Below are 106,267 nucleotides of genomic sequence, written 5' to 3'. Positions count from 1 at the left end.
TGAAAATAATATGCATTCATTACAATCTTCCTATTTAAAAATGAAAATAAAATTTCCAATAAAATAAATAGCTGAAGTGTGATTACCACTCATCTTATTTGTAGGAAAATCTTCTCATTATGCAAGCATATCTACAGTGCCCTAAGCAATGGCAGAATTAAATACTTGTTGCTCCTTAAATTGGAAATCACACTTCAATGGTATAATATCCTGCAGTAATATATACACACACAAATACACGCAATTCCCCTTGGTTCAGTTCTATAAAGATGTTTCAGCATCCACGTATTTCACAACAGGTGAATCTTCCACATTTATTTTCACGCTTTCTGGTTTTTCAGGGCTGTTTGAAAGCAAAGAGGAAAATGCAAGGCTTAGTTCACTTCAGTAAAGGTTAACTTTCAAACGTTTTATACTTAGCAATGGACAATGAAAGTATTTATGTAAAGATACTTTTATAAAGATGCATTTCTATCATATTCTAGTAATTGTTAAATGCTATTCACGGGAACAGCACAAGCTTAAAGAGAGAAATCACCAGGACTGTACCTATAAATAGCATTTCTGGTCCCAATGCTTTTACAATTCTATTGATTTGAAATTGTTTTGCAAAAGATTTTTGAAAAAAACAAACAAAATCAAAACGCACAAAAACGTCTCGCTAAAAATAATAAAAAAACCATAACAAGTAACATTATTAATACTATTTAATTATTGGGCAGGGAAACAATTTTGTTCACAATACAAGACCAGGAAAACATTTCAGTCTTCTCAAAATGGGGAGCCACACTTTTAATAACTGTAGAGGACAGCTAGAAATCTGCGTAAGTGTCCATTCAAGTGGAAGACCCTAAAGACAACTGGTTGGCTGGCACGCGAACAACTGACACTCTTAGAGACACAGACAATGAACAGTGGCTTATCCAAGGACAGAAAGGAATGTCCCAAGGTAGTTACAGGACAGTAGAAGAGAAATTGGAAAAGCGTAAGAGGGAGGATTCTCTAGGCATGTGTTTTAGAAGAGAAAATACATCTGTGGAGTTGCTCTTTAAGGAAAAAAAAGTATTAGAAGTCATGCAAAGTGAAACATTCTGGGATTCCTTAGAAAAATAAAGAGTGCCTGAACTCTGCAGAGTCTATAAAATACGAGAGATGGTGGAGGTAAGAAGAAAACGCAATCTGGATCAGTCTAGGAAAGACAAACAAATCTAAAAAATCATTTTTTTTGAAAGTAAGATTTTTAAGAATAAAACCCACACAACATGTCATCTGGAATTCCAAAAGACGTTGGTGGCTTCAAACTGCATCCCATTTGAAACCTATGAATCTTAAAACAGTAGTGCCTACAGAACCACTTTTACCACAGCACTAAACATCTGTCCATACTATCAGATGACTGTTACACAGAAAAACCTTAACAGAACCAAAATGAAAAATTTACTGGGAATTATTTTTGACTGAGCAGTGGTGACATCTCTAAACGTCTCCAGCACCCACTATACAAAAAAGAGTAGCAAATACCTCAAAATAGCAACCAATTAATTGAGTTAAGGCTCAAAGAAGTTCTGCCTTCTAACATTTTCCAGATCCGTGTGATTATCAGATTGCCTCTTGAAAGAGCTAGTTTCCAGCACCAGTATTTTTTATTTTCAATTTGTAGTTTTAGCAAGTTCCCTTCCAAGGTGCAATTTTTCCCATACTAATCTCAAGCAGGGCATGTTATGGAATCAAATGGAAATGTCTTATAACACAAAAAAAAAAAAGATTAAATACCAAATATGACCTAAATAGACAAAAAAACACTGCAAAGTGGTCAGAAGCCTAATTCAGTAGTGCTGCATGTAATTCTACACTAACTTAATCTACTCAGGAAAGCACAAGATGGAGTTGTACTAACTTCTAACTGCCTGAAAACCAAATCTAAAAATTTTAGTTCTTCTGGAAAGAGAAATACAGATCTGTATCTCTTCAAGCCTTATACACCCAATGACTATCAGATACCGCACCAGAAGCATCCAGATTCTGTAAGAGTCTTTTCAGAACTTAGCGTGAAAGGAATGAAACAATTAAAATACAAGGGTATACTGACACACTTATTCTGTTATCTATCTATTGCCTCTGTTATCTATTTTCCTGTCAGCCTAGCTTGTGTGGTACTAAAGTTTTTTTAAAGTGTTTAAAACATTTAAATTATTAAAAATGTTTAAACAATACAGGCTGAAGATTCACTGGAAACGGTGCCTGCACTAATGAGTCTCTTTAGCTTTTCCTATTACAGTACCTCCAAGTTCTTTCCTTGTCTCCTCCTTCACCCTTGGTTGACCCACTATCTGGGCAAAACAAAGCGTATTTCCATGTCTATTTTGGAGCAATGAACGTGTTGAATAAACAGATGGTATACAAGTGCTAAGCGGCCAGCCACTACTGCTGTTTCTATGATGGAAGCTAAACAATATCCAATAGCTTGGAACGATTATGTATGTACACTCCCTCACCATAAACTCTTCCACCAAGACGTCATTTTTACACAAAACTTGACAATTCCACATCTCTGAAACTTGCCTTCCCTTTGACAGATTTGGCTGAAGGGGATCAGCCAAAAGAAGATGCAAGTACAGACAGCAGGACTGCATAACCTTAGTTTTCAATGTCAACCAGGCCAATTTTCCCCTCTTTCCTACACAGAAACTACTAAACAATAGTTGCACTGTGATGAAACAGTTCACAGATACCAGCCCCTATAAATTACAGGTCTTTCAGGACCTTTCGGATATTCTATATGAATATTCGGTTTGTTCCCCTTGACAGATTCAGCCAGACAGGGAATAAACTAGGATGGAATAGCAGAATGATTCATTGCATACAGACTTTCTTGTTAGATGGGGAGCTCACTGAGAAAGAGGCACCTGGCCACCGCAGAAGATGCATCTCATCCTACAGGAAATGTTCATAGTACCGAGGACTCCTTATTTGTCCAGTACTTCATTCAAGTATATCTCATACCCAGTGAAGATAATATTTGAGCCAGGTTTAATTTTTAGAGATTAACAATGAGCTGGGGAAAACCAAACCAACCAACCCACCCACCCACAACAACAGGGGGCAGACCCTAGGGCAGCATAAAGCAACAATGAAAGTGTTTGGCTTACCTTTCATTCTCACTGGCATTTGTAATGTTCAGGATCAAACAATTTCCATGCTCATATACATTCTAGGAAAGCTTTTAGAAACCCTAAGCCCACCAGAGTAGCACACAATCGTATTAAGCAAATAAAGAGTAACTTTAAAATTGTAATAACACACAGCAAAATAATCTGAATTCCTTATAGAAATTGTTTAACTTCAGAGTAAGCAGCAAAAATGAACTTCAAATTCAAGTTCCTCAGAAGTAAAAATTCAATGCAGATTTTACAAACCACATATGCTCATTTTTTGAGAAGCATTTCAAGAAATACAAGTCCAGCTATTAGCTGCTAAAGACAAGACCTTAGTTAGAAAATGCGTGAGTAATTATAGCTACCTCAGGTTAGCTCTGGTTACTTTGGCATTCTCAGTACTCATGGCAAGAGCCTTCCACTGTGCAGTTTTGGCCATTTCGTCTGATATGTTTACAATTGAGGGATCAAGGCTAAAGAACAAACATACTTTCTGGTTAGTATTCAATACCTTGCAACAACATTATACTTACTGTCACTCATCATTTACATCAGTTGTGCCTTCTTTCAATATTTACACAGCCACAAGTTGAGTTCATCTCTTACAAACATACTTCAACAAAAATTTGAAAACGCAACTCATTAGTGCTGCCTTAATCACATAGCATCTTAAAACAGTTTTTCGCATAGATACCACTATGACATGGAGAATATTTGAGAGATACTTCATTTATAAGTTACCTGTAACTTCAGAAAAGTATTTTGCATACTCAGAAATAATGAAATTAATCACACTGTTCTGCTAAGCCTTTCCTAAATCAGAATTATTTTGTTTCCACGAAATAATCAAGGGAAAAGAACGAATGTTAATAAAATCTTGAAAATGGTAACTCAGTTAAGATTTAAAATTTGTAAAAATCTAGAAGTTCCAATTATCTAGACAGATTTCAAGTTAATTTTTTTCCTGCAGAGCCTTACTAGACATTTTTCAAGGTTTTTTTTCCCACCATCCCCTCGAGTCCTGCAGATGGTAAGTTCACCTTCACAGCTGGTGGGCTTTCAAAACCTATTTCCCCCTTTGCCCTCCACACATTTATGTGAGCAGCAGACTTAGGTGTTGTACGTAGATAGGGTTTTCTGTTCTGTTCCATACTTAAGCTTCAGAATCTACCCCATGGTATCTGTAAGAGTTCTTCAAATTGCATAGAAATCTTTCAGAGCCATTTTTCCTCAGGAATCCCCAGAAGATGCAAGACAGTGAAATATATAGTAAACACACATGCACACATTTGATGAAATCATAGTTCTACTGTGAGAGCAATTAGCAACTTCAATGTTTTTTAAAAAAACTTTAGTATTTAGCATTTTCATTTGAGTTGTTAAAGTCTAATTAAACCTGCTTTTAGAGCCGACAATAGCACTCAACAGGAATAATCCAAAACAGTCTAATCCAAAAACCTGCCTGTTCCCAACTCACATCAGGGAAGACCTGACATGACCCTAGATCCATAGCAAAGCAAGTTTTTAACCTAGGAACGCTTAGTATTAGAGAGAGAAAAATGCTGGCAAGCTATTTATCAGTCACATCTTCCAGACGTGTTGAACAGTTGCAGAATACCTGACAACTAAGCTGAATACATTCCCAGGAAGGGAGATAGTTACTGAGAAAAAACGCCTTCCAGTGCTGAAGGAACTTCCCATCAGCAAAATTCCAGCACTTCCGTTTCTGGAAGAGAACCAGTAACCCTGTCCTCACATTTACTTTCAGAAAATGACCTTCTGAAGTAAAAATGTCTGCTTGTAAAAAGTTTTTTTTTTAATCATAGAAATGATAGACTTTAGCCCTCGCTTAAACAAACCATCAAAGAACTGCATACTTAAGACTTTTTTCTGAAACATCCAAGTGGCTGGTAAACACATGGCTCAACTGATGCTATTAGTTGCTTAATACTCAGTATTTCATGCACAGTAACACACAAGTATTCCACAGAAACTGACCAAGGAAGCTTCTTCACCTTGAGTACAGCTGGTCGAAATTGAGTCATCTGATCTGTTCAAGATGGTCATGTAAATTTATAATTAAGATGCAGTTTTACAGAGCAACGCAACATAAAAATGCTACTATAGCACCATTCACCTTCATACTTCCTAATCACGGCCGAGTTACAAGCTTCGGAAAAAAAATTAATTCAACTCATACACAACCAATTTTATATGAAGCACATTACAGCACGTGATACAAAAACCTCTTAAAAGACCAACATTTTATTATACCTGTATTTTAGGGTTTTTACAGGAAAATCCAAATTCGCTTCTCCATATGCAAGGTGTACACTTTCATTGTCCCCTGTATGAAGCATTCTCTCTGCCTCCTGTAAATTTCAAGTGAAAAGTTTAAAATCACTCATGCAGCACAAGTCAAAGAAGTATCTCATGCTGACAGTTAATTTCCACAGTGTAAAGGGCGTCTCCCTGCAGGTACTGGAGTTGAATGCAGAAGAAATAGTTTGAGATCTTTTTTCTTACAAGCGTTTTATCCAGAGTAGGGGGCGATGAAGGAGCAGGGAAGGAGAGGGTTACAAGTTTTGTAAGGAATTCAGCTGGCTGGTGTACTGTTAGGTAAGACTTTTATGGAGAAGTTATACATGCTATATTACTGTATTATTGGTAATTAGCAGTTGGTTTTAACTACAGCTCTGCAAACACACATAAGCAAAACGTCCCTGATACTATGAACAGTTTTGTGATTTATTTAAGCAGGTAAAGATCCCCACTCCACTGCTTTTTCTCTCCCTCTCCCATTTCTCTCCTTCTAATCTGATGAATGTCAAAGAAAACATTTTGTGCTAAAAACTGCTTCTTTTCACTTTGCTTGCTAATTTTAATCACAAGAGTCATAGTTCATAATAACATCACTGAAACAGTGACTTTCCTTAAAGTTAATTGCCAGTAATAGTTCATCTAGCATTAAATCTCATTAGTAAAAAAATTCAAAATGTGCATTTGGTATATAAAGTCATATGCTTCAGCCACTTAAAATTCTTTTAAGTCTCACTGAGTGTTTTCTAGTAATTTACAACATGCTTTGTTTGATTGTTTTCACACTTACTGCTTTCTCTTTTTTCTTCTTGTCATCCTCTTTCTTCTTTTTACTTTCTGGCATAAGATCATCAAGCCAGCTAAGCTCTCTTTTGGTGAAACATAAATCCATGAGCTTGCGAACGAACACTAATGCTAGAACCTTAAGGTAATCATAAATAAAATCATTTTTAATAAACTATTTAAATTAATAAAACCACACGCACACTTTCAGTACATTCAGAATCTTTAATCAAAGCCCTTTTTTGCAGTATTAGTTTTACCTTACCACAAAGTTAAAATAATTTCCACTTTCGATAGCTACTCACAACTGAATTGCTTATTCTCAGGAAATGAAAAGTCCTTGTGTTTCAAAAGTGAAGTACTACGGATTCTTTTGTTTCTTTCCAACTCCCTTCTTTCTTGAGACAGCAAATATGTTCTGAAGACAGGCTGCATGATGCACATACTCTTAGAAAAGTATTAACTTGTAAAACAGAAAACTTACCATCATAGGGAAAACAACAGCAGCTGCAGAGGCTTTAATCACCCACAACAGAACTAGACAAGTGAGCTGAACAACTGTAAAGATATGGACCTTCCAAAGTGGCACATAACGTAGATAAATCAGGTCAGGTTGATGTTTGGCAGGCATTCCAAACAGTTTTATACGGTCAAAAAACTGCATTGAAAAATGAAATCATCCATCAGTTAATTATTTTCTTTCCGTTCAGAAGGAAATAAACATTTTTAAGTGACTCTAGAAACATATGTTAATCCCCAAAAAAATACTAACAAAGGACAATGAACATTCGATGGGGGCTGTTTTGTTGGGTTCCCCACCCACCCCTCCATTACTACTGCAAAATTTCGGAGTATTTCAGAAAATCTGTTGCTCAGCTACACTACTGAAAGAATAAATGCAGAAGAACCGAAACGTGAAGGCTCAACACGGTAAGAACAAACATCTGAACATGACACTCAGGAAATTATCCTACGTGCTATTCAGACAAGACAGGCTAATTTTATTATTGCTCACAAAGTAATGTGTTACAGTTTTCTTTTCACTTAATGTTAAACAAAAGCAAATTGCTCATTAAAATCAAACTTTACCTGAATGCCTTTTAATGAAGATACTCCCATGTAAAGAAAGACACCATACAAAACTGGCATTGGAATAAACTGGGGGAGGAAAAAACACCCATACAGTTACTTGTGGAATCCACATGGTGTAACATTGCAGGCCATATTAGTGAAAGACACGGACCTAGTTATTTTTACTTCATACTTTACTTAAGTGACATCTGTAAAAGTTGAGGCTTTTTATTTATAGAGAAAATATATGCATCACTGAGCAGCAAAAAAATCTAGAGCTAACAAGACTATCACCAAGACTAAAAAAGTACTTGACTGCCCATTCATTCAAATTTTCTGGATTGCAACCAAGATTTCTATTAATGCTAAGTATAGTGCTTTATGCTGCTGTCTCATAGGAACTGTATCGAGACCATCAACTTCATGAAATTGCCATGTTAAGTTTTCCTTTTGATCACTAATCTTGCATTTCTGGAGCAGATGAAACAAAAAACCCCACCATATTTACTGCTATGAAAATTAGCTATGAAAATCTGCTAATTATTCAGGTCTAATTTTTGCTCCAATAAGAAAATCAATTTAAAGCTTACTAAGATAATGAAACTGTCCCCTGATTGCACTTGCATTGAACCTCTGCAGCCTACACAAACCAAGGAAAGCTTTCTTTGCTCCTGAATTCATGTAACTTAGGGTAAATGACTGCCAAGATACAATTAGAAATCCTAATAAAAACTGCCCCTATCAAGCCTGAGCAAAAGCCTTTCATGAAACTTAAATAGTGTGGAAAAAACTTATGCCTTAAGGATTATTACTGCATATATATATTTGTGTGTGTGTACATAGGTATATATATAAAAACCACTGTCCTTACTGTAAGCTCTATAACTGGACATGCTAGTACTTCATTGATGTTAACATCTACTGCATTAAATCAGTATAAATCCATACACGCAGCAAAAGCACAGCAACCTACAGATGCAAGGCTTTGTTCTCCTTCCTTCTTTTCAATAATAACAGCCATTCACATTGAAAAAGAAAAACATTTCATAAAGAACAAATAGTAATAACTCCTATTCCTATTACTCTTGATTCCACAAAAAAATACAAGTACTAGTTTCTATAAGTCAGCTGTTAAAACATGGGGTAAACATCTGGCTTCAGCAATCAGCACCTTTATCTTTTGCTTTTGAGCAACAATTTATCTATTCCAGTATTTCTGCTTTTGATTCTGATCACCTGCATTATACAGCTGAGCTCTTGGTAGCTTTTCAATCAGAGATTGTCAAATCTGAATACTCATTTTTAGTAGCTGCTACTGCCTTACTGTTTTCAGACCTTTACATTAACACATGCAAATGGTCAACTATTAAGAATCTATAATATGTAGCTCTAATTACTAAACTATAGCTGTGTGATCATAGGTTTATTTCTTCCCATTGTCTAAACTTCAACAGCCACTAGAAGTTACCTTTTTCTGAAATGACTTGTGATCTGCCTTCAGATTTTTACAGTTCTTTAAAGGTATTAGCAATTATGCAATTTATGCTGTATCTGCTATCTTGGCAACAAAAGACAGGTTTTTTCATTTCTCCTTTTAATTACTGGATTTGAAACAACAAAGCAGAAGTTGAATGGATTTTACTCAAATCTGAGCAAAAAGCCAACTGAACTGACTGGTTTTATTCCAATAAAGTCTTCAGAAGGGCACTACAGATATAAATTAAGAAACAAAGTATAAACTGAGAACGTAATACAACCTGAAAAATCTCTATTACACCATGATGATGCATAAGATAATCTTGACACTTTAAACAGCAAAGGAAGTTTAATAAGCTGAAGATAAAAGAGCTAGAAGTGAACCATGTCATTTCTGATGATCACTTTTTAAACCAGGTGTTTGTTTCTTCTCCTTACTATATTACTTCCGCTCAAGTAACTTTCTATCTTTATCACACTCTTTCTCTTTCCATTTATACACTCACATAAAAACTACAGAAGAACTATTTTAGTTAACATGGACTTGAGAAACTGAAACATATCTGGCAAGAAAATCAGGTAAGAGGGACAAGGGTTGCTTTCTTCACTACTCAGTACATTTCTAGCTTGCTAAGATTTCATTTTCCTACCTCTCCCCCCATCGTTTCTATTCAACACTTGTTGTTAAAAAAGCAATTTGAGAATGACTAGAGGCATGTTTTACTTAATATAAAAAAAACACTTTCTAACATACAAAATGCTAAATCACAGTATCACAATCAAAAGCACAAAAAAACCCCAAATATTTTGGAAAAACTGTCTGTTACCTTTAACACAGAGGTCATGAACACTGACAGCCCCATCATGACAAAAATCATCAATCCTGTCACTCGCTGCTCCCGGATTCCCAAAAACTTGGGTTGCTCTCCTGGTGCTGAGCATTCAGATTCAACTTTGAGGCTGTTAACATGACTTATAGACAGGACAGTTGCAGCAACAAACCACGGTAAGCCCATGATAGAACATATCCCCAACATAATACCAACCATGAGCAGATCAAGATGGTAACCACAGCCTTTCTGTAAAATTAAGCAAACAAATCATTTGATAAACTTTGTATTTATCTGATATCATATTTATAACTTAGCTGGTAAATAACTGATAACTACAGAAGTTAGATAATTTGAGAGTGTCCACAATATTATATTCATTCTTAGTCAATATGAATATTTATTTAGTAGCTGTTGGTAACATTCCACAGACTTGCAGAATGAATCCAATTTAAATAAACTTGACTTACACAACATTTGAGTTTTTTGAAAATTACTTTTACCTTCAGCTTATGTTCTTTCCTGTTTATAATAACAGCTGTTATTTGTTGATCCATGAAAATCAGAATGGTGCAGAGCAAAGCAGGAACAGCAGCTATCAATAGTGTCCACCAAGGATTTCTTCCAAGAGGATCTATGAACCACCCTCGGTCTTTTCGGGTGGGCTGGAAAAAAAACCAAACATCAACAGTAAGAATTAAATGACTAAAAGAAATGCAGCTTTTATTGCTACAAACTGCTGCAATGAACAGATCAACACACTCTTAAATACATGCTTAGATTTTTTTCCAATGGCTTTGACCAAAAGACTGATGTAGCTGTAACATGTGAACATGACAATTATATAGAAAATTGGAAAAAAAAAAATTGAATGGTACATTCCTTCATTTTTGCACATTTGCACAAACAAATGCTTCCTTTTCATTGATATTATAATATAAAGCATCGTCTCTTCTATCAGATGAGACATACACTAAAAACAGAAAAGAGATACTACTTCAACTGCACCGTAAGTAAAAAAGATAAATTTCTGTTTCTACACAATTCCATTGTTCTAATATGTGTGAAACCACAAGCATTTAAAAAGTTAGAATTTTGTAAAAGGTTTTCTTTCTTACTTCAAATTTCTCTGGAACATGAAGCTTAGGAGAAGGTACTCCTACAAGATAGTCAATCAAAACCATGATTACTATGGTCAGAAATACTGCAAAGTCACTGATGGTAGAACGCACCTATTAAAGAAAGACTTGTGTTAACTCTTGTTTTTTCATCATTAGAATTTGCTTGCATAGAAAGACAATTTTCCCCCCTATGAATAGTAAAGTCTGTTTATATTATACTACACCACTGAACATTATAGACATTTTCTCTTTTTATTTAAAAGTCAAGCTGCCTGCCAGAATAGCATGAAGTTGTAGAAGGTAAGTATTCTGTATAACTCTTCATCCCGTTATCTCATTTAAAAGTGATCTACTGCAAGAAGCAAAATTACTTAAAATAATGCCTTCCTCATCTTCCCGTCCCCTCAATCCTACCAGGAGGCTGGGCCATCACAGCTAGTCTCTTGTAGCTTTATTCAATAGCATCACTGAATTGTTCCAAAATCAACATTCATACATTTGGTGTTTTAATAAATAGGAGAGGCATAATTTGCAACAGACTCATGTTATCAAAGGTGACTTTAGTAAACATTAGGAACAAATTGTAGGAATGAGCTGAGGTTTACAGAAGATCTAACTGCTATTTTGGCTAGCAGAAGTCAGTTGTGTAAATCAGTCCAAGGATAATCATCATACTAGCCTCTATTAGAAACAGCAATCCCCTGAGGAACCACTCAGAATCCTTCATACATCAGCAGTTTAGGGAAAGTAATCAATTGTTTTGTATGGCTAGGAGAGGAAATTAGCGCAAGTATTATCTCTCCAAATGACACCTGGCAATACCCATTAACATGGGGAGATGGACTGCTTATGTCTTCTAATGTTTAGTGTTGTAACTATACAAAAGTAGAGACTAAGCCACTGAAATTTCTGCAGCACATTTCTTTCAGCTAATGTCTTCATTTTTGGAACTATTAGCTAATTTCCTAGTTTTAATTTCTTTTTCTGTTTTAAAAGAAATCTCTCAATACAAAGTTCTGAAGCAAAATAGAATTCAACTCCATTAAGTTAAACTAATGCATTTATCACAAGGTAACAATAGTCTCTAATCAAAATTACCTTAGTTGGGAAATAGCGTTTGGTCTTGAATTGCTTAAGGAAAGAGGAGAGGAAAAATGTTGTAAAGAATAGTATGACAGACCAGAAGAGAACATCTGGAATATATGGTCCGTGATGGCCACAAGCTGATCCACGAAACACACCATGGAATTCTAAACATTCCTGCAAAGAGAAAAATTCCTTAAATTTCTACATTTTATTCATTTAGTATATTCAACCTAACTTTCAGCTTTTCAATATAAAGCACATTTGAGAACTTTCACAATCCCAGAAAGGGTGTCCTTTCCTTCATCACTACCTCATCCTGAAATGCCAAAAATGTGTGCTATCTGTTCCAGAAGAGCAACAGTAGCCATCACATTATTTCAGGATAACAAAATGCTGTGCAAAACACCTACTTTCAGGGTGAATGTCTAGGCTCAGACACAAGGAGAGCCCATACACAAATATCTACTGCCATTTTAGATAGCCTAAGATGGCCAAAGTAGGCACATGCAGCTGGCAAACACAACACAATCTACAGCAGATCCAAATCTTTCAAGATGTAGGTGGAAACCAGAAGCCAGGGTATGCAAAGTGGCTGCAGACAGCCACATTTAGGCAACTGATTGCCACCCAATTAACTACTAATCAGTAAAAATGTTTCTTCCTAAAAGCCTTCAGTGTCACATCCACATGGTAACTTTCCTCCACCTACTCACTAAATTAGATCCTGGTATGAAATATCCAGTTCAGAAGGTAATGCTTTCAAAGCCTATTCCTTCAACCAACTCTTCCCCTTATCTTTTGACCTTCTAATTTTCCAAATAATCGTTTTCTTCCAATCAGTATTTAGGTAGTTTCTTTGACTATATTGTATTTTATACCAAAGTCTAACAAACTAATGAAACACATTTGCTACCACATCTTAACTGCAGATTCCATCTTCACATCTTCTTAAAAATACATGTTCCTCCCTCCTAGGAAACTGAAGGAAGCAATCCCCTGTTTTTTCATCTCATCACATTCATCTGCACTTCAGAAAGAAGACTGTTCTGCCTACCAGGATTAAAGTAGCTACCTCAAGCAGACATTTATGTTAGCATTTACTGCCATGGACTCACTCATCCAAACCACTACAATGACTATTTAAAGTATTATGGGAAGAGTAAGAGTTCAAAAATACAGTTTTAAAGAAAACAGCCTGGGTTCAAATCAAGAAAGAAACTAGATGAAAAATATTAATCAAGACTGGTATTGTGTAGGTATTTATTTTTTATACGTACATAAACACACACACACATATATATATAGCTTTTGAATACTCACAGAAACTGTAAGGTTACTCCATGCTATATTTTCCACAGATATACTCATATTCCTCCACATCTGCAAAGTTTCATTGCTGGGTTTCTCAGGCTCAGAACACACACATCTGAAGGGGAAGAAAAAAAGTTTGCATGCTTTTAAGCCATATGTGCCAAAATGCAGCGATTTGCAGTAATTTGAAAAAATCCTGGAGAGTTTAAACCAGAGTTTATCCCAACCTTGTATGAAAGCAGCAAAGCACAAGGCATGACATTAACATGAATGTGCATGACATGAACTAGGATTATCGGAGGGGTGGGGAAACTGAAGAAGCAAAGAAGCGACTGCTCAGGAGGTTTAACAGATTGGACCAAAAAAACCAAACTATGTATTTTAAAGAACTATAAGCAGGCAAAATGTTGACTTAGTTATTTGACTGATCTGCCAGCTTTTAAATAAATGACGCCTGAAAATAAAATGAAATTGACAATATATGTGGACATTTACATATTGTGAATAAAAGATGAAGATAATAATCCAAATGATACCACTTTCCAACAATCCTATACTAACATATATTGTGTAATTTCTAAAGATTTCTACATAATTCAACTAACTTGGCATAAATAGTTTTCTATGTGTACAAATTAAGGTTTTCAGGTTTCAGGTTTGCATGTGTACAAATTAAGGTTTTCAGCCCACACACCCCACAGTGAGTCAAACTTCCATTAGTCCTACTGTACACTAACATAGTGTACAGAGAGAAAACAGAGAGACTGAAATAGTTTAATTTAAAAAACTGGTGTAGATAACTCAGTTTCAGCAACTCCTTTTCAAACCAGACATGTCATTAACCTCTAGAAGTTTCCGAACCTTCTCTTAAATTTTGGGAGTTAGTTTATGTTGCATTTGGCATGCTTTCTGATGTACCCATGGCCAAAACTGGTCACTCTGAAGTAAGACACAATTTTTGAGGATGTAGCGGGCAAATTTGACGATACAAATGCATAAACTGCTCAGATTTAAAGCAACTGCATGTACGCATTTTTAATAACTTTTTGAAGAAGTGCCCCTCCCTACTGCAGTATCCTTTCTGTCAGACAGATTGACAGCAGTACTCATCAGTTAAAAAAAAAAAAACACAACACAATGAATATTGATTTAATGGGATGTTTTCAAATAACACTATTCAAGCACACCAAACTGTAACCTTGACATGTAAACAATTATGTAAAAGAAGAGAAACAGATAATAAGCAAGATATAAGTCTCCTTTTTCTCTTTTGAAAAACAAAGAACCATGGAAGGGCAAACTTGCATCCTGAGAGTGTGAAGGTAAAAAAGGAAAAAGCACTAAATGTGCATGGGCAAAAAGAACCTAGATTTACAAAGCACAATATTTAGGGAAATTTAAAAAAAATACGAAATAAATATACTTTCTTTTGATAACTGAATCCTAAAGTAACGACAAAAGGAAACAAGATTGGAAAGCAGTAATTCCTACAAGGTAGTTGCAAACACAGTAACTTAAGAATCATCACAAGAAAAAGGAATTGCAACAATAAGTATGATGAGACAAAAAGAAAGCATCTTGTTGGTCAAGGCAGTAACATGAACAAGCATGCCAATGTGCCCACACATGAAGCAATGATTTCTAGAAGCGTCAAGGCAGAACTCCTATTCTGACCTTTAATCTCCAGAGTGACCTTTAATAAAGCTGCAATTAAAGCAGGCATTGTCACAGCCCCTCATCCCTTCCAACCATCCATAGCTAACACAGAAAATTCAATTCCACAGCATCCTGAATAGAATTTTTCTGAGGTTTCTCATACCCATACCACCCCCAGCATTCCTTCTACCCTTCCACAGAGAGGCACACATTGCAGTTTAGTTCACAGTACGTCTCTATAAACATTTTACCTACGTATTTTACTAACAGATAGAAACTTAGTACTTACGAATATAAAGTCAGTTTATCCAAATCATTGTGCATATTGAAGGCATACACCTCTCCCAAATGAAAAAGCTTTTCCAATGCCTCATAAATAAATATGATGCATATAAGCGCTGCAAAAGCTTCCTCAGTAAATCGAGTGATGTAACACACAAGGCTGCTGGCATCTGTGGCTACAAGCACTATGCATAAAAATGCTGTCCACAGACCAATGCTAGTTCGCAGGGAGAGGTAGGAAAGATCATAATCCCTGTGTGAAGAAAGAAACAAAAGTATCAACTGTGCTCAGAAGTCACCTACACTATATTCTATTTGAAAACAGATACTGAGGCCAAGCTTTATAGATATTCACCACTTTTCTCATCCTTGATGTTAGTTCTGAAGGAAGCAGAAACTTTTCTGTCTCGTCTTCCAACCAAAGCAGAGCAACACTCCAAGGCATTTCTAGGATTGAGGGTGCAGCTACCTAGCTTGGGAAGCATCATGGTGATGACCTTTCCAGAACTACCTAGATACTTTCTCCTAGAAGGCAGATCAATCCCTGTTTACCTCTGCAGAATCAAAGCCAACATCTCCACACAGTCAGAACATAACTTTTTTTTAATTCCTAGCCGCTTCTTATCACTGATTTTCTCATTAAGGTGCACCAGGTGCCTAATAGCTTTGCCAAATCACATTCATCTCTTAATCTCTTGCCACTGCATTTACATCTTCATGGACATCCACTTTTAAGTGATGTCTGCTTTCAGTTACAGCTATTCTAACAAGCTAGAAAGTTAGAAAGTGCATCAAGCTAATACAAACAGCACTTACCTGCAAAATTTAAATAATATTTTTTCAAATACTAGAACTGGTCCGGTGCTCCCCAAAATAGTAAGAGGTTGCCCAGCAAACAGAGAATAGGCAATCCCAGTTAATGAGGCTCCAAAGAGAGACTCTATTGCACTCTGTTTGGGGGAAAAGAAACTGCTGTAACTATGCTGCCTTTCAGGTTAGTGTTTAGCATCACATCTCCATAAATACAGTTTTAAAATGCATTAACTTAAAAACAAGACAAGATGCAAAAACATTGCAATTAATATTGATGTTTGAGACAAGAATAACTTAACACAGTTTTGCAGTAACAATACCATAGACAAAAGATTTTGAAAACTTCACTCCTGAGAAACATAAAGCCATTCAAAACCATGAGAACAAGTTACTAGTCCTGCTAGCTATGGAGGGAAAACATACCAACAATTACTACAAGTTTAAACAACAGAAAAATGTTACTCAACATGTAATTTATGGAAAGAATTATCTGTCTCTGTAAAGAAAATATAGATATATTGCAACATACCTGTACCAAAACATGATACGGCGTGCCGTACCATACCTGCATCAGTCAACCAAGGATTACAAAAGAAAAAACTGACAGGTGGAGGTGTAGGGGAAATTACTGAACAATATCAGTTTATGTATACATGACACCAAAAATAGATGAGCAGTAAATCAATGTCCCACCTGGTAATGCATTTCTTTTCATTGAAGTAAGTAAGAGATCTACTTCAGTTCTTGAATTAAATGTTTTACTATAACATTTTCTGCTAAAAAAAAGTTACAACGCACCTCAAAAGAGAGGGACAGAACTTTTTAGATACTACAATGATATTAAAGTTACTTGAAAATAGTTAACTACACCATTTAGAACTATGAGATAACACGGATTACAGATTAAAGGGTTCCTGGGGGAATTTTTGAGTGTTATTTTGCAATCACAGAAGCCTATGAAAACAATCTGCAAACTTAAGCTCCAATTCAGGAAAGCATCTAAAATTGGGCGAAATGGTTTGCTGAACTGGGGCTATTAAAAATGAAAACACAAGTCCTTTGTTCTTTACATTAGAAAAATATATAAATATAATCCCAGTCTCTTGTTCTTTAGTGCTTTTGGTTAGTCAATGCATTAACCTTGGGGCTCTCAATCAATGTGGCAGGGACAGGAGTACTGTGGCGGTGATGACCTCTGGGAATGCGAGGGAAGGTTTCAAACACAAACTGTGTACCTTACAATGTCAGCTACTGTGCTTGAACATGTGTGTGCAGTAACTAAATTTTATATTCAATGATGCACACCAAGTATCTGAAGGCAGGAACAAACCCGCAAACAATTCCAGATAGCTAAAAGAAAGAAGGTGTTTAAGAATCAAGCTTTAAAAGGAGCACATTCTCATAATTATACATGACATACATTCAAAAATTACATCGACATTTTGATAATCATTCCTACATTTAGAGTGGCAAAAACAGCACACAGAAAAGATAAAATTTATTTCTGTATTTGCTATCAGCTTCAAGAGCTACATCAATAAACAAAAATCTGAGTCAACAGCATTACTTGAAAGAGATAAAATAGTTAACTAAATTTTAATACAGTACAAGCTTGAAAACTTGATCTAAGTATCAAGAAGAATTTTATAGCATCATAAGCTTTACCAGATCACAAGATTTGTGAAGGACATATTTGAATACATCTTTCCCTCCCCCAAAATTACAGAGCCTTGTTTCTTCATAAGAGATTTAAAAACAGAAAATACACTTCGAACTAGCTCATTCACGAGCCAATGGACACAAACACCAAGTTATTCACATTGCTGTCTGTTGTTAAGTACTCTTTCCCTGCTCCAAAAACCAAAGCGCAATGCTATTTTGGTTAAAAAGGTGCTGACGTTATCTACTACTGCCCAACACACCACTACCAAAATTTTGTATGTGTATGGTTTATATTCAAGTCATTTACAATGAAGAGTATTTTCTGCTCATAAATCTTAGCCACTTTCTTTTATTGTTAACAACATATCATTAGTGAAAGCATATACATATCCTGTCTGTTATTTAAGTACACAATTGACTGCTACCCATACACTGCAGGCATTATCATCCTCGTAGGCCTACTACTCAAGGCCAGTACATGTTCTTGGCTATCCACCTTGAGCCTCTGACTTTGCCTAAAGTAGGCCTAGTGGGATGGTGCACCTTTACTGCTATTCATTATTTTTAAGTAGCCAAAAAGAAGGCAATGCAAGCCCTTTCTCAATTCATGAAGCCATTCATCCAGTAAGGCAGGATAAACATTTTTTACCTCCACTGTGCATCTTCTCCTGTTCACATGGGTTCCCCACATTTTCCACAGCAATTACCTTTTGGGGAAGATCTGCTTTGGGGCAGGCTAATCAAGTGCTGTGGGTAAATTCTTCAAATACAAGTATAAATAAATGAGACAAATGCACACAGTGACTTGCCTCTGAAGGTCTAAAAGCCTGGCCACTACCATTCTTTGTACTCACTATTCTGCCTTGTGTAGCTTCTCCCAGGAGCCCTCCAAAAGTGATTACAGGAGACATACAGGCACAGTATAGGAAAAGAATCGAGGCCAGGCACTGCAGGCTTAATGCATCCTTGAAGTCACTCAAGAAAAAAGGTGCTTTCCTTTGGATGTCAAGTATCAAACCACCAAAAAGCCTAAATAGGTGAGATGAAACTCGTCAAACTGTACACTAGAGGATTCTAACTAGTTCAAAACTATGGGCTACACATCACTGCCAGTGCTTATTGCCAGCACAAATTAGCTATTTCATAATCCAGATTAAAGCATAACAGTTTAAATGTAAATGAGAATCTTATCTACTCCAATTCAGTAGTATTCCAAATATAATCAAGTTATCAAATATAAGCAAGTTATGAACAATTTTAAAAGCTGGCTAGGTATTTTTGTATACAGGCTAGCTATTGATAAAATATCTTTGCACATGATTTTACCTAAATAACATATTAAGTCAAATCTGTCTTAAGATATTCAAAACAAAGAACAGAAGAAATATGTTAAATCTCAACCAAGACCATACATTGATACATTTCAATATTATGACTCCAATAAGTAGTTGTAGCTTTTTAATTTGAATTCTTTACATAGATATGGTTAGGTCCATAAAAAAATTTAGCTCTATCATTTTTAAGTGTTTTCATCTGGAGTATACAGATATTCTACAATGAAAATACAAAACCAAACATATATAAATCAGTTCAATTGGTAAGTTATTAGCAAGAAATTAAAAAGCCTTTGGCAGTTTCAAAAATTTTTTCAAGACTCCAAAACACTAGGTATAATTTGCACCTACAAAAAATTGGTTTTAATTTGAAGTATAAAATAAATAAAAATAGTCCATTCCTAAGAAAAACAATAGTCTTATCTAGAGATAATTCTGTGGGCAGAAATGAACTTCCCAGCTCCACACACTGTCTGCAAAAAGCCAAAAAGTAAGTATAACCAAGCCAAAATGGTAAAGGTCAACACAAATGTTGTGAAGACCTTCTTGCAAAGGTATGAGAAAGATGCATTTCATTTGGAAGTTTATCATTTTGGGAATAACAGCAGTGTACATCTTTTCCAGAATTTCTCAGTTTATTTAATTTCTACTCTCTCATACGAGGTATTACAGTTTAATGTTAACCATACATTTCCAATGTTGGGGGCTTTTTGGCAAATATTTCAGAATTACCAGAGAACAACAATGCAACTCAACCAAAAGAAATTCCTTCAATTTTATTTTAGATCTAAAAGAAACATAACTAAAACTGAAACCTAATCAATACCAAAGTATTTTTCGCCACTTTATATTCCTTGTTGTTCCATGTTGTACATGTTTAATCAAACAGATTTGCACTAATAGCAATTTTTAGTACCTAGCCCAATACTGAAAACTGTATATTCCTGCTATAATTATAATTGCATGCTCTGGACAATTACAAATTAAAAAGCAACTCTTAAAAGTCAGTTAGTTAAATTAGGCAGCATCTTTTATGAAATCCCTCACAAATGTGTTGAGAAACATTGCCACGGGCTTGAAAACACTTTAAGCAGATTGGCATTTATAGGCAAGAATCCAACACTTGAAAAGGAAAAAGGATGCGCTCTGACACTTCTACCATGATTTTTTTATGTTCAAATGTCATCATTAAAAACTGTGAAGATTTATGACTTTTATTTCTTTATGGTAGCTAGTATTTAGGGAAGTGAACACACCTTCCAGTTCTCTCAAGTTCAGGTCCAGCATGATGGCCTTCTTCTTTCAGAGTCTCTCCTGTAGGAGTAGATCCATTTGGAAATTTAGGTACCTTCCTTTTCTCCTACAGAAAAAAAAAGGGGGGAGGAAACCTCATATTTTAAGACTGCCTTTACACTAAAAAGTATAATTCAAAGACAGCGGGCAGAGACTCTTTGCCTTCCAAACCTTTTTCATATTCACAGCTTATCAGCAGTGCTCCATTTGCCAAATTCATCTTTTGTTGAGTAAAGATGACTAGAACTAGTCATCCCAAAAAAGATCTTATTAGCACCTTGCACAACAGTATTAGTCTCCACTCTTTCTATAAGTATGTCCCTGAGTTATGATGAGACAAAGCCTACCTTAAGACACAGTAGAGGCTTAACCATGAGGTGTAGAAATCTTTAAGAGTTTTTTTTCTCAATCATTTCTAACAGAAGCCTCTAGCTTCTAACAGAAACAGACCTCACTTTATGACACACACAGTATTTAGTTGAAGTATAAATGAGAAGTCATTCCCTTACTGAGCAAGCTGCTCACAAGCTCCTCATAAATTTCTCAGCTGGGCTTGCCTTCCAAAAACCCGAGCCCTGCTTATTTTGGAAACAAGTTAAATGGTAGCCTCAGTCTATTCATGAATACACTGCACTGCTATCACCCCTTCCGTTCTACCCACTCCCCCAAACCACCACGTCAACCTTTTACACTAAAAGCACTGGTGTCTCCCCCCACTTTTGATCCTGGCGGCAGGAATACCCCTCAGTTGCAAAGAGGGAGAAAGGGAAGAAATCAGAGTCCCTCTAAGGTTCAGCTTCCCCTTGGCTCTCACTCTAAGCTTGTATCACAACTGAGTGATATGACCCGTTTCTCCCTCTTTCATAAACATTCTATGAACATTATACATTAGCGAATATACATTAAAAAACATTTCAATTAATGTCGTATGCAAACGTAAGTTTTTATAAGAAAATACAATATTCTTGCTGATCACTGTTAGAGTAATAACCAAATTTATAATAGGAACTCAGGTACAGTTTCAGATCAATTCTCCTATATCTCACATGAACTCATTGCAGTATTACAAAAGGAAATATAGAAAATACAATTTACTTGAAAGCATAGCAGGAAAATGACTAATTGCTTTTTCTTTTTTTTTTTTTTACTTAAACGGTCAATCCACTTTTTCTTCCAAACAAATGCAGGGGATTTCCCTAATGCTTTACTGAAGTTTATAGTTAGCCTACTTGAATTGGGAAATGGCATTTTCAGAGTAAAAATCATGCGAGGTCTCTAACGGACTTTTTATTTTTTCTGTCTTTACCTGGGAAGGAACACTTTTTGGTGGTTCAATTCGTATAGATGGATCCCATTCTCCTGGAGGCAGGACTGTCACTTGGTCTAAAAATTCATCAATTCCTGACAACAAATCATTTCGGTCTTTTGCTTTATAGGCAACATCATGGAAAACCTACAAGAAGAAAGTACCCAACATTATTTTTTTTTGGAAAGAGAAATTGATTACAAGGAACACTTCACTATTTTTAAAAAGGCATGGGAAATTTTTTAAGGGTCCTTGGAAGTTAGGCTTTTAATTTATTTGCATACTTTTGCATTAAAAACTACCTGTATGCACACCCCTATGGAACATAAAATAAGGAAATTATATCTCCCAACTCAAAAGGAATATTGAGTTTATTTCTAAATGTAATTAAAAAATTAATCTTCAATATGCAGTAAATCAAGTTCATGTACTATTGCCTGAATAATTCTGCCTTACAGCCGCTGTGCCAATATGCTGTGCTTAATCAGAACAAAAATACTTTAAATAACCTTCAAACCAAAACACATTTAGTTCTCACACTGAACAAATATTGTATTCACAGACTAGCTGCTGAACTGTAAAATGACCAATTTCTACTTTACATTTCCAAACTTGAAGTTGTTCTAGAGTAAAGAAATATTAGAATTTCTATCAGATAACCATAATAACTACCAGCAATTCAGTAGGTGGCGCTCAATGCAAAGTCAGAATTAAAACATCCTCATTTTCCTCAGTATGACAATAGTCTTACAAAGTGCAGATTCCTCTGTGCTCTTTAAAACCATCCACCACAGCTCTAAGCATATGACTTCAAATGCCTCGTAAAATTCTAATTTTAATTATTTGACGTCACTTTTATAAAAACATATCTGTGATGACTCAATCACATGCATTCTTAAGCTCTGTCCTGAACACTTACAGTTTGCTGTGTCCTTTTCAACATACAGTAACTCGTATTAGACAAAGTTCTATTTAATAGTTCTATTTCCTAACTTAATACAAAAATGAAATCTATACACCAAAGTTAAAATATTTTTTTCAGAAATACATTTAGGATTTCTTCAAGAAAGACAAGGAGAAAAGCTAATTTACTTTTATCTAGTTCACTAACACATGAAATAAGTTTATAGTTCTTCATTTATACAGTTTGTTGGTTTTTCTTCTTTAACCTGTCACTCCAGAACACATTTACTGAAAACAGTCAGTAAATACATTATTCTAGACCTCTTTAAAATACATCACTCACATCATCCGTCATAAGTGTTGCTATTGATCTTCCAATTTCATGGTACTGTGGAGCTTTTCCTGCTGGTCCCAGCAATAAAAACAAAAAGCTGTGGAGAAAGCGATTGAGGTGAATACAGCTGACTCATTGGAATACACTCAGAGGGTTCTTTCAAACTAATATTTAAACAAAATTTAGCAGTGAAGTAAAAAATACGTTCTTCACCATTTCAAATCTAGTAAGACTGCTGCAAGACAAAGAAAAGACTTGCCTCAAAATCATTATTGAAAGGAACTTGAATCCTGTACCAAAATTACTCCAAAGTTTTCTTAATTATGCCTAATTTTTCAACTTCTTACAATGCCATAAATGTAGGAGAAATCCACAGACTAGAGATCAATGAGTATTTCCTCCAGATTATAAGCCTTTCTGGCATTCCCATTCGCAAAGATCCCTTAGTAAGGGCCTAGGAGCTTTATGACCTGTCCTAGCCCCCTCGATGATCACCTCTTCACAGGAATTAAAACCCCTCGCATTTGCAGTGACTGGGTACATCACACAGTGGATGCACAAACATACTTCAAGCAACACACTGGACATACTTATATAGTCATATTCTTGTCCTGTGTCAGTGGAAAGGAAGGGAACCTGCATTCTGAACACCTAAGAAAGCAAAAGTGACATTTTGGGAAGGGAATCCAATCTGGGGGTGGGTTGCAGCATATGTTGACAAGTCTCTGTATTTTGTATACTGTATTTCCAATCACAATAATAGTTATCACACTTTAAAAACAAAAACAAAAACCCACCCCAAAAAAACTCCCAACCTCGAACACGACTAGTATCTTGTAAATTCAAAAGGATACAAAACAAGAGTGAACCTCGGTAATTCTTTTCACAACTTTCTCCCCATACTCCATGAAAACAAAGTTCCTAAGTACAACACATTTGAAAAAAGTAGTGCTCTCTTTCACCTCACACTACAAAAAGCAAAATGTTCTTTTTCCTTTGCAAGTTGACTATCCTAACTGAAACTGAGACTGCATGTTCAGAATCAAGAATGCCATTCTAAATCTGCAAGTCTACACCATTCTGAAAAATTTAGGACAGGAAATTTTAGCTACATTAATACTGTAATCTGTATGCAGAAATTTTGGAATTTCCCAAGGAATATTATAAGCACTAATGTCAACTACCCTCTGAAAATTCTCACATCTGTTTATAAGAACACTGCCAAAATTATTTCTGCCTTTCATTGGAGTATATAAGCTGAAAGTTACCAAAATAAAACAGGCACTCGTATCACTTTTAAAACATTTAAAAAAAAAACACCGCCAAAACACATATACAAATTTATGCCAAACAACACAGAACAGCCCAATACATCAACATGCACAGTAAATGAAGTGTCATCCATGATGACTGATTAAATGACCTGCTGCTATCTGCATCATGGGACCTGCATTTTGATCATCTGTGGTAAAGACACCCACAGTATACTGACGAGAACCATCATTTTGGGGGGCTGGGCTGGGTGCACCAGGCTGGACGGTATATTGCAGATTGAAAACCGATTCAATGTATCAGCTGCAGATTAGTTTCCTCAGTGTCCATCATGTAGACTTGGGCATATAATTTAAAAAAGTAAATTTTTCCACCACCTAGGTTATTCATATGCAGCCTATTTGTGCACAAAGACTAGAGCTTCAGATTAGATAGATCTTAAGACTTCGTGGATGCTTCCCCACTGTCACGCTGGGTTGTGCTGAAGGGAACTATAACAACCTTCATGCCCCTCTTTAAAATGGCAACACAAGCTTGGAAGACTCATTGCTTTTACTCCAGGTCAGCTTAAGTTTCAACTTCTACGCTTGCCTAAGACGGCATCATTATACACATTTAAAGCATTCAGAGAATTTTATAGTGGATCTCATTCCTTCAAATATTGCAACAAGTGACTGGCATCATGTTAAACAAAAGTCTACATTTCTTGAGCTTAATTGAGTATGTATAAAAATTTACATCCATTTGAGATCTTTAATATTATTATCTTACTGCGTAAGCAAAGCCAGACTTTCCAGGCATTTATTTACCGTGTAGGAACCGGAACCTCTGTGAGACCCGAGAGAAGCACAGCAGGGGAGAGCCTCACAAAAGCAATAATAGGTCTTTCTAAAAAATTTACTTCTCCCACTAATACATTTGATGCTTCTGCTCCTGAAGGTATTTTCCTCATGAAGTTCATATCAACCTATTCATACAAAGATGAAACAAGTGTTTATTCCCTTACAGTTTTTAGCAGAAATTCTATAACAGAATTGTGATTTTATCAGCATTTACTAGATATTTATGCTACAAAGAAAAATAAAAAAGCAAATTAAATATCCCACAATACAGCAAAGACAAACATAGGTAGAAAATATCAGCCAGCCAGCCAGCCAACTAATGATAAACTGTTTTCTAAAAGTTAGAATTGCTACCACCCACTATACTATAGAAGACTCCAAACTGCATAACCTCCTTTCTAATACTACTTATCACAACAAACATTCCATGATAGGACATAACTTCACAAAATCTATACACAATTAACTAAGGAGAGTTCATGTAATTACACATGGTTTCTAGAATGCAATTAGTTATTTCACAGCTGCATATTTCAAATATGCCATAATTTTGAAAAATAATTTGTATGTTTATGTTTTCATCCATAAAGAATATGATGGCTGAAAAATCTTAACTGTACAGAATTTCAGAAGAGCATTAGAAAATGGTACAGCACATGAACTCTGTTCACATACATACACACACACAAGCACCAGTTACATTGCTATCTAGAGAACTTACAGATGGCCTCTTGAGTCCCACACCAAGTGTGCCACAACTACAGTGCCAGGAGGCTGACTCCTGCCCAACAGGAGACAAGGCAGGTGTACAGAAGGACAGGCCAAGCAAAAAGACAAAAACTGTGACAGAGCAGCAGGAATATATGGCACCTGCCACGATTAGATGAGAACTACAGTGTAAGTTAGCTTTCCTTAAACGTAATTATTTAACTTAGCAAATCAATTTTCTTACAGTGTTCCACAGTACAGATGACACTACAGACTGAGTTTTATAGTAAAAGCCATAACAGAATTTGCCCAGCAAATTTAAATTATGGAAGAAATACAAGGGATTTACAGTCTTACACAAGATTTCCTTCAGAAACTGGTAGATGTTCCCAACGCTTAAGATGTATAATAACTTTTGTACAGCAAACCAACATATAAAACAAATCCCCTTTAAAGCCGTCTTTGAAAAAAAAAAAAAAAATCAGTCCTAGAAAAAAATATTGCAACACCATCTACAAAATTGGTTTCATTAGAGGCTTTATAGCAGATCTGAAAATATCTCCTTCTGCATGAGGAATACAGCCGCTGCACTCTTGAAGTTACTGAATACTGAAAAGATCATCAAACAAAATGGAAAAGTCAGTCCCATCGGGAAAAATTAGCCTACACCATATTCCAACAATTGTACATAAAAGTTATGTCTTAGTACATATGTCTTGTGTACACTAGTACACATGCATACATATATGTGTCTTAATTGTAACTAAGAGGGAAGTTACAACCACCACATTTTTTGTCACATAGTGCTAAACAATAAGGTATTTAAAGTTATTCACCTTGCTGAAATCAACCGTGCTGTTTTCTCTGCTTCCTCCTGTCCCAGTACCTTTAATGTCTCCACTTTTCCCAGTATCTAGATTTCCAGGTGCTGATTGTGGAGATGCTAATAGCCCTAAGTTAAAAAAAAAAAAGAAGACAGGTTCAAAACATGCAAGAAGTGAACAGAGTATGTGACACTACCAAAACTCAATGTGACAGCTTGCTTAAAGCAAATGTGCAAGTTATTCAGTAAGTGCCCTAACATTAGTACCATATATGCAACATTAACAAGTCATTGTGTTGTCAAAATAATGACATAATTGAAAAAATTAAATATTGCCCAAATGATGGCCATTTGCAGAACAGTCACCAGAAAACAAGAGCTATTTTAATTACAGAAGTAGTAACAACCGTTAACATTTTAATCTTAACCGCTCTAGTAATTAGTAGATAGCATCTTCACTATATTTAGTAAGTCCTCAAACACCAAAAGCAAACACCTCTGCTATTTAGTCTGCTGTGCAGCAGTTATTTCAATTGTAAAAAGCCTCAGGCTACAACTACAAGGAACGATAATGCTGGTAGTTGACTAACCCGTAAGAGCAAATAGTATGCTACGTGAAGGACAGACAGCTTGCAAACTCTGATTTCAATCAACAGAGCAAGGCTCTAACTATTGCTCTGACCAGACGTTACTACGTGAAATGCTCTCTACCACATCACCAAGTACAATGAAGCTATTCAAATTAAACATACAGCTTCCCTCTAACATCTGCACCAACACAAAACCATTTCATGTAGCTTGCTACGCTACTAGCAACACTGAATTGCAGGTTCAATAAAGGGTGCAAAAGGCAAGTAACCCAGGTGTTCGTACACACTGAATTCCCCACTGCGCCATGGTTATCCCTACCCAACTACCATTTAAAAGCTGGCCTAGGCATGCAAAACCAAGCCCAGGCCCACTTTTGGATTACAGAGCTTTTACTTGTTCAGTTTAACATGCACTAGAAGTGCATTAGGCCTTGCTTGTCTACACTAGACCTTTCAGATGTGGTGATAAAACATGCTTTAACATGCTTTCAAAACCACATCTAGACAAAGACTAAAGTGTAAACTTTGTATTACATGCAGAAAGTTTGTATTTAGGTCAACCGTCACTCTAGTCAAGATAAAGCTGAAGGCCTCACTGGCTACCTTTTGGCTATTGTTCTATCATAATGACTGCTACGTAACTACTTGCATCCCTCCATGTTTATAATTTAGCAATTTGACAATTTTTAGCATTTCAAATTACAAAAGAATGCACTTTATTTGATCCCCAAATTTATCTCCAAAAAACTCTTTCAGTCATCATATCAATGGAAAACATGTAGGTCCAAGCCTTTACCAATAATTTTCGTTCTTACAGTTCCTAGGGATATAAGTGGTGTGGGTAGTTTGTCCTGAAGCAAAAAAGCCAAATGAAGTTAATAATTTATAATTTCCTGTGTGAATCCTAACATGCACAAGTAATTGGCTAACACTATAAATGCTACATTCAGTTAGCTAGCCCAAAAAGAAAACAAACAAACAAACAAAACAAAAAAAAAAAATCACATTCTACCCTTCTGCTCCAAGATGCATGCATTATTCACAAGAATAACTAACAGGAATCAACCACCTGTGAAATCAGCTGTTCAAAGTATTTAACTGCAGAAGAGCTGATGTTAAGATATGTTTGTAGGACTAGAAATAGAACAGAAATATTAAACAGTTGTTGCAGAAGACAACCATAATACAGAAGTTTATACATGTAAACGTTTTCCACTTCCCCCGCCCTGCATAAAAATAAAGGTAGCTGAAGATGCGTATGACTGATGAAAGATGAGCAGTAATGCATCATGTTGCACTTTTCACTGTGTGAGACGAACAAAAAGTGGAAAGACAATCAAGGAGGATGATAGAGAATAAGGATTCTACATATTAGCAAACACTAATTTATTATGTCAGTGCTGAAGTGACACCGATTCTTCTAAAAGGTTTGCCTTCAAACTTTCTCCAACCAGCCACAGTGACGGTCCACAGGTTTTGGCAGTGATACAGGAACATTTACCTGATCCTAAACAATGTGTAAGTAAGTTTTCCTTTCCGTTGGTCTTGCAGTTGGACAGACTGCCGGACTCACGACAGTACTGCTTATGGGTTTTCAGGCCTGAGCAAGCATTTCCATATGATACTGCACTCCGTTATGCCTATCAATAAATCTGACATTTACAGGGAAACTCAGAATAAAAAGCTACCCATCTCCACCAGCAAAACACTTTTACTCATATCTCACACTAATAAAAGAACTCATTTCCTTCTCTTCTCCAATTCAGTAGAAACAAACTAAGAGGCAACTGCTGAAAGGAAGACCATCTAGTAGTTTTTCCAGACTGTGAGACACACAAATTCATCTAGTCTTACCAAGCTACCGAGGGCATAGTTAAAAATAAACAGTACTCGATATTGTTAGGCAGCTATACCACCTGCCTCCTTCAAAAGACAACAGTGGATTGACTCTTGAGTACATTTGGATTAATGCCGCTTAAGATAACTTAAAGTACTTACAACTACACCTTCACTAAAGGTCATCTGCATTTTCTAGCCAACTACACTAATGGACATTATCTACTGGAAAAAGAAAGCAAGAAGAACATAGGTATTTGCCTCACATCTCTGCTTTAGTGGAAAAAAAAAAAAAATGGTGAAATAAGACAAGTTCAACACCTAAACATGACTATTCCAATATAATTATGTTTATATAGGCAAAATTTATGAAATACAGAACTTTTAAATAAAAAGTCAAACCATATTTGTATTTGAGGAGCTAAAAATCAATTTTTGAAAATAAATTCCAATGCAACCTTAATGCGAAAAAAAATTAAAATTACTCATAGATGGCAAATACGTAAACCTTTCTGAATTACTATTTTCCATAAGTAATTATTGTAAGAGCAGAGTTGTTCTAAATATTATTTACTCAATTTTAAAGTACATTTATCAGTGAACCAAAAGACTCCTTAAAACAGGCAGCTTTGCTCCTGTTCACAGACATTATGAAAGCTTAATGATGCTGGTGAATTAACAGTGTTCATCTTTAGCTGTGACACATCTCTCTTCCCAGCTCTACCTATGGAATTCATTATTCAACAGTTTCAAAGATGGGAAAATAAAAGCTGTTCTTCAACAGATGACAAAAGGAAAAAAAAATTGTTAAAGAGAATCCTTTGCCTGGTTCACTTACTGTGAACTGATGACTGGCTGATAAGTTCAGTAACCCTCCAGCTAAAGAGTAAAAAATAAATAGCACAAGGCCAAGGATAGATGAATACTAAACAGAAGAAAGCCACCTATTAGAGAATTAACACAGTTACTAATGCTCACAGGAGGCAAACCCAACTCAATCATACAGACATGGAAAAAGGCTGCAATATTCTGAATTACTTAGAGGGGTAATACAGACCATAATCTATAGTGGAATGGACCAAGAAGATTTTTTTTTTTTTTTGCAATTAATACAAGGAAGATGACTTCCTCTTCAGGGTTCCCTTCTGAGTCTGTCTCCCAAAACACAGATTAGCCCAGTTGCAGCCCTGAAGTCATAGTCTGAGAATGACTTCAAAGGCACCTCTAAGGAAAACGTGTTTTTCTGTGGTCAGATGATTTCTTGAATTAAAAACGGAGGGGGAAACCCAGAAAACAAAAATGTCTTCCATCATCATTAGTGTTCATCTTTCTCTGGAAAGACTTTTATTTATGGATTAACTGGGAAATCATCCCTTTCAGATTTTTACTTTATGAGAAACGTCCCCTGAGGCACAAAAGTAATTTGAACATGACTTGGAAGATTCTGGTGGAAAGCTTTATTAGTGATAATAATAGCATCTAGTACTTGATCTTCATTTGTTTGCCTTCTCTTGGGTTCTAAAGACCTTGGGTCTGGCATGCTGTCATTCCTGTCAGATGAGCAGAAAAACGAGAACTGGAAAACAAATTACAGCTGTTATTTTACTTCTGGTTTCTAATTACCTTTGAAAGATCACCCATGAGAGACAATGATCTTCATGTGAATTCTCTTAATTTCCCATAAGGAAGTCAGAGAAAGAGTTTTTTGTTTGCTTTTCTGAATTTAAGCAAGGATGGGGCCCCTACTCCAACTCAAGACGACAGCCTACAACAGTTTGCTCTTCCAGTGACTTGGGTGCAAAATGTGAAAAGGCAGATAACCACATGCTGACATTTCTCTGTGAGCATATTTTCACTGCTCTGTGTAACAATGTGCTTTTACTTATTAAACAAGTGAGGAAGGAAAACAAGAAAAGCCTCAGTGATGAAAGAATTGAGTAAAATCAGCTTCCCTCCCCTACACACACAGGCACAAAGCAGACAAACCTACAAGCTAGATTTTGGCAAGAGAAATTTCTGGGCAGGAGGACTCTGAAGGCTAAAAAGAAAGGTGATCCTCTTTTAAAAACACAACCTATCTAGAAGAATCCTGAAGTCTCTAAATAGGTGATAACTCCGCAAAATTAAAGCAAGTATAACAATATGTATGCAGGATGCAGAAGTTATGAAACCTTTACTAAAATGATTAAAGAAGCCTTCAGAACTTTCCACTCTTTCTCTCAAAGTATCTATACATACTGCTACATAACTTTTTTGTGTAAAGAACAAGTTTTGCAAGACAGAAAATTAGAAATTGCTAAGCTCTGAGCTACAATTATAAACTCTTAACTACCTTACCCTATTTTGCATACCAAACACAACAAAACATATCAAGTGACTGATGCTGAAGCAGTGCACTAATGGATAGCTATCTGGAAACTGTAGGTGAAGAGAACCTGCCAGTTCCATTGTAAACTACTACTGGTTTTAATGGCCCTGGGTTTTAAAAGCAAAAAGCAAAAATAAAACTGCTTAAAGACTTCATGACACACCTAAACTACAAACACCACTGATAATTGGATCCTTCCTAATTCTTTTCATATTCATCTCTAATACTTCACTATGTCTTCAGCTGTAGCTATCTCAGGATATCAAATACTGATTTAAAATGTTAATTCAACCACTGACAAAAACAACAAAGCAAAATCTGACATGGACTGTAGGTGAGTGAAAGGAAAAGGCCACCATTTTTGACATTTTGCTTATGTATTGTAATTTAAAACCATATTCATTTTTGATTATACAGATGAAGGTTAATTAAAGATTTTTTTTGCTGGCTTTAGTTAAAAGCTAAAAAGTTAAAAATGCCAAACAGGAAAACAGTCACAACTAAGAAGAAATAAAACATGCAGGCAGAGGTAATAGTTATCATATTCCTTTGTGCCCAAGTTATGTGCCAAAAAACATCGCAACGCAAGTGATCCAGATCCAGAGAGCATCACACATGGACAGCTTAAATTTTGATAGTTGCCTGGTGTTTTGTCAACATTTTCCTCTGTCTTCTTTTCCTGGCTTTCCTGCACTTCTAAGTCCTCCTCAGGTGGGTGGATTATTACTGAAGGAATATCATCACTGGCAGGTGACACCAGCAATTCCTTGCCCTGAAGTGGACTTGGCTGGGCACCTGTGGTTGGCGGGTGGCTGCAGGTAGGACTGGAGGGTGGTGTGTTTTGAGGGGTAGTTACAGGGGTTGTACACCTTGAGGTTGCCGGGGTTCCAGCTCTTGAAGAAGGAAGAAGGTAATTGAGAAGAACTGACAAACGGTTTTCTCCTCTCAGGGAAATATTTGAGGCAGAGAGACCTGTTCGCAAAGAGTGGCGGGAGGCTGAAAGGCCTTCCCCTGAGATAAAACAAATGAAACACCATGAGGCTTACAACAGGGATACACTAAAGAAAAACACAGACACCAATATGCATTAACAATTTACATCGTAAATTGCAAGCTTTACGGCCCAAAAGTGTCATACTCATGCAAGACGAGAGAAAAGAGCAAATCTGATTTCAGACATTAGAAAAGTCAGAAACTACTGATAAGTACTAATTAGAACGCCAAACATACGTGGGAGAAAATATTATCTTAAAGTCAGTAAGATCTGTTAATATAAAAAAAAAATTAAAAATTTTATCTCTTGAAACTGGCTCTTAAGTTTTCCTAGCAAAATTTCTAATTCTAAATTGCATGGCAGCTACCTTTAAGGCCATCCCAAAAAAAATCACTAGCAGCCATAACATTACAAGACTTCAGTCAACTACATAAAAAGAACTGTTAATTTCTAAAATTAAAATATTTCAAAATGAACATGATCAAACATATCTAATCATGTTAAATGCAGCTGTCTTCCAATAATAGTCTTGTTTTAATAAGGAGTTTTCTAGCCAGCTGTACTCTAAGTACCTAGTTTTGAAGAGTGCACGAGGATGAGACAAATAGTCCCTTCTCCATTTCTTCTTGCTGTGGCTTACCAAACATCCCCATTTGCTAAAGCAAAACATGTTTCTCCAAAATCCACTGTTACTTTTCTTGCCCTATCTAGTTTCAATGTCCCACTAATTTCATATAAAGAGAACATAGTCTTGTCATGGTGTCCTCAGATTTAGGTTTGCAATAGATTTCAGTTCTTCCTTAAGCAGGAAGAGAGACTGTCTATCTTCGTATCAGTACTTCCATTAGAAGGTTTAGCAATACCATTCCTCACATTTACCACTTTTCCTGGGCTGGCAGGCTCCTTGAGAAGAGTACTGCTTACTTCTCCTACAATCCCTGACAACAAAAACGTGCTGTTTTCGTACACCATGCTATCAAGCAAGGAAACAGCAAACTAAACACATTTAGTCTCACACTTACACCAGGCACTACAGAGACCAATACACTGAACAACCCTAGAATAATTTACACGGAGGCGCAGAAAATATGCCGAGGTAAAGGTCACATACATTTCCCTCCCCACCTCTAACAATGGAAGGATGGATCCTACAGATAACAAACTTGATTTAAATTAAGACAGTCAGTCTCAAAGTTCAACTATTAAAACTGCAGTGCAGTAAAGACATGAGGACCAATAAAGCAAACTGGTTGATTTTGTCTATATTAATCACTACAGTAATAACTAGACTTCCATCAGTATATCTGTGATAAATCATGAACACGAGACGTCCTAACACACACCTAACAGGTGTAAAAAGGAGCTTAAAAAGTATCATGCACATATGCATGTTTGTTTCACCAGTTTATTAGAGGCTATCTATAAGATTATAGAGAAAAAAATGAATCAGTATACACTGGCGGAGTTCACCATGTTATACTGGTTTCTTATTTCAGCATATATCCCATATTCTGTTGTAGGAATAGTATAAAGAATAAAATCCACTGGAAAGTGGAAGTGATACATGAAAAGTAACTGACAAACAAGAGACCTTGAATACAAAATTCTCAGAATTACAACTGGGGAAACAAGTGTTCAAAGATGGGCAAAACCAAGCTCGTACGTGAAATTTTCGTGTTTGCTAAACAAAACAGTAAAGTCAGAAGTTATAGATGAAATTATGCTCTTATAAAAATGATCTGTATTTTCGTTCTAGAAAAAATAATTCGAGAACTATCAGAGAATATTTAAGCATGTATTATATATTCACTAACTAACAAAAAGCATCAGCAAACTTGGACATTTGCTGGAGCATATTCCAAGTACGTATCCCAAAAAGCACTTAACTAAGTGGAACATGTTCTAAGCAATGAGGTATCTTTCAAGACAGGAAAGGAACTTCACTTCAAGGAGTGATTCATGAAATGAGTACTAAGTTTTCACTAAACTAAAAAATTTCGCTTGAAATGATATGTGTCTTAGTTAATGCAAGGTAAAAGAAAACAAAGAACAGAGACAAAAACAGAGGCCATAAGAAATACAAGAATAAAAATACGCTGCTCTGGAGTATGTATTGCTACTTGGACTTTGGCTGTCTAAAGTAAAATGTATTGGTATTCCAGAATATTTTCAGGAATTGGTTCAATAAAAGATGTGGTACAGCCTATAAAAATATTGCAAATACCTTTTTTGGGTTTGGGGTTCCCCCCCCGCCCATTAGATCCTTCTCCACATAGCAAGGTAAAAATAAACAGTGTCCTAGCTAAAAGTAGTTTCTTCACCATTAGCATAGTGAACTTTTCTAGTCATATTAACATAACAACACTGGATTAAACCACAGTAATTGTCAGCACCACTGAACTCATGACATGACCACAAAGTAAATCTCCAGTATAAAGACTGAATAAGCAAACAGGATCCATCTGACAAACATATAAAGCTATGCCACGATGCTGAAATTCCTCAAACATTACACATTTTATTCAAGCATATCCTAAAACACCATTAGGATCCATGTAGGTCTAGTTCTATAGTTCAAAACAATAATGCATGCAACGTATACAGGCACAAGTAGAATGTTTGAGTAAATTCAAAACTATACAGAAACATCATCCAGAGCTACACATAGCACACACTTATCATTAGTTCTTTGCTTATCAAGAAGGAAACACTTATCTGCTATTATCAGCTGAATTTTCCTTCATCTCCCAGTGAGAACATTATTTAACAGGTTAGAACAAACTGGATGCTACAACTTATCTCACCATTTCGCTCAAGCAAGTGAGGGTCAGAATGTTTCTTGCCTATATCTGCAAAAGACCGAACCAGGGGAATCCGATTGCTGAATTTTTTCTCATTCTGATGATGGTGCCTTTTTAGAAGAGCCTCTCTCACGTTCTCTCTTATGGATTCATCGAGCTGGCCAGAGGCAATCATGTTGTCCAAAACCATATCTACATAGTAACAACAACAACAAAAAGGAAAATTATATGTATAGCAATCAAATCTCTCCTTCCCCACACTCAAACACTTTAGTTGCACCAAATAGTAAGAGAAAAAAAAAATCTATTTAAAAAAAAAAAAGTATTTTCTTTAGCAAAGTCATCTTCAAGAATCCACAGGAATTTTCAAAGATGTCACTAAGCAAGCAAATGTGAGAATAGGGAAAGCACAACATGCACCTCCAAAAGACAGTATTTATTAGTAGCATCATTTTAAGAAATAAGTTACTTATATTATAATAATTTATATTATATATATTTATAATTTAATATATTAAAATATAGTATAAATTGTAAATATTATAATTTATTGTCATCTACTTCAATGGCTAACCTCTTTCAAAAAAAAAAAAGAACATTTATGTATTCAACAACCCTTCAATAGAAGTGAACACATAAAGACAGAAACAAAGGACTTCTTAAGACAGTCCTAACCTGGAGTTCCCTATTTTGAAAGTATACAGCTATACCAAAGTGAAAGTTATTATAGGATGAGATGGATTCCCTAACTCCTCTGTCACTTTCAGAGGCTCTCTACCAAACTTCATGCGATTTAGAAGAGGAAGTGTTAAACAAAAGGTAGTTACATCATCTAAATCTAACTAATCAGCCATCAAACAAGATCAAGTTTCGAATCTCATGAGTATGCTCACACCAGGAAAGAAAGCCTGCATGTCTGCGAAAATATCTGCTGTGATTTTTTTTTAGCTTTTATTTTGAATTATTAAAAAAAAAACCTCAACTCGCAAATCGATGCGAACCTATGTGACAATACTTTTAAAATAATTTTTTCCAGTCTTAATTGATGTATTGAGAACCTAACTGTATTAGTAAACTGCAATTACATAGAACTTTTCACAGTGAAAAAGGTTATGGCTTAGAATACCTTACAGACAAAATTATATGCAGCAAAGTCTCTGTCGCTACAGTGCAGCTTCCTCGTGGGATTACTGGCAACACACAACCTTTTGTTATAGCTTCTCAAAAGGAAGCTGGCCGTCCTCTCCCTCCTGTTTTGAGTGAGAATCAAGAATACCTACTAGGTATTCCCGGCTCACTGAAACAAGACAGTAAATTTGTATGCCAAAGATTGTTATCCTACATGCTTTGTAATGGCACCTAAAATTAACTTGAAACAAATTCAATCTCTTAAGACATCCTGCCTAGTTCCAAGTAAAATACCTGCTATTAAAAGAGTACTCTTTACACAGAATTAAGCAATAACTGTTTTTCTTATGTACTAAGATTATTGCTAAATTCAATTATTAAAATTAAATTAAAACCCAAAACATTGCTTTTATAAACCATGTATTGAACACTCTTCCTCAGCAAGTCAGGAAAATAGGAAGCTAACACCAATTTCCTGAGTGAATTTCGAAGACTTCAAAACAAAACAAAACAAAAAATTTTCAAGCACTGCCGAAGTTTTTAATGCCAAAACACCTTGTCCTTCAAATACATGTTGGTCAGCCCTAAGCCTAGCATGATTCCTGAGAAGGCATTCCACTGTGTGGTACCTGTAACAAGAGATACCAGGAAAATTATGTAAAACTAGCTCAAAGGCATTCAGACTAAGCGGATGTATATATACATATATGAAAGCCTTCAAATGCTGATTTTATAGTATCCAAAATGACCATGTGATTAGTGAGGACACTCAACATAGTAGGTCAAACAACATGTACAAAATTTATTTCTGCTCACCTCTTATAAAGGTGAAAAAAATACCAGATGTGCAACAATCAACTGCACTAATGGCATCAAGTTAACATCAGCCAAGTTATGATTAATAATTATGGTACTAAAGTGCACAAATAAGTCCTAAAATGTTCTGGCAGATATTTACATTTCATCTGTAGAAACAAAGACAAAGAACACATTCGGGGATTAGAACATAAAGGCAAATTCTGGGCCTCATCCTAAAACATGTAATAAACGAGGTCCTACTCATCCAGTGTAGCTCCTCTTAAGTGAAGTTTGTAGGATCAGCTCTTTACAATGAGATGAAGAAAATTTCAGTAAGCATGCACATAGTTATTTCTTCAATATAGTATTTTCAAGAACATAGAAAGACACCATCAAAAACCTCTCAAGTTATAGATTAAAAGTTAGGAATAAAGTATTTTTTATAAAAAAAAAGTTTTGCTGCAACCTGCTATCTCATCTAGCGTGTTTGCTCTCATGTCCAACATGACCGTCCCATTAAGAATACAGCTTCGCAGTTCGAAGAGACTGTGCAGAGACAGAGTTGCTACATAAGGCTTGCTCCATCGATCACCACCATCTTCAACATCCTCTTCAAATTTTAGCCACCTGAAATGCATACACATATTTAGGTTTCTCCTGGAAGACAGACAATTTGGCAAGCAATCCCATTCTTCCCTTTGACTTCTGTATGACATGGAACAGGAAATCTCATCAGCTCATTCCGGTTTTCATTTCCTCAGACAACCCAACTGATTGACAGTTAAAACATTTTTATCAGGCCTTTTAACCCCATTCGGTTGCTTTAGTTTTCACCCATTTTCCTTCTTTTGGAACAATACCTGTCTATTCACGAGTTCTTGTGAAAAGTGTGGGACTGTGCCTTGTTACTTGATTTGCGTATCTCAGTTTCATCGGTATTTTAGGATTAGAAAGCTGTTTGAAACACACTGTATACAATGTTCAAGTCTACTGGGGTGCTAAGTCAGACATTTAAGAGCTAGGTTAACACCAAGATGTGTAACTATTAATTGATCTTGATAGGCATTATGTAAATTGAACTTCTGCAAAAGCTAGCACGCAGTAAGTTAATTAATTAGAAGTACCAAACACAGAAGAATTTATTATAACGCATACATAGAAGGAAACAACTAAACCAACATGGGCCCAAAATAATCATAGCATCCTTCAATGTTTATGCATGCAATTCACAAAAATTAATCAAACACTACTTAAGAAGAACATAAGCAAATACCAATTTTCTTTATGTATGAGTGAAAAAAATTGACGCTAATATATCAGCAATAATACAGCAAAGAGGTTCCTAAGATTGTAAATACTGTGCTCCAGGGCTGAACACCTGTACTTGTAACTAGACACAGTTGTCCCTTTCACAGCGCTTGGCATGATCAGCTTTAGGAAAGTCAACACAGCACCAGTAAGACTGAGGGTCTCTTGAGAAACCATATTGATTCTTCCAGAGTTGGACAAAAACAACAAAAGTTTTTATTTGTTGAGTGTGAATTGAGTGAACAACTCCTATAGTTCATGAAAATTCTAACCTAGACCTGGTTTTCAGTTCTTTGAAATAGAATCACTAGAAGATATACGTTGAAACAATCTACTTTTATTTAGCTTACCTAGCCGTTTCTTTCCATTCATATTCTTCTCCATCCCTGAAGCAAAGTTCATCCATTTCAGTGAAGAGGTCATGGGGAATGTGTTCATCATCATCTTCAGTACCCAAGATGAATTGCACTCGTTGAGATGGCGTGTCTTGAAGGAAAGAATAAACTGAACAATTAAAAGAATTCATACTTCTATTATGCAAGAAACACCACATAACACTTAAACCTCCTGCCCTCAGTTAGAAATATGCAGCACAATATCCTCTTCAAGAGGGAGGAGGAATAAAAGGAAAAGAAAGATGGACATTTCTTTAAAAGGAGGCCCTTTTAAAATTTTTCATTGTTTCTGAAAACAAAACATCTGAAAATTTGTGCTTATGTAAAACAATTAAGTATTTTTATATGAAAATAAACTTCAATAGCAAAATTAGTAAGAAAGTAAAAATTAATGTACCAAAGGGCTAAAAACACTGTTTTCACTTTGAAAAGAAAATAGATTATACCATCATGACGCAGACACCAATTGAAAGGAGAAAAAAAAATAACCAAAGAAACCCCCACAGGTTGACAGAAACAAATACTCTGACTTATAGACTGGTTGCCTTAGTAATAGTTCAAGATGCTAAACAGAGCTGTCTTTTTTTTCCTTTTTTTTTCTCCCCTGTGCCCCCTACACACATAGTGGGTACCCAGGTACTCAACTTAGAGTCGCAGATTTTTCAACAGCGAATCACTACTTACGTGGGATGGAAAAAGTTATTACCTTTCTCATTGCATGGTTGGAGCACTGTACATAAATTAGCACAGCAAAGTAGAAACTACACAGCTAAAACGTTGAGGAAATATTTTAACTTCTCGTAATATAACGCCTAGTGGAACAGGCACAGTAATAACTTGTAACAAAATTTAACGAGCTTTTTTGATCAAACGTAAGTAGCGAGTTTCACTGCTAAGAGCAAAACTTAAAAAAAGCAATGATAAAACTACATGGTTTTAGTAATATTTTTAATACCTATACACAGATCTCGTTCCAACTTAAGGGAGAGCTTTCAAATTACAAGGGTTCAATAATGTAGCATTCACAATGTTATCTCAAGGAAGGTCAGAGACAGAAAATCGAGCTACATCTCAATTTCAAAAAAGTTTACTTTGTTCACTGAAACATCACTCTCACAGCTGCCAGATCTGAACATACAACTGTATGCTTCCACTGCAGAAAGAAGATCATCTTTGAGATTCAGACATAAGATCTGAATTACTAATACACTTCATTCAGAATTGAATTTTGCTTTTGCATTGCTGTTATTGGATGATGATATATGCCACAACATAATTGTGAAATGAGCTCTTGAATACAAACAACATTCATTATTAGAGAATACTTACAGCAGATTGTTTTTCCCAAACCCAACATATCCCAAGAATCCTGCCATATCCTATGTATCCAGAATAGAGAAATGACCAGAAGAGAGAAGTGAATTTCTATCTATTTAATATTACTTGCTGCTTCAGAACCCATATAGCGAGACCCCACAAACATAACATCAAATGATATAATTTGTATTTGGGTGGGGAGGCTTTGAAGATGGATGAAACTAAGAACTGTAGAAGAATGGTAAAAGAGGACTTGTCAAAGCATTCCCATTTGAAAACTCCTTTGTTTCAGGGAACTGGCCTCATGTAGAACATGGTTCTATTCATAGAAAGGAGCACAGTGTCCGTGCCTGAAGTCTAATATTGCACCGTAACTTTCCCATCCATTACAATCTAGGAATAAAAGCAGGTTTGAGGTCTTGAAGAAAAACTGCTGAGAGTACTGCCAAGTAATTTTGTTTCAGAGAATGATATGACAAAGTCATCATCTCTTGAGGATAAGGGGCGGGACGGCGGGGCAGGTGCCTGATCCAAAACTAAAACTTAGGAGGCAGTACAATTACTTTACTAACAGACAGCAAGAAGGTTGAAGTAAATATTTTAATAGATCATTGATCAAATTACCATGGCAAATGCTGCTTCGCAGCTCTATTCATACTTTCAAAAATCTTGAGTGACAGAGGAAGAATAATACAAGACTACACAATCTGAATAAAAAGGTGTCTAATTTAAATAACACAGATTTTTATGCTACAGGCGAGTATTACGAAGCTCTAGTCTAAACTATTCAGTGCAGGCTGAACATTCATGCAGACACCTGGATGAAGTCCAACAGCTTATGATTTAGATGAAACACAACCACAAAATCCTTGCCTGTTTGTACACAGAAAGACATTAATTATACAGTGAGAATAAAAGAAACAGCACAAACCAAACAATATTTAAGCACAGAGTAACTACTACAAGTTTATTTTCAAGAGACACAAAGAACACACACAACAGATTTTTTACCATATGATGGAGATTCTCGGCCATCCTCTCTATCAGTTTCTTTTTCTTTTTTTCTTCTGTGATGCCTGTGCCCACGATGCCTATGCCGTCGACGGCCTTGCTTTCCAAACGGGACGTGAACTCCAATATACACAGCTCTGTGGCCTGTTCAAGAAAGTTTAAAAGGAAACAATTAAAAACAAACAAAAACCAACCTCCTGCCGCAACTTAGTGTCTTAGACAAAAAGACAGTAAGTTTGACAAAAAGAAACCCCAAAGCACTTGGCAAAACTACCTTGAGTGAACTAGTATTACCAACTCAGTTGCAAAACATGTAACACAGAAACACGAGCTTGACCTGTAACACTGAAAAAAGCTACTTGATAAACACCAGGGCAAGGCAGAGAAATTACATGATACTCCTCTTGTTTGCAGGGATTCATATCAGGATAATCGTTACAATGGCAAGATATAATATCCTAGTTCAGTTTATGAATTCATTGAGAAATTACCCATTGTTTAGAGTCTGCAACTCTAAATCTTCTCTGCTTGAATGAACTGCCAATACTTCTTCAAGCAGCATGTAACACATGAAGCTGAAACTGATATTCAAGTATACCATTAATTTAGTATCATTTTAGGAGCGTAAAAGGAACTTACATTGGAAACATATACCAAAACATCAAATAACTTATAGGGAAGGCTGGGGGTTGTTTTTTTTTAATATTCTAGAATTTTTTAATAAATTTAGGTAGTACCTCCTCAAATTAATACATACTGCTCTTTAAAACATGTACTTTCAACACCTTGTTTTTCCTGTGACCTTTCACAATAAGGCAGTACTAGCAACCAACAACTTCACAAAAGAAATCAATCAGCAGACTGCTATGAACATTTTAGTAATATGTCTCCTGTAACAGAGTTAGCATATGCAATAACCTTTTCAATTCCTTTTTAAACAAACAATCTCAGGAAGAGACACATTAACTATAAGCGTGGAGGTTAACACTAGATACTTTGTTTCATACTGTAGAAGAGTTATTACAGAAGATTGACATTAACAAAAGCAAAAGGAAGTGGTTTTCCAGCTCTTAGAGAGATGCACATTCAGCAAAATTAGAGAAGATAAGCAAGCCCTAGGAGGTGTGACTGTACACATACATGCACTTACGTATGTTTGTATAACACACACACACTACATTAAGGATATTGAAAAATTCTGGTGATTACAGAGCTTTAAAGAGAAAAAGTTTTAGCATGTCAAACTTCTTTTCCAAGAAAAGAATGTCTAAGCCCAAAAAGATACACAAGACTTTTATAAAGCAGTATTTTTACAGTGCTACATGAATAAAAAGACTAAGCAAAAATCAGTAATAATGCGTGAGTAAGTTCAACATTTAATTAATTTGGTCAAGATGCCGATTCAAATTACAAAACCCGATTCTTGACAGACTTCCAACACTAGTTTTAATTAGAGACGACTGATTGGCACTATGACCAAATCTGAAATTAAGCATATTAAAAGCTATTTGTTTCCCTGTAAGAGTGGAAAACAGATTAATTTGTTGAAGCATTCATCAGTCCTATTTATAAAGAGAGACTTCTTTTGTAAGCTTCTTCCAACAAGAACACTCAGCCCCTGCCAGGCAGCCTGCACAACGCAATTCCCAGAGAAATTAATGCAAATGTGACACCTAAACACAAATCAATGCACTTTTTATAGAATATGATTAGGTACCATGAACAATAGTCATGCTATTGATACCATCAGGATACAATATCTTACGTATAGGGAAAGCAAAAAGTACTAGGTTCAAAACCAGCTGCATTACTCGCCATACCCCGCTCAAAGTTGCCTGGTGCAAGCGAGTGACCCACCACTCATTGCAAACGCTGTTATCACCCCTGCTACAATTTTTACTCTATTTTATGTACTCAATTAGCAAGTATTAAACTGTAGTTAAACAGTTTTATTCATCGTCAAAGCGTTTGATTTTTTTTGCAGAAACTTTTTCCGTACAAGAAACTCAAACGTATTCCTAGTAATAAGAGTATTTGATATTATCAACTTGTTTTAATAGTCTTAATAAGACTGCATTAAGCATGTGCTTTGCACAAAAAAGCTTGCAGGTGATTACACTCTAGAAAATTTCAGGAATCTGAAGTTTTTCAAGATTTTACTTCCTGAAAAATCAGAAGGACTTCCATATTTTGGTCTCCTGCTGTTCCCATGAATTAAGACAAAAATCCCACATTGCTTTCTGTACAAAAGAACAAACAAAAATCCCGTACTTTTTTTTTTCCCAAGAGCCTCCATCTTAAACAATTTACCCTGGTACTGCAAAAATTAGCACATGTAATACTGTGATCTATTCCATAGTGAAAACAAAGAGTATGTTGCTGCACAGAGGAGAGGTGGAGCAAGGAAACGAGAAGTCTGTCTCCTACTATGAAACCGCAGTCTGACTGAATTTATTTTTTTTTTCAACAGAAGAAATCTGAAGGAGAGCAGATGTGTTGTAAGGGAACAGGTAAAAGCTAGGGACAACCGAGCTGAAACAAGCAACAAACCAAAGGTGTTTTTAAACAACTTGCAACCATTGCAAATTGCTTTCCTACCCAAAATGCACTGACCTCTCAACTATCATACATCCAGATGCCTCAGAGCTGCTTCAAGGCACACCAAATAGCCACTGTCAACTTAGTCCTCAACCTGAGCAGCCAGCCCACAACCTCCCATATTACTTTCTACTCCAGAAGGGAACTTTAAAGAAAGCGCCTTCTCATTACCCTAACAGATTAGGGTACCATGGGGGAAGAGGCTAGCAATGGGTATCCTACCCTTCAGCCCACATTGCCTAGAAGCAACTATTGTGTGAATGGCTATTTCCTCATGTAGACACTGCCTTGCAGGCAAATGTAAAACAAAAATACCTTCCCCATATCACTTCTGAGTATGCGAAGTGATCAGTCTGCTACACCTGCAAGTGTGTTTTGGGACTACTGTGAAATGCTGATGAGCAAGATGATTTTCAGCTGTTATTAGGTAAAATGCTTCACAATCCAATGTAATTCTATCAGAATAACTTCAAGAAAAAAACTTGATGTTGAAGAAGAGCCTCTGAATGTTTTTTTTTGTTTTCTTTTCTGGAGCAAGCATGAGGGGTGCCAATACAATAGACTAACCAAGAAAAGTTTGGCTATTGCAAACAGCATCTTGTGAGTGCACCAGACTACTCCTTAAGAAAGGGACGCTTTTTTTGGTATCACAGACATAAACAAACAAAAACATCTCCACTACTACATAGGAAATCCAGAACTACTGCTCTTGAGTATACTACCACGATTACCAAAAAACATGTTGCAGATATATTCAAATCCAAAAGGCAGGGCAAAAACGCATAATAAAATTTGGACAAGCTTAACTTTAATTCTAACTCCACAAAGCAAAGCACTAAGAAGCCCTTTAAAAACAGTTATATTGAGTAGGTCTGTGTTCCCTTAAGTTTCATTATTCAGATAGGAGCAATTAATGTTTGCAGATAGACAGATAAAGATTTACTAATCACAATTTACAAGTAAAAACAAAAACACAGGGATTTTTTTTTTTTGCTTTACTCCCAATGAATTGGGCAAAACAACTTAGTTCCCTTCACCCTGGCCAAAAAAAGCCAGAAAGGCAAGTAATATAAAAGCAATGGAGAAAAAGTTAATTCTAGAAAGGTCTGAATTCTTATTACTAGCATCAGTGTTATTTCTAAAGGAAACCCAACCTTTTACATGAATATTGTTTTTAAAAGCTTGAAAGGTCCAATTATGTGACCTTCAAAACTTTATTCACACAAACATCTGTACTACAGTACCACTCTCAAGCAAAGCTTGTTATAGAATTACTTTAAACCAATAATCAATAGAATTAGTAGACTGCCCGATACTAAATTTAGTAATATAAAGCTCAAAAGATAATTGTTCATTTTAATCTAACATGACTTTATCCAAGCTTAGCTGTCCAAATCCACCAAGAGTATTTACTACTTAAGGTCCTTATCAGTATGAAACAAATTTAAATGTTAGGAGCTTGCTACATGTCTCCATCACATGGTTGGTCTTACTCCAAAAGTCAGTTTATACCAAATCCTATGAAATTGACAGAATAGAAAATGCCCTGTAAGTTCCCTGGTTTCTCCCCAAAGACCTTAAGAAAATGGTAACAGAAGACTTCTAAAGGCTGAGAGAGATCAAAAACATGTATCCAAAAATGTGGCAACTCTGTAAGTACAATTCCACATAGAACTTCCTTTTTTCTAACCATCATTTTGTTAGCTAGATGCCCTTTAAGCTTCATACAAAGGACATTCTTTCCCATGTTAACAAGGGAAAGCAAAGAAAATCAAGTTAATATCTGCGTGAGTTCTGAAATCCTCTTACTTAGAAATTTAAACTGCAGAGATCATATATTAAGTAATTGCAGCTGTAAGGGACATCTGGAGATGGGCTATCTGGTCCAGTCTTCCTCAAAGTGCAGCCAACTTCAAAGCTGAAGTAATCTTTTTTTATCAGGTTGGTCAGGATGACAACCAGTCACGCTTTGAGTATCTGTAAGGATAGATACTCTACAAACTCTCCGGGCAACCTATTCCAACACGTAACAACATACTGCATGAAAAAGATTTCCTAATATCCAATCAGCACTTCCAATACTGCATCTTGGGACAAGAGTCTGGCACTGTCTTCTCCATAAGCTTCCAATAGTCTGCTGAAGACAAACTTCATAACAAGAATTACTATTTTTCCAAAAATCTTCAAATAATAATCTGAACATAGACCATTTATTTTACAGAGAAGCCTTTATTTAATCAAATAATATCATAATCTATCTTGTCCCACCACAGACCTTTCCAGTATGGAAAAACTGGAGGATCTGCAGGAGAGATCCTAATCTGTTCCTTAAAACCATAAAACAAGGCGGGGGGGGGGGGAAAGCAGCTGTTCGATGTCTTCTAACTCACATTCCCAAACACATTACCCTAGTAGGAGGCATTTGAAATCGATCATCATCTCATGCCCTGACATTAATTCCCCTTACATCACAGAAAGTACTCGTATGCACAGAAATAAGCTCAATGCAATTTATTAGCACAACTTCTATGTCTTCTGCCACAGGTCTGCTCCAGAGGTAGAAGCATAAAATAGGAAAAATAATCTTAGGCGGATGGAAGAAGTAAAAAGTGAGAACAAGAAAGTCTTTTCATGCCCCAAAAAACTTCACAGGCCAAGGTCTTCTCCAAATATTCTCTGCTCTTGTGAAACTTAAGGAACAAGTAGAATTCCTCGTTTACACACACACCCCCTTTTGTTTAAAGTTATTTGTAATAAAAATTCTGGAAATTCACTCAAGCCAGTAATCCACTGAAAATTCTACTACTATGCTAATTCTCTAATTTTCTAACTAAAAGTAATGCATACTTCAGAAATGCAGCAATTAAACGTACAATTTAATATTGATAGCGAAGTTCTTAGTGTGAGACAAACTAAATATTTCAAAATAAACAGTAGTATTTTAGCTTATTTTATGAACTTCTCTCACATGAAATGTGCTCAAAAAAGTAAAATTTTCAAAGGAATTAACGTAGTAAAAGTGAACATAAAATATTATAAAGAACATAATATTGTTCTTCCATGCATGAATTCTCTATTTAAAAAAAGCCCTACTATTATGAAGTATTCCTTTTCTGTGCATTGTTAAAAGAATTATTTGACAAAAATTGTTTCTTGCTTTCAGAATAAAACATTTGAAACAAAATTTTCTGTATAAAGGAGTAAAGAAAATTCTTTCACAGGGCAGTTACACGCCGTAGCTGGAGCCCAAAGGTTCTCCACAGTGCAGCATACTTTAGAATCTGGTAAACTTCCTGAGTTCTATTCTGAAGTCTCCTGTTGCTCCTAGTAATTACGTATAGGTGAGAATATGCTCTTTATACTAAAATACTGGGGACGGATAAAATTGAGAAGTTAAATCCACGAATCTTGTATGCATAGCATACGGTAAAGCGGCTCAGGAGTGTTTTTCCCACTAAACAATGGAAGAAAGCATCATATCACACTGACTGGCAGAAACTGTAAATGCCAGATTTCTCATTTTTCTGACTTAAAACCCAACACGAGTTGGTAGTGGCAGCCATAAGAAAAAAATGCACTGAATACTTCTGCCTGACACAATCAACAACATTCAAGAAGGCATTACCAGTAATCACACTAGACATGCCAGTAGTAACAGTAACAGGTCAAGCTTAGTGCCAGCTGACAGAGCTACACAGGGATTTTAGCACATTTGCCCACCCCAAGTCCTTGTGGTCCACTGCCAGCACCTATCTCCCTCACCTGGGAGAGGAGCCAGCACTGGGTACCTGTGGGAGGGGGACTAGCTGTCCTTGCATCGTACATCCACGTCAGACCGCAGTTAGACCCCACGCTTTATCCGAGCTGAAGATTCTTGGTCCAGCCTGTCTCTGCAGCAGAGCTCAGGAAAAAGGATACACACCCGAAATAATTTGAAGGAGTTGTTTCTGTTGGAGGGGAGAAAACCTAGAAACACCCAATTCAAGCTAAAGTCCCATTAAGACTGCAGATTGGCCCTTTGCCCACTACTGAAGAAACCAGTGTTTTCAGCCCTTCACGGATGTGTACCCCGTAAGGACACAAGGCTTCCACATTCATATCACTGTGCTTGTAAAGTATTTCAGAAGATGCATTTGCAAGAAGGTTTTCCCACTTCATCAATGGGTCACAAATACATTTTAATTACACATTTGATCCCTCTCTCTCACAACTGCTGCATGCATCTTTAAATGGATCAGTTTGCCCCCAAATGCATCTATTTCCTGACATTTTAAGATATGAAAAACATTAAGAGAGGGAATCTTGCCTCATGTAACAGTTACTCTTTCTGAGAAAAACTGAAACTTTCACAGGTTCTTTTTAAAATAAAAAAACTTTCAGAAAAAAAATCTCACATTTCAAAAGCTTTAAGTGCTGTGAAACTTTAGCTTTCAGTGCATTGCAAACAGAGAAGTCATCCATTCAGGAAAACTTCTGACATCCATCAAGTCACAGGTTCAGCCAGTTTTTGAACAACTGATTTTAAAGAGAGAAAAAATAGTAAGATAAATGTTACGAGAAGCCATCAAGAAACAATAGGCTGCAGAATCGAGTACAGTCGTCTATTTCTTCTGCCTCATCTCAAGTTCACTGAAAGTTTTAAGTTTCATTTGGTGCTGTTTGGTAAAAAAGTTTTATGGCTGCACTACTTGAATAACAATTTGACATATGTTTCAGAATATAAAACTGCAGTTAGTTACCTTTTTATAAAATTTCTGACGCAGTCAGAACAGAAACATTACATAATGTTCTCTCAGATAAAACATTCAAAAATAAAAAATGTTAGGACGCAGTTTATATATCATGAACTTTTAATAAGCATTGCTTCCATCTTAGTCTATTTTACCTAAAATATTTATTTCACATCTTTATGTAAAAGACGTTTTGAATGACATCCATTTAAAAACAACTCTGTTTTCAGAAGAAATGCTAAAATTATCATGTACATTACCCAAAATGGATTTTAAAGATTTAAGTATAAGCAAAGTTGTTGTCTGCTACAGATGTTCTCATGAACTCGTTTAAGTTTAAATGCTGATTCACTTTGAAAAACCATTACAGAGGGTAGACAATGTGATTGAACAGTTTTGTTTGGTTTGGAGGGTGATTATAGGATAATCTGGCCTTACTTGTTAGAAATTTTAACAATTCAAGGGTAGCATATTCAGCACTGCCTTCTACCTCTACAGAAAAAGCAGCTGCATAAAGAAAAACACTTTGCTGCATCACCTCCTTCAAAGATTATTTTCACTTAAGGTTCAGTATTTATATAAAGGTCTTCTGCTTGAAATTGGCTACATATGAAGGGAAGGTAAGCTAAAATTATTTTTATGATTCCCTACACGTGTATTGCAATTTCCATGCAGAAATCACTTAAAACACTGAAGTCTACACTTCCCATAAAGCAAAACCTAGGTCGCAATATTAAATAAATCTAAGGCATTAAAAGCTGAGAATGTTTACCTTAAAGCAAAATAGAATACCATACAGATTTATACATTATATATGCTACGTATCTTTTAAACAAAAATAAAATCAAAACTATTGTTATTCTAATGAATTACTTACAATATATGCAAAAATATTGACTTAGTTTCAGTATGAATAGTACTATACAGTCCTAACTCAGTCAGTAAGATTGTAAAGTTAGATAACGTCTTCTGTAGCAAGATAAAACATCCTGTCAACAGCCATTCATCAACTGCGGTATGCAGAAGGGCTCCTTAGCTGTTGAGACCGTTCCACAAATAAGAAATTAACAAGTGTCTCAAGGACACTCATTGAGAAGATCTGTTTGTAGAATACTGAGTAATTTGCCTCAAAGATGAGGACAACTGTAGTATCAAAACTGCTAAATTTTGTTTTCTTTTATGTTTATACAATTGTTATCTAGCTAAAGAATATAAATTTTGGGGTGCATTAGTATATGCTTCTTTTTATACTCAGCTCATTAGGCTACCATCAAGAAGTCTCATAATGTAAAAAAAAAAAAAAAAAAAAAAAAGTCTCCTGTCCTAAGTAACTTCTATTAAGCTTCACTTGCCAGGAGCTTATAGTATGTCTTTCCGGTAATTTACAAATAATTTAACACAGAAGTAAAAATTGCAGAATTTATAGTAATTTATAAGTACTGGGTTCGGCAGAATGAGAATCAACTTCCAAAAAGAATGTTCTAGAAGCTAGGAATAACCCCCTGCCTCCACAATGCCGTATTGAGTTTTATGTCTACACAATCAGGTTGCCAAACTTCCCTCTCCAAAGGAAGTCTGAAAACAGTTTTGATAGCATTTGTTAAGGATTTACCTTTGTGATGAACACCACAAATAATAAAATAAAATAAGCTGAAGACAATTATTCTCTCTACACAGAAGTCTGAATATTGCATAAATAAATGGGACAAGAAGTCCTGAGGAAAATGCCTGTGGACTTTATAGTGTAGGATATCCATAGTAAAATATATTATAACTAAATTTTCAACATGTGTGTGATGAAGGTATAGCAATGCAGCCTAAATCCAAAAAATTCACTTAATCAAAATTGCATTAAAAATCGTATTAGGAAAACATCCTCAATTTTTGTGACTTATAGAGAAGCACTGGGCACAGACATTTATTTCTGAATTATAAGGACAAAATAATTTATCCTGCACCAGCTACTAGCACAACTGGTGCAAATGAACATTTTGTTGATGTTGCATATGACTCACAGCATGTCTCATATACCTGACTAGCTGTACTGTATCTCAATAAACATGTTTTTCCCTGCTCTCAGTTCAACTCAAAATAAAGAGCAGGCAAAATCTTTCCAATTTAGGGGTATGACTAGAGATGATGCATGAAAGGTGGTCTGCAAGAATCATTAATGACCATCCTAAATTATTTTTCACATTTTTCTACCTTTTTGACCACCTAAAAAGATACAACTTCATGAGAAATAGCATTTCAAAATTCTTTTTTCTGTTAAACACAGTTCTTTTCTAGACCACTAAGGGACCTCTTAAAGGTTCAAGCAATCATTCTGTAGTTTAAGAACCATAATAAACCTGTTCTATACTGCCTAAATTAGTACAGCCTACTACTGAACATAAATATGTAAATACCACGCACAATTCTCAAGAGCCAGCAGCTACAACGTCCTGCTGTATTACTTGTGTTCACCTGCTCCTGTAAAACTTGTTTTCTTAAAGGATATTACAGGAACTATTCATGGGGTTTTTTTTTTATTCATGGCAATTCAGATGCATCTAAAAAGTAGAATAATAGTAAACCTGCCACCTGAAAATCTTAGCAGCACACGCTACTACAAGTTGCCATATAAGTTCTTTTAGTTTCCCAAAGCCCTTTCATAATACTGAAATAATTTCTAACTACTGATAACACATTAAACTGCGAACACTTGTAGAGCAAGTTTTCCACTTAGATATACAGTATTCAGTTCTAGAGGGGAAAATATGCAGGATTATTAAACTATCTGTCCTTATCAACTGAGATTAACTGAAAAACACAGATGTTTTCTTAAAGGAAAAATAAGGCTCTAAAGCATGAAAGTATCAGAGATAATAGGGTCACTTGAAATGTAAACACTACTTACACCTGCCACAGGATACTGTGAGAGTAGAGTAGCTATTAAATCATCTTAACTCTTGAAAGCTGCTTCTTGGATTTATGCCACAGAAAACTAGTCTACTGAGACACACACTCTTGACCTCAGGTTGTTTCTGGAACAAGACTTCTGTTGTGTGTAAACTCCTTATCTTTGCTATGCCTGTAACTGGTCTGCTAAGAGTAACAATATATCCCTTGTCCCTTAAACTGTATCTAGTAAATGTATCCTCAAATCAAGATGGAAAACTAACTACACAGTTAAAAAGATAGGTCCTGGTAATATCAAGCTAAACGTATTAAACTCAGGTTTAAGGAAACTTTCCTTAAACATGGTTCAACAGAAAAAGAACATGGTTCTTTTTCATTTAAACAGAAAATGCCTTTTACAAGATGGCATGAAATACCTCCGCTATTCTTGCCTTACTTCCACCTCCTGCCTTACTTTGTTATTACTTTCATTCATTGCAGCTCAAAGAGTCTGGCATCAAGTTAAGAACATTAGGTGCTCTTAAAAATGTTATTTTAAGATGTTATTCCCCTTTCTAGCTCTTCTGTAAACTGACATTTGTTATTTCAAAGTAAGGCCTTAGAGCTTCAGTAAAGAGCAGTACCTTTATTTAGTACACACATAGTCTGCCCATAATTGAAGTTTACCAACTCTACCCATTACTTTTACAGGAAGAGAGTTACGAAACAAGTTAGCCTGTGCCTAACCTTTCTAACCTAAACGCTGTCACTCCGGATACGTACCACACTTTCCCAGCCACCATAAATAGCATGCGGAGCTTGGGAAGCTTAACTCCAAGATTTATTTTCCCCTTTAGCATCTGGCCCTCTTGCCATTAATATTTCATCACAGAATTTCCAGAAAATAAAACTATCCAATACTGACAACACCAAAAAAATCTTCCCTTTAGTATTAGTAGCAAAATTATGCCTTCTACAGCATCAAACCAATGAACGTGGGTTTGTCCAGGCTTTAAACTAGTTAAATATCACCTGCCCATGCTGGCTTTAAAAGGTTTCATGCTTCACATCACAGCTGAACTGAATTAACTGCTTGCTGCCTCTCCTTGAAAATGAATCAACACACACTTCTGGAAAGGTTCCAAATTCCTAGAACTCCTTTTCAAGTCACCAGAAAAACAAGCTGAAAGACTGGACTGAAACAGCTTCAGGTCTTAAAATACTTACAATACCTAATGCTTGACTATACATCTTCCTAAGCCTCCAAGAAAACATTTCCAAGTCAGTAATGAAAAATAATACTATCCACCCAGACATTTTGTACTGCTTGCAGCCAACAATCCATTTTCTCCCCTTGTACGATTTTAATAACAGAATTAAAAACAAAACCCCACAATCCTATATACATACTCTAATCATAACAGCTTATAAATAATGATCTTATAAACAAACAGAGCTGTAAGTTCACATAAATTTATCCTCTAAAAACCCAGAGTCTAAAGAATCTCTTTTGGTGAATCTCAGAGAAGATAACTAGATGAGTCAAACAACTGTACTTACGTACCTTTCTCTTTCGTACAGGAAAGAAAAAACTTCTTGTTCTTACTTGGGAACAGCTTCCACTGACAAAAGTTGAAAGACATGCAGTCCCTCCCTCTCCCCAGTCTACCACTAAAAATAAAAAAAAAAGGACCAATTTTCTTACAAGTATGTAAGGTACTACAAGATATATGTAATTACCAAAAATAATTCCTAATTATGTGTGACAGCATGTGCCTATATGAAGCTTCAGGTATGCGATAATCCTACTGGAATACATGTTCTTGTCAGGTACTTCTTATTAGTCATTTCTTTGATCTCTGTATATCCAGCCCTCTCTTGCGTTGAGACACTTACACTGGGTCACTCGGCTGCATGGCTAAGAGTAAGGTGAGGACAGCGACATCTCCTCATCTCCTCCTTTCATCGCCTGTTATGTTGACTCAATTGGTCATGAAACAGAAGCCTTAGCTTCACCTTTAATTTATTCTTCGGCCGTGGGTAAGGTGGGGTATTTTCCACGGTCAGCAATACAAGCGCTGCAATTGCCTCAAGCAGCCTGAAGCCCCCGCCTTCCCACCCAGTATCTTGTGTAACTACAGCCTTGTACCCGCTGAAGCACTCCCGTGAATGTGCTACGAAAGAGACTGGGGAAGTGAGCTGCCTGAACGTTCCCATATCATTCTTCATTCCCATATCATTCTTGGTGGCTGAGGCATTACAGCTGTCCCTGCTGCACCGCACGCTACTCCAGCTGAACGCCGGCTTCCCCTTAACCCCTGCCTCCCTGCAAAACACACACATTGTTTTTCTGGGTCATCTCCCAGAGAAAAACAAGAGAAGGAAATGAAGGAGGACACAGCTTAAATCTGCACTGAAGATTTAACTGCAGAAACAGACACGGCAGTGGTTTCACCACAAGCTCAACCCTATCTAAATTGGCGTTGTTGCAGCCACTGCATCCCTCAGCCTCATGCTCACACTACCCTCCTCCGCTCAGCACCAGCACACATCCGTGTGGCAAGTGGGTTTCGGGTGCTCAACTGCTGAGATCTTTCTTTATTATTATTTTCCTTTGTCAGGACTGTTATATTTTCTACTGGCTTAACATACTTAACCAGGCTTACGGTTCGGTCAGACAAACAAAAGTGTCAGTACAAGACGGAAAGCAGGAACAGCCTGAAGGGAGCAGAGCAAGAGTGTGCATGACTGCAACAGCAACAAACAATTTTAATCACTTAAAACTGTCTCTTGTTAGACCACAGTATAAGAAAATGGGACAGCAACCTAAATCATCTTTCTCAGCTAGAAACTGCTGCTGTAATGGCTCTTCAGCATTCTGAAGCAGCAAGAGTCACTACTGTCAGGAAATACTGCTTAGTGAATCTACTGATAGTCTTCTGGCATTTTGCAAATGCTAATTAAGCTTCAGATCATTCTATATGAAAGGTGAACAAATGAGACTTTAACACTGGATCTCCCTAGCTTTTTCCTCTGGCTTCACTAAATAGCATCCATGAAATCTTCATTTTAATCTACTTCCTTTTCAAGTCAGTAAGAAATTGTGTCTTAGACGAAATATCTGATTTTGCATTTTGCTATACGAAACTACCTCAATGCCATTTTTGTTGCTAAATGCAGGATCCCAAGTCAAATAATGAAGATTAACAGGATTCCATAATGCTTTAACTGGCTGCAGACTGCGGAATGTACAGCTTACCATGGTAAGAAGAACTGTTACCTGTTCAGGCTCTCAGTATTTAAAGTGCATGACCACACTCACAAGGATACTTAAATTTCAGAAAACAAAACAAACATGTCCCTCATGGCCCCTGTTCAATGAGTTTTGATACTGCAGAACTTGACATCATTCACACTGGGAAATTACTTACCGACAGCAATCAATTTTTCAAACCTACAATCTCAGATGCAAGCTTTCCTTGGAAAGCTTTGTAAGTTGGCTTTTTTCTTTTAATATTTTTTCTGTGACAGATTTGAATAACAGTGAGCATTTATTAGCATGCACAGAGAGAAAAAACAGCGCAGGTCATCCGCCGTTCACTGGTTTTATTCCTAGAATTCCGTGGTGCCATAAAATTCTGATTCCTTTTAGCAATACTGGTTGCACTTGAAGGAAAATAGAACCTTAATCCTGAGGCAAAAAATGCACGTTAAGCAAACAGAAAACCACCACAAACTTACTCTCTAGTTCTTCTTTCTCAAAGTTTGTGTTGATAGTAGAGCTGATTTTGCCCATATCCACAACAGCTTCTTCATCATGACCCTAAAGAAACAAGATACAAGTTTAACTACATAGAACTAATCTTTTCTAAATCCCTATATATATTCTGCAGTTCTGAAGCTATTTGTTGAAGTTTTCTAAAATAACACATTTTTCACCTCTTCAAAACTGAGACAGAAAACTGAAAATCTACCCATCCAGTTCTTCAAGAAAACACTACCCTGTATTGAAGGAAAAACCATAAATCAACAGATAGGCTAAACACCATGCAATTTCCATTTGCAATGCTCTCAATTTCATTGTATCAAAGATCAGGACATACATTTCAGGAGTGCAATATTCTTTAGGTTTACATTCAACAGCAATGAATCTACTTCAACAAAATGACTGGAAAATTTATAGAAAGTTACATAAGGTAATATTCAGAGATCTTGAACTCATTTGCATAGGGGACAATTTCTATGTGAGATTTTCCAGGACAAAAAAGAAGCTTTTGTGAACCAAAGGTTATACAAAGGGGTTAAACTACACAACCTGGGGGTCTCTCCTAGACCAACAGTTTTGGAAAGACCAAAAATAACTGTTTAAGTCGGGTTTCAATAGACAGCTTGTTAACCACACCCCTATCTAATTCACATTTTTTATGCACAAAGTTAGAAAACAGCAGTTGCATGATGATCTGTTTCAGATTTCGTTACTGCTGAAATCATACGACTCATAACGCAAAAGCACAGTATCTGAAATAGAGGCTCAAGAATGAGGCTTATCTCTGAACGCGTCCTCTAATCACATTTAGCACATCACTAAAGCAGAATTTTAAACACTGTCTTTTGCTCAATCTTGACAAAAATAAACCTTAAAATAGCTGAACAGTAAAAATCCCATAATTTCATCTCAGACTTGACATCAAAACAACATTAAAGTTGACTTTCTCCAAATGTTTGCATTCCTTAGAATACAGTGCATTTTTAACAGCTCACAAATTACAGCCTCCTGGCAGAACTGGTTCTCCAAAAGAACTGCTGCCTACCCTAAGGGTAATGCTTTACTTTACATCTAACTATGTATAACGGCAGGCTAACTGCTAAAGAATACTGTCCCTGCTCTTTCTGCTCCCTTGGCCACATACTTTTTTCCTTAAGTCAGATCTGTTGATCATGAAGTCAGATACAAAGAGCTGAAGCAATAGGGTGGGGGTTTTTTGTGTTTTTAAACAAATTAATTAGTCTCCCATTGGATCAGTTCACCAAATTGACTTTTCTTGTTTCCATATGACAGCTAGATCCACCACAAATAAATCTGTTTGATCACTGCTTCTGGCAGCAGCCCACCAGTGCATTTACATTGATCGACTTAGGATCTGTGATAATGGTTTCATGATGAAAAAATGGAAACCTAAATCAGGAGTCTTATAGGGGCTGGGAATCCTAACAGCATTGACATTCACCTAAACTTTCATCTTAGAATTACTCAATAGTGCAACACCTTATATACAGAACAGGTTTATCATCTCAAGGGGAGGTGACAAAGATGAAAAACAACATACCTGTGTAACAGCTACAACCTAAAACCTACTGTACGAACACCAACAAAAGATACCGAACACATAACTCCTTAGTCTTAATAAAACACATATTTACTATAGTGTATTGTGCGCACATACATAAAAAAAAATCCAAATCTTTGTTTGACTATTGAGGAAAGTTGATTAAAGAATATGAAGACGACAAACAGCACATACAGGAAAAAAATTTCAGATGCAGTTTAAAAAAAAGTTAAAAGCAGTTAGACCACATAAAACATAAAAGCAGCTGGCACTATGTAAATAAACAAGATACAAAAGGCAAGAGTGTCACATGGCAGAATAAACCCCTGAAAACTAAATAAAGGTTGATTCTGAGCTGTGTCCCTAAGAATGAGGTTTTCAAGAAAGGCGTTAACACAGTAACATAACTTCGTCACTGCTTCTGCGTTGCAGAAGCAGAGTATTCCATGCACATTAGAAAAATCAAATCTCCTGAACACTCCAGACAGCTGCAATTAAAAAAATCACATGACTAATCCAAAGTCATATCTGATGGGCAAATCTGTGAAAATGTTACAAGGATCTATTAATAAAGAAGGGGCAGAAACTTAGAAAATGTTATGGTGATAAGATGGGGAGGAGGGGAGAAGTAGTGCACTCCTGTACCCTACACACCAAAATGGAATTAAAGAGCCCTCTAGAAGATGCCTTCATAATGTAATTGGCCTCTTGTCATCTCTCTGATAGCCATTCCAGAGGTAGGGAAAAAACACAGTTGCAAAGTGAGTCTGGGCTCTTATCTTTACTAAGGATGGATTTTTCCAACTTGGCTTGAGAAAGATTTTAACATGCATAAACCCAATAGCAGGTCTCTATGCAGCAGCATTAACAATCTTTTGAGGCACCAAATAAGTACAGCAAAACATTGAACTGCATTGGTAGGGCCATAAAACTACCAAGGAGGAGTCAAGCATACTTACTTTCCAATTTACCTCAGTGACACAGAAATAGAAAATTATAGGACTGTAGTACACTCCAGTTCACTGAAACAAATACACACACAAATCCTGCATGTTACCAGAAAACTCAAAATAGAGATGGAAACAGATGAAGTATTACAAATCCTCTAAATTATCTTAAGTGACTTATGAGAGAGGAGAAACCCTAATATTAGGAAAACTGCTATCAAAATCTCTTCAATTAGCTTCATGGTTACAGCCACAGACTGCTAAAATATCCTCTCCCTAAGGATAGGATACCTCCACAACCAAGAGCCCCTTTAGGACACTTGGAAGCTTGCCAAACACACAGGTTTTGAGCAATAAAGGAAGACAAAGTTTTTCTCCAAGTTATACAAACTATTGCATACCGGTACAAAACTATATACACACCGCGAAAAAGATATGTGCAAGAAAAAAATTTTATCTCCCAACAACATTTTGAAACTGTACTTGCTGTATGCCTTAAACCATATATTATTAATATTTATCACTCTCTACTATATTAAGAAGTACTTTGCCAACCTTATACATACAGAAGCAGCCTTCAAAACCACATCATGTGAAAGTAACATGTCTTCTGAGATTAGATTACAGAAAGGCATGTATGCCCTTGCAAACCATTCTATCACTATCTCAAAGTACTCAACGTATGCAAAGGCTCTTCCAAGAATAAACCATTAGCAACCACAAATATCATACATGAAAAAAGTGTATCATTTACAGCCTTTGTTTAGAAAAAAACCCACAAAGCATCATTTTAACATAACCATTTGTGATGCCAATAGCAAATCCAACCGTAAGATACTTTTGCCTTAGGTCAGGTAAAAAACCCAAAATACTCAAATACACTATAGAAGTAATTCCAAACTACAGTCTTTTCCTTACTAAAAATAAAGTCTGTAGGCCATAGGTTTCCAGTAATTATAGATTTACCATGCCAGTTTAAGGCACAAAAGTGAGAAAACTGTTTAATTGCTGAATCAAAACGCATTTCCATTCTAGTTCTCTCTTTTACTTTCTGAATATTTTTACATATATAAACAAAGAGAGGTGGGATGGTTTAAAACTCATCAACTTCCTTTTTTAGACACAGAGAATGACTTCATCGTAGAGCAAGCACTCCTCTGCAGTTTACCATCCATTTCATGTGAAGCTTCATGTACAATAATCCCACAAATGCCCAAAAAACAGCTGATAAAAACAAGCCCAAGTAACATTTAACACTAACTTGGAGCGTATGTGACTTCTCTTTTCAGTCAAGTGACAGAACAATTGAGAAGGGAAAAAACACAACACAAGTAGCAACGAAGGTGCCCCAGGGAGAGATTAAGTCTTCACCTTTGGTTTGCTTTTTCACGAGGAGATGGTCATTTATAAAAACAAAACAAATCCAGATCACTTCAAGAAAAAAAAAAAAAAAACACCACCACAAAATCCTAGTACACTGTATTAAAACGCACTAGGCATACTTCTTCCTAACACCAAATTCATTGATACTCACAAACATACTGCACAACCAACCTTCCAGTAAAGCCTTCATATTCAGCTACAGATGCCTATATATACTACGTCTTCTCAGCTTTCCAACTTTCCCCAGCATGAAAATGAAATCCCTTTTCAACTATTGCAGACCAGACAAGACTTTCAAATACTCTTTGCTCTAGCAGAATCCCAATAGCATTCCTCTTGCCACCTCTGATTTTCAAATGCCTTTTCTCAGTCCAGGAGAAGAGAGTAATTCTCCTTTCATTACTGACAAGTCAGTATCCAGAAACTGTTTAAATTTTATTTACCTTCTCAAATATTTGTCTTCATTTAGGGCGGTACACTTTTCATATCTAAAATAGTAATGCTACACGTTTTTTTAAAAGTAGTATTTTAAAAAGTCAATCTTAAATTGCATGAATAATTAAGGAAAGCACTGAAGTTTGCAAGAATTAAGTTGTCAACCTCCAGCAGCATGTGTTAGTTACCATCTAGTGGACTGGCACGAATATGACGCACAGAATATTACATCTAAAGGAAACTTTCCAGTGTCATCTGTACAAGCTCTTCTCACCATGCAACTCGCCTAACCTTATGCGGTCACATACACATGACAGACTTAAGATGGGCACGCTGCCAAAGTGCATTACTGAATAACCGCTTCCAAGAGATACAACTTGCTAGCGACACATTTTTAAGGTACTTGAAATGTAGTTCAATCAATTCATCCTAGTAACAGACATTGATCATACAAATGGTTGATACAGTTTAACTGTAAAACTTTGAAATGCAAGAGTAATACAGTAGTTGTGGAGAATAATTTGAGCTCAACATTTAAAACAGTTACTTAGCTAAGTCAATGTCCATATGCTCCATTTACATTCCCTTGGCCCAAAGGTCTCCCCTAATAGAACTGGGAAACTACTTGCAGCACCAGAGATAGCACAAGCGTTCATGGGGATAAGTAGGGCACAGGAGAGGACACAAATAAACAAAAAAACCACCACCACCAATGCCCCCCCTCCCAAAATTACATTACCACTTCCATGGTACAAAGAACCTTCACTGCAGCATTTCTTTAAGTAGATGCAAATGCTAAAAAAAAAACAGCTGGGGGAGGGGGGGGGATGGACAGCATTCACATCTAGTTTTTTTCCCTTATACATCTATCCATGGCCAAGAGTTTAAGACTTCTAATTATTCTATTACAACTGCCTACACCATCACATTGAACATACATATGACTGTAATTATATCCCATCCCCTCTGGCTTGAACAGAAGGCCAATACTTCCCCACTCCTCCTCACAAGAATTCACAGATACATCTCTGCCTTTGTACAGTCACCAGATCTGGCAGACGGGATTCAGCTCTTAGGTTGGAACGTGGCACCAACAAACCATTCCTTTCAAAACATGAGCACACACTCCTTACAGACCCAACTGGTAAATATATATAGCATGCTAATGCAGATTTACATATGCAGATCAACAGCTTATGAGGATACAGTGTACTTTGCTCTTCATACTTTCATCATCAGTGCTTAAGAGCAGTGAAGCTGGATCAAACCATCCATCCAACCCAGCATGCTGTCTTCAAGAGGATACAACACTAGCAACCTACAGCAACTTCCCAATAAACTTACAAGTAAGTGCAAACAGAATTCAAAATGGTGGTTTGGCCTAGACCCAGGACGCATAGTCAAAGCAGTACTTTTGTTTTATCATCAGCCCTCCCTTCACTGGATGTGCATTCAGAAGATAGATGAGATAGCCATCAAGGCTCCAGTAAAAAAAAAAAAATAATAAAATTAAATAAAGACGAAATACCAATATTGCTCTGCTTGGAAAAAAAAAAAGTTTAGCTGGAAAAAGAAATGAAAACCTTTATTTTGACTACAGATCTCGAAAAATAACTAAAGAGGAACCACAAAATCTGATTTTGCAACAGTTTTCCAGGTATGTGTATGTATACGTATATATATACAGTATTTTAAAACTGACCTTTTTTTATAGATAGATACACACACAAACTCATATGTTTTCTCACATAGCTACTGAAATATATTGTTCAGAATAATTAAGAACCAGTAGGGAAATTCTTGATTCATTTTCACAGCAGCATTTCCCAAGCTGTTTGTTTCAGAAGCCTGCATTTCTATTCAAAGCACATGTAATACTCCACGGAGTCAGGAAATAACATACATCTCTGATTTACAGAATGCACATACAGCCCCTTCTCTATCCATTCAATCTCCCAGAACCGCAAGCTAATAACCACTAATACTTCGGGGGTATTAGTGGGGGAGGGGGAGGAGGAGGGGAGGAAATTAGACAAGATCAGTGTTATCTCCTAATTTTGTAGGACTACAAGCCTAACAGTGACAGCAACCCTGGAAGCACTAAGAAAATAAACCAGAAAATTAGTATGTTTGTTAATGCCATCTGTGACTACTGTATGCAGAGTTCAATGACAATCACTGCACGACTGGCAATCATCAGGACTAGGTCTACACTATAGCTCTCCTGCTGCTATCGATACAGAGCATCAAGTAGCCTTAGTTAAGAGGGAGTAAATTACGAAGGGCTTTTTGACATGGCTCACCTGCAAGAACAACTAACAGCAGCACTTGTAAGTTCTAAATATATTGTTTTACTTCTCAGTCAGACTGATTCTGCTTTTAAACCAGAGGTAAGATGAGCCTATGGTGGGCAGGAGGGCGGGCATCTCCAGTTGCTGCCTCTTTGAAGGACAGCCAGAATATGGAAAAAAAAAAAAAAAACCACAAAGTTTTTTCTAAATAGTACTAAGTGAAGATTGTATTCAGCCTATTAAACAGCCTTTAGCTGAACTGCAAAGTAGTTCTATAAATGCATTTGAACTTCTTTGGGCACAGCATTGGTCTACACAACAATACTGTATCTTCAGAAGTTGCCAAAGTGATGAAACACTACCAGTTCTAAATCAAGCACATCAGCCTAACAGCCAAGGGAAAATGCACCAAATATAAATGGGCCCTGTCTCACTTCGTAAGCATACAATTTTTAGCTGGCCTTGCCCTCTAAATATATACAGATGAGAGTAAAATTAATAACAATTCACAAACAGAACACTTGCCAGGTTTAAAATAGGAAGCATACCATATTGAGGGGTTCCCCCTTGGATGTATTTGCTATAGTCTTATTTGCACAGGAACAGCTGCTTTGCAGATTTTTATGGGGTTTTTTTCCTACTATCATAGCAGTGGACATTGCTCAAGCACTACAGGAAAGACTCCAGTACAGCTCAAGAGCTTTGATGTCACTCCCACTCTCCCCCTTTTTTTCTTGTAAATTTTATCTGTGGTTATACAATTACTATTTTACACAACTATCCTCACATGTAAACGAAGATCTATCCTAGTCAAAGCAATACTCAGGAGCCTCACAGGAAGGTTTGATGCTTAGATTTTAGAAAGACCATAGCTATAACGAAAGAGGTTAGGAATACTTTTTCACAAGGAAAAGTTTTTCTAGCCTACTAATGCTCTAATTAACTGCTCAGCTTACCCTACTATATACATCTGACCAATCTGCTTCTAGAAGACTTAAAAAACCTACAGGACCTACACAAACCTTCAGTTTGGACAAATGTGTCCGACAGACATCAACAGATTTCAGTAAGACTTTCCAGAAGCTGCGTTTTACTTTTCCAAAACTGTACACAGAGGACAGTAAAGACAGACATGGTTTGTTTTTTTTTTTTTAAATACCACACATACAACACAAAACACACAACCAAACCCATCACACGACAACAAAAAAGATCCCTACTACACTTCTGGAAAAAAAGCAGTTTCAAACACGTTAGTTTGATTTCAGGGGTTCTAGCAGGCAACAGTCTGGTCACTGTTACGCTGAGCACCACAATATGCAAGACAAGCCATGTCCCAGACAATTCACACACCAGACTTTGGAGACAGCAAACACAAAGTGCTTGTGTTAATCAGAACACAACATTAAATTGGGAGATAAAGTTAGAAAGAAAAGGAAGCATAAATACTGACAAGAGACTGGTCATAGTAGTGATCGGCCGTCAACTAGAGCACACCACAGCAATTTGTCAAAAAAAAAAAAAAAAAAAATTGGGTCAGAACGAACACAAGAAAAAAGGATGGCTTGGTTAATATTAAGGCATGACTAAAATGCAAGGGAATATTCAATTAAAGTTAGAAGCCTCGTTTGAATTCAACCCGAGTGTACTGCAAGCCAGAAAATTTACAACCATGCATAAAGTTAGCAAATAATGTCACCAATCCAACACAAGATATCAAGTTGCATATCTAACATTATAGTAGTCATTTTACAAAGTTGCATTTTATCACTGTGTCACAGCACTAAATTTCATTCAAAAAAAATCATAGCTCCATTCACTTTAATTACTAAAATTACAGTTAGAAAAAGCAGAAGTAGTAGAATCTTTATAACTAGTCACCTCAGATCTTTGCCTACTCTTCTAGGCACATGCACATCTGATAAAGTTCTGTGTCCAGAGCTGAAGGAAGCAGCACAATGAAAATCAAAAATCAACCACTGTCCTACAGAGACCCTAACAAACAAGACCACTGCAATCAGATGCATTTTAACATATCTAAATGAAAGTCTTACTTTTTATGCTCACACAAAGAAATAGAAAATTTAGTGGTGGTCTTATAAAATTTATATAAAACAATTCAGGGGTCTTTAAAGCTTTAGGGCTTAGGAAAATTCTATCCCATAGATTTTTAGCTTCCAGGGAACTCTAAAGTAGTAATCCCTGTTACATACTGCATTGCAGTTAAATATCAGGGATAAAGACTACCCACAGAAGAGGCTAAGCAATAGCTTGTTAACACTAATACTCAAGAGTTCACTGCTTCATTGTAGAAATCCCCACAAACGGAGTTTTGCAGCTATGCCACCCAAGTCTGAAGAAAACACTATCTCCTTCTATCTCCATGAATGCTTTACCTCAGTTAAACAGCTCATTAAGGGTTTTTTTTTGTCTTGGGGTTTCCGTGAAAAGGAACAATCAATAGGCTATTTCAAGATCTTTCCCAGAAACTTCCCTGCTATACTTGCAGAGAAATACTCAAAGCCACAGCTGATAACCTTCAAATTAAGAAAAGCTGGTTCAAAATAACGAGGGGGGAAGAACAAGAAAAAAGGAAACGAACAAAAAGACACACTCAACCACTGTCAAAATCTGGTAGTATACTCTCGGGATTGTAAAAGCACATTTTCTTTCTGAATTAAGCCAGTTACTATGATTAAGCAATTCTAACTACAAAGAAAATATCTTCTCTAATACAGAAATCTCTACTTCAAGTATTATTCCTATCACCAGATCTTTCAAAAATTTCTTCCACAACTAGTGAATCTAAGGTAGTAGCATAGCATTTTTAAGACACAGCCGCTAAATATCACTTGCATCAAAGCACATTCAAACCATTATTAAGTTATACAGCTGCTATTTACATACAGGTTGCATTTTCTTCCCTGGACGAGCTCCTTCCATGCTGATGTGCAGAAACGGAGAATGCCCTTGTCCGAGACCCTGCAATGAACCTCCCAAGAGATCAGAGACTGCGCATACATGACTGCTTTAGCTCGCTCCGCTTGACACAGATGTACTCCGGGAAACGGCTCCCCAGCCCCGCAGCCAATCACTCCCTCGCCAGCCTCTCATCTCCCAGGCCGCCGATTACAGCTACCGCAGGGTCGCACAAGAGCAGAATGGGCAAGACGGCATGCCTTCGATTCCAGCTCAGAGAATACCAAAAAAGGAACTGAAACGGAGTTCAAGACTTAACATTTTCTGCATCAACAGCAGCTAAGAACAGCTCCAAGGTTATATTTTTGCTCTGATCCGAGACTTAATTAGCACTACAAAATGAAAGCACGTTTGTACCTTGGGTCCCAAAACAGAACAACCCAAAAGTCAAACATCTGCTAAGTGTGTTTATAGCTGTATTATCAACCTTTCACTGAATACTCATTCCAAAACATTTAACTTTTTTTTTTTACATAAGCCTTATATTCTTGTTCAGCAAAATAAACCAGGACTTACTAAGCAATCATCATGTTGGTTTTTTTCCTGTTGAAGAGGTAAAAAAGCCATACTGTTAGCTGCCAATAATTTCATATGTCCTTCCAGAGTAAGATGGCTCTCTGTTTCAGATACGATACGAGTAGCTATGCTTCTTCCTTGCTTACGCTAATCATAGAAAAAATGCAGCCTCAACAAATCAGATCAAATTCAGAGCTTCATTTCACTCTTCCCCTCTTCATCACCGACACACCTTTATCTCCTTGTCCCATCATATAACGTGAAGGAAAACTGGCTCTTTAAGGCATTATCCATAACTTAACCTTCATGACATGACACTGCCTTCCTTGTTCTTTCTTTCTTCTTTCATTCCTACTTCTTGAATGATGAGAACTCTAGTAAAGAGGCTGGACTGGTGCCACCCCAACCAACGAACAAACGAACAACTTGGACAAAACAAAACAAATAACATACTGTTCATAAACCTGGGGCCAAAGAAACATATTATGTAACTGTGAAGATGGTATTTATCACCTAGCAGTTCAGAAATCAGAAGACCACATTGAGTTCCCCTCTGCCTTTCTCAGTCCAGAAAATTCTCTAACCATAGACTAATAAAAGTATTCTCAGATACTGCTGACAAGAGAGTTTAAAAGTAGTTTGTTTCCACTCTGTAAATAGATGTTCGTGCTAACATGTGTGTGAATCTTTTCACTTCCAAGCTATTGAAGGCCCCTCTGTTGTTATGTGTAAATGACCATAAACTAAATGATTCATATAGAAAGAACAAAGTTAAACAAAAATATCAGATATACTAACCCTTAGTGATTTCAACTGAGCATCCTAAACCAAACCTACTCTTTTCCTAATACAGAGAACAGACTCATACGGTTCTTCAGCTACTCAGATGAACGTTGACACAGCTATGCTGAACTGTGTTCTGCTGGCTCTCCCACACTTTAATGCAGGCTTCCTTAGCATAAATCCATACTAGTAGTACTCTAATTTCTGAAAGTACAAAAGTTGGTTTGTTTAGGTTGGGGGTGGGTATGTGTGCGTGTGTGATGAGGAAAGAGGCTGTCTATTCCTTTGGGATAGAATAAGGGAGGACAGGGAGGGCTGGAAAACACACACCATTGATTTTTTTATTTTTATATGTTTTGGAATGAATACGTACTTGGTTTGGAAACTTAAAAAAAAAAAAAAAAAAAAACTCTGAAGCAGTTTATTGAAACTTCTTTCTAGTCTGTAGTCAACCATTTCCTAGTTAATAGTCACTCAGTCTTGGAATAACAAAAAAAAACCCCCAAACACTAAGAAGCTTTTTATTCATTTAAAAATAAAAGATTAGAAAGCAAAGAACATGCACACATAGAGCCAAGCTGAAAAATCCAACGTTCTAAAATATAAACAAGGTTTTTTTCCAAACAGATGGAATTTTTTGTCTTTTAAGTCTCATACCAAAATACTTTGTGGATAAACGTCTGCTCTTACCTAAGAATAAATACCAGGGATTTGCATTACATGTAAACCACCACAGCAACTTCAAACTGCAACTGTCTCAACATGCTTAACTACAAAAGTATTCTAAAATAAACTTTAGGCAAATATATTCAAAAATATCACATCCTTGAACATGTTCAGTGACAACACCTTGGGAACTCAGAGCAAAACTATTTGTGCTGCAGCAGTATTTCAACCATATGCTTGATGCTGCAAAAGAATCTGTATGATGTATGAGGGCTTTATTGTTTTTAAAGAAAAAGGAACATAAGTAGCTATCAAGAAACATACACATTTTCCATTAATCTGTCCTTCCTAATTTTCATTTTCATACTCCTTCAAGTTCCACTTAATTTGAGTTTATCTCCAGCTATAAAACTACCTTTTTGGAAAGACGGGTTGAAAAAAAAATACATATCTATTCTCCAGACAGAAAAGAAAGATTTCATGAGAGTTCTTAGCTCTTTGCAAAACTTTTAATCCTTTCACAAGCAATATATAGTTCACAATTTCCTTGTAAGCAGTACAGGCTTCCATTAAAAATTCCCTCAAAATCTACTAAATTGGACCAATTCCAAAACCTCTGTTAACCATGGGGTGGAATGCAGAAACGTTTAGAGTGGATTAGAAGAGTAATTTTTGTGTCACTTGTTACGAGTAGTTTCTGGATCAATCTGTAGAAATATCCACTATTGCATGGTACAGCAATACTAGTGTTAACACACCAGCAAGCTGCATACATTACTGCAGCCACAAGCTCTTCTTTCCTGTCCTCCAAATTTTGCTCTTAAAATAAGCGTGCAATTATGATCCCAGTCTATCAAGAAAAGGCAGTAAACTGCCTTATTGCAGGGTCTGCAGAGCCTCTAGCAGGCAGAGCTGTGTCTAATCTGCCATTCCGAGATGGCAGGACATGAGCATGTTTTTATTTAAAGTAGCTGCAGTGGGCAGGACTCTGCTTTCAGCAGGATTTGCCACATGAGCTCAAACCCAGTGCTATCAACCCAATCCAGGGAGGAGCACAAGGAAATCGAGTGCTCTTTTGCTTGCAAAGAGGCCAAACTGATGCATCTAGCCCTGGAAATTGGTAGATCTGGTACAAGGTTTCTATTGATACTCTAAAATCCTGTTTCGGGGGTGGGATGTTAAGAGTTGCATCCATAAATCAACTCCACCCTTCCTTGTGTGAACAAATTATAAAAAATGAACATGACAGTTTTTTCTAACATTGCAGCCCAAAAAACCAACCCAGTTCACTGTCACCCTTCACATACCTGAAAGGATAGCCTCTATCTCAAAGCACCTCTCTTTAGAAAAGAATATAAAAAACACCAAGAAATACTTATCAACGAGACAATAAGAAAGTACTTCTAAATGAGGTTTTATTTGGGGGGGGTGGGGGGGCAGGTCACAGGGGAGTCAGGTGGAGAGGCAAGGTGCTAGGGGATTAAGACGATGCAGGACCAAGTTGTATGACACAAACTGTCTAATATTGGTATGCCAAATGCCACTACAGATGGCTTTGTTCAGCTCCTTATTACACGGGAACCTACTAACTCTTATTAAAAACAGCTTCCTACGAGTTTTCTATTAAACATAAATTAAATATAAGCTATTCCTCTAAGGAGGCATTATCCCCTTAGCAAGGGAACACAGAAAACTTCATAGGCAGTGGCTCACCATTCAATGAATTAGAACTATCCATAAAAACCAAGAGTTTGATTGCCTATTTCCACAATTTCCACATAACAGCTAGCTCCCAAGAGGTACATCTGCGTAGCATGCTTCAGCTTGTATCAGCACGTACACATTGAACTGGGTGTTTCTAAAAAAAGAAAAATGGGAAAGGAAAAAAAAAAAAAAAGGAAGAAAAAAAGACAGATGTATTCTGTGCAGATGTCTCCGGTGTATTGCCCCAGTAGTGGACTCTAGGGTTTCTTAGCACGTTGCAGGACAGCTGTCACAGGCCACTGGGATGCTGAGAGCAAGCATGAGGCAGGTCGTTAGTTGCGCCCTCCTGACATTTACACAATTACACGTCATTGTGAGAGCCACTGAAATTTGTAATCTGAATTGGCATCAACAGTAAGATTACTATGTACCCTGTGCAGCCTCCTTCCTTAATCATCCTGCCGTCCTGATTTGGATACGTTGATGAAGCAGTAAAACAAAAGATGTCTGTAAAGTTTTAGAGTACTCAAAAACATCCCTCAGTAGAGACAGACAGAAGAAATTCACCATGTTCAAACAGAACACTACCAAGAATTTCACTTAAACATGCATGAGCATGTGGTCACCATGCAAATGGCATTGAGCTAGGCTAGGGGGTTCTTGTGTGATTTGATTTGTTGTTGGTTGGATTTTTTTTTTTTTTTCACTTGGTGGTTTGTTTTTTTTTTTTTTTTTGGCAAAAGAATGAGGATGCTTTCTAACTTCAAAGCCATTCACTTTACTACTACAATATATCCATCATCTCCTGCTTTTACATAAATTCATCTCCAGGCATTTTGGCAGCATTTTTGAGAGATATTCTAATTTTTCTTTATCCTAAAGAAGTCTTAGATCACTGTGCAAGTTCACAAGAACTATAAACCATGGCTGTTTCAACACCAGTAAGGCCACCTAATCAAGGTCGTATGTTTAAATGCTCTACAATCACTTGTACAAATATTAAACATTCATCTCCTGGAATAATAGATGGCACAGAAATGAACAGCTAATGAGTCCAGATATGAAGCCGCATAATATGGAGCAGGTAATTTTATCTGGTTTGTACCGACATTATTTGAAGTACAGGCACATGAAAGCCTTTCTCTGACAGCAGATCCTCAGGAGGTAAAAAGAAATACAACCAAATCCAAATACAACCAAACTGAGTTACACCCACAAAGAACAGCTTCTTGACAAGAACACCAAAAATAAGCAGCTAATAAATAAAAAATTTGCTCTTTCCATGAATGCTGTAATTTTTGAATTGTTATTCATACCAATGTTTTTCTCTTGACAGGAAAGTGAAAGATCATGAATCTCGCCAATTTACATGAATTCAAGACTTAACTCTTCAGCTTTCTCTGTCTCTCAATTTTTCCTCTATTCATATAATTGCAACCCAGCCAAATCAAGTACCTTTACCAACAACACATTTACTTAGAGTGAACAAAAATTAGTTCCTACAAAACAAAGCTCAGCAAATTATAATGGAAAGGTATAGCAACATTTCCAACATCAGTAGCAGGACTGATACAGGGGGTATCAGCACTCTACCAGGCCACAACATTTCTTCTTAAACACAAGGCAGGCAGAATGGAAGTAAAACTCCGACCTCATGACCACTGCAATCTGAATGAGGGCAGAATTTCATCATAAATTTTTAACGTTTCAAGTGGTGTAACATACAAGATTCAGCTGTTATTGTCTGCAGATGATTTTAGTACAAAATACATTCCACAAATGACATCTCCCAATTGATGCTGAATAATTGCGAGACACTTGAAATCTGTATTTATCATGAATAGCAGTCAGACGACAACTTCTCACAGTACTTTGAATAGACACTATAATATCTTTGCCTTACATTAGCTCTGATGCTTTCCTGATTACAGAGTAAACCTATAACTCACTTAACATTAATTTCAGAAAACTAACCATGACAAGTTTTGTTTTGGTTCATTGGGCGGGTTTTTGAGGTTTTCAGGTTTTTGCCAGCTTCGCAAGCTGAATCAATTTATGCAAAAGGAGACAGGACAAAGGGGGAATGACACCTCCCCTTCAGAGACCAGGAACTAATTAGTCCAGCTCAGCCTTTGCACGAAGTTGTATCTTAAGACATGTACTTTCTTGCTGAAATTTCTTCCATTTTCCTCCTGCAATTCTAAAGCACAACAAAGTACCTTAAAAGTCTGAAATAACCTTCATAAGGGAAGATGTTGCTAGACAAAAAAACTGTCAGAACTTTAAACTTTAAGGAACCAGCCTAAGATCTTTCAGAAGGATCACTGAAGGGGCATTTACAAGGGGATCCACTTCTATTTCTTATTTGCCTTGCCTACCATCATTTATACAGTTGAGCTGCTTTTGTTTCTGCATAAAGACAGAAATTCTGCAGCTGATTTTCTGGTACACTAAATGTAACGTTTTTGCTGTGTCTGACTAGGAGGTTCTGGGAGAAGTCAGTTTAAAAGTAAGGTGCTGATTCTGGCACAACAGATTTGTGCACACCGTTCTACATGATATGTAAAAGTTCAACCGACAAAATGCAAGGGGAACAATCTTACAGAGATCTAAAAACTAGCCAAAAAAGAAAACCTACCTCTTTTGTATCTACTGCATCCTTTGTCTCAAGGACAACCACTGAATGATTATTTTTTTTAGTACTTTATTAGAATTTTTCCTTTTATGAATAACTACATAAAAGACAGTCGACAACACAGTACTTCTAAGAAAGACGCAAACATTTCTCTTTTGAAGAGGAAAAACCAATGCTGTAGGACTCTTACTGTAAACTTATGTCTACCCATAAAAATTTTACTGCCACGATTTTCTTGTAAGGCAAATGTGAACTTGCAGAGTAAGCTTACACCAGACCCATGCCACCCGAGACGCAACCATGGCAATTTTGATCAGCCCTAGGAACTCTAAAGCTGCCTTCAATACATCAAGTCATGCCCCAAGGTTTAAACTCTTCTCCTTCGTTATCTGCCTGAACTTGAAAAGAGATTAGATCGCTTAAAAATGTCCTTACGAACATCACTGATCCCATTAACAGACAGAAAACTAAAATACTAAGTCAAATACACAATAAACCAAACATTAAGGCAAATACACAAAATACATCATCCAGACTGGAGACCTAAGCAAAAGATCTTCCAGAAATATTAATCAAATATGCTATAGCCGATGGCTACAAGAACTTCATTTTAACATTTGCAATTCAGAATTTAACAACTAGAAGTGGATTTTTATATGTTGAAAAAAAATGCAACAGTTGATCTAGACAACTGCAACTGTATCTGGTGGCCAAATGAACTTTCTACAAACATCAGATAAGGGAAATAGAGAAAGAAAAAAAAATCCAACACTATTGCATGACGTTTCTAACAATTTAGAAACTAAGTCTCCAGAATAAATATGTCTTTCTGATACTATCAAATGTGTAGAGAAGCCATCTACACAAAATCTAAGATTTGCTTTAACTGTGACACATAAAATAGGGGCAACTAGAGCTTATAGCCCTGGGGCTGTGTTACTATAGCAAACAAATTTCTGCAATCACATATTTTAATCATACACACAATATAACTTTAAATGTTTAGCTGGGTTTTTCTGGGGGGAAGAACATCTTCACTAGAAGGCTTTTAGCAAACAAACCAAGCTTTTATCGTTCCATGATTCCAAAAGACTGTTTTGCACCTCAAACTGATACAGGAGAGAATTTCAAAAATGAAATGCAAGATACATGAGAACCAACAGTTAAAAGAGATAACATTGTAACTTTCCCACCTATAGCCAAAAGCAACATGTAAAGAAATATTCAAACAGGAAGAATTTGAATATACTTGTCCTGTAGGCAACTCCCCATGTTTCTAATGAGAAAGTTTCCATTTGCCTAAATTCTATGCATATTATAAGCATATCCATCCCCTTTTTTTTTCCAGTGTTACTTTGCTTAAGTCAGGGTACACAAAAGAAATTAGCCTATTCACCAAATTATTTGCTATTATTCTCACATTACTTCACAGGATTGACTCTACAGAAAAACACAACTGCCTGTAAAGCAGGCTGGGAAACTGTCACTGAACAGCACACTGTTAAAATCTCCCAAGTACAGAACAAACAGAATTAAACTTTCTTATACTGCACACTAACCTTAATAAAATGAGATCATATCTGATGATAAGGCACTCAACTTTGGTAGAAAGTGGTATCTTTTTATTGAAATTTGAATAAAATTTGTTATTTGTACAACAGCATAACTTTTGGTGATCTTAACATCAATTTCAGAGCTTTTGACAGAGATGTAATTAATTTAAGCAATAATTAAAGCAATAATTTGATACTATTGCAATAATTTCATACATGATTTTACCAACCTTTTACAGACTTCCTCAAAATCTGAGATTTCCAAAAGATTTGTCTTTAATATTTCAATCAGTTTTCATTGTTATCAAAATCAACACTAGCAGAAGCATTACTCTAAAAAAAAAAGTATATAAAGCGAAATCATTCAAGCATAATGAGACAAAAAATGGATATTTTAAAATATTTATAACCAGGTCATCTGTCTACTGAAAGCTATTTATGATGATGTCTGAGCCCTCTGTAGATTGACAGGGGCTCAAAAAAGGGCAACGCACCCTTTTCTCACTGGGATACAACAACTGTGCCAAAAGGAAGCTCTCTCCTTAAAGGAAGACTGAACTGTAGCTCATTAGAATTACAACATTCATACCGCGACACCAGGGGGAACCTGAAATCAGCTGACTTCAAAAATCACTTGTATATGACAACGCTGCTTTTAACCCCAAATTTTCATTCATGGACAAGTAATTTACATATATGAGGGAATTTTTACATAATGAGGGAATTTTTTTCAGACCACTGAGGTTGTAACACTTGAAATTTCGTCATACAGACTATGCAACTGGGAAAAAAACATGGAATTCTCATAACCTCAGAAAGGAAGCTACTGCACAATAGTACAGAGCACAACCATCATTCTCTCTATTCTAGCAGTTCTGCCAGTCTTCTCTGTTGAAGAAAATTATCAAGCTGCATATTCAAATACCAATCTATTAAAGAAGTACGTTAAATCAAAAGCAGTTGAAAAGACTCATTGCATATTTACACTTACTGTTTAGGAAATGAAACAATGAAAGCAGCCTGAAGAAGTTTATGCTATGCATTTGAAGCTTGTTTCCACTTTTGACTACTTAACACATAATGTTATTAGCAACTTACATTCATAAACACTGTGTTCTCCCGAACAGTATCATCATGAACACATTGCACAATCAAGGAACTATATATACCACAATACCAGAAGTATAGATCCACTGTGTCAGGAGGTTTCACTTCTACTCTGGGTCTTAATTTGAATTTGCAAGACAACCCCACATTTCTAAAAGCTGTAAAAGAATTAAGTAGCATTAGGAGACAAAGATAGGCACGCAGGTTTGAAAGATGTCCTTAGTAGCATTCACAGTCTAACACTTTATAAGAAAATAATTTTCTTATTTTAATAGCTCTATGTACTTATTTAAAGTGGTATTATATTCCATATCTAGGCTTTTTTTAAAAAAAAAATCTTTTGATAACTATTCATGTATTTTCAAGGTGTTGCAAACTAACTTGACTCAAGTCTTTCTTACTAATGTAACTGTCAAATAATGCATATTAATAGAAAGCACAAACATTTATGGTTGGATTTGATGATTGTAAAGGTCTTTTGCAACCTAAATGATTCTATGATTTGTATGATTCTAAGACATCAGTGCTTACACTACTGAAGTGGAACATCCTTAACATTTTACATTAATTCCGAAGCATTGATTCAAATACATTTTTTCAAACACTATTCTCTTCACCAAGATTTTATGAACAAAAAGTAATAAAGACACACTCTGCTCAAGTTGCTTTTATTGGAAATTTATGAAACTACAGAGGAAAATTCTATCATCTATTCTAAATTAGGAAGCCACTGAAGGAGCTACCATTCATAAGAGGGTAATACTAACATATGATCTAAGAAGCCATGAACGTAACTCTCCCATGTTATACTCTCTTGTCAATCAGAGACCACTTCTTTACAAACACATCATGAGCAGGCCTTGAATTACAGGCTTTGTCTATTATAGTAACAAACTGAGACCAAAAAAAAGTCACGAGTAAGTACTTAAAACCAGATACCCCACTGAGCCCTCAGCCGCAAGGGAAGACAAATCACCCTGTATTCAGTTGTAGACCCCTCTGTTGTGCTGTAGCTGTATGCTGGGTGGCTCTTTCTATGATGAAAAGAAGACTTGCTTGTTGCTCAAGTGGGGTCTTGGAATACTGTGACAGGACCACATCCAATTATTCAGTTTAAAGCAAGTAATTCTGGCTCTGTTTCATTACATCTAGCCTCTGAACAACTTTGATATAAACCATTATTCCCATTAATAAGACCTCTGTCAAACTACTTGCTACCGGTATGTTTAACACATTAACTCACATAATCAACAGAGGACACTTAACAAAGACCAGCTTTCTCGTCTACGAAGAGTTCTACAATGAACTGCACCAAGAGCTTTAACACTATATGAGCTCATTTAGACTCTTTTAGTTTCTCAACAAAAACCAAACAGTTTTCGGGTTTGGATTTTCTATGACTTCGACTGATGCAGGATTATTGACCCATCAGGTAGACTATAAAGCATATAACTTGTTTTGAAACTTTTGTCCGCACTGGTGATGCAAAATTAGGATATCAACACTGATGACTGTCTCAAAGCACAATCACTATGTACATCAAAGGGAGAACAGGATTATTTTTCTAAGTTCTTCAATTTCCAGTACTTCTAAAAAAGCTGCTTTCTGGGACCCAATGGGTTTAGAAGCACTTTCTTCAATAATACAAATAGCACAAGGCAGGGAGAACCAAACTTCAAAAACAATACAGTCACATCCAGGACAACATTTACAGTTCAGCTTTCATTACTACCTGCCTAGAATTAATACATAGGAAAGCTGCCTTGGGTCTCTGTCTAGATATTAAAGAGAAGCCATGCTTTAAAGCTACATTCATCAAGAAGAACAGGGAACACACTTTGAGTTTAGCAATTAATGCCAAAGTTGAGAGATAGTAGCACAGTAACATGAGGAAAGGTGACATTATACTACTTAGAAGGAACTTAGTGTTTAGTTATATATGAAGCAGTACATGAAACAGAGAAGTACTGTAGAGTTGCAAACGCTCTCTTTCTCACATTTACAGAGGGGCACTTGTCCACAGCCACCAAGAAAAATTTCTCTCTAATGCTGCAGTACCAGTCCCTGTCGATCTTTGCAGGTATGTGGGGAAAGCACACCAATTTTTCAGAGTTGCAAAATACCCTTTTTATAGGAGACGTCCCATGGGAATCCTTCCACATCACAGGAATATAGACTCACTGCTCACACAGAACAGGGCACTCAGTGACAATCCAATTCCTTTGAGGCCATTTGTCAACAGATAAATTTAGGGATAAAAGTCAGGCAAAAAGACAAGCATTGGATACTTTACGACAAAGTTGGAAATCAAAATAAAAGGGGGAAGTAGAGAACAACAGCCTTGTCAAGGCATACCTAAAATTTACCTCCATTGCTTGCTGTTCCACCTGAATTTCCCATGGAATTCTTGAGAATTATCTTGGCCACAGAGACTACAAAAGGACACCACGGAGCTCCCCTTCACTTCATATCACTCCTCACAAGAAGTCACTTTCTTGATCATTATCTTACCTCAATGATTCCTATATAAGCAAGAGGAGGTTGAAAGCAGTTCCCAGATTATTCTCCTCTTTCCCATCCTATACTTCACTTCAGGAATACTAGTGCACTTCAAATACATTTAATCAATGATCTGTGAAATATTAGTTTGTGCAACACAAAATTATTTTGATATACAGCTCTACAGGAGACCAGTTCTCAAAATTAAGATCATGTCCATTCTTTACTTTTCTGTAATAATATATACCTTCTTCCATTCAAATTCAATACATCTTAAAGATAAATACACACATACACATGAACAATCCATTCACCAATAAAGAGCCATTGTTCAGATCTCATTAAATTATACAGCATATTTTATCCATTCATAGCATCTGGATTTTTTTTTAGCAACCCTTGAGACAGGAAGGGAAATTTTCTTGTCAGACTCAAGAGCTTGTTTTATACTGTGAGACAACTGAAGCAAGAAACAGGTTCTCCGGATCATAATGTGGCCATAATACATTAAACTATTGACAATCTTGTGATGCATCAACACAAACTGACAATTGAGCCTCTGAGCTCGACAAGAAATAGCACTAATGCAAGTCACAACACAGAAGCCAATGTGCCATGTTGGATGTATGTATTCTTTACTTGTAAGTAGAAACTCGTGCATGTTGTACACTTGGATTACCTTTCCAGAAACAAGCATGCATACAAACACAGATACCCTTTCTGTTACTTCCACCAGTACTCGGCTCCATTGCCTTGCCCAGCTGCAGTCCCCTTGGGCTCTTAATAGCTTCCACAGCACCATTCTCAGCCCTGACATCTGTATTGCCATTGTCCAGGCCTCTCCCCAGCTCCTGGCACCTCTCTGCAGCCTCTGAAACAAACCTCTGTTTGGAAATACTGCCACCATTCTCTAGAAGCTATTTCTGAAAACAGATACATATTTTCCTGGTTCTCTGGTGCCTTCGCTGCCACCAAGTTCACCCTCTGGCTACAACCTCCCCCAGTACCTGGAAGGGGACACGTGTGACTTCACTCAAAATACGCACCAGTGGTAACTTCAACTCAAACTATTCTGCAGCAATCTCTTATGCAACAGACAAGACTACAGCCTTAGCTGCTTGAAACTTCATTATCTAACCAGTGGTCATCAAGCCCTACAGATTTCTTCCAAGGAGAGCCAAAGAAAAATAAGCCTTTTCAGGAAGCTTCAGTGAATGCATTAATCCACAGTATAGTTTTTAAAGCACACACTTACTCCCCCGCCCCTTCCCCAATGAAACACAGCTATAGACTTGATATGTGTGGACTAGCAGGTTAAGTGCGTACTCCTTGAACACATTGAAGCATATGGAGTATGATCTGGAAAAGTCCACCTGGTTTGAGAACTGCTGTTTTAACATGCAAATTCTCACCTTTACATTGCCTCCAGGATCTGGAAGTTTATAATCATCAGGCACCCAGCCTGGGTTACCATAAATGCAAACACAGCAAATATCCAGTCATACAACAAACCACTGAATGAACAGAGAGAAATTAGTCACCTTATTTAATAAAGCAGCATATTCCAACTTATTTGATGTATTAGGATTAGCTAAAATCCCATATCCCAAATGGATTACAGTAAGTCAGCCCCACCACCAATGAGAAAAGCACATTGAGCTTCCTTGTTTCCTGCCTTTTCAAAAGGTTCTGTCCATTCAAAGCACAGAATACAAGTAGTAGGTATATTCTGTGGCCTTGAGCATATCAAATGTCTTCAGTTCTCTATTTATATTTTGCCCTTCATTTGTGTGTTCTTCACAGCAAAGGCAACTTACTCATGCTCAAGAATTAAAAGCCTCAGACTAACACTGTTCGTCTTCACTCAATAGAATATGGCCATCTTCTTAACCATAAGCCAACAGGCTACCTACCAAGCACATCTGCACTATACAAAGCTTATAAACAATTGGAATATTTATTTGTGTCTCTAAATGAACCATAAATTAAGTACATTTCATCATGTCAAACAAAACATTTGGTTTGACAAATAGTTTTTTAATCATGTCAAACAAAATCATTTGGTGAACAGCTGTTTCAGTAAAAAAATTAGCTAGCATCCTACTCCTATTTAATACATTCTCTTTCTTAGGGATCTGATATTTGATCTTTTCTGGGTCTCCTATTCTGAAGGCTTGAATCTATGATTTTACTTCATTTAAAACCAAATGTTCATCCTACTGCCTCTAAGGAAAAATACTTTCAACTTCTCAATAAACTGACCTTCCTCAGCTGAAACTATACCTACAGCATCTGAATATAAAACAAGACCCAAGAATATTTATTCTTACCATACACAGAATGATATGCAGTTACATATTTCAGTAAAAATAAGCAAAGTCAATCTAGCAAAGTTCGTTACAAAATATGCTGATAACAAACCTTCCTTTACATTTTTTAGAAGTGTAACCAATCTCAAGCATTTTATATAGCATCAGCAGTTAAGGCAGGTAATGGATGGCAACACTGATACCAACAACAACAACAACAAAAAAAACCTGGTTGATGTTCTTCCTTTTTGACTGGCATACATCAGCAGTTTTCAAAACTCAAGAACTTCCACAAAACTCAGTTAGAAAAGCTTTAATAAATTTGTTTGCATTTACAATCTAAAATTAAAACTGTCCAGTAACTGGGTCTGTATACTTAATTTATAAACTGAAACATGCCCCTCCATGCTATCATCATCTAACTTTCTGCAATTCAACCAAATGCTAATTACAAGAGTATCTGCCTCCTTAATTTTCTTTTTGATATCTCTCAGTGGCAGGCAAGCGCAGCAACATTAATAAAAATCAAGCTGCAAAAGGAAAGGATCTCTGCTACTCTTGGGTTTTATCACTTCCTTAAATGAGTCATAAGACTTATCAGATGCTAGCTGTTTGTTTTTATATATACAGCATGGCTGGTAAGGTGCAGTCATTTGACAAACAAAATGAAGAATTTACCACCAACAGCAACACCAACTGCGGCTATTCACTAAGAAGTTTCTCATTTCCTTTTTCATACACAAAGTCTGGCTGGAAATATGTTTGACATGTTAAAGAAATGCATGTGCTTACATAATGGTATATCCTCACAATAGCGCTGCAGAAGCCAAAGAAAAAAATATGCAAAAAGTCACTAGCCTAAAAACAAGCAGTAGTTTAAATACACTTAATGTACACAATATTTTTTTTTTTTAAGATGGAAACAAAGCAGCAGTAAATCTAGCAGTAGTCTAAATAATCCTACCTTATTGTTTAGACTGATAATTAAAGAGCTTGCAATGAGTCGTTTGACTTCACAAGTTAGTAAGAGAACCCACAGAAAGATTCCTTCTTTTAAGTGTTCTTTCTAGGGAGCAACTGAAAAGATACTCTAGCTTTGTTTAGCACTAGTAAGCTCCATTCAGTTAAAACCCCCTCTGTAAAAAAAGACAGAGGTGAAGAAAGTAATTACTAGAACACAGACTGAAGCTGCAGTGTTTCCGCCTGCAACAAATCATGTTTACAGATATCACAGAGAAAGAGAAGAAAATTTTAGGCTTTTCAACTGAAGCATCTCCAATAGGGCAGAATTGTCTCCCCTCTACATAACAGCATATAGTAAATGTCTCATTAAGTACTTCAAGATAAGGGAAAGAGATGTATATTATTACAGGCACATGACCTGGCAAAATGTGAACACGAAAATCTGTTGTGTTTGGTCCCGCCAAGCTGAGAAGACAACATCAGCCAATGCAACAGCACCAGCCAACTAAAAACATTCATGATTATTATTATGAATAGCTGCCTTGCAGAAATAGCAGTCATTACAAGTAAGTTTACAATACTGGAGTTCTTAGAATAATATTGATATGATATGTGTATCAGAAATCAATTGCAAGTAGAACAAAACATTCAAATGAATGTGTGCTTTAAATCTATGTTGTGAATAGAACTAGAGGTCGAGTTACATAGTTTAACAAACGTGGGCACAGCACATCTCCCAGGGCACATCTCCCACATCTCAGGCGACAGAGGCAGCTAACAGATGTCACAGCAGTTCACAGGATAAAGCTACAAAAGGCCCTGAAACACCATTCAAGATAGTGCAACATGTTACAGGGTAAAGTCTCCAGCACCAGTCAAAGCAACTGTCCCTTAGCACATCAGAGATCCCAGCTCCAAGAACTACACTGGGAAGATCTCACTGTTCAGGTGTTGGGCTGCAGGGAGCACCCACTGCTCCCCCCTGGTGCTGTTGACTGCAGTGGCCTCATCTGAGGGTGGTCTGCTATCTTTGAGGTGCTGAGTGGCCAGGTGAGAGAGCTGCAGGAGGGGATGAACACACTGCACAACAGGGAAGATAAGCAGGAGGTCTGCTGTTTGCTGAACAATGGGTTTGGAAAGACTGAGTCTCATCCAATCTTCAACATACTGCATTTTCCTGCTTATCCAATATGGACACCAGTGACATTTCCAAAAAGCAACTACTGAGCAAATCAAGAGTGACCACTGAGCACTGTGGACAAGGGTGAAGAGGCCCAGAGGGTGTGTGTCAGTCTCTCCAGTGAGAAGCAAATGGCTCAGGGCAGAGCAGATGCATCCAGAAGGTCAATATGTGGTTATTAGCAGAGCTTTTACTGCTACGACCACAGGAACCTCTTTCAGGAGCAAGGATCCATCTGACAAAGTATGACAAGAGTATCTATGCCACTAAGCGCATTAAGCTTGCAAATAAGACTTGAAACTAGGCACGGTGGACAAAGGTTGTATTACGCTCAAGAGAAGTGAAGACATGGGGAACACATGACAGAAGGCTCTCGCGCTTCCCCTGTGAAAGGGGCATGTCTGGGGGCTCATCTCAAGCTCTTGCACACAAGCACACACAGCATGAGAAGTAACAGGAGGACTTAGACCACACAGGGTTGCAGAGCTATAACCTCACAGGAATTAGAGTGACATTAGGACAGCTCACATGACTGGAGTGCTGCAATGGATGGATACAAACTGTTGAGAAAAGCCAGGCTGGAAAGTTAAGGAACGTGGGTTTCAATCTACGTGAAGGGCTGGCTACAACAAACACTGCTTTGCTTGGAAGGAATGACAAGATAGTCAAGACCTTATGGGTAAGGATCAGAGAACAGTCCAATGTGGGTGATACCTGCTACAGACCTTCTCATGAGGAAGGTGAAGTAGAAGAAGCCTTCGTTCAAAACCTGGTGGAAGCTTCACAATTGCAGGGCCTGGTACACACAGGGGCCTAAAACTACTGGTAGGCTGTGGCCAAGCACAAGCATCCAGGAGATTCGTTGTGTGTGTTGAAAATGATTTCTCAGTGCAAGTGATCAATGAGCCAACTAGTGAAGATGCTCTGCTGGACCTGTTGCTCACAAATCAAGAAGAACCAGACAGAGATGTGCAAGTCAAGAGGAGCCTTGGCCACAGCAACCATGAAATTGTGGAGCTTAAAGTCCTTAGAGAAGTGAGAAAGGCAAGTTGTACAGTGCAAGACTGAGTACATACAACACAGCCCCTCTAGAGAGCAAATTTCAGCTTGTTCAGGGATCTTCTTGGTATGATCTCATGGAAGACCACCACAGAGGGTGAAGGGAAGGCCTGGGAGAGCTGGCTGATCAAGGACAGACTCCTCAAAGCACAAGAGGGACCATTCCTGCATGCAGGAATTGAAGCAGGCCTGACCATGGACCAGTGTGAAAGAAAAGGTAACCTGTGACTGAGCTCAAATGCAAAACAGAGTACATGGAAGATGGAAGCAGGGGTGGGAGGAACATGCAGACCTGAACTAATCGTGCAGGGGTGGAGTTAAAATAAGACAAAGCTCTGCTGGAGTTGAAACTAACAATGGATGTAGAGGCCAGTACAAGGGGAGAAAATTTTTTCCTCCCAAACTGAAATTATGTAACAGAAACAGAAAACAGATCTTTGTACAACAAGGTGTTATGCACATTAGCATCTGCTATACATCTGTTACGAATGTTAAGCAAAAATCTGAAGAATCAGGGCTTCTAAATGTGAACTTCAAGACTGATCAGTTAGCAATAAACGTGATTAACTACCTGTACTAGCTTACTCATAAACCTGTCTAAAAGAAAGAAATCACACATGCTTCTGTTCAGTGTGACTTTTGCGATTCAGGATACAGCAGCCTGAATCTCTTGACGTGGCAACAGAATTTCTGCGCTGAGAAACAATCACATTCCAGAAACAGACATAAATGAGATTCTATTACAACACCTCTATGAACACAGATTTGCTTTAACCTCTTTCTGTTCTTTGGTAACAACGATATACAAAAAAGACAGTCTGATTAGAGATTCTCTAACCATCTGTATACTCTGCTAGTGGAACAGTCATGTTGTTCAGAAGTGGCACTTTTCGTTGAAGCAAATTCTTAACTTTTTCTAGCAAGGAATAATTTGTATCATTACCCTTCCATAACCTAGGTATTTACAATCACTTAGCTGTCTTTTTCTTCATCCCAAAATAGATCCCAGTCAAGACATAGCCAGCATATATTTAGTAGACATTAGTCATGGAAAACGCAGAGGAATCAGCCTAGTACAACAATAAGCAGGGGAAAAAAGTTTTTAAATCTTCACTTTACACTTTAGGGAAGCAGTTTTTCAAGACACGCTGTCCACATACACACTCTTAATACAAACATGTCCCCATAGTGAAAAGATAATAACAAAAAAAAAAACCAATCAAGTTGTCATGAGAGTCCCCAGGTGTCCCCACCTAAGAGCAGACAGATGGTTAGGGGACAGGGTACTCTGCTCTGTAAGCAGTTAACCCTTCCTTCCTGCAGCCCCTGCCCACATGCCTCATCCACAGGAAGCTCCAGCTTCTTTGGAGCCAGACTGCAAAAATGCTGTTCAACTGGGACAACAGGTGCCCAATGTGGAAACTTCTACTGAAGACTCTCTTTTAGTTAAAAAAACTTAGTCTGTTTTTAAGTTGAAAAATATTTTGGTATTTCAGGATACTGTCTTAGCCATACTGCCAACAAGACAAGTCTAGATGCCTTCCAACACAACTACCTATTAAAAAGATCAGTACTCAATTCTGTATCATTTGTAGAAAATTTAAACTTCCAATAAGATTGAGTAAATAGACACACACACAATCAACAAAAACTGAGCTACAAGAACTCTCAAAGTCTGTCACAGCAGGAACTGGGTAAGAAGATGATACACCTACACTTCACAAAATACCATGTATTGAGAGAGTTCAAAATGAAGATTTTAATAACGTCCTACTCTTCGAGTTCACGTTGTGTTCTCTAAAAATAATCTTTGGTGCCAAAGACTTGAAAGAGTGGGGGAAAGGGAAGGTCTATCAGGTGACATTACTAAGTCTAAATGCAGGGGCAAGGAGTCAAACTAAGAAAAACACAAATATACCTTTTCTAAAAGTGGATGCTGAAGGAGGATACAAGATGATACAACTACAGCATTGCAAATACTTCTGCTAAAATGGGACTTGTTAGAATTAATAAGCCTGGGGTGTTTCAAGGTTATGAAGCACTCCAGCATTGCTGAAATAAGACAACTTGTGCCAATATACCCAAATAGGACAACCGTTCCATTACATAGCTTTGAGTCAATTTCGCTTAAGGCACTGGAGTAGGAAAAACAAAATCTCAGTTCAAGCTAACAGCCTTTCCTGGGTGGAAGTCACAAGAGCATCCAGACTGTCATATACAACATTACGGATCAATATTCTAAAACATTACTTCTGGCATCACAAGGTGTACAAAGGCTATAGAGCTCTATTCACATGACACTGGAAAATTTACAGAGACAACTGTAATTCCCATAAACCGCAAGCATTCAGTCTTTTTTGCACATTTATAAAAATGAACACCCTTCATGCTGTACCATCCTGGCACTGTTAATGGAAGAATAAAACATTTAGTCTTTTCTGTAGAAAAAGAAATCATAAAATAAATATGACCCATACTCTAAAAGACAAAGTGACTGAAAAGACTTTAAGAAAGAAAGTTTTCAAAAACTTACATAAATAGGTGTGCTGATATGTCACTAAAATGGCTCCATCTACTGGTTAAAATACACATTTCCTTTGCCATGACACATTCTCTCCATTGCAGCAAATTTAACTCCCAGTGAAACATGGAACTCGGAAGATGCCAAGCACAAACTAACACAGACTCTTACACACATAATCCCTTCTAATAACCATTGAGATATGCTGGCAAGGTAGATTTAGGATGCTTGCATAATTGATGTTTATTCTCAATAATACAAAAAGGAGCTTCTAAGATGTCAGGCCTGACTTTTTAAATGCAAATGTTGCGCTATTTTAAAAGTGACACTGTAATTTTTTCACCTATCACTAATTGTGCAAATATAAATTTAGAAATACATATTTAAGAACATTGTAAGATCAACTGTATAAGAATCAAGAGTCTCATTTTCTCATTCAGACATTCACTGATCTACTGGGTTAAGCAGTGGTGCTTTTCTCCATCTACTTATTTACAAAAACCTCATTTGGATCTCACTATTGATATCACTATTTCAAAACATTAGCTAGACAACTACCTTAATTTTAGCCAAAAAAAAATCTGAATTGTCCCTAAATTTTATCATTCCAGAATATGCTACACCAACAGCATGACAGTATTCTTTTGAAACCTTCTCTAGCTAAGTATATTTAAGTTATACTCTGTAACCAATCACTAGTTATAGAGCAGTTCTATTTACTAAGTACTACTTCACAACCACTAACGATCTTGTGGAACAGATATCCTTGTGTAAAGGATATCAATATTCAAAAGCCAACAACAATCACGGTGACATGTCAAAGGTCACCTACAGGAGCAGATCAATCACGTGGATATAAGGCAACAACTACTCAACTTAGTACAACCTACAGCTTATTTTGGACAGCAAATAAAACTACTGCAATGAAGCCCAATGAAAGTTCTCAAGTAACACATCAAGTTTTTGACAGCCATGGTAACTTTTTAAGAACTCTAAAAGATACACCTAACAGCAGTCTACAGTACTTTAACCCAGAGGTGATGAAAGACACTGCATGGTGCAAGTTGTACAAGGTACGCACCCTACCCGAACAATACAGAAAAGCAGCCTGTCTCTCAAAAGTCACAGATTCAAGTCTGCAAGGCTGTCAAGCTACTAAAATTCTCTCTCATCCGGACTATTTAGCTAGGGCACTGCCACATCAGTGTAACTGTACTGCTGTAACTTCTGGAGAGCATGTGTTCAGCCAGATGCCATGAACTTGTGGGGGAGGAGAGTTTCCCGCACAGTCCTCAATCATGCAGTATAAACATACCCTCAGTTACCCTTGTCCAGCCATAAAGGGAAAACACTGGTTCGAGCTTACTATGCTAATATGAAAAATATGAACATGTACCAGCGTAATACTCTTCAGAGATCTTTCATTTGACTTACCATCAGAAAAGCCACATGTCAAATAAGAAGGCAAATAATCACACAAAAGAACACTCTCCACTATTTAATTTCTAAAACAGTATGTCATCCAAGATATGTGGAAGATATGAAGTAGTCAGTTCTGTAAAACTTTTACCGTACTGATGCTACTTACATCCTTACACATAAAGTACCACCAAGGTAAACCAAGACTTCGAATATATTTTAAAAGGAATCGTTCTAATAACCACCTAAGAGTAGTATTACATAGCTAGGCAAGGTTACCAAGCTATCTGAAATGTGGTAACTGGACCAAAGCTTAGTTCAAAAACCGTATGTTCCATTCTAGCCACCACCAAATACCTGGTTCTCCCTGAAATCCATTCATGAAAATGAAGCTACACTTAAGATTTTTCTTGAAAAGAAAAAGCACTCTGTATTTTGATTATTAAACTGTTGAAGTTGTAAATACCAGCAGATTCTGATAGTTAGGATACTTTTGATCAATTTGTGTATTTTTTTTTTATTTCAAGTGGTTCTGACATCTGTTACCCTACACTCCTACAAGCCTTCACAGATTTTGTTACGGATTTGAGAAGTTGGAGTACCAGACACTACCCTGTTGCATTAAATAGATGCATCAGTATAAAGGAAAGGACAGACCTCATTTTAAATAGATGCATCAGTATAAAGGAACAGACAGACCTCGTTTGAGGCAATAATGTGTGTTGGTGAAGTGGGCTGTACCTGAGTCTTCAAGTGAAGCCTAAAGTGAAAGCCCAAAGCTGTCATTGAAACATAGCCACTGTTGAACAGGAAAGTCTAAAACCCACCTGAAAATGTGCATGCACAACTGTTAAAAAATAAAAGCAGCAGCCAACCATGTAGCCACTTCAGAAAAAGCACAGGGACACTAATGCCCTCTTCAGTGAGATATGGCAGACCACACTAATGCTTTGATTAGGAAAGCCAGAAGGAGAAGCCTGGAAACATGCCCATCTCCAACAAAGAGCCACTTTCAGTTCTATCATCATCTACAGCAGAATAGTGATAAAACCAGATTTGTTTCATTGAAGGAAAAAGACAACACAAAGAAACATAAACCCATTACTTAACTATACTGCATGGGCTACGACCTTGTGAACATTTTATGATATACGTTAAGTAGTATCAATCACTAAAGAAAAAAATTTCTATCTACTTTTTGTTTTTTAAGATGACAAGGTATTTTGAAAATATCACCTGCAAAATACCTAGACACAGAACTGCAATATACATTCCTTTAAATGTTACTTACAGCTGTTGCAAAGAAACTTACCAAACCATCCAGTAACGGACACCATAATGAAAAAAGCTAGAACCAAGATCACTGCTATGCAGTATCAAGCATTTTAATACCATCACTGTAACTGTCGAACTCACCACTGTATAGAAAGCAACATACTAACACACTATATTCCTATTTAAACAAACCAGAAAAGAATTGCCATAAGTAGATGTTGAGGGAAAAGGAAAAACAAGACAAGCATATAACTCCTCCTTACACTCTCACAACCTCCGGCTATTTTAAACTGAAGACTTCCTGAGGCTGTTGCTCATCCATTTACTAACCTCAATGGATCTGTTTTCCAATGTTTGTCCAACCTCCACTTGAGTTCACAAAAACTTCTGTATACATTGTATAGCAAGTATACCTGTGAATTCCCTGCACTAAGTTTTATTTGTTCTGAACCTAGTGCCTAACTCTGATGCCTCTTCTTCCACCTTCACCTGCTCTCTCCACAGGAGCTTTATAGATCCTTACCGTATCATTGTCCCATCATCTCTACTAGGCTGACAAGTCCTAGCCTGCTCAATCCTTTCTGATCTAGGAACTAATTCACATCTTGTTGGCCTTCAGTGAACCTTTCCCAATAATAATGCATCTTTTCAAAGATGAGAGGCAGAACAGCTTACTGTATGTAAGGTATGAAAGAACCATGGATTTATGCAGTTACATATCTTTTTCCTGTTGTATTCTCTACTCATCCCAGATGTTCTGATCATCGGTTGCTCTCTGATTGTACTAACTATATCAGGCATTTGTTTCACCTCCCCCTTTCGACTTTCATGTACACATTGCCACCAAGCAGTCTCTTCAAAATACCAATGTCCTAAACCCTCGATCATTCTCTTCTTTAAGTCTGGACCTAAAATACAAAACAAACAAGATTAAAAGGTATTTTATACTTTTCATTAAATAAATCCTGGGGGGTGGGAGGTGACTGACAGAGGTGGTCCTCCACACAAGCACCACCAGAGCTTACTCATTACGTATCTAATACTACATAAACACAGAACCACCTAATTTACCAACATTGGAGGAAGGAAGAAAAGGAAGTGTTAGGGAGTTACTTGTTTGATCATGCTTCTGTATTTTTCAACTGCAGAATTTAAGTTCTGAGATTTGATTCACACTTTATACAAAGTCCTTCCACCGTAGTTTCTGAAAAAGCTACATAGATGTAAGTAGTTTCAGCAAGCTCTACTAACAGGAAGGTGGTCTGTACTACCAGAAGCACAGGATTAGAAAATTAAGTTAAGCTATATTGTCAAAAATACTCATATTTTGGATTAAGCAGCTTTCATGTATATAAAATTATACCTCTCGCATACAAAAACCCCAACAAACCCAACACTGCTATACTAGGTAACTGCACAAAGATCAGCATGTCCTATCTTTTCTTTAAGCCATTTACTTCATGTGTTTTCCCTAGCAATTCCTTTTTTTTTTTCTAGTTCCTACCAACTTTTCTGCTCTCTCACTCTTCTAACCATTTCAGTTTTGTCACAGCTGCAGTTACCTCCTGAATACACTTTGGCACCAAGGCCAGGCTCCTTCTGACTAGGCATTGCTGTTGTGAGGAAACCAACACAGACCACTCTACTGATCACATCTATTCAAAACACCTACATCAAAAATGACCATGCAGCAGTACAGCAGCTTACGGGTCTGTCCCAAAAGCCCCTAGTTATTTTCTGTTACAACAGAAACAAAGTGATCCTGTGGCCCGGCAGGCCTGACAAAGACCTGCGCAGGGCACCTTGACTTTCATGAAGTCTGTAATCCTCTTTTCATTTGGAATCACCTGAGGGTAATGATTACCATCTTCCACTTGAAGCCCAAAGCTTTTGCAACTTGCTGCATACAGCCTAGCATCTCTTTGCTAGACGGGAGTATTCTCCTGCCAGTTAAGAAGACACATCCCCTACAGAGAGGCAAGGTAGTTTTAACATGAATTAAATCTATCAAGCAGTCTGCCCTTACCAAGAATTTATCTTGAACAGCTAACATGAATTAGGGATATGCCTTTGGGGGCAGAGACAAGAAGGTGGAGCAGCAGTCCGGAATAGATCTACAAAACCTTTAGAGATGAGCACGTACATTTATTTCTGAAGCCAACACACAAAGATTGTAACAATCCAAGGAATTTGCAAAATTCATGGACCTTTGAGCCACTAAGTTATCAACATTCCTGTTATAACAAAGGAAAGACACACTAAACATACTGATGTCACAGGAAGCTAGCACTTCATTAGATCGCCGATTTTATCAAATATGACTCAAGTCTCTCCTTGAAGAGTAGCAGAAAGATGAAAACACACACTTTCAGTGCTATTTCTCTGTCTGCCTCAGCATTCTTTGTGTCACAAACTACACACCCCTCCTCTTCAGGCACTGAAACCAAGTCCCTGTGCGACACCTTTTTGGAAAAGGCCTTGAAGGAGAATATCAGAGCAAGGGCTCAGAGGCTCATTAACAAAATCCTGACTTTGAGTCATCTGAAGGGAGGGGAAATTACAACTGTGGAGCCACATGTATTTTTCAGTAGCACAGGAAGTAAGGCAACACATGTCTGCTTTACTTAGCCACCGGCATGGGAAGGAAATGAACCCAAGCTCCGCATTTTAATCTACCTCCCCCCCCCAAACACTCCCGCCCCCCGTCCCCCCAGAGCCGAAATCCGCTGGGGAACCGTATCCGCCTCCTGACCCGCCGAGGCGGCCGTGCAACATGAGGACAAGGGGAGGCTCGCTGCTTGCCATGTGTGCGCACTTCTCCCTCGCCCAGGAACTCGTCAGCCAGCGGGGCCGGGGCGGGGGGGGGACACACCAGGGAGAGAAAGGCGAGGCCGGGGGCGGCCGCCGCGCCGCCCACCGCCGCCAGGCACAAGCCCCACGGGGATCGCACAAAGGAAGCGGGGAGGGGGGGGGGGGGGGAGAGAGGGGGGAGGACGACGAGGCAGACGCTGATCGCACGCCGCGGCGGCGCCCGGAGCCGGCGGCGGAACAAAGGCTCCGGCCCCTCTCGGTGGGCACGAGGCCGGCACGCGGACACACCTGCGCCCTCCCGCCCCCGCGGCGCGAAAGGGGCCGGAGGAGCCCCGGTACCAGCGGCGCCGCTTCCGCCTCCTGCCGCCGCCGAGGGGCTGGGGAAGACAGGAGGGTCGGAGGGTCCCCGTCTGCCCCTTCGCCCCCGACAAAAGGGGAACGGGACGGCCCCGCGCACGACGCGCTGCCCCGCCGCGGCCCTTTGTGCGCCCCTCCACCCCCCGTCTCCCCTCCACACCCACCCCCGCGTTACCGTGGTGAGCAACGGTCTCATCTGCTCGCCCGCCCGCTCCTCTTCCATCACGGCCCCCGATGAGATCGCCCGGGAGAAGGGGAGGGAAACGGAACGGGAGGCGGACTGGAGGAGCCCGGGGCGGGCTGGCTGCCTGGCGGAGGGCGGGTGCCGCTGGTGCCCTCAGGACGGGGCGGCCGCGACTGCTCCGCCGCGCCGGGGGGCTGAGCCCAGACCGCCTCGGCGCGCCCGCTCCCCCCCCCCGCCCCGCTCTCGACCGGCAGCGCCGCCAGCCAATGGGGAGACAGCGCAGCGCCCGGCGCGTCAACGCCCTCGCCCGCCCCGGGGCGGTGCGCGGGAGTAGGGGGCGGGCAGCGCCGTCCCACGCGGAGCCGCGTGGCGGCCCCTACCTCGCCTCAGCTGCCGGCTGCCCGTTACCGGGGCGGGTGGGCGGCCGCTGCCTCGCCTCAGCCGCCCGTTACCGGGGCGGGCGGGTGGGTGGCCGCTGCCTCGCCTCAGCCGTCCGTCACCGGGGCGGGTAGGTGGCCGCTGCCTCGCCTCAGCCGCCGGCTGCCCAGCGGAGACTGTCCGTTACCGGGGCGGGCGGGCTCTGCCCGACGGAAAGGCTCAAGGCCCGGGTTGGTGGGAGCGACGAGCTCCCGGTGCCGGCAGACGGTGACTACGGCCGTTTGATGCCTGCCCCGCACGGCACCCCTTTCTTGCTTGCCGGTAACTTCTGCCAAGCTTTTACTGCGCAGGCTGAAATTTTCCATGCCAGGTGCTTGCCTCGGGCTGATTTTTTTTAATTTTTTTTTTAAAAAAAGGAACCAAAATAATTCAGTCCCTTCCAAAAATAATGTTATTTGCCCTTGTATAAATATTCCAACAGTCCTTTATTCAAAAGGCTGTGGGAGGGGGAAAGAGTCAAGGTTGTGCTTTTGGCTGCCTCCATAAAGCTTCGCTCCAGTAGAAGTTTTTACAAAGAAACAGCTGTTTACACTTGTCTACTAGAGATAACTTTCGCCTTGTCTGCCTCCGTGAAGATTACACCCTCCTTGGACACGCTCAATTCCAAAACACCTTGTACCGATAGGACTGAACATGCACACAGGCAGCAGATGAACCATCCCCTGATGCTTCCGATGCTTGATAACATGCTCACATCACCCTGAGGCTTCTTCTAACTGCACCCACGACAGTTTGGGGGTAGAAGAGGGAATTTTTATGCTATGGCCCCTTTTTCTGCCCTGAAACGCTGCCTGGCCCAACTAGAAGGCAGCCTTTATTGACCTAGGACTTCTGGACTGAGTTGTCAATGAAGCTCTAACACCATAAAGGCAAGGAGTGACATGCACCCACGGGGCAGAGATGCCACACAGCTCCACAACATGTTCCCAGACTGCTTTTGGGATGCTCTGGACGTAGTGGTTATTTGTTAGATACAGCATGTGAATGCTGAATGGCTCGGAAGTGTTGGGAAGAAAATACCAGTGACTTCACTGCAGGCTCAGTCCAGCTTCTCTTTTAAAGTGACAAAGTTTGGAAGGGTCATTTGAAGAGAGGCACAGAGATTTCCGGATCAGAGTGGGATCAGAGAAGGAGCAGTGTAAAAGAGAGGGCAGGCTGACTGATACAGATAGAACGCGGTCAAGACAGATCAAGGCAAAGGGATCAGAATTAGACCGGGTCTCAAACAAGCCCTCTCAAATGAGATAAGAGAGCTGCTGGTCTTATCAGTAGCTTCAGAAGCAGCGAGTGAAAGGAATGCGTGCATCAGCAAACACCGTGCTGGACTAAGAACACTATAAAAGGAGGCTCTCCAGAGCCTGTGGACAAAAATGTAAACCTGGCTGTAGAGGCAAACCAAGCTTCTCCTGCTGCCTACCAGCAGGAGGCTTAGCAGGGCTTTTGAAATCCGCCTGCTTTGGAGGCTGGCCACGGGCTATCAAAAGGCTCTGAACCTTTGCCTAAGTGTGGGCAAGAAGAGCTGATTGGTGACCAGTAGTCCTCTCTCTGCTTTTCAGGAAAGGCACTGGCAGAGACAGATCAGTCTGCAGATGAAAATAGTTCACCGTTTCTCTGAACAGAAGCAGATGTCCTGGAAGGAACAGCAGGTGCACACACTGTTGGATGGCACAGGGCACAGATGCAATCCTGGCCGTAAGGCCAGAGCTCCTGACCCATACAGCTTGGAGGAAGCTTTCAAACAAATGACTTGGCACGGGTCTACACCAGGTCATGATAACCTGTACTTTGAGGAACATATCATTAGTGTAAGCTACACCTGCCTAGTTGTACTGAGGAGATGAAGTAAGGTAAGTTGCGTGGAACTGATTGAACAGGGAGCAACCTTAACACACTCTTCAATCATAGACGATGACCAGGATCAGGTCTCAGCTGAGTTTGAACAGATAATAGACAGAAATAAAGCACTGTGCACAACCACCACAAAAATAATAACCTTGATATAAAATGCCTTGATATACCTGCAGTGTAACTGTGACCTACTCTGTCATTTCTTCTTCCAGGAACAGTGCTGGCAGAGTTGCAACTTGGATAAACCACTGAAAATGATCTTCCACTAGACAGCATGGGTAGTAACCGGGACAGATTGTAACTTCAGGTCCCACATAATTAGTGCTAAATAGGTGTCTTGGGAGGCAGATCACGGAGGTCTTCCTTTGATACTGGGATGAACACAATCCATGTTCACAAGCGCAGAACTTCTCCATTCTCTGGGGTCTCAGCCCAGAGAACAGTAATATCTAAAATAAGGACTTCCCGTAATGTGAAGTAAACTACAGTATTTGGTGAGGTTCCTCAGGGGACAGCAGACAGAGTGTTTCTAAAAACTCAGCCAGAGTGAGAAGAATGTTTAGTCCATCAAAAAGGAGCCTGCTGATATTCATGTCAGTTAGGTTTTGTCATTAAAGAATGTTCCTTTTCCGTTATCCTTTTGATCTCTGAAGAGGGACCTCCGACGAGATGCTCTAGGACTCTTTCCCCTGGCATCAGAGAATACCCAACAGACAAACCAAGGGGCAGTAGGGCCCTGCATTCATTCATCATACTTCCTTTGGCACACTGTGCTGAGAACAGTATCTCCAGGTGAACACCCAGTCATTTGCTGAGCTGAAAAACTTGTTTGCTCACTGCATTCCATCTGGTCACCATCAGTATGTATAACTATAGCAGAAAAGGCCAACCTAGCTTCCCCATGCCATGCTGCCTGAGTGAAAAGAACATGATGCCTCTGTTCACATCAAGTTGACCAGGACTTCATAAAGTTCAAAACCTATCTTTTCCAAAAGCCATTACTGAAATAGAAACAGGCCAGTTTTGTGCACACATGACAGTGCAACTGTCACTGACACACCAGTTGACATATGAAAGGAGATGGATAGGGCTCATGTGGCACTGAAGTGGATCATCAGTATTTTCAGTAAGATAATGTATCCGGTCCACCAAGAGTGGCCTGATGGTGCTTTTCCTCCTCTTCCTCCCTTTCCTCCCCTCATCCCACCCCCCATTCTTGGACATGGATGGAAGAGGCAGAAACTGTTGGATAAGATGGATCTCTGATGAGGAACTTGCCTTTCTCCTTAAGGCAGAGCCATCAGTGTCAGCTTTACACTTTACTCTCCTGCCGTTTAATTTCTTGCCAAATATCAGGCACTTACAGGGCTCAAAGGAAGGAAGCTGATAAAAGCACCTTCCATCCAGCCTGACACCAGCATCCGATCCGCTCCAGTCATCAGCCGCTCTGGCAAGTATGACCTCTGGCAGGAAGTTACCACAGACCTCAGGAACAGGATGAAAACATGGTATTTGATGGGATAACTGCAACAGCCATTACCTCTACCGAAGCAGACTCTTTCTCATGGTTTTTGTCTGTTAATACTGGCTGTTCTTACAGACTGACACAATAGCATTAATGAAAACATTGGCAACTTTAATGGTGGGGAGTACCTGGTGCAGGTAATCACAAGAGGAGATTCTGGCAGCAGTAGTGCCCCTAAGAATGGTGAAGGAAGAAAATTCTAAGAGTCAGTATTCCAGAGTCCTTGTTACCTTTTCTCCCCAGAGAAAGAAGAAATCTTTTCCATGGCTAGGACAGAGTCTCAGACAGAGGAGCCACCAATGGAAAGAGAAAAGGAGAGAGGAGCTGAAGGGGAAGAGAACATAAGGGGATTGGCCCTTCTTTCTCATTAGAGTATCTGCTGCTGGCAGAAGCAAGCAGAAATTCAAGAAATGAAATCACTGTGTGAGGAGGAGAGGGATGCAATATGCAGAAACCAGTTTCTACAGCTGCACTAGGACAAAGAACATTTAAGTCAGACTAACAAAAGTCAAACAAAGGGAATAAGGGCAAAGAGACACAAATTCTAGTGCAAACAATCACAGGTACAGAAAGAAACAGGCAAGAGAAACACCTGGGTAGGGTGAGAAGACGGGGTCCAAGCAAAGAAGTGGAGTAAGCCTGAGGAGGAAGATGCTGATCTCTTGGGGATCAGAGAGGTAAGTATCAGATGTTAAAAGGGGGTTGGGGAGAAGAAGGGGTGAGGAAAGAAGCACACAAATTAGAGCTGCAAAAGGAGAAAGAGGCATTCTGGCCTCATGCTCTTAAAGACTAAGAGAAGGGTCTGGGGAGAGAAGAGTTCTCTGCTAGGAGGCAGAGTATAGCAGAAAAACTGAAGAGTCTCAGGAGCCCTGCCAATGTACTTTCTATATCACAATTTAAATAATAAAACTTCCTCCTGCATGGACAACTAAACTGTGCATTGTTTACATTCTACGTTCCTGTTTGCCAGGTTCAGACTGCAAAAAAGCCAGACATTTGCAAATAAAGCCACAGGATGTTGCATTTTGAAGATGAGAGTCATACAATACTTAATGCTTAAAAAAATTACCAGTTACGCGTGTCTAAAATTGGATACTGAAGATTAGTTGAAGCTCTTGACATTGGCTGGCCATCTGTAAAAGGATAAATACCCCTTTCCTTTACTTGCAAAAGCTGTCATGAAAGTCAATGCTTATAAAACAACCAGGCATGTAAAGATGAATACTTAAAAAGCAAAAAAAGAAAAAAAATAATTTCACCCCCAGAACAGTAAATAATAAAATAATAAATACATCCTAACTCTGCACAACTAAGACAAAACACTGAGTTGTTGTTCATTAAGTGAATGCTGTCATTTTTCTGTGTGCTGAATGCAACAAGAATGACCTTGTAAAAAAACAAACAAGCTGAAGCATCTGTGTAAATTAAGACCATCTCATAAGGCACATGAACAACAGGGTCAAATCAGAACTAATAGCAGCCTGCATTCTGGCAAATCCTAAACTAAGATTTACAAGTGTTGAGTGTTTCTCTCCTCACGGTTTGTGGGTGCAATATTAAATGCAAATTTGTGACTAAATATTTATCATATATTAATATGGCCAGGCATCAAAGTTATTCTTGTTTCTTTCCAGCAGATTTATTGTCCTATGTGGTTTTTAAGTGCTTATGAAGAAATAATCACAGGCCTGAGGAGTTCATAATCTAAAGCTTAGAAAAAAAGCAGACTAGAGGACAAGTGCAGCATGTTTGAGGTATACCAAAATTACCAAATTCCAAAGTTGAGGCGTAATCAATACCTCTCCTAAAACCACCTCTGTTGTGATGCCCTCAAAAGAGATTTCAGTGTAAACAAAGCAGTGATGTCACCATCATTACAGTCACTAGCTTGAATCAGTACAGGTTCAGATGAGTAAAGTAGATTTGAAAGGTATATAGCAAGTCAAGACAGGCTACTTAGGAAATAAAATAACTTCCACTTCATTTTCTCTCCTCAATTCTCCTGTCTTTTAGAAGATCAGTTGTCTTTATGTTTCTTTTTTCTTCCAAATACAGAGAAAGAAACATACTAATTTTAAAACAGATATGTTTTTGAGCTGTTACAGAGTTCAAAAAGAGTTTTCAGTCTACGGAAATTTGTTTCAGTTTGTCTTTAAAAAAACAAAAGAAAAATCTACCACTTAATCATTTTCTGGTATGTTGCAATACTGAAATCAGTACCGACCTCTGACAAAAGGAAAAGATTTCCTAGCTTCAGTGTGTAGAACCTGGCTGTTTTAGAAAGCATGGTCAGATAGTATGAGAGGTCTCTAACAAACTACCAAATGGCTTGATTGTGTGTCCATTTATTGCTATTTATCTCTCTTTAGTACCAGCTTTACTCATACCCAGTACCTACTTTGTCCAAGTACAGTTACACAAATAAGGATTTTGGCAGTTCACAGTAGCAGCAGCAGACTTCAAAGAAAAATTTCAGTTAAATTTTTTATACATGTGAAAATATATGCAGCTGATTTTTTAACACAAATCTATATTTCTTCCCTCATCCCTTTTGTGTGCAATATCTAAAATGTAAGAATTCATCCCGCAATATAGAAAAGCAACGAAATCCATCCTCAGACTTAATCATATGTTTAATGCCTACTGAATCAGGGCACCGACTCAGCATCACCATGGCCAGCTTACTACTAGAAGAGGCCTTCCTGACATTCCACCTTCATATTGTTTAGCTCTGGTAGCCATCATATTTACTTCTTCCCTAGACAAAGAAAGGAACAGTTGTTTAATTTAAAAGACAACGATGGCACAATGTAGGCTGGAAAAAGTTTCTAGACACCAGAAGAGTGAAGTTCTAGGGAACCCTTTTAAGGCAGGTCTAGGGCAACCTTGAGAAAGCAAGAAACTACTTAGTTTAAGATAAACCTTGAAGCAGTCATTAAGGATTTTAGCATGTAAATGCCTGCAGTAGGAGAGGACCCTTCCAAGAAAAGCTTTCAAGAACTTCTTTCCAATCCTGTGGTCTCATACATTTCACATCTACACTTGTTCCTGTTATCTATATAGGCTCTCAAGTGTAACATTTTAACCTCACCTATGTAGGCCTTCAGATCATCGAAACAATCAGCACCCTTTATTACAGCACTACTTAGCCTAATGTCCTGAGTTTAACCTTTAACCTGTTACTCAGCAAAGGAAGAATATTAAAGGTTAGACAACTTCTGTAAAATTTTTTCACATGCACAAAAGGAAGATAGCAAATAAACACCAAAGTTATTCATATATGTCCTGGGTTCCAGGTAGCTGCGGTAAATTGTGCAATATGGGACGCCAAATCTCTTTTCCCATAAGGCTCTTTAGATGATCATATTCTTCCCACACAATTTCTCTTCCATCACCCCAGGGAGTTTAATCATACCTGTTGTGATGAGAAGCCAACTTCTAAATGAGTTTGGACACCCCCTGGACTCAGTTCCAAAACGCCCAATTAACTACATGCCAATTATCTACATACAAAATGCCTTCAGAGTTGGCATTTCTATTTCACAATGTCGTACCACAAGGTCTTCACCCAGGATCTGGTGACTATACCTTTAAAAACAGTTGTAACATCATCTGCATTAACGTAATTTTCCTTTCTTTCAATAATCATTTTAAACATAAAAGTGGGGGTATTTTAAGTTTTTATCAATAGAACCATTCTTTACTCAGTATGCTATCAGTAGCTTTAATTTTTGTTTATGAAACTATGTAACTAAAAAATTTATAATGAAAAGAGACACTACATTCATGCAATCTCTACATTCACAATTTAAGTATCTTTACTATGTACCAAGTGTTTGATTCGCTGTTGTGGTCTTTGCTTCCTGACTAACAAGGTAGCCAAAAAGCATGTCTAACTTCAGATACTTTTCTTCTATATTTGAGAAGTTTCTTCTCTTGAGAAGTAAGGTACTTAGGGACAGAAAACAGGGACATAATGAAGTCATAGGCCTTTAATATTTAAAGAAATCATTATAATAAATTATAATAAAAAAATCTAATTACAGATTGCAACTTCAGTGTTTTACTAAATATTATCAGATTTATTAAATATTGCCTCTTATGTTCAAGCATAACCCTATATATTTCTTTTTTTTCTCCACAAGAGTTAGAAAACCTTTACTTGAATAGGGGAATTAAGCAAGAATATTAGAGTTGGCAAGAATATATCAATAAGACAGGGAGGCAACTCTTTCACTCCCGGCCTCCTGAGAGTGAACAGATTTGAATGTTGTTTCTAACAGGGCATGGAAAGGATAGTGAAAAATGTGTTTGCTGATGAAGGACGTGACTGATGCAAATGAGGTTACACGTCCCACTAGGCACAGCTTTGTGACATTTTGGGGGAGGAAGTGGGTGGCCTACTTTGCTTCCTCCCTCACTTAAAGAGAAATACTTACTGCATAGATCATCAACCCCACTATCTCTGGCTTTCTGGCACTGATAGAGGAGCATGGATGTAAGGAACATTTATTTACAAGTCAAATTCATGTCCCATGTTTTGTTATGTTGTAATTAACTTTAAGATGACAGTGTTGCTAATGAGCTGTATGTATTCCCTAATGCAAATCAGATTAGGAATTACTGACGTTATAACCGCCTCACGAGGGGACTGTTGTCAAAGTCCCTTGCGTAAATGCGACTTCTAGAAAGTTCAAGACTCCTATCTGAGACTTCGAAAGAATAAATACCATAACAACATACTACATTAGGATTCTCAACTGAAAAGAAAAAGAATCAATGGCAAATTTAGCTGCATTTTTTAGGAGATAAAGCGATTAAAGCACAAAACCAGAGATTACTGTCCCTCTGAATTTTTCCTTAGCAAAGATGACTCCTCACAAATCACCAACAGATAACACAAAACAAAGTAATACTTTCCAGATCCTCGTAATCTGATCTATTCTTGTATCTCTTTCTTAATGAAGAAGTGTTCATCAGATTGTTTAAAGAGGTGGGATATCTGCAAAAAAGACTAGAAAAGTCAGATCACAGTTGAACATTTTCCTGAGCCACTGTCGAAGTGCACTCTTGTTCTTCTCGTTCGGGCCTCTTCCCGCATGTGCTTTCTATTCTAATGACTTAACTCTGTTTCCAGTCTGGAAATTGCCATGGCAGAAATCCCACCCATTAGGCAATTTTGGGCAAAGAAGCTATGAGGGTTAGAGCAAGCAGCCAGAAACGAGAATGGCCAGCTAAGGAAAGCAAGGTACAGCATGATCTGTCTCAATTCCTAAATTGCCTGTACTCCAGTGTAGAGGATTTACTGAGTGAGCTGGCAGTGTGCTTAGAAGTGACGGCCCTAGGCCATCACAGTGAAAATGGAAACTGTTACCTGCACTTTCTGTGCTAGCGATGTAAGTTCTTATAATATTTATGAAAGTACCGAATTGTAAGTAAATGCTATCCAGGACAATTGTTCTGTCAACAAATGGAACACATGTTTCTGCAGCACTCTGGTAACTGAGTAGGAGTCAGATTACATCCCATCAGCCAGCCAGGAAGCTAAGTTTTCCCTTGTGATTGCAAACCAGCAAGCTGTTTTTGGCAAGATCCAAATAGCTCTGTCCCTGACAGACATCTAGGCACTGAATTTCCAATTATGGACAAGTTGCTTTTTGGAGTTTCAGATCTGAATTACGGACTTCACCTTAATTCGGCAGCTATTGCAAAACAATTTGCCTGTCAAGTTACAGGCCAATCTGGGGGAAAAAAATGATAGAAGTTCAGCAAAAGTTTGCTAATGTACTTGCATTTATTTAGCAAAGGATTAAAATTCCTATAGCCAGACCACACGGATTTTCAGTTTTAGTAAAATGTAGTTACTTTATCTCAAAAGTGTCTCTTTTTATTGATTTATATTAGTGGGGGATGAGGCAAGAAGGCAAGTTGGATATGGATATCCATATCAAAATTTAGACAGAAAAGATACAGAACTTCTTGAATTTCCTTCCTCTGAATTTGCAAAATTGAAATTTTATCTTGTGTCACCATCTTAAAAAAATCATCTGCCTGTACTGTCACAGTCAGCTCCCATAAAAGTGCCTTCAAAATTCCTCTGTATTAGGAGTTTCATTTCTTGTTTATTTCTTATTGCAAAAAAGTTGCTCTGCACAGCTTTACAAGTACATGGGATAGACCATACTATCTTTGTGCTGCTAAAATGCTCTTTATACTATTCACAATGCTATTCTTTTATTGTGGTCTACTTTAAAGGTGCACCATAGTCGGACAGTCTCAAATTCCTGTCTGATAATAGAAAAGTCAGATTTCTTGAAAGACAAAACTTCTCTCTGTGTGATCGTGCAGCTCACCTACGATAGCAGAAAGTTTCATATACAACATTCACTCAGGAATTCATCCAAAGGGACTCAGATCGTTTATGAAATATATTGGAATTGCTATTTATTGAATACTATTTACTAACTACTTTTCTGGCAACTTTCTATGTGCAAAATAGTAGTAGTTCAGTATGTTAGATTTCCTCTTTTAAAAACTTACGGTAGAATCAGTATCTAGAGAAATTAAGTTTAAATAAATAATAAGGAAAGATAAAATACGTAACTGAATATGGAAGTGGATTATTTGGGAAAAAAGATTCACAAGACACAAGAAATTACTTCCATCTTTTAAACCAGGCTACCTAACCTGAAATGCTTTATGTTAATAACCACATGTCTATATTAGTGATAGGTTGCCAGAGGTGCCAAATGGGTTACAGCGGTTACTCTAAAATTTAAGAAAAATCTAAGAAAATCTTACTTAGTGTACATGTGACAATTTCAATTTCAAATAGTCAAACCTGAAAAAAATAAGAAAATAGACATAAATCTTGAACCTAACCCATGACTTTCATTTCAAGTCAGGTCCCAGCTACAAAACTCTTTCTTACTTTAGTGACTGTTGCATCCACTGAAGTATTCCCAGTCTAAAGTACAAAACAAAGCAAGGATGGACCCCTGTGTTACTCCCTCAGGCATGGTATCATGTAGGGGACACACCTCATTTGGGCTCATTGTTGAGGGTACCTGTAAGAAGAAATGTAAAATGGTAAAAACTGCTGTACTGGATTAAATCATAGCTTTTTGTGTTCCATATTCTGCTTCTAGCTCTGGCCCACAGCAGAGGCTTAGCAAAAAAAGAAAAAGAAATAGAATGATTTTAGTATGCACTTTGCCCTGGTACATCCTCCTAGTTCTCAGCAACCAGCATAGGGATCTCTTAGTCTGAAGGCTGTCTCCAGACCACCATGTTCAAGAGCCAATAAACAAATTGGCCATGACTTTCTCCAACATACATTTGAATGAATTTATACTTTTGATGAGCAGACAGCTCCCTTTTGTGTTTAAACTGCCTTGTAACTGAAGGAATTAAGAGTTCCCAGTTAAGTTACAGAACCTAGTGAATATACATTTCGTGCTGATTTTCTGCATGTCGTATGTGATTTTTATACACCTATTTTACGTCTCTGAGGAAGGGGCTATCTTTTCCTGATAGGGGTGACTGGAAAGACCAGGTCACTATGGTCCCTCCTTTGCATAAAAGTCAGTTTGTACCACTGAACCCCATCCCCATCTCCAGCTCTGCTGTACTCTGAGGCACAGCTTTGTACAGCATTGAAACTGCAGGTTTCTAATACTAACATAACAGTATCTTCTTTTTATTTGCTGTTCCTTTCCTAGTAATTTCTAACATTCTGCTTGTTAGTTTGCCCACCACTGAACATTGAGCTCACTTTTTCACAGGATTATCCACATTGACATGAGTATTATTTCCCTAGTAGTAATATTAACTAAAAGCAGTGAGACATATCAGCAGATTCACTAGCACTTTGTGATGAGCTGCACAGAATTTCTGTTCAACTCTAGTTTAGATACAAATTTTCAGATTCTTTCTTCTTTTTAAAAAAATAATGTTCACTAGCCTGGTTTAAGCATTTTGTCAATGGGTATAAGAGGATTTTTGAAACAAATGTTATCGCCATCCCCAGGACAATGGAAGTTCCTTTGACACCAGAGGAAGAATATTGCCACAAGTACAAAATATCATAGGACAAGAGCAGTATTACCTAAAACATCCTAGGCTAAGCTGATTTTTAGGATACCGACTTTGATGATTTCTACCAGCGATCTAAATGCATGTTTGCACTTTTAATTAACATATACCAACTTTCAAGATCCTATTTAAAGCACTTAGACTGCAGAAGAGTTATCTGCTTTATTTGAGCTTAGAAATTGTTTTTTTTTTTTTTTCATATTTATAGTTCTAATACTCCAACACTATTTGAATATAAAGACCCATACTAAATATGTCTAACAGAAAAACATCTTGGCCTGGATGTAGAAGGGGTAGAAAAAGCCAGATACAATCTCTGCTGTTTCATTCTTCCCTGAACAAGATATACTCTGACCAAAGTCTTCCTTATTAAAGATTTGCAGCTTGTGTAAATCATTTTGGCTACCCTGGCTTGACTGCATCGTGTCAAGCAGAGCATGTACAGCCTCAGTGGTAGCAGTACATCATCTCCAAAGCGTGCCGGGAGAGACAGAGGAAAAAAAGCTGATCAGACATTAGGCTGTTCTGAGCTGAGAACCAGTGCTATGATATTAGCATGGCACTCTGCTGGGGCTAATTACTCTGGTGAGAAATAGTTCATATAGACATACCCTCAGACAGTTGCTGACATTTTATGACTCTCTTTTACCTTTTATGGGAGCTGCCATTTATAACCAAGAAAAAGTTCTTACTTTATTCCTTCCCAATTTCTGGATCTAAACCAGTACTAGAACTCTGTTTAACAAACCCATGTGAGACTTCCTTGTTTAAAACTGCCACCACCCTGCTGAACTTTGAAGGCAACAGGCACTGTCAATGGTTTGGCATTCCACCTTATCTCCCCATCAGCATTTGTCTTAAGCTTTTATTTATATTGTTCTGTCAAAGTAAAAACACACAGAGACAACTTTTTTTATCTTCAGCTGTGTGGTGTGGTTTGGAGCACTTTTGGCAATTTCTTTTACAATCAGTCCTGCTTAAGCTGTGAGAAAAACATGCATTTACACCAGCAGATACAGAAAATGGATTTACACATTCAATTCTGACTTAGTACAACCAATGGTTGTAACATACTTTTTGTTCCCTAATTGCAGGGTACAGTAAGAACATACAGTCTTGCAATCATCATATACACTTAGTTTTTGGTCTATGTAATACAAAATTAATATGATAGCTGCAGAGAAACACATTCCAGAAATCTAGCATACCAAAATGGACTGTAAAAACAAAGTTTCTAGGGTTTGATTTCCCAAAGAAAATATACATAATAATTACAAAGTTAGGGCCCTTAGTTTAGCCTCTAGTCTCAGATCCTCAAAGATACTGAAGTGTTACTGTTGTATTGCATTTCACTAAGAAATTTTGCTCTCCACCTTCTTCTCCATTCATTTGAAAGTAAACCAAAACACTACTGAAAATAGTTGTTCGTTCAATGCTACAGTTCAGCAAAGCTCTGCAAAATCTTCCAATACAGGATATGGCTTGCTTCATTTAAGCTTCTAAATTGGGTTATATAGAAACTTATTAGAATTTATATCACTCACCCAAAACGCTGTATAAACTCTAAGCTCTGCAAAGTGTAATACAAACCAAAGATAGAAGATTGTAGATGGAAATAAAATGCCAAACATAAGCTTTGTAATTTGCCAAGAAAACTGTAGATAAAAATAAAGTTAGAGGTTCACTCTAATACTTGGCTGCAGGAAAGCTTACTTTGCTGAGGACTAGAGTTTAGAATAACTCCCCAAAGAACTCTGGCACTAGTAGGAGCAGACTGCAAGGACTTAACGTTATTTAGAAAACAATTCCTCCTAGACCAGAATTATTAGCTTTCAAGAGCACATCTGGCTTTCCCTCTTCTCAGTTTTTAGTAAAAGTAAAATTCTTTTGCCAGTAGTAATTTTTGAGGAGTCCTGAAGTGGACAAAAATGATTCCATAAAAAGAGAACAGCTTTGCGACAGAGATGATAGAATCCGTTATGTCTCAGAGCAGGAGCAACAGTGATCAAACATACTATACAACTACTATACATTCCCTCCAGCTACAGAGAGAAAGGATTCTCCCCTGTGAGAAGCTACACCCAAAATACCTCAAGTGTTTTATTATATCACTGCCTTCTCCAGATGTCTAGGCCAGAGACAACTTGCAATCCTAGTGCTTATTGCTACTACCAAGTTTCGAGTTTTGCACATTGTTCCAAACAAGAGAGCGTGTTCCACAATTTATTTCTGCCACTGAAATTCTCTGTTCAAACCTAGGCCCTGAAGGTGAGCTCATATAAGCTGTTTGCAGAGCTCATGGCAGCAAGGAAAAAATCAACTCATAACTACTGAGATTCCTTCCCTTGCACCTATTGTTTCTCACTCAGTGTCAGAAGGCTGCCATGTGGTCCCATAGCTGTATAATTTAATCTGAATCTGAGCTGCTGCAGTCCTGCTCTCCTCTGCACGCTACCATTTACCTCTCTTGTGCTAGCACTGATGCTTCTGCAATGGTGAGGTGAGCCAGCTGAAAACAAATCCTAAAAAAAGGGATTAATTTTTGGCTGGCTCAGCCCCTGAAGGAGAGAGAACTATGGCAGCCCCCAGTAGGTCAGCTACAGTTGCTGCAATATTGCACCTTTATTCTCACTGCGAGCTTGCCCATCACATCAGACTCCTCTGTCCCCTCCATTAGATTTTCAAACCAGAGCCTTGTGCTTTCCTCTTGCAGTTTCTCACGGTTAGCCAAAGCTCTCCATAAGCATCCCCTGAGCTATCTTATTCTTCCAATCCCCCTGCACTTAACATGGGTGAAATTGCTGACCTGCAGTGACAACTTCCTATAAACATATATCAAAAATATCCCTCTTTTTTACTTACCCTGCCCATTTGCAAGACTTGTTTATGTGACTGTCTTCGTTGAGGTACTGGCTATGTCTGTGCTAGATACTGTACAAATACAACAAAACTTTCAGCTGGAGTCACAAGGCAATAAAAACTATATATCCTAGATCCAGCAGAGCAGCCATTCCCAGAGTATGTGATGTATGTATCAGTAGCAGTACTTCCAGTAGTGGTACCTGTTGCCATAAATATGACTATACATGGGCAAAAAAAAAAGAGTTGTGAGGTAAGGAGCATTTGTGTTACTGCTGTGCTGGACACTACTAAATAAACTAGCCATTATGCATGCTTGCTGTGCCTGCACTTCCATAGTAAAGTCTGAAGGAAGGAAACATATGAATTACTGTGAGGCTCAGCAGAGGGAAATAGGGTTCCATGATGAAAAGCCACTCCAGCTGCAGGTTTGCCTTCAGGAGCAGCAGTGACCCAAGCCAGCAGGCTTTACTATGAGAGAGAGGAGGGACTGGGCTTTTCCTATCATACTGTCTAAACAACAGACAGCCGCTCTTCCACTCTGTCTTCACACGTGTTCTACCCTTGAGTCCACTGTCAGCTTGGTTCTAGCAAAGTAAGTCCACACATTTTGGTTTTGGTGAAAGAGCTTTGCGTTGTCACCTGCATGCTGCTGACTCAAGATGCCTCACTGCCTTCCATGCTATTTCAAATGTGGAGATTCCTCAAGAACACCAAGCTTGAAGATGAAAAGAAGGTGACTCAGCACTAGCAGCATGTTTTTTTCAGGCAATAAGATAGGGACAAATCAAAGACCACTCCTTCTACAGTCCTCAAGCAAGAAGCATACTATATGTCTTTGCCAGCCCAAACTACCATTGTTAACAGGCCCAAACATGATTCCTGGTAACAAGGTCTAGACTGTGTTACTAAAATAAGACAGCAGAAACTAAGTACTCTTTGCATATACTTCAACAGTAGATTGCCAGCACTGGTGCTACAAGACTGGTCGTGATAAGAACAATCTGAATTTCACTGAATTTTTTTAGAGTTGGAAGGGACCATAGAGATCATCTAGTCCAACTCCCCTGCTGAAGCAGGATTGCCTAGAGCATGTTAGAGCATGTTACTCAGGATTGCATCCAGGCGGGTCTTGAATATCTCCAAAGAAGGGTACTCCACAACCTCCCTGGGCAGCCTGTTCCAGGGCTCTGTCACCCTCACCGTGAAGAAGAATCCTCCAGCAACTATCCCACAGTGTCTTTGTTCTGAAGGTAGTGTCTACTTCAGTCACTCACTAGAACTTCACCACCCAGGAACTCAGACACTAGTGCCATCACCCTTTCCTGCAACGTCCATTTCCTAAGCCACATTGCCACGCAAAAGCTCCAGCTCAAAACTGTATTGCTGCTTGGGAGGGGATTCTTGTATCGCTTAGGCCTGTACTGCCTTACACCCCACTGCAGAACACATTTACATGGCTGCTG

General features: G+C 37.8%; 1 protein-coding gene across 4 annotated transcripts; it reads right to left on the bottom strand.

Moving 5' to 3' along the window:
- Positions 1–261: 261 nt before the first annotated feature.
- On the bottom strand, positions 262–64,569 carry SLC4A7 (solute carrier family 4 member 7). 4 transcript variants are annotated; one of them, XM_074151178.1, is made up of 28 exons: positions 64,425–64,460; positions 64,137–64,148; positions 54,876–54,957; positions 40,927–41,070; positions 38,554–38,689; positions 37,362–37,522; positions 34,973–35,161; positions 31,817–32,185; positions 26,394–26,509; positions 25,571–25,630; positions 24,817–24,974; positions 22,745–22,832; positions 21,499–21,645; positions 20,156–20,259; positions 18,420–18,594; positions 15,907–16,040; positions 15,098–15,343; positions 13,162–13,267; positions 11,854–12,015; positions 10,753–10,866; positions 10,138–10,299; positions 9,632–9,883; positions 7,347–7,415; positions 6,742–6,915; positions 6,265–6,396; positions 5,430–5,527; positions 3,521–3,628; positions 262–343 (listed from the first exon to the last, which is right to left on the bottom strand). In XM_074151178.1, the coding sequence occupies exons 1-28, from the start codon at positions 64,458–64,460 to the stop codon at positions 262–264; spliced, it is 3,816 nt and encodes a 1,271-aa protein (XP_074007279.1). The 4 variants fall into 4 exon arrangements, with proteins under 4 accessions (XP_074007279.1, XP_074007280.1, XP_074007281.1 ...); XM_074151179.1 differs by lacking the exon at positions 25,571–25,630; XM_074151180.1 differs by lacking the exons at positions 25,571–25,630; positions 64,137–64,148 and having other exon boundaries at positions 64,425–64,569.
- Positions 64,570–106,267: the final 41,698 nt, after the last annotated feature.

This window comes from Numenius arquata, chromosome 7, assembly GCF_964106895.1.
Source record: "Numenius arquata chromosome 7, bNumArq3.hap1.1, whole genome shotgun sequence".
NCBI classification, from domain to species: domain Eukaryota; kingdom Metazoa; phylum Chordata; class Aves; order Charadriiformes; family Scolopacidae; genus Numenius; species Numenius arquata.
Note: the sequence above shows the minus strand (reverse complement) of the source record. Positions and strands in the feature narration are given on the sequence as shown.

Bases quoted from the DNA above. Each gene is read 5' to 3' on its own strand.
- SLC4A7 (XM_074151178.1), bottom strand. From the start codon at position 64,460: ATGGAAGGAGCTCGTCCAGGGAAGAAAATGCAACCT. The intron at 41,071-54,875 runs GTAAGTTTGTGG...TTTCTTGAACAG, and splicing joins TGAGAAAGAAGAACTAGAGA to GCCACAGAGCTGTGTATATT. The intron at 32,186-34,972 runs GTGAGATAAGTT...GTTTTATCTCAG, and splicing joins TCACTTGCTTGAGCGAAATG to GGGAAGGCCTTTCAGCCTCC.